At 33.2% G+C, this 144,179-nt stretch overlaps 10 protein-coding genes and 1 long non-coding RNA gene across 17 annotated transcripts in view; 7 read left to right on the forward strand and 4 right to left on the reverse strand.

Moving 5' to 3' along the window:
* The first annotated feature begins 10,037 nt into the window (after nucleotides 1–10,037).
* Nucleotides 10,038–20,860, forward strand: LOC130622215 (fibroblast growth factor receptor 4-like). Its single transcript, XM_057437650.1, has 13 exons — nucleotides 10,038–10,521; nucleotides 12,732–13,058; nucleotides 13,815–14,114; nucleotides 14,593–14,913; nucleotides 15,009–15,308; nucleotides 16,323–16,513; nucleotides 16,819–17,026; nucleotides 17,545–17,846; nucleotides 18,161–18,283; nucleotides 18,582–18,655; nucleotides 19,343–19,480; nucleotides 19,741–19,846; nucleotides 20,185–20,860. The coding sequence occupies exons 1-13, from the start codon at nucleotides 10,425–10,427 to the stop codon at nucleotides 20,482–20,484; spliced, it is 2,787 nt and encodes a 928-aa protein (XP_057293633.1). The 5' UTR covers nucleotides 10,038–10,424; the 3' UTR covers nucleotides 20,485–20,860.
* A 3,312-nt stretch (nucleotides 20,861–24,172) lies between these two features.
* LOC130621468 (uncharacterized) lies at nucleotides 24,173–26,445 on the forward strand. Its single transcript, XM_057436754.1, has 5 exons — nucleotides 24,173–24,663; nucleotides 25,011–25,201; nucleotides 25,349–25,415; nucleotides 25,567–25,803; nucleotides 25,988–26,445. The coding sequence occupies exons 1-5, from the start codon at nucleotides 24,615–24,617 to the stop codon at nucleotides 26,284–26,286; spliced, it is 843 nt and encodes a 280-aa protein (XP_057292737.1). The 5' UTR covers nucleotides 24,173–24,614; the 3' UTR covers nucleotides 26,287–26,445.
* A 902-nt stretch (nucleotides 26,446–27,347) lies between these two features.
* LOC130621469 (uncharacterized) lies at nucleotides 27,348–27,870 on the forward strand. Its single transcript, XR_008980855.1, has 3 exons — nucleotides 27,348–27,498; nucleotides 27,690–27,725; nucleotides 27,845–27,870. It is a non-coding gene; the product is annotated as an uncharacterized LOC130621469 (long non-coding RNA).
* A 279-nt stretch (nucleotides 27,871–28,149) lies between these two features.
* On the forward strand, nucleotides 28,150–32,609 carry LOC130621396 (mucin-2-like). Its single transcript, XM_057436681.1, has 9 exons — nucleotides 28,150–28,162; nucleotides 28,289–28,473; nucleotides 28,803–28,905; nucleotides 28,995–29,210; nucleotides 29,336–29,602; nucleotides 30,153–30,311; nucleotides 30,585–31,064; nucleotides 31,394–31,420; nucleotides 31,790–32,609. Exons 1-9 carry the CDS (start codon nucleotides 28,150–28,152, stop codon nucleotides 32,500–32,502), a joined length of 2,163 nt encoding a protein of 720 aa, XP_057292664.1. The 3' UTR covers nucleotides 32,503–32,609.
* Nucleotides 32,297–44,498, reverse strand: LOC130621464 (helicase POLQ-like). Of its 2 annotated transcripts, XM_057436751.1 has the most exons (18): nucleotides 43,007–44,498; nucleotides 42,374–42,552; nucleotides 41,544–41,672; nucleotides 41,201–41,272; nucleotides 40,697–40,772; nucleotides 39,691–39,788; nucleotides 39,013–39,123; nucleotides 38,599–38,747; nucleotides 38,070–38,306; nucleotides 36,963–37,209; nucleotides 36,287–36,494; nucleotides 35,762–35,919; nucleotides 35,375–35,473; nucleotides 35,088–35,258; nucleotides 34,651–34,764; nucleotides 33,885–34,019; nucleotides 33,246–33,318; nucleotides 32,297–32,398 (listed from the first exon to the last, which is right to left on the reverse strand). In XM_057436751.1, the coding sequence occupies exons 1-17, from the start codon at nucleotides 43,662–43,664 to the stop codon at nucleotides 33,247–33,249; spliced, it is 2,913 nt and encodes a 970-aa protein (XP_057292734.1). In that variant the 5' UTR covers nucleotides 43,665–44,498; the 3' UTR covers nucleotides 32,297–32,398; nucleotide 33,246. The 2 variants fall into 2 exon arrangements, with proteins under 2 accessions (XP_057292734.1, XP_057292733.1); XM_057436750.1 differs by lacking the exon at nucleotides 32,297–32,398 and having other exon boundaries at nucleotides 32,617–33,318.
* Nucleotides 44,499–51,597: 7,099 nt separating this feature from the next.
* Nucleotides 51,598–58,002, forward strand: LOC130621466 (uncharacterized). The gene is made up of 6 exons (XM_057436753.1): nucleotides 51,598–53,578; nucleotides 54,311–54,483; nucleotides 54,687–54,816; nucleotides 55,424–55,568; nucleotides 55,744–55,789; nucleotides 56,288–58,002. Exons 1-6 carry the CDS (start codon nucleotides 53,305–53,307, stop codon nucleotides 56,912–56,914), a joined length of 1,395 nt encoding a protein of 464 aa, XP_057292736.1. The 5' UTR covers nucleotides 51,598–53,304; the 3' UTR covers nucleotides 56,915–58,002.
* A 3,357-nt stretch (nucleotides 58,003–61,359) lies between these two features.
* LOC130621465 (uncharacterized) lies at nucleotides 61,360–65,675 on the reverse strand. Its single transcript, XM_057436752.1, has 5 exons — nucleotides 64,768–65,675; nucleotides 64,169–64,298; nucleotides 63,433–63,580; nucleotides 62,868–62,913; nucleotides 61,360–62,296 (listed from the first exon to the last, which is right to left on the reverse strand). The coding sequence occupies exons 1-5, from the start codon at nucleotides 65,218–65,220 to the stop codon at nucleotides 61,535–61,537; spliced, it is 1,539 nt and encodes a 512-aa protein (XP_057292735.1). The 5' UTR covers nucleotides 65,221–65,675; the 3' UTR covers nucleotides 61,360–61,534.
* Nucleotides 65,676–94,243: 28,568 nt separating this feature from the next.
* Nucleotides 94,244–116,469, forward strand: LOC130621623 (uncharacterized). Of its 6 annotated transcripts, XM_057436947.1 has the most exons (16): nucleotides 94,244–94,390; nucleotides 95,684–95,898; nucleotides 102,187–102,452; nucleotides 106,098–106,443; nucleotides 107,594–107,792; nucleotides 108,575–108,925; nucleotides 109,314–109,494; nucleotides 111,027–111,642; nucleotides 112,443–112,946; nucleotides 113,135–113,228; nucleotides 113,755–113,885; nucleotides 114,524–114,599; nucleotides 114,762–114,845; nucleotides 115,101–115,170; nucleotides 115,349–115,465; nucleotides 115,848–116,469. In XM_057436947.1, the coding sequence occupies exons 1-16, from the start codon at nucleotides 94,305–94,307 to the stop codon at nucleotides 115,893–115,895; spliced, it is 3,384 nt and encodes a 1,127-aa protein (XP_057292930.1). In that variant the 5' UTR covers nucleotides 94,244–94,304; the 3' UTR covers nucleotides 115,896–116,469. The 6 variants fall into 6 exon arrangements, with proteins under 6 accessions (XP_057292930.1, XP_057292933.1, XP_057292931.1 ...); XM_057436950.1 differs by lacking the exons at nucleotides 94,244–94,390; nucleotides 95,684–95,898 and adding an exon at nucleotides 99,049–99,220; XM_057436948.1 differs by lacking the exons at nucleotides 94,244–94,390; nucleotides 95,684–95,898 and adding an exon at nucleotides 100,454–100,596.
* A 3,363-nt stretch (nucleotides 116,470–119,832) lies between these two features.
* LOC130621625 (uncharacterized protein C7orf31-like) lies at nucleotides 119,833–124,400 on the reverse strand. The gene is made up of 6 exons (XM_057436953.1): nucleotides 124,131–124,400; nucleotides 122,818–122,997; nucleotides 122,143–122,214; nucleotides 121,680–122,022; nucleotides 121,102–121,332; nucleotides 119,833–120,411 (listed from the first exon to the last, which is right to left on the reverse strand). Exons 1-6 carry the CDS (start codon nucleotides 124,259–124,261, stop codon nucleotides 119,869–119,871), a joined length of 1,500 nt encoding a protein of 499 aa, XP_057292936.1. The 5' UTR covers nucleotides 124,262–124,400; the 3' UTR covers nucleotides 119,833–119,868.
* Nucleotides 124,401–124,777: 377 nt separating this feature from the next.
* LOC130621626 (uncharacterized) lies at nucleotides 124,778–126,789 on the reverse strand. The gene is made up of 2 exons (XM_057436954.1): nucleotides 126,740–126,789; nucleotides 124,778–126,664 (listed from the first exon to the last, which is right to left on the reverse strand). Exon 2 carries the CDS (start codon nucleotides 125,692–125,694, stop codon nucleotides 125,122–125,124), a length of 573 nt encoding a protein of 190 aa, XP_057292937.1. The 5' UTR covers nucleotides 125,695–126,664; nucleotides 126,740–126,789; the 3' UTR covers nucleotides 124,778–125,121.
* A 4,770-nt stretch (nucleotides 126,790–131,559) lies between these two features.
* The window catches only part of LOC130621397 (uncharacterized), a 13,901-nt gene continuing 1,281 nt past the window's right edge, over nucleotides 131,560–144,179 (forward strand). The window contains exons 1-8 of the mRNA XM_057436682.1: nucleotides 131,560–133,869; nucleotides 134,471–134,532; nucleotides 137,050–138,299; nucleotides 141,379–141,430; nucleotides 141,523–141,558; nucleotides 142,151–142,187; nucleotides 143,115–143,118; nucleotides 143,409–144,179. The exon at nucleotides 143,409–144,179 is cut by the window's right edge and continues 1,281 nt beyond it. Coding sequence (XP_057292665.1) covers nucleotides 137,157–138,299; nucleotides 141,379–141,430; nucleotides 141,523–141,558; nucleotides 142,151–142,187; nucleotides 143,115–143,118; nucleotides 143,409–144,179 — 2,043 coding nt within the window. The 5' untranslated portion in view covers nucleotides 131,560–133,869; nucleotides 134,471–134,532; nucleotides 137,050–137,156. The remainder of the gene's footprint in view (nucleotides 133,870–134,470; nucleotides 134,533–137,049; nucleotides 138,300–141,378; nucleotides 141,431–141,522; nucleotides 141,559–142,150; nucleotides 142,188–143,114; nucleotides 143,119–143,408) is intronic.

Consider the following 144,179-nt stretch of genomic DNA (forward strand, 5'->3'; position numbering starts at 1 on the left):
CTTCATTTCCAGGCTTACTGAATAGTGCGTTCTTTAAAAAGAACATAGTCAATTTATTTTTGTAAACAAGTGATATGAAAGATATGTAATTGCTTCCTATTCAGTTAATTTGAATCAATTAAATAATTTTGTGCCTAGCGTGATTAATTTAAGTACCACAACACAAATTGACCAATTAGTAAGAAAATACATTCAAAGAAGATTCAAGCAGAAAGATTATTTTTGTTGATTTCCAATTTTTCGTTGTGATCCATTTCAAAAATATGAAAATTTTTTGATTTGATTCAATTGGTCAATGACGTTTGCGCAGAATAAAATGAGAGTAATAATATCAACTTTATCGATCACGTGCTTCATCTGAAAATAACATTTGCACACAGAGACAGTAAAAATTTATAATGTATTCAAATTTTCATGTGAATATCTGCTTCGATTAGAATTTGCGATCTCTTGAAAATTTAATTCGACAATAATTGTTCTTAGATTGTTGTTGCTATGTTTTTTGAAAAGGAGTGGTTCCAAAAAAATCACATTCTTTATTGATAATAGACATATCAGGGACGAATGTAAATAAATCAAACAGAATCTTCCATTGGATATACTATAAACAAGAAAATGGCGAATTCTTTCGCACAAATTTTCGTAAATATTTCCCAAGAAATCACTTTGATCATTGCAATTTTCGTGGGAATTGAACTTGGCAATAGGAATAAGTTTACTTAATGGTGTGTGAAACACCGTGCAAAGTTACCATAAAATAGTAGGAAAAACTACAAGACAACAAGATAACAGGGGCATTTCTTCGGCCAACTAATATCACCAATTAATATTTTGAAAGTTGCATCTCTACATTTACTAATGTGTATTTCAAGTGAAGAACTTTTAAATTCACAGTTTGTCAGCATTTGGTAACTTTTGACACTGGAGGTACAAAAATTCTTAAAATTGCAGTGAAAAGAGTTATCGTGAGCATTAACCATGAGAAATGTGGAAGGCTATGGCTATAAAATCCAAAATTATAATCGCTGCAAATATTTAGTGAATAACGTCTATCTGAGAACCAGCAGGCTTGATAATCAATTTTAAGGACTACCTTTGAAATAAATTATTCCTTGGTAAAAATTTCGAATTTTATAGTTAGAAGGATTATAAGAAGAAAAAACTCAGACTAACCATAGTTGGTCAATAAATCTCTAAAAACAACTTTTAGCCACACAACTTGGCCTGATTAATCGATCGCCTGAGGAAGGGTTGTCATCGGTCAGTTAGGGCGCAATATTTTGCCGGTATTCTTTGGATGATAGAGATCATTTCCACTAACTCAAATTAGTCGCTACCCAATGACGAGTTTTCGACGGTGACGGCTAGTTTGTATTGGCGAAAGTAAAATAGTGGAGTAAGCTAAATCATGCGCGTAGGTTGATTTGGAACAATAACTTTTTAAACGAAGAAAAACTTGTCTGACGGTCGCACCGGTGTGTCACCATACTAGTTTTTTACCAGCATGGAGGGTGTTTCAAAATGCACCGCAAATCGAAGAGTAACAGTAAATGTGTATAGCACACTTTTCTTTGACTTTTGTATTTTTGTTTCCACTGGCGCCCCTTTTATATAACGCTTCCCGTTATCCGAGTGTCAATTAGGCAACATGTAGCTTACCAAAAAACTTACCATTGCAATTACACTTAAATTATTTGGTTTTTATACAAATGAATGACCAAAAATTGTCGTATTTAAACTGCACATTGATAGCTTGCAAGTGGCCATGTTGTTTTAAATAATAGAAGTTAGCCTGGAGGATAATGAATATGAAAGACAATACATTGCTTAAGTATGCGATACTTCTAATTAGGCTAAAGAGTTTGTAAAAAGTCATGCTCGCACGGTTGGACTATCGATTTGTTGCTATTTTTCTCACGATTGTATAGAAAACGCTACATCTTGTATGGCTTTATCAGGCTATATATTGCGTATTACCTTCGAACTGGGTGATATGGCCTAAGTAGTATTCTACCTTAGCCTGCTTAGGTGTTTACCGTAACTTCCATTAGTAGTCCGTGATAGAATACACCAAAACAGCAAATTAATAATTGATGATTTATGTAAAAATTGGGATGATTGTCGCTCCAAATTGTGATGAAATACTGATTAAACCTATATCTTATATCATCTTATATCCTTTAGTGTGGCTTTGTAAACTGTAACTAGCTAAAAATGTGAAATGATGACCATTGTTAATGACCAGTGAGCTAGCTATCGCCAAGTCAACAAGGGCAAGCGGAAATAAGAAAACCTCTTGATTTGAACATTCATTTCAATCTTGTAAATCAACCAAAATATGGTCATGAAATTATGCCGATGGAAGAAAAAGAATTGGTGCAGAATATTTCATAACATAAACGATAACGCACTATAATACATATTTTTTTTTGATATATTATTATATTTAACTGTTAATTTCATGCATTCTTCCATTGGGCATTGTTTCTCTAGAGATAGCTGACACTTGAGATGACTAAAAAAAGGGTTCTTTTTTTGAAAACAGCATTAACATAATGAAACCATAAACTTTGTTGAACAGATTTTTAAAAAGAGATGGCTTTAATTCTAGATATTTGAACAAAATCACAAATTGTATAATAGTGATTTTAATTTAAATTTTACCCACCCCAAGAACTTTAATATCCGGTCAAATGTTAATTGTTGGAAATCTGATGAATTGCAACAAAATGACAATTACGTACTTTATCGATATGAGAGCATAAATTACTTAGTTCCGATAGAAGATGCATTGTCTTTCTAATTAAAGGACAACTTTTGTTACACCGGCCGAATTCTTGTCAAAGTCTAATAGGAAACTTTCTAAAAAGCCAACAAGTGATAAACGACACACCATTTAACAGACACATTTTCATCAACGATCAATTGTTTTCTTTTTTAATTAGCGGACATCTATATTAAATTACCCGTATACGTCTGTCTGTCTGTCACGCAAAATGGTACCGCGAGTAGCGAGACACACGCATTGCAGTATAAAAAGAACGGGCGAACCCGTGAATTTTTTCACACGCCATCGACTAGTGTTCCAAAAATTATGCAACTGCTCTTCAATTTGTTTTCTGTGAAGAAATAACGAACGTATTTTTACTAGGATTTTTATTGTCGTTGCTATTATAAATATTCAGAAATAATAAAATTCACCTGTTTTCTATTTTCTTGTTTATGGCTGTTGTGAGCCCATAAAAACAATATTAAACGAGAATTTTAAGTCCATATCTAGCGGGGTTTACCCTATTATTGCTATCTCTATTTGTCTTGAAACAACTTCACAACTTTAAAAAACCTCGATTGGCGTACACCTTTAATAAGCGGACAGATTTTTTTGCACCAAAGGAGCATCAAGTGAGCAAATGATATTGTTATTTTCGTGTTTAACACCTAATTTTTATAGAATTATATGGAGAGGCTCCATCCCTCTCCTTTTACCACTCCCTCTACCGCTCCCTACGCCTGTTAATGTAAAAACCTTATACGAATAAGAAATTGTGTATGCTGGTGGTGAATACATGTAGTGTTACATAAAAAAATTGACCATTGCAACTTGCATATACTACCCTGGATACACTACACTAATACACTACACTGGATGCGCTGCACTAATACACTACACTAAATACACTACACTTGATACACTAAACTGGATACACTACACTGGATACTGATGTGCCCCAATTTGCAATACCTTCCCCAGTTTGTAATAAACTTTACCCCAATTTTTAATACCTCAATTTGTTATAATACATTGCTCCAATTTGTAATAACACTTTGCCCCAATTTGTAATAACGCTTGCCCCAATTTGTAATAACACCTTGCCCTAATTTGTAATAACTCAAAGCTGCCCCAATATTTAATGAGACCTTGCCCTAAAATGTAATAACTCAAAGCTGCCCCAAATTGTAATAATTTTTTCTCAAAAAAATTTATTTGGAAAATCCATTGTAAAACTTAGGGAGGGAAAAGAAACTTGCCTTTTATTTATTGTTAAGAAACCCTGGCACAGGACAAGTCGGAAATTAAACATTCAAATTTTTTGGAGTTTTGAAAAAGCATTGTAGAATCGAAAAGTATTAAGTTTCAATAACTCTACCCGGTCACAAAAGGTCATATGTGAAAGAATTCTACGTTGAAGACATTGCTGACTTAAATTTGAAGAATAAAAATGAAAATAATATCACAGAATAAGAAAAAGGCACATCTAAGAACCAGCATGGTAAAACATTTCTCATTCCTTTCACGCAGAAAGATAGATTATAAAGCCTGTCCGACCAAGAGTTTTACGTTGCTTATAATACACTGGGTGATGGGAATTGTCAGTTTTCAGCTAAGTCCTGTGCACTACAAGAATATTTCATTTATCTGCAACCAAAAGATGTTAGAAAAAACGTTATTAATCACCTACGGATTAACGATGTTGACGTAGACGGTTGGCTATTAGAACTTTGTTTAATCAGGGAGATGATAGCGAAGAGGTGTTCGATGAAAATGGATTGGTTCATGAGGGAGATGATAGCGAAAATGCCCCAAAAAATTTATTTGGAGATGGTTAAAATATCAAATACCACATTCAATGACGGTCAGAGCGAAACATTTGATTGGTGTCAGTGTGAAAGATGCAGTGATATTTCACTGCATTTAAAACAAATTCTCTTGAATGACCCTAACAGACCACGGAAATGCAGAACAGGTAGATTGATAAGATGGAATCAAGCCGTGTTAGCGTTGCAAGCCTTAACGTATGGATGGTACGCAATCTTCCTTATCATATTACCAAAAGAAAATTGATTAATCATTTTTGCTTTTGTATTTTTTTTGGTGTTTGTTCATTTTTTTTTAAAAAAAGAAACTTCTTTTTGTTTTTTCAACCATTTTCTGTTTTTATACCCTTGACAGCGCGTGTGCTACATTAATAAGAAGTTCTAGACAGATAGTGTCAAGTGTTTTTGTCCTCTCATTTCGGCTAGCTAAAACTGCGGGAAAGTAATTATTGTATTTTTCATGATTTTAAAAATTGGGGCAAACGTTATTACAAATTGGAGCAGCTTTGAGTTATTACAAATTGGGGCAGGTTATACAAATTGAGGAAGGTATTACAAATTAAGGAAGGTATTACAAATTAGGGCAGGTTTTGCATATTGAGGCAGGTGTTATTACAAATTGGGGCAGATATTAGAAATTGAGGCAAAGTTTATTAAAAAATGGGGCAATTATTACAATTTGGGACACAATACACTACACTCGATGCACTACGCTCGATACACTACACTCGATACACTACACATAACACACTACGCAGGAAACACTACACTTAATACACTACAATGGATACACTACATTAGATACACTACACTGGATACACTACACTGGATACACTACACTGGATACACTACACTGGATACACTACACTGGATACACTACACTCGATACAATACACTCGATATATTATACTGGATACACTACACTGAATACACTACACTGGATACACTACACTGGATGCACTACACTGGATGCGCTACACTGGATACAATATACTTAATACACTACACTTGATATACTACACTTCACACACTACACTTGATGTCATACACTTGATACTTGATACACTACACTTGATGTCATGCACTTGATACTTGATGCACTACACTTGATACACTAAAGTTTTAAAACAAACAATGCAAACATATGCACATAAAAATATTCCGTTGACGTCATTAGAACACTAAATGACCTCAGGCATGACAATTTAGAAAATCAATAATGATTTTAGTTTCATGTTACTATTCATCAGTACCATAAATTCGAGAAAAAAAACAGTCCATTGAAATTAAATTACATTCTCTTGATATACTGGTAAAATAATAAATAAAACAGGCATTTCAGTAAAATCAGATACCGGTTGCATTTAGTGTTTTATGAATATGTGACCAGACTGAAGTAATGCCGATTCTGTTTCATTCGATATCTATCTAGAATATTAGCTATAAAAGAATTTGAGGAGGAAAGCTCATAAAATAAAAGCAAATCAAAACTTGTATGACCGAAGAGAATCCTCCAACTTCAGAGCACTTAATATCAAATGAAAGCGTTTTTAGATTGTGTAGAATAGAGAAATGAAACCAAAAGAATGATTATTTGTGATCTGTTAGCATCATCTCCATAGCTATTTCGACACCTAATATAAGCGGATGAGTCGGTTTAATAAGACGGTTGCTACCTTCAGCTTAGATTTACCATGAAGAAAGCGATAGTTGTCCGTTGTTTTGTCAATTCGTCTTATATCCAAAGAAAAAAAAATACTTTAGAAACTTGAGCAAATTAAGAAGTTTATCTTCGTTGTTAGGTGTAAGTTTCTAAAAATAAACAAAAATAAACAAATACAATGTTTTTTTAAAACTTAAGTTGTTTATTTAAGCATTTGTGGAACGTGACATTACCATTCCAACTATTTCGCTTATAAAAAAAGTCCGAACACAATCGGGTAATACTTACGGAATTAAATTTAAATCTTAAGCTTGTTTCCATTTCACTTCACTTCCCGATATAGTGCAAAAAGCTCACGAGTTTTTGTTTGTAAACGCGTGCATACTCACACAAAATAAGTAAAGCAAGCTGCAGCAGATCGTGCAAATATGTTTGGCTGGTGTGCAATGGTTGTTGAATGAATCTATATTATAATACCCGTATGCGTCTGTCTGTCACGCAAAATGGTACCTCCAGTAGTGAGACGTGCTTAATGCGGTATAAAAAAGACGGGCGAACCCGTGGATATTTCCACGGGCCATCGACTAGTTTCTTTAAAAAGGAGATCAATTGAAACGTTGGTAGCTTATTTACAACTCCTACGAAAACCAGATTTGAGGTAAAATGGCTATCAATCAAATGCCTAAAAAACATATCAGATAATTGACATTATGTACTTTATGTATTACAGTGCGCATATGAATAAGAAACAATATCTATCTGTATTTCGCACATAACATGTTGGTAATATCTGAATCTGATACCAAGTTCAGTTTGTCACTTAGTGATAGATTAAACTTTAAATTCTTACTTGGTATGAACCGTCTTAATAACAGTAATCACTTGCCTTTTTTCGACATACATTTTTGCATTCAGTCATACTGCTTTTCCTGCTCATTATTACATTGAGTTATTTTTGCATCTCTTGTAGTTTCTGTGAGTAGATTAAGATAAATTTAAGAGTCAAGAAGGAAAAGAACTGTCAGTAAATACAAAGCATCAATTCAAATATTTTTTTACAAATTCTGACGTTTACATACGGTATAAGCCTTTTCATAAAATGTCAATTTTGGAGCTCAAGTTTTGTTATGGTATAATTTAACGCACAAATCAGCCTTTATACTGAGAAAAATACAAGGAACTTCATAACCCTTCATAACCTAATTTCTGCATGTTTTTAGTTGCTTCGTATACAAAATATATAGTGCTAAATGACACGACATAAAAGATGACATCTTTCAAAGAATTCGCATCATATTTTTAAACAGTGTACTTTTTAAACCATGACAGTTTTGTGCACACAAACCTCTGACGTAGACTGTATGCGATTAAGGCCAACGTCTTCCGTTCTGTCGTGGTTATATAAATAATTGTATGTAAACAAAAGGCTTATGACGTCAGCAAAGATTTATGCATTCCCAGGGTTGTGTTTACATTGTTTGTAAAGAATAACCAAGTTTCGATTTCCGAAATATGAAGAATAATACACCTTTCCCGAATTTCATAAATTATAATAATTATTACGTCATCCAAAAATTTATAATGGTTCTATGCTCTTCAAATAAGGATATTCAGATAGAATATCAAATTATCATGACAAAACTGAAGTTTTTAGAGCAATATAATATTCTGGTTGTTGTATACCTCGATACCTTCTTATAAGTTAGCCCTTTTTTCGCCATATATTCAACGACATCACATTCTATAACTGTTCAACCGCTTTCCCAGGGTATCTTGCCTTTTTAATGAATTTGATAGTGTTGACTGGGACCACGAGACGCTGGGAATGAGGTTGATAACCTTCATAACTGAAGTATCACTTCATTTTTTAAACAGTTATTTAAGAATCTCTTCACGAGGCAGAAACAAAAGAGTCTGATTTTTATGAAAAAAACGTGTGGATATGAAAGATTAACTTCAAAATAAAGGTTGAAGGATAATTTTAAGATGCAGTAACTTTCTGAATTGTTAACATGTGATGACACCGCACCTAAATTGACATAAAATTTTGGCCTACAACCCTTATCTTGGACTTCCTAGCTTACTGCAATCGTATTCTAGACCAGAGCTCAATTTGGTTCCAGTCGTCTCATAAAATTTCATTTTTGACAGAAAGAGCGGAAAATGGAGGTATCGCGCGAACAGTTTAAGTTTGACACCTTTTGAAAAAGCAAATATCTCAAGCAAATACTACCTCTGATTTAAAAAATGAATTAGTATTTTTTATTATTTAAATTATGTGCTTACATAATATAATATAAAAGTTATGTGCTTCAGACTTTCAAAATCTTCACAACTGAATTTTAAATAACGTAAAAAAATTCTTTAAATCTTTGAGGTTTTTATTACTTATACGAAGAGAATTGTACAGTAATAAAACAAAAACAACTCAATTCAAAAGTTTCAACCCGTGCGTGCTCAACGGATTCAAAGCGTTACTAACCTGCACGCACCTATTGCACATGCGTATATATACATTTCCAAAAATTATGGCAACCACTTCACAATTTTAACACGTTTGTGTTCACTATTTAGAAGTATTCTGCGATAACTGTGTTAACTTTATTTGTTCCGTTGTTTAATGTCATGCTTTCACCAGGAGCTTTGGAAACAGAGGGAGAGAGGTTGATCTATAATAATAGTCAAAATTTGCTGAGACAAGACAGCTAATTTAGAAGTTCGCTACCACAAAAATTACATAGGTATTATTTTTAAGAAGATAACTATTCCATGTGTGTAGCTTGACAAAGCTGGTAGTATGAAACAGAAATTTAGCAAAAACTTTTTAAAGTTCAAGTATATTTTGCTAAAATTCATTTGTTTACGTCATAAAAGTATTTTTTTAAGGGCAAAGTTTCTGGTAAATAAATAAATAAATACTTGATATGTTTCAAGCATAAGAAAAAAACCCTAAAAACAAAACAATACAAATTATAACATCACTACAATCAAGGTATTAAATTTGTTCGGCTATAATAATTTTTGGTCTCAAGTAAGTGAGGGCGTTCTAGGCAAATCGCGATTATATAAGGATGGTACCTAAACACTGCTTTTGAGTATAAAAGAATGAATATTAAAAAAGTTTACAGACTCTCACTAACTCGTACCCTGATCAGACTTTTTCTATTTCGACATATTTTCCATCTCCCTTGAGTTTTCTGTATCATCTTAGTCAAAAATTGTGTGGGTCAATGAAAGAATCGGGTTTTTTTGAGGAAAAAAAGAATTTTTACATTGCGATGTGGTATTTATGTTGCTTCTATATTAAAGAAGAAGATTTGTCATATCAGATTACGCGCATGAGGTTTTTTAAGTGTTTTTTGTTTCATGGACATCGATAAGTTGTAAGTTTTCAAAATGTCCCACTTACCGAGATCTCCGCTTAATTAAAAATTCTGTTAGGTCGGGCAATTTCTCCCATTCCTCTTAAGAATTCGAGTTGTTGGGAGTCTACTGTGTCAGGAAGTTGTCAAAGAGTCCAGTAATAGTTGTTAAAGGCCTCCTGCAATGAAATGGTTCTGTGCGACCTGCTTCTTATACCAAAGGACTAGAATTAAGCTAAAAACCAGAGAGTAACGTCATTCCCGCAGTTTTGGTTTCTAACTCTGCGTTAGAGTACATTTTTATCACGTTTAACAATTATAATAAAAGAAACACCATGCTAAAAGATAACACAGTCATGAGGAGCGTTTGATGACTTGTCAAATATTTAGATAATAAAGCAAAAACACTTCTGTTGAAAAAATATCCTAATTTATACAAATAATAACAAAGAGACAAAAGGAAGGTCAGTTTATTTTGAATGGCTCCGAAGTTTTCGTTGTGTTAGACGAATGAAAACGACTCTCTGTTAATCGAAAAATTGATGAAACAGGCAAAGATTTTAATACAGATTTTAAAGAAAGGAATTTTTGGTAACATTAAAAAAGTACAGAAAAGTATTGATATAGTGTAATTTGGTTTTATTAAAATAGAATTACCGAAGTTACAAATGAAATGAAAAGTTTTAACGAACTATGACAAAATATTGTTAAATATAGAAAAAAGAGATTCGTATATGGAGTTGGAAGGAATAATTTCTTGTGAACATATCGAAAATTAAAATATAAAACTTTATCGAACAGTTATGTGGTTACAAAGTATAGATTTTAGTGTCAAAACAATCTTGTTATTATATACTTGTTATTCCCACGTGGCGAAATTAATAAATTGCAAAGTACTAGGTAAGATATGTCGAGTTTGTTAATCTAACAAATTATAGTCATCATTAATGTGCACTGTAAATCCAAATATAAAAGACTGGAATGAACGAGGCAAACGTGTTGTTGCCTCGCTTAACTCTTTTTTATGATTAAATTTTGTCGGATGAACTGTATGTGACATAATTTTTATTTTAAAAAAAATTTTTTTTAGCTTATACATTTATTGCAGAGCATTTGCTAAACCCCACCTTCACCTATCGATTTATCAAATACATTTAAATATCCTGGATCTGTTGGGAGTTAGAATAGTAATGGAAATAATATGCCTGTATCAGTTTCATCAAAAGAAAAAAATAGTAACTTTTGGGGTCCATTATTATCGTACGACAGATTACTACTTAAAAACTACAGATCCCACAACGTAGTAGGAGGGCCAACATCCAAGTTTGTTTGACAAAAAATTGACAACAAATAAGGAAGTTTGGGAAATTCATATACCTGCAACCTAGACAAAATTTTCCCCTAAATGGTATAACCAGGTTAAAAACTTGGATTCCCCACACAAAAACATATCGCTATGCAAACTTAAGTAGCTACTAAAAAGTCTCGCAAAGAACTTTGTGTTTTGGATTAAGAAGGTAGTTGCTTCAAAAATATGTTGTAGTTATGAACAGTTCAGTTAGTAAATAAAACTTCACGTATGGGAAAAACATTGAAAAAAATTAAAAAAGATCTAGTTTTAGAGAATTATGTTTTCCGTTTTAGCGATATGATTTCTATAAGGCTTGTAGATTTTGTATGTTCCCTTCATAATAAGGTTGTTATGAAATAATATTATTCAAACCCATTCGTTTAACAACTCCCAGTTATTTTCTTTTTCCTATCAACTTTCTAAAAAATAGTCTGAAGAAAGTCTTTAGTATAGAAGGTATAAAATTTTGACTTGATGACATGCTGATTCATGTGTTTCTATGAAAAGAAAGACGTTTTGAAGTAGTTTGTTGGAATCATATCAGCTGTTGAAGTTGATTTTAATAAAAAGTGTTACCGTTGACTCGTCTACTGTAATGGAATAAGAGAATATTTTCGCGAAAAGTTTTTTGAAAATAAATTTTTTTTTGACGAGAACTAATTTTTGCCAAGTTGGCAAGTCCTACCCATATTAGGTCAAAAGCAAAGCGAAATACGTGGCATGATAAAAAAAAATCTAAATTAATAATTCCTCACCGAATTCACTACACATTTATACATTATCGGGTAAGGAATTATTTTAGCAACATCAGGTGACTGGCGCTTAGAAATGTTATGTTAAATGTTACATTTTATTAAAAAGCTTCATTATCAATTTTTACATAATTTTCTGTACGTGTTCGCATGCCTAAAACATTGGTGTCAGGTCACAATATGTCTTTGTGTTTACAGTGTCATTTTTTGTCCATATCAATTTCCATAACATTCATTTATGCATTTTTCAAATTTAAGAGATGGTAAAGTTGATGTAGCTACGCCTTATTGATCAGCAACACTCTCTTTATCCTTTTTGTACTTTAATTTCCAAGTAAATTCAATTTGGTTTGTTGTTTAACTAATTTCTTAATAAAAAAATATGAAAATCTTAAAATTTCTAACCCAGAAGGTAAACCGCTTTGTTTAGAATGAAAACTGGATATTCTAGATTAAGATGTCATAATTACGAAACAATAATAAACAAATTTATAAGCTATGTGGGATTTAGGTAAAAACACTTTCAATGCAAAAAGCGAAACGGGATATTTGTTAACAGCTAAATTTAGGAAAAAACTTAGGTTATATTAGTTTTTTAGAATTTGTGGTAGTCCTACGTGCCGTGTGACTACGGTTGCCGTTCGACTAGTCGCTCACACGTAACCATCTTTAGCAAAGTTTTACTTTGATGAGGTAACCAGATAAACACATAAAAATATCTGGCAAAACAGGCTTTAGCAAAACCAGATTTCTAATTTTTGTAAAGTTTTTCGAATTTCACTATTACTGAATGCAATACATCCTACTTGTAAGAAATAAATATGAATGAACAAGTGTCCTTGTAAAAGCATCTGCGTTAAAACAATCCTGCTGACTATGGGAGGTGCTAGAGTTCATTGATTAAAACCAATGAGATTAGTCCCTCAGTTAAAAAAAAGCACATGGACTTAAGAAATTCGATATCTTTTAATTTTTTGAATAAATTAACGCTATTTCTGCTTTTTTAGATAATGGTACTATACTGGTTGCGGAGAATCAAAATATTTACCTAAAATGTCAAAATCACACAAATGGACTATTTGCAAAATTTACTTGGACAAGTAATGCATACAGCGAAGGGAAAGTTATGGTTTACGATTATGACATTGCTCAAAAAGAAACAATAGCTACTAATTTTACAGGTCGGGTCACGAGATATAATGGAACTTCATTACATATACGGAATGCAAGACTTGGGGACTCTGGCAACTATGAATGCAATCTTATATTTTACAATCTTAAATCAAAAACGTTAGGGGTATCCGAAACAGCAGTATATGATGTGATTGTTATAAGTAAGTAAAGTCCAATGTACAACTCTGCAGTAATCAAAATTATCAATCGAATCATTTCAGTTTTGTTTTAGACATTTTTTCAGAAATTGCGTCGTTCTGTAGCCCCTTTAAATAAAAATAACGGTATTGTAACATAGTTACAGTCGGAGAGGAGGAAAAGCCAACCGTTAGGATGGAATTTCCGATGGCGTTAAAACTTCCCGTTACGTACTTATTCACTTGCTAAATGTTTTAAAGACAAAGCTTTAGCTACATAGAATGTTGTATTTTTTTTAATAAAAAAGCCATTTGAACTGTTCGAGACATTTTTAACACAAAAACGGCACCAAATATAGCCATGTATACCAACCTCGTTCCCAGGGCATTTTGGCTTGTTGACTCCGTAATAACGGCTCAGGGGTCACAAGACCCTGGGGACGTGGTTCTACGGTCAAATGTCGGCCTGGTTATTTTTATATATGAGGTTTTGAGAAACGCGCACTTATGTTTCATGCAAGGTTCATTCAGTTTTCAGTAATCTAAGACATGTCGATTTACAAATTTTTTGAATAAAAGCAAAAAAATTCAAAAAAATAAATGTGAATTTCACACGAAGTTTTTTTTTCGCGAAAACTAATTTTTGCGAAGTAAGCAAGTTCTAATATTTTTTGAAAATTACATTTCGAGAACAAACGATTACGATATATATATTTTTTCCTTTTTTTTTTATACTTATGAACGTTAATATTACATAGTTCTTTCATTATTTATTTTTAGGTCCACCCAAACGGATGAATACCTATAATGACCTGGTTGCAGCGCCCAAAGGTCAAAAAGTTACCATACAATGTAACGTTCAAGGGCTGTCACCTTTTGATGTGAACTGGTCTAAAATAGAAGGAAACTTCACAAAAAATGTTGTCATCCGTGAAGAAAATAAAACAGCTCATATGTACTACATTCGTCAGAAAGAAATCACTTTTACTAAACTATCAGAGAGGGACGTAGGGCAGTATCAATGTGTAGCAAATAATCTTGGGGGTAGTCTTTCGAAACTTGTTACATTAAGAATGCAATGTAAGCGTTTATAATTCCTTATGGTGTTATATGTTCTTAAAAAATAGTTGCCAAACCATTATTTCATGCTAAGGATACAAGAAAGAGCAACTCACGAAGTATGTGCAACAGCTATGAATCTAAGTGGATTCTCTCACCCGATCAATAAGTATTTTGTATAACAATTAAAGTATACCGAAAATTAATTGCCAAAAAAACAATGAAATGGTTGAGCAACTTTAGACCAACTGTAGTACATATCTGGAGGTTTTAATTAATCTCAAAGAAAAATAAAATAAGCAGATTTTTGTTTACTAAAGTCCAGATAAGGACTAGATTATATGACTAAACTACGGGCTTATTGAGCGACAAAAAAGTCGCTATTTTCATTCTAGTTTGTTATAAACAAGCAATAAAAAAATCCGACTTTTTGGCGATTTACAAGGAAACATTTGTCTGAAGATTTATGTAATGATCTGATAATGTATTTTTTTCATAGCTCCTCCAATGTTTACAGGCACCAGTACTTACAACATAAACGTCTATGATACTGGAAAAATATATTGTAAAGCTAAAGGATATCCAGCAATAGAGTTTACATGGAGATTTTTTTCAAGAGATGGTGACCTAATTGTATTGGCCGCATCAGCAACATCAGGAAAGTACTCAACCTCTAACAATATATACAATAGTATAACAGAGGAGGGAGAGTCAAGTCTAACAATCGAACAAGTGGAAAAATACGACCTGAACTCGTACATATGTGTTGCAAAGAATACAGTTGCTGAAGGTCAAACAGAAATAAGGCTAGAAGGTTTTGGTACGTGGTATCAGTCTTGCTACCTTTTTTGTTGCACCATATTTAGGTATATATTCAAGCAACATGAAATTAATTCCCTTTTTCTCCTTTTATAGCGCCACCTGAACCCCCTTTTATTCTGCAAATTGGAGAATTTACACGCAAGGTAACATTGCTGTGGAGGCTCGGCGACAATGGCGGCAAACCCGTCACTTCTATCACAATAAAATACAGAAACAGCAAATTCGTAGAAAAATGGACAAAACTACAAATAACAAAATCATTAACGGAATACACAATTACTAATCTTGAGCCGGGCACGTCATATGATTTTAAAGTGTTAGCCACAAATGAAATTGGGGACAGCAAGTACAGTAAAATCGAAAAAGCAACAACCCCTCTCAAAGATTTGTCAGGTATTTTTATAGATATCTTTTTTACCTGTATAATTTTTATCGAGTCTAAACTTTGTAAGAGCAAGTAAAATACGAATCCTTGGACTAGTGTTTGCACAAGTGTTTCAACTTCAGGCCTATGATACTGTGGGCTTCAGGATAAGGGGTTTAAAACAACAACATGGCTTACGTAAAGGAATTAACTGCCATTTTAGAATTCGTGTTGTAACGCCTTTTGAAAATGTTTGCGCTAAAATTTATTGTCAAAGTAAAAATAAGTTGTTGTTGCTTTAAAAGAAAAAGGTTTTGCGAAAGAAACTTTCGCTATTTTGAGATTTAGCAAAAAAAATATTATATATAAATTATATTGTATAGGATATTAGCGAAAGTTAATTCTTACCACGTTTCATATATTCTCGAAATTCTGATATCGAATATAAAAAAATTCCTTTCTATCACTTTTATCCTTATTGTCAAGTTTTCGTGTACTATTTGTTAATCAACTCTTTTATTCCATTTAAAATTATGTGTTTTTTTTATTGTTGATAGCATTTTATTAAGGCCTCTTTGAACAAATAGTAGTTTTTAAATTTAATTCTCGCGAAAAAAATTGAAGTGATCATTCGCGGAAGTTATTTTATTTGATTTAGCAATTTTTTCAGACTCGCTTAAGTTTCTCCCTTTTAAGTGAACCAAAAATAAAAACAGAAAGAAAAAAAAATGAAAAGTTCTCGGTTAAATGACCACGACTGTTAAACAGACAAATAAATGGTGTTAAAAATGATAAGAAAATGTATAAAATCAAATATAATTAGCAATTTAATCAACATAATTTCTTTTAAATTTTTATTTTTTAAAAGTATTTACAAAACTAAACCTTCATCTGAGATTTTTTTTTATTTGCGTTAATTCAATTTTATTGAAAAAACAAACGAGTAACAGAGTAGCGTTTTATTTTGTTAGAAAATTAGAATTACATACACTAAATATTTCCATGCTAGTATTTAACTATTTGTCAATGGTTTTTACGCACAGGTGGTGAGACAGCGAATTCAGCAGATTTCTTTCAAAAGTTTAGTCCACCTGCGATTATTGGCATTATCAGTGGCACATTAATAGCATTGGTGATCGGTTTGGTGTGTATATGCTTATTCGTTCGAAGAATGCATAAAAGAGAAGATGCAGAAGTTGTGAACCAACCGAGTTTGAGTTTTGGAGCGACTATGGTAAGTACTGGCTATAATGCTGTTGTTTAGTTCGTCATGCAATATTTCGAAGAGGGAGGGTAGGGAAGCCACCAAACATAATAAGCTTCACCTGACACCCTTCCAATATTTTTAAAATTGATATTTACCCATCAGTCAGATTGTCTAAATAACTTTTGATTATGGGCAAACTCCCCGGTATATTTTAATTGAGATTATTTTTGTGGTTTCAACATTAAGTCTTTAACATCCAAGCACTATGGCAAGTTCAATGCAAGACTTTTCGCGGATATATAGAATACATTGCTCTCACTATTTCATAATAGATACCAACGCATCATTCTGCTACAGATGGAGGCCAAATGGAAATGGAACCACTGGTTGGCACCACAGATCGGTGGGAATTTCCAAAAGATAGATTAACAATTACAACTGTGTTGGGTGCTGGTGCATTTGGTGTTGTAATGAGAGGTTTGGCACAAGGAATTAAAGGATCCGTTGGACAAATAACAGTTGCGGTGAAGACAGTTCGTGGTATATCTTTTCTTTAATCGTATAACTTCTTAATTTCTTCATTTAGACTGTGATAACTTTGTTTTTTACCTGACCCTAGCAATGGAAAGAAAGAAACAGGAAGATATTTAAATCGTGTTTTAATTTTCTCATCATACTTTGCATTTTGCGTTATTTAAAGTTTATATATCAACTAGTCGTTAGCCCGTGGAAAAATACACGGGTTCGCCCGTCGCAGCTAAGCTACCATTTTGCGTGACAGACAGACAGACGGGCGGACGGACAGACGTATACGGGCATTATAATATAGACTAGTCGTTGCCCGTGGAAAAATCCACGGGTTCGCCCGTCCTTTAAATTTACCCGTCGAAACAAAGTGGATAAAAATATGTCGCATTTGATATTCGTGTTGCCGCAACATCATTTTCTAACTCAGCGGGGGTCCGCGCAGAGACAGACAGACGACGGGTATTATTATAGAGATATTCTGAATAAATAATTTTAGCTGAGTTATTTTTATGAAAACAATTTTATTTTAGATTCCACTAACGATGCAGCTACGAAAGATCTTTTAGCAGAATTACAATTATTAAAACTAATACCAGAACATCCAAATGTCGTTGGACTGTTAGGTTGCTGTACACGATGTGATCAACTATATGTAATTGTGGAATATTGTGCGAATGGTGACTTGCAAGGTTTTTTAAGAAGTAGTCGTGGTATTTACGAAAGGTATTATAAGACTAGCTTTGGCGGAGCAGTTCCGGATCTCACCTCTAAAATGTTACTCACATTTGCATGGCAAGTATCAAAAGGGATGGCACATCTGTCAACTATGAAGGTATAGTCTTATTTAATGCGTTCTGCTGCTAAAAGTACTGCACATTTTTGTGATGTATACATATAGAAATAACGTCTTCATAAATAACATCGGATTCACAATACTCTTATGTAAACATCCGATAAGCAAAACACATCTCAGTTTTAAAGAATTATAAATCCGAGAATGTAGTCCAAATATTCTTTAAACAAAACTTAACTGTAAATCGCAGCTAATAAGAAAATTTTAAGAACATAGTACAAGTCACAAAAAGGGTGTTTTATAATGTTTAATTAGAATAAGGTAAGAATTACAATCCCTAGATTTTTTTGTAGGTAATACATCGAGATCTTGCTGCTCGCAATATTTTGGTGGACGATCAGTTGATTTGTAAAGTTAGTGATTTTGGCTTTGCAAGAGACATCTATGTAGAAGATCATTACTTGAAACGTTCAGCTGTAAGTTAGTGTTATTACCAAAAAGCAATTCATTATATTTCTAGCATGATTGTAGAGAATTCTTTCCTCAAGTTTCATGGTAACAAAGATAATTAAAAATTATGAATCCATACGTTTCGACTGGTGCATGATAATCTTTATTTTTCTAACTGCATTGTCAAAGAAAATGCATTTGTGGGGATAAAACATTTTCAAAAACTATGTATACTATACTAGTACTCCCAGATAATATTTTATCTTCTGCGCCTTTTGAAACTTTAGGTTGAAGTAAATTAGACAAAAAATATTCTGATTTCAGGGTGGACGGTTTCCAATAAAGTGGATGGCTATCGAATCGTTATTAGACGGAATTTCAACCACCAAGAGCGATGTGTAAGCAAAAATTGGCTGCTTTTTATTTGTTGTCGCCTAAAAACGTTTTCATTACCTTCAAATGTCCAACACATAGTATAGTGAATACTCATTTAGGTTACCCTCTCACCGCTTCCTTTCAAAATAGGCTAGGTGGGATGGATTGAATTTAAGAATTTGATACTTTTTTCTGATTTTGCGAGAGAGTAAAATAAGAATGTGTCCTTCTTGACAACAAAGAGAATATTTCTAACGTGTACAAGATATTTTAGCGAACCCCGGCATTTCTATTTTTGTTCAAAAATGGTAGCAAAAATTTCTTAAGATTCTACGTGATGTGGTATATTAAATCTTAAAATCTGTTTCAATTTAAACTAAGACATGGCCGTTTTTAGTACATGAATTTCATTTAACCCAACCTGCTATGTTGACCACAAGAACGATTTACTTGTCTATATATTTCCACCGTCTCCTTTTAAGCCAGTTGCTGGTGGGAGGTGAGGTTAGCACCTTTTAAAAATAAGCACTGGGCAAGCATCGGGTAGTTCTGTTGGAGAAGATTAATATTGCATTACACAAGCGACAGAATGTGAACATATATGCATGTTTTCAGCAATTATTTTTGTTATTGCTTCTATATCGTTATCATAGGATACTTATTAAGACTGTAATAGTAGCTATAATGATAAACTAAATTTTATTTTTTAGCTGGTCATTTGGTGTAGTGTTATGGGAATTGGTGACGCTTGGTGCTTCACCATATCCAGGCATGAGTTCCTATGAAGTGGTGGGCTTTTTACAAGACGGTTACAGAATGCCAAGACCAAAGCATGCTTCAACCGAAATGTGAGTACTGATTTTTACCACCGTTTAATATGTGATCCATAAAGATCACACAAGCATCAATAGTTTTTTTTCCTATAATGTTAAGCCCTAGACAGAGCAAATATTCTTGAACGCCAGACTTTGTTAAACGTCAATTTACTTGATTTACGAATCATCGCCTACTTCTATGATCATATCTGTAATGTGTAGTTATATTTTAAGCTTAGTTAAGGTAAATCGAATCTAAGAAATTTTATCAGTTTTAAATTTCATTCTTCTAGCTATGCTTTGATGATGGAATGTTGGTCTGTGTCTCCAGGAAGAAGACCGCCATTTAACGACATCTCTGAACGGTGTTATGAATTAGTTCAACGAAGTGACGACGCGGTAAGGTTTTATAACGTTTTGTTAACGGACTATTCTGGTTGTATTGCCAGTGAATAGTACAAAATGGTACAATATAAACAAATGTAAAACCACAGATGCAATTCTGCAACCAAAGGGATATTGACTGGTTTAGATTTATGCTGTAAAACACACGGCACTCAATTCCCATGGTAGAGGTTTCTTTTGTTTTGTGTGAGTGTTTAAACTAAGTAAGTTTTTTGTTTGTTTTGCAGGACAAAAAAATCAACAGTTAAGTGTCAAAAGCTTACATTAAGTATAAAAGAATGAAACAGTTTAGACTTTCTAATTATCTCATTTAACTGAATGTTTGTTTTTAGGAATTTATAAATATGTCATTTTATCAAGACCATCTATACGTGAACTTCGATGGCAATAGCGACTCGGCAATTGGATCCACCTCCACAACACCTTGTGGCACATTGGGGCGCAAAGATCGTGTCAATACCATCTCTCAATCTGCAGCTGTTGGTGGTCCACCTAGACCTTTACGAAGCATTTCACAAACCTCTGTACCATCAGGGAGAAGTAACTCCGTAGTTGCTCTGTCGGAACGAAGTGCTACAACGGTGTCAAATCGAGACGAAAGAGCGGCATTAATAACACCTGTTCCACAATGAACCTTTCTTCAAAAGAATGTCGACACTTCGTTCTTGACAAGTACATAAAAGGAAGAAAGAGAATAAATTCTCCTGGAAAAGATTCAATATAGCCTTATTGTATTTCAGCATTAACAAAAATGTCAAGAAGAGTTCTTGTGATATGTTGCGATAATAGAATGAGCAGACTCCACCGACAGCATTTCCATCAGCTCAAATGATGATCAAAAATGCAACTGACGGATATAGTGATCTCCTTCAAGATGACATTTTCAAATGTGAAAACACATAGTATTTAAAACATTTTTTTATTTTTATTTTTACTACTAACAACGAAAATTATTTTTGTATTACTTATCTGGCACCCAGTGTTAAAAACTTTGTTGTATCAACATTATCTTTGTGTCTTCTTTTTGACATATTTCTTAATTTATTTAAAAATGGATAGCCGTAGAAATGGAAAACCATTATTATAATTTACGAGGCAAATTTTTATTTAGAATCTACATAAGCAAACCCTAAACCCTAAACAGAATGCAGGCATAAATCGTTTTAAACCTAAAAAAAGAGAATTATTCGACGAATTGACTTACTTACAGACTTTGTTGTTCTGGTAGTTATGTGAAACAAAAAACGGATGGAAGTTCAGATTTTCTGTTACATATAATAAACAGAATTAACAGATAGCCATTAAAATTGAATATTTCGAAATCATTTCCTTTGTAAATTATACATAATATTTTGTATTGAAACATCAATCCAACTTCAGTTCTTTAACAAACATGTTTTATTTAAATATGTACAAAGCAGATATGCAGAAAAGATTCTGTAGTAAAAACTGCAGATACGAAGATGTTTTGTTTATTCGATCGAAAAGGAAGTTGTAACTTGTGAACCGCATAGCTTCAACAGAGGTCACGTTACGTTGAAAGGAAAGGGAGTATGTTTACCTGCCCACGTGTGACATAAAATATATAATAATGCTTTGAAATGGATGGTTTAAAATTAAAAATGCGTGTGAAACAACTTTTAGTCTTTCATTTATCAATGAGTAGCAATAAAAATTTGTTTTTTTAGGTAAAATTTTTTATTACAATTAATTCAGTTGCTTTCCTACGTCCATTTTAAATCATTCTTAGATCCAATTTAAACTGAGTCAGAGTATATACAGGTAAACTTTGTCTCATGCAATGTAAATTCAAAAAATGACCCCTTCATTCACAAAAAAATTATTTTTTAGTTTTTAATTTTCAATTAATTTAAAATGTTTCGGTGTCCAATTGCAAAGTGTGAAGTATTCAATGACTCACCTAAAACAACCACGATATTTTCAGTAAAAGATAAGTAAGTTTTGAAAAAAACCTATGTTACTTCCTAATTTCGGCGCTTTGCAGGCTCTCTGGAACTACAAGACAAATAGCTTATCTGCAAGCTGTGAGAGGAATCAGGAAGCCAGAACAAAGCCGTACCATGCAATGTAGCTTAGAATAGAAAAGTAAAAAAAGTATTAGAAAGTCTAAAAATATATTTGTCTTTAAAATGCGAGGATAGACAAAAAACGTTTTTCAAAACTCACCGAATAACCTTCAATTTTAATCTTTTCAATTTTTTCGCCGTACTATGATATTTTCCCTTAGCAAAATGAGAAACTCAACAGGCGACGAATCATTAAAAATATGTTTAATGTGCCCAATTGTTAAAACATTATGGTGTTTGCTGTTTCGTTATATTTTGTGCACCCTTCAGTGCGAATAGTTTTTGTGTTACAAACAGGCAGTTTATGGGTATTACCACAAGAGACTAGCCAAGGGATCCAGCGTCGCACGTTGGCTGCAGATTATGCTAACCTCGTGAACCTTTCTTCGTGTATACTCTTTCTCTTAATAATATTTTTTTAAACCTTGGAGGCGTAGTAACACACAGCGGTAGGACCACTTTGTGCAGATAGGAGAAACGTAGTTGGTCTGAAGTGAAAAAAAACAACCTTCTTTCTATTAAGGTTACAGTTATGATACACGTACTTTGTTAAATTTGATGGAAATAAGTTTTCAAAAGACGTCATTTTCATCCAGCTTCCGGAAAATTTTTCAAAAACTCATTTGCTAGAAAATGTGGTTTATTGTTATTCAATTAATATAAAAAGATATCGAAATTGCCATTTACGACAGCATTTCGTCTTAGTTGAAAATGAAATTAATGTTGTTTTCACTAGCTTTACTCAATATGTATTAATGAAATCGGTATTTAGCACTTTTAAAGGTTTGTCTGATTTTGCAGGGCTCCACATACGCAAACCTACGAATAAAGTCCCATCGGAGTTTAACTCCTTACTCTTTTCAGTCTATCGGATAAAAAACATTTTGTTCTATCTAAGACTCCGCATTTAGAGAAAATCTAAGGTGCGAGATGAGATATTCAAATATATTGTCCCGAACAAATGAGTAACAAGATGTTCGTATTACGTTCCTTGTTAGAAAAATACTAAAACCCGATGAATTGATGTTTTTTTGTTTTGTGGAAAATTTTTGTTTCTAGAATGCATGTCATCTTTTCCTATATAACCGCATCCGTCCAAAGTCCATCACCCAGGCTTAAAACGTTTGTAGGCTCAGGGCTTACATGCAGAGGTTTGCGGTATAAACATACAGCTCTGCTAAGCAAATGGCAATCAAAACCAAGTAATTTTATGTCTATAACCTTCCCTACCGACTCTTTCAACGCAATTCAAAAATAGTTTTAGTTTTCTTTGTCTAAAATAAAAAGCATAAGAGAAAAATATAAATAGTTAGTTAACTAACTATCTTATAATCATGCTGAATGCAGGGAATGTTAGCCAGGATCTAAAAACGTTGTGGCAAAATATTTTTCAGTAACATTATAACAAAAGATTGTAATAAAGAAGTCAAAGGGCTCTTTAAAATTGACACTAGCACATAGATTATTGTCCAAAGATAATCAACTAAAGTTTCAAGTTCTACCCACCAATCAAAAAAGAAAAAGGCTTGTATATAAATTGGCGTATTAAAATCAATCCATTTTAAAAAAGAAACTTGCTCTAATGATAAATCCACAATACGATCAAAGGGCCAACAGCTACTCGTATACAATTTTGCGCACAGACAGACAAAATGCAGGTGTTATTGCTACCCCACTGAACACGTTTCATCTTTTTTTGGTAATTTTATTTTGGCATGTACAATGCAACATATTTTTTGGCAACACTACAATGTTAATTTAATATTATTTTTCAATTTATATAACTTGACACCTTTTCCTTTTAGACAAAATTAAGTTTGAATATTGATTTAAATGCTTGTATAATAATCATTGTTTCGTGTTCATAATCAATTTTATCCCACAACGAAGCACTTCCGTGGTCTCATCCGATTTATCATTTCCCATTCGGATACTTTATAAGTTTAATTGAAGCAATTAAGAAGTAAGGCCAACATGTCAAAAGTATATAAAGCCACGAAATTTTAATTGATTAAATCAAGAAGAAGAACTGGAATACACAGTATAATTTAATCTAACAAAATTATATTAATTTATTTATTTATTGACAGAAAATATATATTTGGTGAGTTTATATATATATATATATATTTCCTTCGTTTTAGGACTTCATCTTAAGGGGTTTTTTAAAATGCTAAGAAGTAAAGCGTATTTTAAAAACCATAGAGTTATTTTTTTCTAAAAGGCAGAACGAAAAATCTTTTCGAAAAAGCTACTATTTTTTATGTAATTAGAATTGAGCATAAGCGCCAATTATTAATTGCTGGCAGCCACATGAAGTTTTTAATGGAGAGCTGACATTAGTCCATTACATTCGTATTATCATAGCAAATCTGATGCTTGATTATAGAGCTGTTTTTTTTAGTTTTTTTTTAAATATTTTCATCAAACTTTCTGACGAATTTTATTTCATTTTCATTTTAAAGAGGAAAATACTTTTTGATCTGCACCTAATAACTCAAGGCACGAAATGTACACAAACGCCGAGTTTTTTTCTCGATTTCTTTTATGTGTTAGGATTGGCTATGATATTGGGTCTTCCAGCTAGTCTTTGATAACAAACTTTAACTCATGTTTTTTCTTAACCTTCATTTTAGTAAACTATTTCCTGTTTAGACTAAATACACTCTGCTCCGATGTCACAAAAAACATTGCTGTTGTTTTTTGCATTGGCGCTATGTACAGGTATATAAAGGATCTTCGTTATTTGATTCACGTTAGAATTTTATAATGATAGCTTCATTTTAATAATAACTGGTCAAAACATTCCATTCGATTAACAAAATTATACTTGTCATGTTACTCAGTCTTATTGCATAATTGAAATCCCTCATTAACTCAATAAGCAAGAAATATAGCTATTTCTGAAAACAGAGTTATAAAAACTTCATGTTGTTCATCAAGAGATTTACGATAACATCAAAGCAAAACCACATATTTTGGTTTAATCACGTCACTGGTCTCATTAAATTTATTCTGATGTCGTTTTCATTATTTCCTAAACATCCCAACCATGCTTTTCTTAATTATAGATGCGTCCGTTATCTCATATGAATGTCGTCATGGTAACTATCAAACATTAGGCGAGCAAAGCCGACTTTTCACGTCTGATGACATTATGTCGACGATAAACGATGCTAATTTGGAAGCGGGCTGGTACCGTTTTGAAGGAGCTGGGGTGCAAATGAAAGAAGGTTTCGAAGATGTTACTTCAAATAAAACAGTACGATGAAACATCCTTTCCTTCTGAAAATAAAAGTACCAAATGAAAGAATATTAGTAGAGCTGCTTTTTCACTTGAAATTCAAACTTTAAAAAAATATCATTTAAATAAGCTGTTTAACTCAAAAACTTTGCTGCCTCTCTTTAGGAACTTTACCCATGCGGTGGAGAACTGGTATTTTCACTCGTAAATCCTCATCCAAAAGTAAATGACGGTATGTACTTCAGAAAGTCTTCTTCGTATTCCTTTAATAAGATACAGCTTAATGTAAAGCAATGTTCACACTGAGTCACCATCTGCATATTTCGTAACGAATGAACGCGAACTTGCATTTATACTATTCTCATCAATAATATTTTTATCAGGAATCGTTCGAAATGTTGTGCAAGGCTGCATGTTCAAAAGCGTTTGTATGGAAACATGTAAATGGACACCGATATGTGATTCGAAACTTGAGGCAGACATAATGGTCAGAAATTGCGGTGATTTTCACGTTTACTTTCTGAGTGGAGCAAAACTCCTGGGAACAGATCAACCAAAGATGCCAAACAGTCCAACTCGTGGCGTTTATTGCAGTGACAATATGCGCACTAACACTGAAGGTGCGTAAATCCTTATTATCCATGCAATTTTGGCTCTGATCTACGCTTTCCCATGACATATGATGTATTTCATCATAACTTTGCCATGTTTATCATTAAAGATTGCAATTCTCTTCATATGAATCCTAGAAGTTAGAAAGGAGCATCATAGGTGACTAATAATGCACGTTATTTCTTCTTTCAGTATCGCCAAGACTAGAATGTCGAACCTACGTCAATCTTACAGACTCCACTAGGTTATGGGAAGCAAATGACGTTAAACCAGACTATGCGCGTTTTCCTCAGGATCCCCTTTTTACAAATCAATGGACAAGAATGCTAACCAATGACTATCAAGACATGTCACTTGTTGAAGGGTGTCCATCAGTGGTGACAGATCATGCTAAATACAAGGGCACCCCTCCATGTGGTGCTCTCTATAGAGGTTGGCTTTCTCAAAGACATCCGAAATACTCTGGTGGTAAGTCAGTTGTATCAAGCTAAATACAATACAAATAGCAATCAATTACATTGCAAATGAAAAAGTGTTTTTGTGAAAGTTCTTTTCTTGTCCTTCGAAGTATGACGCACGTTTATTCAGCACAAAATAATTAGCAGCAATGCGTATGGATACTTGGATACGAACAAAAGAAAAGCAAACTAACATACAAATATTTCTTAGGAATACTGGATATGGAAATGTGTTTTTCCACTCCCACTTCCTGTGACTGTATTGCATCATCACATATAAGTGTTATCAACTGTGGAGACTTTTACATTTACAAGAGACGTCAATTTCCACGACGAGAAGCGAGGGCTTGCACAGCCATCGGCGTCACAGGTATGTTGTTTTCTTTGTTGGTGTCATTCAGGACCACGATTACTGTACTTTAGATGATTGATGAGAATCCAGGTAAAAACTAATACCTCCTACCTAATGAGGAAGGCAACATATTATTTAACTGTCTAAAGCACTAATAAATTTTGGCTTAAAAAATATACATATGAAAAATATATCTCGCAGGCCTAAATTTGTTTTTTAATTTTCCAAAACTCGTAAGGATTATCAGGCATAGATATTTTGAAAAAAACGAATCACCCGAAAACACGTTTTTTTATGATTTGTCAAAAGTTTTTATAAAACTTAATGAGTCTAAATATAACAACTGACACCTTTGCGTAATGAAATATACCCATTTGTCTGGTACTCTTTTCGCTTACTTCTGCATCATTCTTCAGAACCTACGGTTACCTTACCTACTGAATATATACGTAGCAATACGCTATGTGGTAACGAACTGAAAATAATCGATGATACACGATATTGGTCTGGAATGAATTACCCTTCTAAAGTACAGTGTGACGTCAAATACCATCAAGCTTGTCACTTCGAGTCTACTTCTGGAAAAAGTCTTAAAATTCAAGAAGGATGCCCAATGGCTGACCCTGCATTTTTGACTGGCAGATGTCAATCTAATAATGCATTATGGTTGGATGGAGAGCATCCCACAGTTGAAATGGGACCAACTCCACGTTATGTGTGTTTACATTCAGTCCGAAAAGATGCAAGTTTGGAGCATATGCAAGCAAGAAACTACAGCTCTTGTCAATGCTTAGAAAGAGAGCTCATCATGGTACAAAACTGTGAATCTCATTACACATATGAACTCAATCCTCTTCCAGATTGTAAAGGAAGATACTGTGTAGAAACCAAAGGTAAAATTTAATTTGGAATTTCAGTCTGAGAGTAAACCCTGGTAGATTTTCACAGAGTTGTAATGCTAACATGGAATATACGGAGACACGTAGGAATTCAGAGGGAGAAATGTCATATTGTCTACTATAGACATAAACTAAACTGAAAAAAGAAGTACTTGATCTATATATTATTTTTTATTAATTTTTAGACGGTTCAATGCCACAATTACCAGAATCTAAACCAGGTAAATTAATTACCAATATTTAATTTCTTCATAAAAAAAGACAATTACTTGTTACTGTATTAAAAACTTCCTGCTAATTCTTACACAAAAATACTAAACAATATTTTTTTTGCGTTTAGAAGTTACCGAGGATGAAAACGCATGCCAAGGTAAGACAATAACTCATTACAGCAAAAATTAAAAACAAGGCCGTCTTCGTATTGTATAAAATATATTTATGATTCAAATAAAGCTATGACAAGCTCGCTTAAAAGCCCCCTTTTAATACTTTTTTCAAAAAAATAACGCCTCTGTAAGACACTCCCTTTTAACACACGTTCACTTTACTGCCCTCAGTTATAAGCTCCCTAAAAAGCAAATGATTTAACACCGCAGGTTTTTCTTCAAAACATTTCAATAATTTCATTTTAAAGATTCTGTTCAAATGTCTTTTTCAGGCTTTTATGAAAAATAAAAAATTAAGAATACAGAACAAATAAATAAAACATTAAAAGTGGGAAAGTGGAAATAAATATTTTCGCACTTTATTTTGTTTTTCAATTTTAATTTTACATTTTACACAGTTGCCAATGAGATTCCATTTGAGTGTCAAGTTGGAAATTATCAAACATTACAAGGAGATCATAGATTATTTACTTCAAGAAACTCTCCGTTTGATGACTCGCAATTAGCAACTGGCTGGTACAGGTTTAAAGATGGTCAACAAATGAAAGAAGACCAAAATATCCCTAAAGAACTTGGTCTCTCGGTGAGTGTCAATGATTTTGAGATCGCATAAAGTGAAAGTGATCCAAAAAAAATTTACTATTCTAAACGGAAGGAAGTTTTACCATAAGTAGCTTAACATAAAAAAATTAGAGCGCTTCCTGTAGTTTGTATATATATAGCAAGATTCAAATAATTTTCCGTTTGTGTATCTCCGTACTTAAAATCTTTAAAATTCACTTTTTCCCAGTGATAATATGCAGCAATATAAATAAAGATTTACATTTAAAAAAGTATCATTTATATTTATAATTGCTGAAATTTCGTAGATACGCAAATTTATCTGTAGTACATTGTCTACTTGGATTTTAGATTCAATTGTCCCAGTGTGGATCAACATACTTTCGAGATTTTAATTTCCAAATGACATCATTGACGTATACGTTAAAACAACCCCATCCGAAACAAGAAGACGGTAAGAAATAAAAAATTTTTCTCACCTTCCTCGTTTATCCATTATCTATTTAAGGCTATAACACATATACTACTTTATCTTTATTATAGGGCTGGTTAAGAGAGACATGAGTGTATGCCAATATGCCGGAAGATCAACTACACAACTCTTAAGGAGAATATGCGAAGATTCAGCAACATATGTTCGGAACTGTGGAGATTTTCATGTTTACTATCTCTCACCAGCACGCAAAGAGATAAACAGTTTGTTAAGACCGCGTAAAAGTGGTACATATTGTGCAGAAAACATGATGACAAAACCTGAAGGTACGTGTTCTTTTAACCAGTAACCTATTGTACAAAATCCCAAGCTTACATGTGTTGAACACCATTATCAAATCTTACGAAAATCCATTAGGAAATTCAATACTTATTATCTACTTATTTTCTAGAAATGCCAAGAATGGAATGTAGCCGATATGTGAATGTTACAGACAATGGTAGGTATTGGGATAGTTATGGACCATTGTCGTCTCAATGCGGTGACGTCAACCACACTACACAGTGGAGTAGATTCATCACGGATAGCATTACTGATGCAATGATTCCTGAAGGTTGCCCATCAATGTCATCAAGCAAGAATATCTCTCTGAAAAATGTTCCATGTGGTGCTGTATATAGAGGATGGGTTAATGGTCAACATCCAGCTGCAGGAGAAGGTAATGTTGTTGACTGCTTGAAATATATAGTAAAGTATAAAAAAAGAAACAATTATATTTATAAAAGTACGTACAATAAAAAATAAATATTGGTAACATCAGTTGCCTTATTTATGCGTGGCTAACAACCGGAAACAATTTTCAAACGTTTTTTTATATTAGTGATACAAGCAAAAACAAATTTTAGATTACTGTTAAAAACACTAACTAGTGTTAGTAACTCTTTAAATTTTTTCTTCTATCTTCAAAATGATGTTCGCAAATGAAGTTCGTCGCATGGACAATAACGTCTGCAAAATAGTCGTTGTACAACGATAACAGGTTCTTGTCGGTGTTGTTATCTTGGGCACTGATCGTATCATGCAAAAAAAAAAGAAGTATTTGCAGCCCGTTAACTTGTTTGTAGTGTTATAACTAGTTTTTTTGGTTTATTATGATTGTTATCACGCCATTATGTGGATAAGTGTATGGTGTGCGCTTGGAGAAAATAGAAGTAATTTGTGGTAGGCAATACAGCACATTGTAATGGCAATTCAAATGTTCATTATAGGCGTTAAGAAACTCAGTATGTGCTTCTCTGAATCTTCCACATGCAAATGTCAAGCAACGACAGACATCAGTGTTATTAATTGTGGAGATTTTTACGTTTACAAAAGAGGTGAACTTCCCCTATGTAGGGCGAAAGCTTGTACTGTTCCGAAACCAAAAGGTAATTTTTTAATTTCCTTGTTTTTTGAGCAGACTAGTTCTTGCGGTCTAATAGGAAAGAAGGTGAGAATAGGTAGTGAAGTTGAAACAAACAGTAGAGGTGGAAATTCTTAGAAACTGGTGAAAAGATTTTCTCTATCTTTTTTAATCTTATCAAATCGACCATAAATTGGAAAGCTAGAAGCGGTCACAGGAGTTTTGGGCTACCTCAATAAAATTGAGAGTAATAAGTATATATTTCAGAAATTAGATAAAAAATTGGGACTTTTTTTAGTACTGACACCACCAGCTACTACAGCAAACCCAAAAGAAGGGCACATGAAACAGTTAAATTTATGCGCTAAATACTCAACAATAATTGATGATACCAGGTCAGTAACAGATATGAACCCTGCATTTAAGCAGTGCGACCTCAAATTTACAACACCTGTTAGATTTGTTTCAACAAAAGGAGAATACTTGAAGCTAAATGAAGATTGCAGCTCTAACAACATAACATTTCCTATTGGTCGATGCAATTCTGATATTGTTACATGGTTAAATACCCCACACCCAAAAGTTGAAGATGGTGTTATCGCTGGTACCGTTTGTTCGAATTTACTCGCTTACCCACATCCATCAGCGTTTGTAGGTTTTACACCTTGCCAGTGCAATCAAGTAAAACACATTTTGATTCAAAACTGTTCAACGTTTTATGTGTACATGCTGGAGCCATACAGTAGGTGTTCGTCGCGGTATTGTCTGCAAGAAACAGGTGAGTTCGCTTCATTGATTGGAGTCTCTTCTTTCCTAACTTTACCAAGCGTTATTAACGCTAAAATAACCAGTGGTTGGGCTAATAATGAAATCTTCAGATGAGAATAAAAATGTTAAATATAGAAAATATTCTAATATTAGATAATAGTGAAAAGAAATATATAATAGTAAAATGCCTTCCTATATTTCTAGTGAGTCAGTGTACATTTACTCTTACATTCAATATTGCACAATCACCTTTCTAATTTCAGGATAGATTTTGACTAACGTTAGATTTTACTATTCTCTCCAAAATTCGTCTAAATGAGTGAAACTTTTGTTTTTTAGGAAAATTTAACACCAGCAGTAACACAGGTAAGCTCATCAAGGTTTTTTTTAAGATAAAACATACGCATTTTATTCAATGAATAAATATGAGAATACTTAAGTATGCATGCATCAGAATGTTTGAAAATAGAAAACAAATATAAAATACAGGGTTTATGTTTATTTTAAAATTTCACTTTTAAGTTTTAACTGAAAAATAAGCCTGCCCGCAATATATATCGAACTATCAGGACGCTTTATTCGCCAAATACTGCTTGTTGTTATGTATGTATTAAACAGACCCTAAATGCCTGTTTTTATTTCTTTGCCTCAATGTACATGTTTACTCGGAGACGATTATTTGTTTGAGTATATTCAACAAGATAAGATCATAATCTATGTTAAAATAAATAAACCACTCAAATATTACAGAAAATAAAATTTCGTTTTGTTTAGAAACTTGCATACCTGTTCCGACAAAGCAAACAACTACCACCACAACCCCACCTTCGTCGTCTACAACCACAACAACTCAACAACCATCCACTAGTACAACTACAACTACAACCACAACAACTCAACCACCAACAACCACAACCTCGACAACCACTACGACTCAACCACCAACAACCACAACCACGGCAACCACTACGCAACCATCACCAACAACCACAACCACTACGCAACCGCCACCAACAACCACAACCTCGACAACCACCACGCAACCGCCACCAACAACCACAACCTCGACAACCACTACGCAACCGCCACCAACAACCACAACCTCGACAACCACTACGCAACCGCCACCAACTACCACAACCTCCACAACCACCACGCAACCGCCGCCACCAACCACAACCTCGACAACCACTACGCAACCGCCGCCACCAACCACAACCACTACGCAACCGCCGCCACCAACCACAACCACTACGCAGGCGCCACCGACAACAGAAGCAGAAAGCGACTGTGACAGCAATTTTTGTGCCAGTTCCACAAATCCTCAAACGTACAACTATCATCCTACAAATAACAAAAAGTTTTATGTTTGTGTTGGAGCTAGGACCTTCTGTCGTGACTGTCCTGCAGGTACAGTTTGGAAGGGTGCATTCTGTGGATTCGCATAAAGAAAATATCGCGTTCGATTACAATATATAAAGCAGGAAACAGCAAAGTTCTTTCTTTATAAATCTCATCTTTTGTTTGTAATTATTCATTAATTTGAAAGAATAAAAACGCACTAACAATATTGGGCAGAACAGTTGCTGTTTTTTGTGGAATGGAAAAAACTCGAATTCCATTCCATGTCATTGTAAATTAATGTGTTTCTATAAAAAAATATTTAACCTTAAGTCGATCGATCGCAAAACTGACATAAGATAGTTTTCTTTATTTTAACACAGCCAGGAAAAATCAACATTTTAGCATCGGTATCAGTTTTAAAACATTTAGCTGAAGACCTCTATAGAGCAAACAAAAATATTCGTCCCAAACATTATAGTTTAAGAGGCGTTTCCCCATACTGTAGTTAGACTATGCGTCGCTGAAAGAGTTGCTAACCTCCACAAAGTAGCAAGTAAAACAAGTGACTAGCTATAATGACGTTCTTTAACATATGGTCATCAAAATTCACAGATCCCCCTTAGGCAGGTACTATATTTGGTCCAATGCATTTTGAACGTTGTTTATATAATCTGGAAAAAGCAACGCCCAATTGACACATTTCGCCAACTTTGTTAAGTTGCTAAAGAATTACCGTTGACTTCAAATTTAACATGGGTGTAGCTAGTCAAGGAAAAATGTTTATGTCGATAGTATAGCGATACGTTTATATATATACATATATATAAAAAAATAAATTAAAATATACATTAATTCTTTGGAGCAGCTGAAATTTCTTCTGCTTCTTCTCTCAATGTCTCTATTTTTTCTTGCAGTAACATCTATAAGAACATATCATTTCACATATCGCAGCAACAAAAGCAGTTAAATTTCCCCGATGTTAACTTTCTATATCTAGTACTTTTTCCGATTTTAATCCGGACAGTACTTCGTTTTTATTAGCAATAAATTTGCTAGTTTTGTTTAAATGTTTTACCCCAATTTCCAACTCTAATATGGAAATAAAAATGGCAGAACATGCTAGAACGAATCGGTTGTTTGTAAAGTTTAAAAGAAAATTCGCAAAATATATTAGGACTTACCAACTTCGCAAAAATTTAATTTTATTTTCAAATAAAATTCTCTCGAAAATTAGTTCTCGCAAAAAATTATTTAATTATTTGCACTATCTGCCCATTCGCCACACCTTGGCTTGTAAAATTTAAATACTTGCGAAATTTCTTATTTAAAAAGGCCTGTCCACTATTGAACATTTTCTTGGCCTAAAATCAGCAACAACCGAAGGTTTATTTGTCAAACCTTTTTCGCAATTACTGACTTTGCTTGAATTTTTTTTCAGTGGAAACCACGTTTTAAGAAAAAAGAGGCCTTAAATTAATTTACTCACCTGCGCGGATGATATAATTAATTGAGCTTGTCTGCGAGATAGATACTCAACATCTGACGTTAACTTTTTAGCTTCAACCCAGGCGATATCTTGTAACGTTTTATAGCCACTTTTAAACAATTGACGAGCGCGTGCCTATGAAAAATTGTGAGATATAGCGGTGAAAAGAAACCAAGTAAGAATGACACATTTCAATTTGATCCTTAGGAAGTTTCCGTACGTACGTCACAACTTCTGGTATAGCGCTTAGTCAGAATGCAGACAAAATGCGATGCGTACGACAAGTCGATCTGATCTAGTCAACCAGCCTTTATGTGCATACTTTGAGTCTTTAAAAGGAGAAAAGCTAGTAGTAACAGTGCTGTTCACCTTAAGGAGGGTACAGGCGAGAAGTTTTGCTTGAATTTAGCTTAATCGGAGAGTTAGGTAGGCTTTTAAACCTACACTGCATATGAAATATAGTTTTTGAAACTGTCTTCACTTCTTCAGCGTGCATTAAAGGTTAGGATTGGAACCACAATGTAAAATGACTTACTCATCTCAATTTTTGAATAAAGCGCTTGCACAGGGCACAAAGACGCTGCAGATTTCACGCAGTCATTTCAAGTTTGAAGCAATGTTATTTGTCGTAGTTGAAAGGTCTTATTTATCTCATTTAATACGCCAAAGCTTACATATAGGTGCGTGGTATTTTGTGACAAAAGTGTAAAATGATACAACTTTAGAGTTTCTTACATTTTGTAATGACATAACAACCATATTTTACCTGTTTTACTCCTGGTATATCTAACAAAGGTGCCAATTCTAAACTGTTTGTATGGGTTAATTTATCAACCAGAACTTGAAACAGTAACTTGAATGACCAAAACTCAGGAAGCTCCTAAAATCGAGATTAAATTTTCATGAGCTACGCCCAAGGAATGTTTTACGCTTATCAGATATACTCATTGGTTTGGCTTAACAAAATAAAATATTACAATTGACATAAGGAATAAAAAAAATGCTAGGAAAACACGATGTATTTTTAGATTATTAAGCCCTTCTCACTTTGAGCAATAATATAATGTGCATGGACTATTATTTATGTTTGAACTAGAATACATCATTGTTTGCACTATTGAGCCTTCGCTTGACTAAATCGCACCGCGTAAATCTTCGCACACGCCTGCCGTACGCGAGATCACAAATCAAATTTCACCACACCTCTGTAAAATGTATCAGCAACGAGGCAAAAGAAATAGCTGATGACAACAAATTCTGAAGAAAACCTCTCGCAACGTTATAAACATCAGCTATTTGCCAAACTGACTTTTTCTTCATCAGCTGGAACAGCATCATGGTGAGGTAGAAACGCTTGTATACAAATTCGTCTACCTTAAAAAAATATGTGAACAATATTTTATAGCATCAACAAATATTGAAAAGAAACTTCATCACATATCCCTAAATCAAATCATTTTTTATTAAATCTTGTTAAACAGACAGCATACCTTTGAGCATCTTTGTCCGACAGCTTTCCTGCAGAGGACGCTTTCTGTAATACCAATCGCCTCGGCTGCTTTCATCTCATTCTCACTCAATTTACCTACCTATAAAGAGATTTTGCAAACAAACGTCTTAACCTACGTTTGTAAGAATCTTTAGGCCAGGTTTTATTCGGGTTCGAGATTGGGTATGAAGGGGTGAGTTTCAATCCTGCATGAAGGAAAGAGAGGGTGATCAAACATCATCAACCTCTAACTCGTAACAGAATTCCGTGATAGTAATGAGATTTGACAATAAAAAATGCGTTCAAAAATTAGTGAAGCATTGTTTTTTTTGCTGACGTAAGCATATTTAACATAACATTGGTAACAATTTCTTAGTGACTATATTACCTGTTGGTAGAAGATCATCCAATTCAAATATACACCATCTACTTGATCAATAGGTGTGGCTAAGTACAGCAGGTGCAGTTCGCTTGTTAAGACCAACCCTGTTTGGGCGCATTGGAATTGTTCATATATAAACGGAGCACGGTCAATATCGATGCAACCTACGTATTAAACACATAAACATAACTACATATTTGTTTACCAAGAGAAGTAGAAATTACGCAAAAACATCCTTTATATGGATTAAATATTTCATAGCATCTAAAATATTTAGGATTTTTGCGAAATGTTAGGTTAATTTCTTCGCTTTGCCCTGTAGTGCTGAAATCCAGATCCATAAAGTTTACTGAGCCAGTTTACTGACTGTGATTGTAATTTTAGCGTTCCATTTATTTGTAAGGTAAGAAAAGAGTAACATCAGAAAATACCTGTTTTTAACATTTAACAAAAGTTGGAACTTTAGTAAAAAGCAAGGGTATAATCATACAAATGAACATTATTGCAGAAATAATAAGAGAAAACACTTGCCTTTTAAGCTAGCCTTTCCTAATCCAGTTGTTTCAAGAGTATTTACACCTTTTTTGTCAACTCTTTCCACCACCAAACCAAGTTTTATCAGTTCTTTCACCTCCTTTCGTATTTTATCCATTACACAAAAGCTCTTTTCTCCCTTGTTTTGTACATGAAACAGAGTGGTGGAAACAAACGATTGAATGTCAATATCAGAGGTGCAAATCTACAGGGAAGGAAAGATTAATGTTTGATAAACGTGCAATTCATAGCGCCCTGGTGGTGTTTTCAACTCCCAACAAAAGGAGTTTTTAAACTGTCTAACAACTTTTAAAATTAGGCCCCATCCTCTTATCTTAGGGAGGAAAAGTAGGCAAATGATTGGTAAGCCTTTATGTAAAACACAATTTGTGTTTTTGTCCAAAAAAAAGTTAATATGGCTTGAATCTTTACCGGTCTTACGCTGCATTTATTCTTTTGACTGATCTCTGTTCAAACCATTTACAATCAAACAACTTATGGCAGAACGTGGCAAATTATCTAGAAAAGCACTAGAGAATAAAAACCAGGCTTCATTTAATAAAAAAACCCACAAAAAACAACTACAATTCCTCATATACTTAAAAGTCAAAGATTTCAGATTTGACCTAGTAAAAATGGAACATTATATCACAATTATTACTTAGCAACATACTTTTAGTCCAAGTAAAGACAACATCAGTTCCCTCAAGCCTTTACCATCTTGGTAGAATAAACTACTTGTACAGTTGCCAATTAATCCACCCAATAACACCTTTGCTTTTATTTTATCTTTGGGCTGCAGAATCAATATACTTTCGCCTGAACTATCAATACCAGCACGACCAGCTCGACCGACCATTTGTTTATATTGGCTGGGTAGCATGAATTTATTTCCAACATATGGTGAACGTAAGATTACCCTTAAAGAAAAGAATCAACAGCAAATAGATTGGGATCAACAAAATGACAGACGGCAGTCATAGTGGCTAATATATTTAGAAAAGATTATTTTTAGGGCTTTCTAACATTGTTTTTTTTCAATTTTTGGGGAACATTTTTCATGGTATACTATATATATATTAGGAACACTGTAAGGTCTTTTTTTACCATAATTTAAAAATATTTTTTTATCACATTCTTATAAAGAAAATTCTTAGCTTTTTAACGATATAACAAAACCTGTAAAATTTTGTTAAATTTAGGAAAAATATTTTTTCACAACAAACTGACTATGAGTGAATTTAAAGTATTTAAGGATTTGAATAGGAAAGAAAAAAAATCAAATAAAAACACCGGGGGTTGATGAAAATATATGAAGTTTATTTGCGATTTCCAACATTGTGCTCCTCACACTTCGGGCAAAAAATATGCTTTTGTTTATTTCGAAGTTTTTGCCCCCGGAATTTAAAAATGAGATGTTTAGAAGAGGAAAAGTATGTTTCCCGACATAAAAATCCAAAATTTTCCTTTTAACAAAATAATCAAGACTAAACAAGAGGATATTAATTTAATAACTGTGTTTCAAGTACTTTAGGCATTGGACTTGTTTTGTCTTTAGCGTTTTTCTTTATTGTGTTAAAAAGAAAAAAAAACACTACACTTCGCGATTAAAATAAGCATACTCAAAGACATTACAGAATAGTTACAAAGTTTTTGTCTTTAGCAGACATGAGGACAGAGGTTCATTTTGCAAGGATTAATGTTGTCTCTTTTTATCTATTTGTTTCTGCTTTCAAAATATGTATTCTTAAGAAGTTCAAAAAAATTTTTTTTTTTTTACCTTTTGGCAGGTAAATTAACCCCTGCTGCTAACGTCGATGTACAACACAGCAAACACAAAATACCAGTAGAATAAGCATCTTCGATTAATTTTCGTTCATCCATGGTCAACCCACTATGGTGGTATGCAATACCAAATGGAATTGCAGTTCGTAAAGTCTTACAAACACCATTAACAGTGCTATGAATAGTCTTCATTAACTGCATTCTTTCAACACTTTTTACTTCTGTGTACTGGCTGAAATGAAACATCAACTTTAGTGTGTCCTACTGCGTTTATTCTAAATACATGGCAGATGCCCAATCAGTCAGAAAGTAGTTAGTCTAAAAACGAGGAAAGAAGAGCGGCAAGGAGATTCATCACGCTAAGGGGGTAAATTTTAGCGAGCATTAATTTTTCCCAGATGCATTCTCATATTCAATTCTTATTACTACACTCATTGTGAACAAAAAAGTGATTTTTTTCATCAATCTCATTGCAGCTTAACTTGTAAACAAACCCGAATGATTTGTTGTTCACAGCTACTTACCGTGGCAAACTCCTGGCAAGCATCAGTGCCACATTCTCGCAATTTTTTTTAGTTGGACAAAATATCAAACACGAATTCTCGGGTATTACTTCCATTACTAAAGGTAAAACAAAATCGGGATCTTTGGATGATATAGAAGCATTTAAGCCCTAAACAAAGAAATGACATCCATACACCAGCATCAATTAAGGATTTCAAAACTTATCAATTCATCTTAACTTTGCTTATAAGCTTTAACAGCTTATATTTTATGCTTCATTGAAGAAGAAGAAACTTTGTGTGCTGAGTCAAAAGGTATACAAGAAATCCGCTTATGCCTATATGCTTCACACTTATGTCTATAAGGTGTTGCACTGCTTGCATAAATTGCTAATGTGCTCAAATTAAGATTAGAGGTATTCTAACGCAACTCACTGTTGGGAATGCAACAGTCCTAACAGGTCTGCATAATTCTTCGTCTGTTTTGCTTTCAGGAAAAACCTGATATACTGTATCTTTTATTTTCACATATTCTGTTAACTGAACCTAAATGGACGAAAAAAATAACAATACGATACATACAAAACACGTTTTAACATGGATGGATTTTAAAAAACTGTCCATGAAAATACAAAGTCATACACATGGTGAGTAATAACAACAAAAAAGTCCTTATCATGATCAATTGATCGATGTCTGTCTCAAATGCATACCTATTCCAATTTTCTAAAGAGCTGTCAGTGACTGCATAAGCTCCTACTCTAAGTAATGACGAAAAACAAAATTTTGAAGTTAAGTACCTAGTGTCCTACAATTCTGTTTTAGCTGTTCTTTCCTTCAAACAACTAAACTAATAAATTTGCTGTATTTGACAAAGTTGGTAACCACAAATGCGTGCACTCTAAAATCATTTATTAGATCATTTGACACTTGTCAGTCTTTTAATTCAATTGCAGTTTCTAATTTTTAAAGAAGACATATAGCTAAGGATGTGTAAAGTTTAAATATCTCAAGAGGTTTACTAGAAGAAGTGGGGAGGGAGTAGGCGGCTTAGTAAAAGGAGAAGTATGAAAAGGAAGGTGCTAGAGTACAGTTACTAAAAAAATAACTTACTGGTCTAAAATTATTTGTATAAACTTCAGCTTTAAGGAATTGCTGAATTTCATTGACATTCCCCAACGTTGCACTCATTCCAATAATTTGAACAGTAGCTAAAGAAAGATTCACAAGAACAGTATTGCTGGAGAAAAACTGAAAGTAATAATTTCCTGCATGCTAGTGTGGCTATATTTTTTATCAACAAGTTACGAATGTGGTGACATGGCCATGAACTACAATCCTGTTCAGGAAATTCTTGGGAAAAAATGCTAAATTTTAAAGATTGTTCTACAAACAATCATTAACATTCTTATTAGCCCTATACGCACGTTGAACTTGTCAATGTTCACAAATGGAGTTAGGACTTAGGATCTTAGGTTATTTTTGTTAAATCCGAAACTTTAAACTATTCTATTTCTTGCTGACGTCAGCATGGTCTATTTCCTGGACCTTCGCAGGCCGTTGCATTAATTTTTTTATCATGACAGTGCAGAAAGTGTGGCTAGCAGACTAAGAAAAAATTAGCAAAATAAATAAACTGAAGAAGGTGTTCGTTACTGTGAGAAAGCCTTCACTAGCATAAAAGGCATGCTAGAATTTAAAAAATTCATGATTCATGATGAGTAAAAAAAAGGATACACCTCTAAATATCTGTGACCTTCACGATAGCAATATCCTCAAGTTTCCAGATGCTGCGAATACAGCATACTTTAGTGGAAACAGTTTTGTATGCTAAATTCTAATTAAAAAATAGCTTTACTTGCACGTATTGTGTGAACAAATTGAAGAAAAACTTAGGACTTACTTTGTTGTGTTCTTAGTTTTGACCTTTAATTCCCTCAGTCACAGTTAAAAATAAAGGTTCTATTTTAATAGATTTTCAGGACTGTAAAGTGGGAAGTTTATTAAAATAAAAAGCAAAATTTACCAAATTTTTTCTAAAATACAATGAAATTTGAAAAAGGATATCCAAACTGTCCCAAACCCTATTTTTAGATGAAAAAAAATTATAAGAACTTACGGTACTTGAATAAAACTTTGGACAGCAATATTTCTAAAAGTGCACCACGGCCGCCACCTTCTCCAATCATATGCAACTGGAAAAAAATTAAGGTCACAACATTAACTGTAAACCAAAAAGCACATTAGTTTATCAAAAAAATGCAATATTTTTTGGACTACGGGTTATACACGGTAAACAATACTGTTGTGAAATAAAAAAGTGGATAAAACATATGAATGTGTGAATGTGTGAGTAAAGACGAAAAAAAAGCAAAGCATTCTTAAACAAATAGGATAAAGGCCATCTAAAGCTTAATAATGAAACGACTTTAGTGCATGCTATTATCAACTTCCACCTAATCTTTGTTTTTTTTAAATCTTACATGTTTATAGAATTCATTAGTATTTAAAATACACAGATAGGCTTTGTTTGCAATAAGTTCATCAAATATTTCTCCGTGCAAGCCGATGACTAGTATACATTTTTTTTCCTAAGTCTGCCTCCAGGCACATCAACAATTACCTCGTCAATGACAACCATTCCTAGTTCTTCTGTTCTTTCCAAATCAATTAAACTATTTATGATTGCATTTGCCTAAACACAATACAAAAACTAACATTATATTTATTGATGATGTCTCAAATGGTAAATACAGGCTATATACAAAAAAAATTTAACCAGACAGTAAAACTAATTTTCAAGATAAACAAAGCTAGTCCGATATTTTTTATCGCACAAACATAAGAAAATAAAGGTTGCTTAGAGTAAAAAAAAGAACATATGGATGGATTTAGTAGACCCATAAAATTTCTTGAAGATTATAAAAGTGATTAATAGTAACAACTGCACTAAAATATATACATACCTTTTCAATTGTGCCAATATAGACTGATCTTTTATTTCTTCGTTTTTTCGGGGGTATAGAGCCTTTACTTGCAGCATATTCTTCAATGTGAAATCCTAACTGTACTGCAAATGGTGATAAATCTCTTACCTAAAAAATTCAACAATGGTAAGACATGTAATAATGAAATTGTATTATTCAACAACAAACTGAGAGTCAGATTACACAATGTTAAATTTTCTATATAAAAAACGCAAAGTGGATGTTTTTATTTTCCTTTGATGCAGTTTAAGAGCTGCTGATTTGTTACGACATGATGTCAATGCATTTTAGACTGACGTCAAAGCATTTAATAATATAAGTAAAGCCAATGCATTGTAGTTATAACTTCGAGGCAAAATAGCTTGGCAACGAGATGGTCATGTCAGTTATTTTTCACCAGGCCAGTAACTTGGGATTGCATGGGTTAATGACTTTATAAAAACTATTCAAACACCAATATCTCTTGAACTGTACATCCACAGCATATGATCCAATATATTTCCTGATCAGCATTTCAAGCTCTATGCATAACTGTCAAACAAATTTTTAAAACAAAATTTTGGTATGAAGCCTTACCAGAAATGGCATATAATCGTATACCCCACTTGTTTTTAGTACGAAATAATAAAGACGCAGAAGTAGAAAAAAATGCAACCCCGCACCACCACAATGAAATAAACTTATTTAAGGTATTTTATTTGGCCCCTGAGACTGAACTTCATGTCAAATAAATAGCCTGTAAACAACTACAGTCTGATCCATTCTAACTGGAAAACCTATTTAATTACTGTTTCAGATAAAATCTATACCTTCTCCTGTACAATGGACACATATGGCAACACTAGAATAACATTCTTTTGATTCACCAGAAGTTCCTTCATTATGAGTATCTCTGCAACTAATGTTTTTCCACCACTTGTTGGTAAAGAGTATATCAGATTTTGACGCTGAAATACAGCTTGCAAGCATAGACAATCATGTTGCCAATCTGACAAAAACAAATTATATGGATGTAAAAAGCAGATACACAAGCATTACAACAGATTATTTAAATATACTTGCCTCCCCTGCCTAGAAAAACAATAAAAATTTTGGTTAATTGTATGTGCATATGCTAAATATCAACACTGAGTCCTTAAATTTGGAACAGAACTAAATGAGAAAGGATCCTTGTTTCATTTAGTCCACTTACATTAGTATATCATAAAATTGTAACGACAGCTTTCCTGCAAGAAAAAACCATATAACGTTTTCGGTCTATAATTCCTTTCATATTTCAAATTACATGCACGGATTTAGGACTGTCTGCATTTTATATGCGCATTAACTGTGTGGTTTTTTTACTTATCAATTCAGGCTTTACATTTTATCAAAATACAAGCCTGAGACATGTCACCACGTGCCTATGTAGAACCTTATTAATCTCAGTGCATAAAACTTACCATATAACTGGTTTATTCCTCTAGTTTGTGTTAAGACTTGCTTAACATTCATTGGCAGACTGTAAAATGTATTTTCAGGATATGATTGTATTGTACGTGATTGTATTATCCCTGTCACGTCAAGATTTGCTAGCATTTCGTCATCTGCATCAGTGTCTTCAAAAAAATTTGATTTAATGGTATTATCAAGGATTATTCTGATTTTTGAAAGGCTTTTATTAAACTCATTTGCAAAGCATTGAGTAAAATTGTCTGAGTCAGTATTTTCATCTCTGGTAGCCTTGCACTTATCAACTTCAATTATTGTTTTTGAAAGTAAAACATCAAATTTACTTGTTTCCATACAAACACTCTTTGTATCAGAGAAAACGCTCTCATTTATTTGGTATAAAGTGCTCCTATCACTGTCACATGAGCTGTCTAATTTCCTCTTGGAAGCACACACTTTCTTTTTAACTCTTCGCCTTATTTTATTTTTGGAATTTGATAGTGAATTTACACTTTCGCAGTCTCTTGCAGGAGTGCTTTGGGAGACGTGGTGAAATTCTGTAACTGCAGTATTAAGAGGATCACAATCTTCAGAAACAGACTCTAAGTCCAAAGATTCTAATAAGTCTTGCTCTAATATCGTATTTTTATCTGCTGCTGGTCTATCCATACTGAACTCTTTTTGTCTTGTATATTAATAAAGTATATATTGATTAAAGATTCTAAAAAAACTCCAATGTTTACACTGCACATCCAATACTTAATTGGCAGGTGACATCTAAACTGAAGGGTCAATGTCCATAATCATGATACTACGAGAAACGTTCAATGGATTATGTTAGTTATTGTCACGCTTTCAATGATTCTTATGTGGCAATTCAAAACTTTGCAAAAGCATAAAAAATGCAAAGTCAATAAATATGTCAATTTTTTTGGTAACATATAAGGTTGTTTGAGAAGCTTTTCAGGATTGTTGTCGCAATGTTGTGCAATTAATTTGATTCGCCTATGGTAGATTTTTTTTATAATAAGTAAATAGCTAAATCAAGGTTTTTTTTAAAAGTTACACATCTTTTTTTTTGAAATTAAGAGAATGATTACAGAGCTATTGTTTAAACTAAAGATTTCAGCATTTTTTCTTCTACCATTACCCCTGCTGCAGCTATAGCAACTGCAACGGAAGATTTGCATGTTTTTTTCTTTGTTATTCATTGTGAAAAGAGAGTTTTTGAAAAACTTATACATTTTATTTTAATTATACATTTTTATCTTAATTAATATGTAGACAGGCATATTATCTGCAACTAAACTTTTTTTCTTACAAATAAACCGTCCATTCAAGCTTACCATGTATTTTATCCTTAAAACATCACCTAAAAAATTGTTCTGTAATTTAGCAAACTTAGACATTAAGTATTAAGATCAGTGAAGCCATTGCATTGCATTTTTTAATTTTAAAGGGAACCCAAGGTATAAAATGATGTTGGACTTTCAGAGCTCAAAAAGTTGGTTAACAATTTTTCTTTTAATTTTTTAAAAAGCTTTTTTCGTTCTCCAGATAATCACATATAAAGAATTTCAGATTTAATTATGCTTTATAAATTATGATGCCATATTTAAATAATAGTAAATTTGACATTTCCTGTCATCAGTAATTTTAGACCTGATGCATTTAAACTTTATCAATGCATAGATATTGTAAGATGAATTGATTAACGTAATTTTTTTGCTTAAATGACACTTGTTTGCTCGCCCCAGATCTCTTAAATTTTTTCCAATGACTTAATAACTCAGGATTTGCAATTTCGTTTGCAATAAAATTGTCTGCATATAGGCTTGTATATGTCCTATATGTTTACTCACAAAATTTGATTGCAAACCGACATGCAGATCCTAAGTTACAGGGTTGTCAGCAAAAAATTAAGAGGAAAAGCAAAAAAGTGTGTGAAGAGCTTTTTAAAAAATTTAAAAAAACTTGTAAACTAACTTTTCAAACTCTATAATATATATAAGTCTAACAACATTTTATATCTTGGGTTCCCCTCAAGGCTAAATAACTTGAAAACGAGTGGAAATAACTGACATCATCTCCTGACCTGGGTCACCGATTTCGAAAGAGACAGGTAAAAAACATCATCAGAAAACCTTTAAATCACCATATCCCTTCAATTGCTCGTCAAAAGCACATTATCCTATACATTTTCTTGATCAGCATTTTAAGTTCCACAGGAGCAAGTAAACAAATTTCTAAAAAAAAATTTAATGGCAGATCTTTGTTATTTCATTTTTGCCTAAGTACTTTTTCCAAAGGCCTTATCGACTAGTTTATGCACATTAGAATCTATTATTTGGGACTTGGTTCTGGTGTTCAAAAATAATTGCTGAAGGTTGTTTCTGCAAAACTAAAAAACGTTTCTCAGGCTGGGTGAATGTTTTTTAATGAAATGTACATTTAAAATGTGAGTATGGATGCTGCCCCTAAAAGACAGTTTACAGTAGTCATCCATATGTAAAGATTAATTTGTGTGCTTTAATGTTTAATTTGTCTACCTAGAAAGAATGAAATCTTTTTTTAGCCAATTTCTTCTGTTCAAAATATTATTATTAAGACTTTACATAAGCTACATAATTATTAATTATTAAATGTAGATGAACACCTTCTGACAGTTTAGGGAAAACTGGTAAACGCAGGATCCAGGAAAGGCAGTATATATAATATTTTGTCAAAAATGTAGTGTGTAGGTGGTATGTATTGTATTTCTGTCACTTTTCAATGAACAAATCCTGTAAATAATTTTAAAAATTACCTGAAACAATTTTGTTGAATATAGAATTTTCTTTCAGATTAATAAACTTGGAAATATTTATTTTGCTGAGAAACGGTATGGAAAATGCCCAATTTGGTATGGGTTAAGTTGCTGGGGGTCTTATACATATCTACACATTTAAAGTTTCAATGCACTTGCTTTTCAAGCTGAATGGGCCCAGTGATGACAGTGACAGAGATTCAACATGGCCGAGTGAATGTTACCATAGCCCCGGGTTAACCCAAGCCATGTGATGGAAATTGGAGAGATTGAACACTGTGTGGGGCATTGGATGTTGCCGGGAGTTGCTAGAAGAGCGCAGGCCCCAATTGGGTTTGCGTATAGCTCAAAATGAGCATTAAATACCCTAGGACTCTCCTCCTAAGCCATGACCCTCCTGAAATTAATAGACAGGGTATATCCTTCGATATTTGTGAGGCTAGCCATGTAAAATATGCACATCTATCTATCTACCAGTGCCAAAATATTTTTCCTGCTCCTGGTTTTTGCTTCACCTGTTTTTTGTTGCACAGGGGCACAGGGGTTTCTGCTTTGACTACTAAAAAATCTTTTTTTAATTATATATATATATACAGCATACAGTCCAAATGTATAGGCTTCCCCGTAAATGCTATACAAACCCTTTCCCACAAGAGGAAAGCCCTTTTATTTTTGTTTATTATAATTTAATGATCTTTGCAGTTAAGCTATATATGTTGCAAGTCTTGTCAAGCAAAATCCAATAAACTTACTGCTGGTAAGTAAAAAAAAAAAAAAAAACAGCACGCATGAAATTCATCTAAGGACTAAACATTATATATGCAAAAAGGTGCACACTGTTACAAGCAAAATTAAACAAAAAGATGAGTGAAATATATACTTTGTTCGATAAATTCAAAGAAGATTTTGTTAATTAAATAATATATAAAAAAATTAAGAGATGAATGAACTGATGAGAAAGAAGAAAAGTGGGACATATATAGAGGAACATGGGGGAGGAAATTGGCAATGTAAGGATGTGTGGAAGGAATTAAATGACAGAACATGTAATCATCATCATCATTCTCAGCTTAACGTCCGTTTTCCATGCTAGCATGGGTTGGACGGGGTATATTAATGACGCTCTTCCAATCTGATCTAGACTGTGTTAGATCTAAACTCAACTTCCTCTGTATCAAGTCTGTCCTTATAGCCTCCTGCCAAAGTCTTTCTCGGTCTGCCTCTGGGCTCTCTCTCTACACTTCTCGGTCTGTCTCTACACTTTCTTACCCAATTATCCTCCTCCATTCTTTCCAAGTGCCCCAGCCAATTCAATCTTCTTATCTGGATAACATCTTTAATTCTACAGAGACTTAGCCTGCTTCTTAGCTCATCTGAACTCTTTCTGTCTCTCAGACTGGCGTTACACATCCACCTAACCATTCTCATATCATTCCTTTCTAAACGGTCAAGATCTTCCTGCTTCACTGCCCATGTCTCACTACCGTACAACATAACACTTCTTACACAGGCCTCATACAACCTACCTTTTACCTCAATTGAAAAGGACTCTGCTAGTCAACAAAGGAAGTAACTCTCTGAAATTTTTCCAAGCAGAACCTATCCTGCAAGTAACACTTCTTCCAACACGCCCTTCACTGCCCAACATATCACCTAAGTAACAGAAGTTCTCAACTATCTCTAACGAGCCACTGTTGTACATCATTAAAGCTGGAAATACTTCATTCTCTATAATCTCACCTTTGAAATGCTTGCATACAAACTGAATGTCAGCTCTTAACCTTCCACTAATACTACTGCACTTCTTATGTACCCAATGCTTGCAAGTTTGACAAAAAATTGAGTTACCAACCCCTTTCCTGCAAACTCCACAAGGCCACTTTCCAACTACAAGGTCACACTTGGCTGCAATGCTACTAATCATGACTTTAGACTTTGCTGTGTTTACCTTTAGCCCTTTCTCTTCTAGTCCTTTCTTCCACTTCTCAAACTTTTCAACTAATTCTTCCATCGACTCTGGTATGAGAACCAAATCATCTGCATACAATAACTCCCATGGACAACCTGTTCTGAACTCCATCGACAGCGCTTCTAAGACTAGAACAAACAACAAAGGACTAAGTACAGAACCCTGATGTACACCAACATTTATACACTAAATTCATCACTAAGTGAATCGTTAATCCTGACACGACTTCTAGCATTGCTGTACATAGACTGTACTATCGTAACTAGCCACTCATCCACACCTATTTTTCTCATAGCCCACCAAATAACTTTACGTGGCACTCTATCAAAATCTTTCTCTAAATCTACAAAGGCAAAATAGAGATTCTTTCTCTTTCCTAAATACTTTTCCTGAAGCTGTCTGAGTAAAAATATTGCATCTGTAGTGCCACGCCCTGGAACAAAACCAAATTGCATCTTATCTATATCAATTCTTTCTCTAAGTAACTTATCAATCACTCTTTCAATAACTTTCATTACTTGATCAACCAACTTCAAACCTCTATAGTTACCCCTTTCTAATGCATCACCCTTGCCCTTGAAACAATTCACTTTTACACTCGACTGCCACTCACTCGGAATAGCACCATCCTTTATAATCTGGCTAGCAAGACTTGTAATAAGCTCAACTCCAATATATCCAGATGCTTTTGCCATCTCTGCAACAATACCTGATACTCCTGCAGCTTTGCCAATCTTCAATTTCCTAATAGCCTCCACTACCCATTCTGTCTTGATCTGCATAGCTGGCCCTTCTACAACATCATCATCAGACAAATTATCCTCGTCCCAATCAAACTCAGTGTTAAGCAACCTCTGATAATGATTCTTCCAAGCTACCCTTTTCTCCTCCTCTGTGCTAGCCAAAACACCCTCATCATTACGTATACACTTCTCACCTACAACATCTTGATTAGTCTTCTTCATTTGCTTTGTTATCTTGAATACCTCATTGCGCTGGTCTTCCCTTCTTAACGCATCTGCAATTCTGTTTCTCTCTGCTTCTGATTTTGCCTTATACACTGCTGTACGAACACGACGCTTAGCTTCTAAGTAAACATTTTTACTACCACCTGACTTCCACTCTTTCCAAAGATTCCTCTTTTCCTTTATACAGTGGTCAACCTCATTATTCCACCACCAGGTCTGTCTATGTCTAGCTGGTCCTTCTGTCCACCCACAGGTAACATCAGAAGCTTCTAGAAGACAATTCTTCAAAGTAGTCTAAGTACTTTCAACATTGTCACTATCACATTGACCATTGTGGGCTAACTGCTGAACTTTTGCACTAAATTGTCTTGCTACAATCTCTTCCTTCAGCTTCCAGACTTTTCGACGGGGCCTGTACTTTCCCTTGGCTTCTTTAACACTCTTCAAGATAATATCACAAACCAGCAACCTATGCTTGGAAACACACTCTTCCCCCAATATAACTTTCACGTCCTTCACCACTTTCTTGTCTGACTTTCTAACCAGGAAGTAATCTATCTGTGTCTTACAACCACCTGACTCATATGTTATCAGCCTACTCTGTCTCCTACTGAATGATGTGTTGCAAACCACCATGTCCGTTGCCATTCCAAACTCAAGCAATCTCTCCCCTTCCTTATTTCTGCTCCCAAATCCATAGCCTCCATGCACACCTCTATAACCTTCAGATGACTTCCCAACATGACCATTAAAGTCGCCGCCCACCATGACAAGTTCAGTGTCTCCAACCTTTGATGTGACTGCTATTAACTCATCATAAAACTTATCTTTATCTTTCTCACTGAGTCCACACTGTGCAGCATAAACTGATAGAAAAGTTACAATCCTATTACCTATCAAAAACTTTATCACTATAATACGACTATTAACACGCATAACATCTATTACTTTTTCTACCCACTTCTCTGCAACGAATATGCCAACTCCTCCATATCCATCACTATTACCAATCCAAAAAAGCTTATACCTTGCCCTCCTACCTTCCACAAATCTCACTGAAGCTCCTCTCCACCTGACTTCCTGAACACAACACATATCAACAGATCTACGTTCTAATATTTCAACTACTTCACCTGCTCTACCTCTCAGAGTACCAACATTTACACTAGCCATCCTCAACCTAGTGTTATCTACCTTGTGATGTGATAGCTGGGTAACGGTCTGACGATGCTCACACCTGACATCTGTCCTACCGTGCGCGACACCTTCACTCCTTAGAGTTCCAGACCCATTTACGCAGTTTGTCTGATTAACTATTCTTACGGCATTCATAAAGAGTTTTGGCATTGTTTTACAGCTGGATGCCCTTCCTAGCGCCAACCGTTCACAGACCTTAAAGTGACACCATCACTATGTGGCATTTCATGGGACTTCCACAATCGCCCCTTTAAACTAAGGTATGATGGAGGACGTTCAACTCCTCTCTTTCTCATAAAGAGACCCTTCACCATTTAAGGTTCAAAACTGATAGAACAGCCAATATTAAGTGGATAAGAACTGGAGATGCATATAAACTAGGAATTGCTACAGCATACATTAAACTGTATTTGAAACAAAAGAAAAAAGTGAGGAATTAATAATGGACAAACATTGTGGAAGAAGGCCTTGCAACAATCAGACTGGTGAAGTTCTTGCTGGTGACGGCGGCAAAGAGTGCAAAATAAATATTCAGGATTCAAGGGGGAGCGATTGAACAAAGAAGGAGAATCTATAAAAACAAAAAAACTTTCTAGTTTTGACGAAACATAAGTAGATATGCATAGCTACTGCGTTGAAGTTAAAGATTAAGTTAAACTAAAACACGTGTATATATATGTTGTTTTTAATTTCTTGAATGTTTGGTGGTTGTGTGGCATGGCAAATAGATGAATAGTGGTTTAAAAGTATAACAAACAGGAAATCTGGTTGCCCGAAGCCGGTAAGATAAAAAGCCCTGGGAACGAGATTGTATTCACCCTCTCCCACCCCGCCCCGGTTTTCTTACTAAAAACTGGGAACAAGACTGCTGTAATTAAACTTGGAGCGGAGCAAAAATTTTGAAACATAATTACTATGCTTTGTTACCAAGGACTTAAGAAAATTATAATTAAAGAGTTAGAATAATATAGATTTGATTAAAATTCCAACACTTTTAACATTTCCGAATAAAGTCCACAATACTTAATTGTACTATTTTGATTTTAAGCTATTTTTACTTTTATAAAAACAGGGTACTGTGGATTAATACTTTTATTTTTCAAAATATCATTTTACCACTAAATCAAACCTTTTGTCGACCTCGCAATTTTTTATTTACTCTTAATGCACTGTGAAGTAAAGAATACCTAAATTTATTCTTTATATCTCACATACTTTGAAAAAATATGTCTGATCTCTTTATGCCGGAAATTTTCGATGCACACAAATGTCATTGAAATGTAAGGAAAAGAGCTATGGCCCAGAAATTGAACCCTCCAGCACGGTTCATCTTTTAATTGTTTATTAAGAATAATTAACTGCATCGGGTACTTTGCTTGGATCGGTGAAGATTAAACCAGTGGAGACAGCCATCTTTTATGCTATTCCTAATTTTATCAAAAGAGAAAGGTAGTAATGAAGACAATAAAGGCAAAAGCTAAATACGTTTTGAAATATCAGATATGAAATATCCTCTTCTTCTTCTTCTTCTTCTTCTTCTTCTTCTTCTTCTTCTTCTTCTTCTTCTTCTTCTTCTTCTTCTTCTTCTTCTTCTTCTTCTTCTTCTTCTTCTTCTTCTTCTTCTTCTTCTTCTTCTTCTTCTTCTTCTTCTTCTTCTTCTTCTTCTTCTTCTTCTTCTTCTTCTTCTTCTTCTTCTTCTTCTTCTTCTTCTTCTTCTTCTTCTTCTTCTTCTTCTTCTTCTTCTTCTTCTTCTTCTTCTTCTTCTTCTTCTTCTTCTTCTTCTTCTTCTTCTTCTTCTTCTTCTTTTTCTTCTTCTTCTTCTTCTTCTTCTTCTTCTTCTTCTTCTTCTTCTTCTTCTTCTTCTTCTTCTTCTTTGATTAGCCTGATTAGATTGCTAAAGAGAAGGAAGTTAATGCTTTATCATTTCTAACAATTAATTACACACGGTAGTTACAATTTAACAGTTTTAACCGCAACGTTTTTTCATAGTCAGCAATTTTTTTTTTGACAAACTTTCTCTTTTATTTTTGCCTTCCTAGTTTCATTCTGCAGTTTTACGACTTTTTTTATTTTTAACTCTACTAACAAAGTTTAAAAATTTCTCAAAATTTTGTGAAGGTTTATAACGACTATCAGTACACACAAAGTAAAACTATAAACGCCTTTTTATCATACATATCACAGGGAGAATGCAATGACATCCTAAGCTACCATTTTTTTTCCGATGCGCCCTGTCAAAGAATTAGGTTCAAATTGAGATTTTCACAAGTTCTTTGCCCACCTACCACTTTTAAATGTAATTTTTTTTATCATTATTAACACTTGTTAGTTGGGAATTTACAGCTACCCATCGGGTTTAATTCTACCAACTACAAGTTTGAAATTTGGTCGAACGCTCAAATAGATGCAATTTGTATGGGATGAAACCAACCTACACTGATATATTATTCTCAGCGTTAATACCACAAACCTCCTATCTTATAACAATCATTTTAATTAAATTCACACATTCTTTTGTTTTTTCAGATGAATTTAACAATCTCTGATGAAACATTTTAATAACCCAAACGTGCTGTGACCTGTGCTTGATCTTAATTAACACATGTGCAGTATTTGTCATATTAAAAAAATGCAGACATTGCATAGCAATTATGAGTTTAGGATATTGGTTAGTAATACTAAGTGCTCAGTGGGTATAATGACCCTACACTAAAGAGTGTATTCAAAACGAGAACGTCATATGTATGTATTATATGTTAATAATACATCCTTCTTAAAATATATACACGATAAATCAATCCAAAAGGCCACTTCTTTCTCGGTTTTTTACGTTAACTTTTGCGATCACAAATACAAACAGCAAAAAAAACATGACCCAGGGAAAGGTTACGTTTGGGTAGGCCCCGGGAGTCACCAAAACAAAAGGTCAAAAATGGAAACAAAAGAGGCGAAAGCATTTATTGCATTCTTCAAGTCATGGGAATTTATCATAAGATAGGACTGAAACTCTCATTCAACTATTTGGTCGTATCAAGTAACAAGGTAAACGCAGGCTAATAAATTAAATTCTTGAAATACTTTAACTATTTTTGTTATTTTAAACTGGCCTTAATCAGTTCGAGCGCTCTGCGAAGAAGAGTGGTTTCCATTTTGGTAACGAGAACAAATAGAAAGTAGTGGGAAGAAACAAAACAAAACTATACTATGAGAAACTTAATTTTGGAGAAATTGATATCCTTTGGTAGGTTGAATCCAGATTTTTATTCTTTCGATTGAACCCCTTAAGCGTGTGATCAATTGGAAGACTGTTACTGTCGAATACATAAAAGAAAACTTGGAAGAAAACGTAGAAGCAAAGGTTTTATTAGGATGGGTTTCAAATGTTCTGAAGTCGTAGAACTTCTTATGTTATCACTATACGCGGTTTCTTGCATCGATGTTAATGTTATCCGTCAAGATGATGGCGATATCTTTAATTCTTCTTCTAACATTAATTGCAGTATTTATAATGCTAAGCAGATATCACCTTCGAAGTGTCAGTGTGTCTTTTCCAGTAAATTTATTAATAAAAAAGTGTTTGGCTCGTTGTACGAAAATGCATTTGGCTACTCACGGTGTTTTTATGACAAAGGCGCTTCATTGGGTAAGTGTTGATTTGCCTTTCAATAATGAATCAACTTATCTCTAAACGTATTTTTATTTGGTGTGTGTGAACGTAGGTTTACTTGGCAGTCTTTTAGGTATATAGTTTGCCTCGACGCTGCAGATTTTTAGGCCGTAACTCAAAGAGTTAAAAAAAAAAATGATTTTATCAAATTTTATCATTAAAATTAGTTATTGATTATCTACACAAAATTATGTTGAACAGTGAATTTCTAATTGTCGAAAAAAAACATTCATTACTTGTCTCACTAAAAACCAGATAAAAAAATTATACGAAAACAATATACGCATAAGATAAAATAAAGACGATTTTTTAATTTGCTTTGTAATACTATGTTTTTGTGGTGTTTCTTATATTCCTACACGTGTCCGGTTACAATCTTACTACTTTCGTTGAAACTTGTTAACAATAACAATATGGTGGCAGATGTTGTTGAGAAGCCATGATAAGAAAAATAAACGTATTTATTAACCTTATCTATACTGAGCTTTTCGGGTATGAAATGTCGTGGTTGGCGGGGGCCTGAGTTTATTTTAAACAACATAGATCACTTCTTATTGGCTCGGGTTCTGTGAATGCAACTTCACAGGAATATAGTTTGCTATAAATGTTTAGCTGTTGAGATACACCAGTCTTCAGGGAGAATAAAATTTATGTTAACAAATTTTAACAATTTATTGTACATTTATTCATTTATTTATTTCATTATAGGATGTTATTCATTAGGCGCGCATTTACAAAGACAAACTCTGTCGCGCATAAACTCGGGGAATTCATCAGTGAACAACACATTTAGTGTTCGCTTGATTTTTGATGCTTCCAGATATTCTTCTTTTACTGTTACTGATAATCAAAATTGGAAGAGCGATGGTCACAAACTGCAGGTAAATGCGGCTACCACCATATTGTTCAGAATAACGCATAAATGTATTTGATACAGTTAGATTTGTTGGAAGTAAAAATGATTGACACCTAAGTGATAACACGAACACATATTGCATCTACATACGGTATTTTTTTTATTTCAGAGGAGTTTGTAGCAAAATAAAAACATTAATCTGCAACCATATTTTAATATTGTTTTCAGCTTCGAACAAACAACGTATCCTATTTTGGTAAGGTTTACTTTCTGAAACTTAAATTACGTGGAAAAGATGGAAAAAAAGACAGGGATGTGTGCGCCTTTGTTAAAATACCCAATACAACCCCAATAACAGGTAACAAAACAATTTTATCATAGCAATGAGGTATCACTGTAAATAATTATACAGATACTAATCCGAATCTCAATAAATCGAATATTTCTATAATTCGAACTCTTATAAAAGATTTTCTACAATTCGAATTTCTCTAATTCGAAACTTTTTATAATTTGAACAGTTTTTCAGTCCCTTCAGCACGATTCTCTTCCTAATACGAATTTTAGAGTGTAAACAGGGCTTTGACAAATTCGAAAATTGTCTTTCAAACGTTATTTTTCATATATTCAACATTCAATAGAGTTTCTCTTTTGTGTAAAATATAAAAATAAAGATTGAATAAAATTGAATTATGTTTTCTTGATTTTGAAATTAACGTATTTTCTCTCTGTAACTCGAATTTTCATTTTTCTTCCAAGCCATCAAATTATCACAATTAATAATTTAGGTAATCAAACAATTAAGTTACTATCCCTAACTCAACCACTAACTCAGACCAACATTTTGCGATTTTGCACAAAAAATCAGCAAAACCTACATGCTATCTTATATCTTTTTATCGCTCCGTTTCATTGCATGTTCGCAAAAATTACTTCCTCGTATGTTTGTGTTTTTTATTTTTTAGTGGCACTAATTTCACCCGACGAAAAAGTGATGTATATGATAAGAAATAACGGAAAAGATGTGTATTTTTATTCTCTTGTTGGAGTTGGCGTTGCTTTTGTTGTACTTGTCCTTCTACTGACAATAATCATTCGTAAGAACATCAGGTAAGGATTTCTCTTAAAATAATACACCTCAATTTCATGTTTAGTGTCTGTGATACATACATTTTTCCAACTCTGTCAGATACAGTTGGCAATAAGAAGCAGAATCATCCGCATTGTTTCTCCAACCATTTTGTTTCTGTGGTTAACTTCAAATGTAACTTGATCTTATTTTTAGTGATAGGCGTGAAAGAAGTATTTCCAAAACAGCTCTCATAACAAAGGTAAATAAAAATCTTTTTTTTATCAAAGCAAGGAAATTATGTATATTATTAGGCATAGTAACAATAGCCACCCCCCCCCCCCCCCCCCACTTACATAATACCCAGGAAATTTGCGTAACTTTCAATTGGTTATACAGTGGAATCTCTCTATCTCTCGCAAGAGACCAAAAAATTTATTCAAGGTAGAGAAAGTTTGAGTTAAAAAAAGGAAAATACCTTAGGATAGGGAGTAGTTGAGATAGAGAGATTCCATGTACTGTGTGTATGGTAACATAGAAAAGTCACATGTCCGTCAAATAAATGATGTTACCACTTCTAACCTGCGATATGTTAATAAGAAAACTATGAAAATAACAAATAAATGTCAAGCAATAGAAATCTCGCTACCTAATAAAAACCAATTCCTATCAAAATGGATGATGAAAAACGTTACAAAAACTTTCTGAAGACAACCCAATTTAATTGGCTCTCTGATTTAGCTTTTTTTCTTCATTATAGTGTCCTCTGGGAACTGCTAGTCAATACTGCAAAGAAGCCAGTCTGCATGTTCTGAGTAAAAAACAACATGCAGAAAACCAAGTAGAACTGAACATTAATAGAGGATCAATAACAAATCTCGCTTTAACTTGCAAAGAAGACGAACAAGAATCACTTTCTACAAGCAATAAAATAGTGTGTACACAGACAGCAATGTTGCCTTTACGTCATAGCTTATTAGAGAATGCAGTGCCAGAGAATAAAACCGTCGGAAAAGATAAAGAAACTCAGACAGAAGGTATAGGGTTTGACAATGAAGAAAACATATATGAAGTTACGGAAGATGATTTTGACAGATATATGTGTTCTCAATCACTGGATAGTTTATTTTATGAAAATACTAAAAACGACGTTTATGAACCTCCAAGTGACTTCTTTGAATTTCAATCTACAAAATTGACAGGTCGTTCATTGTATGGTGAGAAAGATGGCTATGCAAAGCCTTCTCTGGACACAACTGATAAAGACTCGTATGTTACCATGGTCTTGGAACCATATTTATCACCAATCGAAGCCTGCTATTGTAATTTAGGTGAACATGCAAAGTTTGATGAAAATGTTGATGTGTGTTTAAATCTATATTCATAGGAATTCAGAAGAGAAACAATGTTAGATAGGACTACATTTTAGAAAATAGGGAAAATATTAAGCAAAGTTATCAGAAGAAAAACGATCACATGGTCACATGAATAGCGATTCAATGTTGATCTTTTATTTGTCAAGTAGCCACATGATTTAGATTAGGGAGACACTAAGATTTTAGTATGGCATGTCATACAAGCTGTAGTTTATTGACCGTACTTAAATTTAAATAACTTTTGTTTTGTAAAATAAGGTTTCTATAATGTGAAATCTTGTATTGGCACATATGTAATATAGAAGATGCATGTAAATAAAAAACACAGAGGTTTTAACAATTTCACAACAGAGACAAAAAAAAAATGTATTTAATGACTTAGCATGTATATTTAAGAAGTTTTGGATGAAGCTTTAGGAGACGCGTCTTCGGATGGAATTTGGTGGTTGGAGAAATAATTCAATAGCCTCGTTTTAACACAACAAACTTATAACAAGATAAATAAATAATATCAACGAAAATAAACTGGTTCAGAAATTTGTTTTCTTTAACATGTCAATATTTGCTAAATCATAACTTTAAAAAAGAGGTGTTCCATCGTGCAGCTGTTCCTTGTATACACTGCCGCACGTAGTGTAGTGGATTCTTCCGGTTCCAGTTCTAAACTTCGCAGATCAAATTGCATTCTTGGGTGAGATGTCTAAATGAAAACCTCACACTGGTTTAAAATTTCAATTTGGTCGACTTGACGAAACGTGTTTCAGTTTGCCCAAAACTCACCGATATTCTTACGGAGCGAACTGTGAACCTAATTTACTCAAACAAGTTTAAGTTCACTTTTAGATCTCACGTAAATAGACTCTAAAATGTAATTTAAAGGGCTTCCGCAATTCAAAACCTTCTTGCGCATCCAAACAAAAAAAAAAAACCTTATAGCTATTAATTCTCTGGTAGCTATATGCCTGCTATAAATATGATGTAAACAAATCGACAAAGAAATAAAAATTTACTGAGAAGCGGGAAAAAAGAAAAAAATCGTTGATAACATTTAAAAAAAACGAAAATTTAATTGCATATTTGATGCAGCAACAATAATACAATATTAAACATGTGCAACCGCTAAAAAATAAAAAATGCTTTACCAAAACTGATTATTCGCAGATGAATGTCGAGGAATTTGAGATAGCATTTATACAATAAGTTCGCGGATTTCAGTGTCGTGGGACACTTTGTCAAGACAAGACGTTTTAAAGACAAATGGCTGAGAAATTTTAAAAGAATACTTAAAAATATTTTTGTTTATCGTATGTATATGCCATGAAATTCTAGTCATTATTTCATATCAAATTTGTGTTATTGTTTTGAAATAAATTTAAATGAATCGTCATCGATCAAGACATGGTCGAATTAAATAGAAACCAATTTTTTATAAAAACGCCACTGATCGGTTCGATTGATTCGACCACATTCGAATGAGTGGAAACCCGCCCTATAAGAAGTACGATTAATAGGCAACAACTAATAATATTTGGATAGGAAAAGCTTGATGATTTAAAAACTTAATTAAGATTATGTTGCGTCATTTAGTAAAATAAAACTATTTATAACGAGCTGTTATGTTAGAATTGTTTCTACCACAAAATTTAGAAATATCGAAACTGTAATTCACATTAATAAGAATTTCAGTTTCGTAGCGGTTAGATTCATTTACAATTTCGGAAGTTAGAAGTGCGTGTTTCTTAGATTAAAACAGTCTTTTTAATCTCTTGTGGTTACCATCTTTGAAACTCCACTTTTCTTTCCATTATTTTATGTCCGGGACTGTTGTGTTTTTTACCTGCTTTTTCTAACAAGACAAGCTGACGAGGCTTGGAAATCACTTTGATTACAACCTTAAAAAAGGAAATTGAAAGAGTAAGTGATTGTGATGGTGCAGGATGGAATAATACATAATTTTGAAAGCGTGCATTCTGAATCATTAAGTTAAACTCGTGACCAAGTTTTTGAAAAAGTACTGATATTTCACTCTATTTTGCATAATGGGGTATTTTTAGGTTTAATCCAAATTTTAATATCACCATATGTTACGCATGTTTTCTTTTACTCAGTGAGCCAAATTTTCTCGAAAAGCAGTTTTAATTTCTCGCCAAATTAGAATACCTCTCAAATGCTATGCTATTGTTTACTCTTGACATACTTTGCAATATATTTTTAATCATGTTCCTGCCAAACTTTTTTTACGGCCCAGAACTACAAAGGAAAGTGGGTGGGGTCTTGTTTCGTCTCCCCTCTGCAGTTACGAATCCAATGTCGGAAAGCAAGATTGAAACTCGTACGAATATTTGTTGCTATAATGAGTTAAAATGAAAGCAGCTACACACAATGAAGTTGTAGTTTTTGACACACTTTTAAGCTTGTGAGTTTTAGTTAGCAACGACAATAAGCGTACTTGAGGTTTAAAATTAGATAGGCGAACTTCATAATACACTTGCGTTGCGAAAAATGTTTTTTTTTTTTCTTCGTTTGGGTGCTAAATCTATATAGTAACCCTACGTCGAACGTAATACCAGTACGCCCTCTATTATCAATAGGTCGGGTGCATAATTTAAGGAAATGGAGGGAAATACCTTGACAGCAAGAAATGACTGCAAACAAAATATTACCTCTCCCTTGTAAATTTAAATTCTCCAGTTAATAAAAAAAGGAAAGGTATCGCAATCTTTAATTTTTGATTTTGCCCTTTTTCTGGCTCGTCCTGTGAATTAAGCATAAAACCTTATAGACCTTGGATTCAAGCACACCCATAGCTATTTGAGTTTTTAATTCTTATTCTTAAATTCTGCAATTTCAAAAAAATAAAACTAAGCCAGGTCCTATTCACAAAATTTAATTCTGCATTCTTTTCTAACGCAAAAAAAGCTTCCTTTGAGGTATAATTAAGAATTAACTTGTCTTTTCAGTTACATCCATCTCCGTTAATTTTGGAAAAATGTTTAATATCTGGTTCAATGATGATCAGAAATATCCTATGGATATTATTAGCTTTTCACAGAAAAAAACTTCTAAGGGTTATTGCTACCAATCAGAAGTCGTAAAACTTTCCGGTGACATAAGGCATAAAAGCTGTACGTAAATTTAAATTGCCGGACCGGAAAAGTAATAGTAGTTCGTAAAATCGATTTCATGTAATACGAGATGTAAATAATATAAGATAAATGATTAAGAGTCGCGAATAAAGTGGCGTGCGCAAACTTATACATGCTTTTAACTTTTTTCCCAACACCTGTAGTTAATTTTGTTATATCTGGACAATCGCCGTATCGCCGTATCACCACCAGAAACGTACAAATTGCATTGGGTACGAGTTTACACTCTTTTTTTATAAGAATATCACGCTGGGAATTTAGGCTAAAACAATACGAAAGAACATCAGCGAATATGACACCCTTTTCGATAAAATGTGCTTGTGCAAACTCAAACGAGTATAAACAAACGATGACGAAAAAACTAATAAACATATGTTAGTGCAGATACTGTGGGAATGTCTTGAAAAATAACATAAACTTTGAAAGATAAAATAATAGAAGCCATCGTAAATTAGTAAGGTAGTAGGGAGACAGAATCATTATTTCTAACACAGATTTCCGCTTTAAATCAGTAATCCGTCAAATATAAGTTTGCGCTAGTTTTCTGTTACATTATTGCTAGTCTTTGGCTTCTGGAAAATCATTTAACAATGTGTGTTTAACACAAAACCGGCACACGTATGATCTTTTTTCAATACACGCAAAATACGGCTATTATTATAGAGACTAGTCGTTAACCCGTGAAATATCCACCGAAATTTGCACGTCACAGCAAAGTCGACATATATGTATCGTATTTGCTTTTACTAGTCGTTAGCTCGTAGATAAACCCACGGTTTCGCCCGTCCTTTTTATACCGCATTGCGTGCGTCTTGCTACCTGCGCAGCTAAGCTACCGTTTTGCGCGACGGACAGACGTATACGGGTATTATAATATAGATAAAGTTAAAGAATTCATACGTATTTTTACACGACCCATTTTTTGCCGAGAGACAGACTACAGCTATTATGAGAAGGGCGTATGGTTATCCAAGTAAAGATAGATTTAAAACAAGAAAAAATTCGCTCTTTGCACGCGCGCTATTTTTTAGAAAAGAAGAAATGAATCGTAATACTCAATAAATAGTTATTTCTAAATATGAATTTGTGCATATATATACAATTTTTTAACTTTTAATTACTGCAAATTACAAGCAGAAAAAAGGTATGCAGTCCTTGTGATATTTTAATTAGTACGCACTCTCTACAGAGTTTTATTGTTTTTCTTACTTTCACCCCAGAAAAACTAGATTGCCTTCGTAAAGTTGTTACGCGCAAAGAGTATTTAAATTTCGTCCATAAAATATGCCCTGCCTTTTGCTAAATTTTTTTTAATTAAAAATTTGTTTTAATTAAAAATAATTTTTGTAAAATGGTTTTCTTACACGCAAAGATTTTCCTGTTTAAAAATCACACTAAACTCCAACTGCTCGTTGATACACTTAAAAATTAGTGCAATCAAAATAGTACTGACAAATTGCCGTTACAATTATATCGACTGATTTATTATCTGTATTGTTTTACTTTTGACAAATCAGTCAAACTGTAATCATAATCGTCATCATTATCGGCATTTTCTCCTAAATTTTCATATTGTGTTTCAATAGGAGTCAAATACGCTTCTACATACATCTTAAGATAGGGTTCTTCTGTCATGCTATTGTCGACGACCTCATAATCAGTAACAACACCTTCCTTCATCCCCTTCATATCTTCATCAACGACTTCATAATCTTTATCGCTGTTCAATGAGCTCGATACGTTTTCTTGATGACGGTGTGAATTTGTATTGTGCCTTTCGGAGGTTCCAATATCATCAACATTTTCATAATCTTCTTCAACTTTGATATCAACTTCGTAAAAGTTTTCCTCTTCGTTTGTTTCTTGGTCTTTTTCCCTTCCATCTATTTTGTGCTCGGATCGTGGAATAATAAACTGCTTGTTTGGTATTTCTAGTGGATCTCTCCTTAGAGCAGGAGATGAGATGCTAGACGGTAGAAGAACATTTTTTCTAGATGGAGAAGGCGAGGTAGATTTTTTAGTTGATTCTCCTAAGGTCTGCATTCTCATCATTTGTGGCGTTTTAACAGATCCGTCTGGTTCTTCTCTCTCTGAAGTTGCATTCTCGATAACTATGTGTACAGACTCATCGTTTTCAGACATAAATTTATTTCCATCTTTCTCAGCCTGTTTGGCAGCTTTCTGCTTTTTATATAAACTCAACAAACCGGCTTCTGTATAAAACTTGCTGGCTGATCCAAGTGGCTTCTAAGGAAAATAACAAATAATAGGTCGCTATATATGACTGTTACACTGGTATATACCTACATCAGTGTTTTTCTAAAATTAAATTTACGATAACGTTCGTAATTTGCTTTGTCCAAATTTTACATGGTAATGGAACAGCGAATTTTTTGGTTTTGGTTTGATTGGTTAAAGGTAACTAATTTGTAATTTAACAGTATGAGTAAAATGCGTAATTTTTTTTAAATTCTTTATTAATGTATTTTTGAAGGAATTTTGAGAATTCGTTTGAAAGTTCAATCCACGATTTCACATGTCAGAAAAAGTGTTAAAGCTACAAAAAAGTTTTTTGATGCGTCTTGGCCATTGAAAAAATATGAACGATTTCGTATTTAGAATAATCTTACAAGAAAGAAGCATTGCCAGAATAGTGCAGCATTTTAAAACGTAATAGACAGTGTACGTTAAAAATACAGGAAATGTGTCAACATAAAAAATTTGGCACTTAAATGAAATTGTATTACAACTGCAATTTTCCTAAAAAATAGAGACAGGAATAGCGATGAGCTTAATAAGCGGAAAATGTTGTACATACCTCTTTAGTCAATACTTTCTTTCCAAGCCAAAGTAATCTGTGATAACTAAATAAAAACACCAATTTTATTATCCTCTAGTAGTTTTCTCATTTTGAGCAAGCAAGCCGAGGTAAGGATTATGCACATAATTGTTGAAGTCGATTTTTTTATATGTAAGGGTAATTTAAAATCTCTAAAAAAATTTGCTTATTGTTGAAAATTTTGAAAATGTACGCAAGGACAAGAATTCATATCACTGCTTTCATTAAGTTCAGCTAAATATTGATTAAGTTGTAATTGGGTTCTTTTGTCTTATTGAAATGATAAAATTCTTTGACCATGATAATATCAGTACAATGCCACTTCCTCACAATGAAATAGATCACAACATACACCAAAATTTGAAAATATGTTTTAAAAATGGGGTGCTGAAAGTGCACAATTCAAAACCGCAAATGGCGTTTTTTAATTCTTAATTGTTAAGGCCACTAGCAGAAAGTTATTTTTGCTAAAGGTGTACATTCTGTATCAGTGAACCAAATGAATATTATAACAAATAATTAATGGCTTAAATAGCATACTTACTGGCAGTTAAGTGTGAGACTTCTGGTTAGCACAAGTACAAGAATTAGGAAGACAATGCCGAATCCAATAAATATGTACATTGATAACTTCCCTATGCCATCTTTTGCTAGAGTTTTTACTCTTTCCAAGATCATTGAATTGATCCACACTAAAAGAAAAAAGTTCGTGCTATTTCCATTGTAACTTAATAAAAATAAGCCCAATTTTTTAATCACATTACTGTAATTATTTACCAAGGACAGCTTCTTCAGTTTCTATTGGTGCTGCTATTAACGAGGGGCCTGGGAAGTGGGTTTTAGCGCATTTAAAACTCCCATTTGAGCTACGATAGCAGTGCAAGCACAGCAATCATCTAAGATATTTATCATATACTCATGCGGAACGTTAAGCAGAAAGGATAGATTTCCACTTTTATAGCCTCTGGCATGACTCGATCGGGGTTTGAAACCAGGATCTTCAGCATTGGAAGCGAACGCTCTACCAAAAGGCCACCAGTCGGTTATTTTATTTGAAAGGACTATTATTCGGGGAAAGCATTTATTTGAAAGAGCATTTAATTGGAGAATCAATGAATCTATGGCATTTCATTGAGCTAGTAGAGCAAACCCTTCTTCTGAGAAAGGAAGAGGCGTTTAATTACGTTACGAAACTTCTCATTTATTAGCTACTAATGTTTTACTTACGTAATGTTACGTAATATAGATAATTAATAATACTAGTAAGTTTTTTGAAGTACCTGTAACTGGTTTCTCGTTCTGTGTTTTGACCAAAGCACAAAATTCTTTATCTTTTACTCCATTTTTGCCAAATAATATAAAGTTTAAAAAATAAACTCTTCCAACACTTGAACCATCACTCAGGGTAAGCTAGAATATACGAGAATTTATTTTAAAAAATACTCAGCTTAATAAAAGAGTCAATTGAATCTTTTGGATTAATAGTTCTAACTTTTAGGTTTTTTAAGTGCGAAATTATTACTGAACTTCTTTTTTCTGAGAATACTACAGAACAAGGACAAAAAAAGGCAAAATGAAGGGTTGATGCCAAATCTCCCCGTTGTGAATTTTTTCAAAACACGTTTGGTGAGGCTCACGTGCTTAGGTGAAGCACTAGGTTTAATTAAGTACTTATGATATTTTTTGTTTCAAGTCGTTGCAATACGCTTACACACTATCCAATTTATTTAATAAGAGAAAAAGAAAACATTTTATTTTCCGACAGATCAAGTAATTTGGTGTGCCACAAAAAAGAAATGAAAATAGCAGAAGTTCACCATAACTTTATATCAAAGCAAAAATTATTAACTTCCTGTATGAATAACAAAATGATTTTTACCTGTAGAAAATCCCCATCGCTTTTCCATTTACCTCCTGCATTAACGACACTGAAAGAGCTATACTTAGAGTTATCATAAACCAATCTTACTCTCGCTGTCGCATTGTTTAAGGAAGAATTGAAAGTCATAGTATTGTTCTCAAAAAAATGTTCAGGGGAATAACATCCAACTGAAGCTCCTTGGTCATAAAAACATCGCGTGTACCCGAATTCATCTGTATACAGCGTGCCAGCTATTTTTTGGTTGCTCTCTTTCCCATCAGAACGGCACAGACATCGAGATGAATATAGCTGTTTAGCCCCATATACTTTGCAGTTAATATTTGGATACGAAAATATATCACCTTCAGCTCTTCGAAAGACGTTCACATGCAGGCTTCCTTCACATGAAAAACTGTAAAGCAACAACAACAATAACACTGCATTCATTTTTGCAGCCATTTTGCAATTCATTTTTTTATCCTAATAGTCATATGATTCTTATCTCAATAATATGTGAGAACGTTAGATGAAATTCTGATTCTTTTGATTGAAAACATTATACCTCTAATGGTTTCCTGTAGGATGCGTATACTCTGGTTGAGTTACATCATTATGTTCATTGTACAGGAAATGACAGAGCTTTTATAATAATTTATCTATTACAATTAAACAGAAGAAAATTGCGTTTGTTTTCTTAATTACTTAAAATCCACCTACATAATGTAAACATTAAGATTCCACACAATAACTAAAGCCTATAGCTCTTTTTTGTCTAGCGGATGTTGTAAAACGGAAAAGTTTCAAGTGCTTTTTATTGTACTGACTGACAAAGAAGATTTACGGATAAATGTCACCCAAATGAAATCAGTTATAATATATGATTTTGGTTACACTGACATGCGTAGAATCTTTTAATCTATCGAATATTTTCTTTTATGAATAGTAACAACATCCAGGGGAGATCAAAAGGCTTTACACTGTGTATTGTTGCATTATATGGATATTATCATGCGTGCTAAGTGCAGCAGTTTTTTAAAAAATGCTACACGACTTTTCTTTGCGAGATTGTAAACAAAAAGCAGTATAATTTTAACCACTAAAGTTACAGAAAAGAAAAATAAATGAACAGAAATAAAGGTAGATAGACGTTCATCTATGAAATTACTAAGAAAAATTGTTATGTGTTCATTATGAGGGAGAAGCGTCACAAATTCAAATTAAAGTTTCGAACTTTTGACCTTTTGTTCATTACGACATCCGTGTTACAACCGGCACGACTTTGCATTTCTGAGGTTAAAGATAATTAAGCACGATGCGCATTAACCCTCGTCCTACGGTCTTTGGTGCGTCAGAATTAAACACAACACGAATTTTTATGCGATTGAAACAAAAATACGATTTGTTGCAAACACATGAAAATGATTCCGTGTGTCCCCTCGTTAAATCACTAGAATTTGCAGCATTTTTTCCTAAAAGTTTTTGTTGCTGAAACAAACAAAAATTCAAATCGATTTGAATTTTTTGCTTGTTTCAGCAACACGATTTTCATGTTTCGAAAGTAGAGACATATTTCAAAAGTAAAAACCTGTCGTGTCCCCGCACATTGAGTAAAATATTTGCAACATTTTTTGTCTTTAACCAATCAAATCTGTTCATGCAAATTAAAACAAACCAAAGCAATTTATAACATACAAGCAAAATGGGGGAAGCCAAAACGTACAATCAAAGCAAAAGCTTTTTGAAGAAAAAAAAAATCAAACCTTATCAATTTTTAAAGACCACGAAGTTCTCTGGTCTTTAGACGTCCACTTTCGGAATAAAAAAGAAAAATCTGTAGTTTAAAAAGATTTGATCCAGCTTTTTGACGGAAAATATACAGAAACTTTCCTTCACAAAAACTTCCATGCTCTTCCATCAATTTGTGGGCGAAATAACCATAGTCCTGTCCAAATAGAGTGCCCTCTTTGTCCTTTCGTTTCTTCTTCTTCATCAAGAAGAAGTGCTATTGATGCTATTATCATATTTTTTTACAACAGTCATCTGTTTTCGTAGCTGCATGCGAATTTGTTTCATAAACTAGCACCCACGCGACACAAGGAAAAAAAAATCATGTGTTTGAAGCTTTTTTGTTGCAATCACATGAAAAATGTTTCCGTGTCCCCGAAGCTTAATTCTTTATTCAGAACTATGCTAATAACAAAAATATGCCTACTTTCATTTAGTGGTAGCATTTTTCTGTATACATCATTAATTTTACCAACATGGTAAATACTTATGACTATTATTGGGTGAATTTTGAGCGTAAATAAATGTTAGTTTTTTAATCTCCAAGTAATTTGTATCCCAACCATTATACATTTTGATAATTTCACGAAAACTTAAAATAAGTAAAAAGATTAATCAAACAAACCTGCTGGCACTTCTCGATTTATTATTTGAAAAGTGGTATTTATTATATTATAATTATTATAATAGTGTAATACTAATAATTTACGCAATTCACAACGTCCGATGAAAGGTTGCAACACATACGCACGATATTGCATTTACGCTGAAGAAAAAACCGCAGCGCTGCGATAAATATCAAAGCAAAAAAAATCGAGCTTCATCCGGACAGATAATCATCCTCCTGAGAATAAATATCTGCATCACTGTCGCTATTGCTCTCATAAGAAGATTCGGATACAGGGTTAACAAAAGTCCTTCTTTTTCTTCCCACTTGACTTTTGACGTGCTGATGATATTCTCTTGCGTAACTTCAGAAATAAAAAAAGCCCAATGCGGATGGCTTAAGGAACCCCCGCTGTTTTCTAAATTTGGCGAGCAAAGAGAGAAAGCTTTTTGCGGAAACTTAATTGTGTAAATGTATGGATGAATCGCAAAATTCATTCATATCTGGTTTAGCTCCCACATGAAATCACTTCACACCTTGTATGCATACTGTTGCATTTCTAGTTGATCAATTTTTGTTTGTTTTTATCGTTTTTACTATTTTTACTGTTTTTACTGCTTTTTTCCATTTTTATTCTCAGACAGGACGGACATTGATAGCAGTTTTTTTGTATTTATGTATATATTTGCAAATTAGTGAAGTCCTCATCCTGTATAAATATTTTTAAATAAATAAATAAATAAATAAATAAATAAATAAATAAATAAATAAATAAATAAATAAATAAATAAATAAATAAATAAATAAATAAATAAATAAATAAATAAATAAATAAATAAATAAATAAATAAATAAATAAATAAATAAATAAATAAATAAATAAATAAATAAATGAATAAATAAATAAATAAATAAATAAATAAATAAATAAATAAATAAATGTATTCGCGCGCGAAATTTTTTTGCAATAAAGTAGTGTATTATTAATCGCTCAGAATTAGTTACTGCAATGAAAATGAATGCCAACTTTTTCATTATGAACGTGCCATAGGATTAGTTTGTCTAGCACGTAGTATATGCAAACTATATTTCTGCTACAAAAAAGAAAAACATTATATGGCAATAAAAATACTAGAACTTGATGAATCATTACTGGTGGACCCAGGCTTTAAAATAATAATGACCTCCCAGAAATTCTAACACTGAGCATACCCCCATTTATGTAGAAATAGAATGGGCGATTGAATAAATAAAAACTATGAAATACTTCAATTGATTTTTTTAGTTGTCAATGATGATAGAATTACACAAAAATATTGGTAATATTGGTAAGAAGTTAGAAAATCAAAATAGAATGTTGGTTTATCTTCCCATAATTACTGATCGAACCAAATGGTTTGCACGACTAAACATTGTTCCGTATTAACTAGGAGGATGGGGAAAAGCGTAAACAATAAATCTGTGTCTGGTAACACAAATACCCATACCACAAATACCCATACATTGGTAAAAGTACTGATGCTCTGTTATAATTTCTGTTTTAGCTATTATTATTTTTTCGTCAGTGCGAATACGGATAAAATCCAACTCCTTGTTTGTTACTTCTCGAAAATAAGTCGAGCTTTGAGAAAAGTTAGGTTCAATTATCATGTTTAAAAAATTTAAAAGGAATTGGATATATTCGTCTTTTTCCATACCTACCTAACTTTTTTTCTCCTACCCAACACTTAATTGGTTTCATATACACAGCCGGCACGAGATGTGTTAAAGACGCCTTTTCTGGAGCTTTTTTGCTCATGAAATATGCGCGCACCCGAAATACGTCTTTTAAACGTCTTTAAAACGCATGTCTCAGACGCGCATTATAAACGTATCTTAATGCGTCTTTTTCAGCCACGGTATTTTTCGTTTGTGATAAAAGACGTGTTAAAGACGTCTTTTTCGTGCATAATTAAGACGCGCATTTAAAAGACGCAAAAAGATCGAAAAAAGACCGGTTTTTATTCGTGGTTTAATTGGTTTACTATTTTTCCGCGGGTAACATATTTAATTACTTCTTTCATGTAAAAACGATAATGCCAGTAAAAAATATAACTCACAAAAACTCCAATTCAAAAACTTGTATTGTATTAAAATAGCAGGGTAAATCTGTATTTACCATTTAAAAGAATGAATAAAAAGTAAGAAACTTAATTATTACCCCCGTCTGGACAATTTTGAATGTCTGAAGCGGCGGTAACTTTTAAACAAAACCAAGTCGGGAAAGGAAAACGGTTGGTTGCAGAAAGTAAATTAATTGTTTTTATTTTTATTTGCATTATTCAACAAACGAGTTCTGGCAATATGGTAGCCCGATATAGAGCTGAGGCTTGTTTCTTCTTGAAATTGATCTTGCTTTTTCATGAGCACCAAAAAATCTTTTTATTTTGTAAAGCGAGTTTGGGGATTAAGAGCTATGGATCGCATGCAGTTAAGGTCATGTATATGTATTTATTTTATTGTTTGCTTCTTTTACTGTTAAAGCTAGTAGCTATCAGAAGGCTAGCTACAACCCTGGAAAAAAATATTTTTTAGGGTTGTAGCTAGGTGTTCTAGTCAGCTAGTGTAACCATAAGTCTCATAGAGCTAAGTTTAAGGTGCTATCTAAAGAGAAAATAGCTAGTCACAAAAGTTTATAGTTATACGAGCTAGCTAGCTAGCAAACATTTATAAGCCTTTTACACCAAAAGCCACCACTACCCACACACAAACCCTGTAACTTGCTATAAACAGGTTTTTGTGTTTATATTTCTCTAGCAGTAAGGTTTATTGTCTTTAACATCTGTGTGGCAGTCAATGTGGAGACGTCAGATTTAAGTGAGTGAGGCTTTTTTAAGTTCATGATACTACTACCACTACTACTAAAATATTTGGTAAAGCAGGTTTACATAAAAGCCAGCATAATCTTTGCACAAAGGTATACCTAACGGTACTCAAAATATTCGAATAAAGGTCTAAAAGTCTTTAAAGATGATATCCATCATTTTGACTGCCACAGAACTAAAAAGCTTTACTACTGAAAATGTAAACATAGCTATCGAGATCCGTGCATATGCCACTTTCTGTGTGACGTAGTTGTTTTGATTTTGCTTTAAGAACAATGTGCATGCGTGCGCTTTTTTGTAGGACATAAAGCAGCGCCCACATAGAGTAAAATGGCTATTAATGAAGTTCAAAAATTGTTTTGGAAACATAGGATCCAAACGTACTAGAAATAAATTTAAACTCTAAAAACATTTGCTAATTTTAAGCAAATATTTCTTTTTTTTAAGGATTTGATTACTATAGCCTGTTGTTTATATTTTCTAAGGACAGAAATACAAACTTTTTAAACTTTTGTAAACACATACTAGCTCTATGACGAGGAAAAAACGGACTGAAAAAGGCAGCAATAACGTTTTTTCAATGACTCACACGTTGAAATACCCACTGGGGACGCATGTAAGGTTAATGAATTGTGTCTAATATTTTCCGGGCTGCCATTAAAAATCTATGAAGCGTAATGATTTGTAGGTATGCCTTTTCAAACATGTATAATATGAAATATATTCGTTCGTAGCACAAAAAACAAATAGCACACTTCACGAAGGCAAGTTTCATTTTGACTACGAAATTTAAAATAACAATTAATTAAACTGACTTAAAGTTTCTATTTCTTTTACTTTATCACGGCCGGCGTTAATTCGAGGAACGCAATGTGGAGGAAAGGAAGTGTATATTATATTAGCAAGTGGAGGTACCGTATCGGTTTGTTATTTGGTTTAAATTTTCATCGTGGAAAACCTTCTCGTCACACCTTACTTAGCCATTTTCGCGTAACTAAGTTTCTTGTAAATTTCTATTCAGTTGCGGCCTTAAGGCCGTTTTCCACTCGGCGGAAATTCCCGAGCGGGCAGGAAATTTCCGCCCGCGCGATTCTCAGTTTCAATTTCCATTGAGCGGGAAATTTTGAGCACGGCAATGAATATGAACAAATATGGCTGCTATAAACAAGCTTGTGTTGTTGCAAAAAAAAATCTTGATTTTGATCATTTTAAGAAGAAGATTTCGAGGAAGAATTGGAAAATACAAAAAAAGTATGTGGGTTAGGCAGTTATTCAAGGACCGTGCGAGAAGAGGAGAATTCAACATTTTGGTGAAGGATATGATGATGTTTGATCATTTTTACTTTTTTCAAACTTTCCGGATGCATCCCCATATTTTAGAAACTTTGATTTCTTGGGTTGGACCTTTCATTAAAAAATCGTCATTTAGAAGAGAAACAACCTCTCCAGCCGAGCGACTGTGTTTAACATTACGTTATTTAGCCACGGGAGATGCTCAAATTTCACTTGCCACTCGATTTCGGATAAGTCCAGCGACTGTTGGGAGAATTATCAGAGAAACCTGTCAGGTTTTATGGAATGTCTTGTCAGAAAAAGGTTATCTTGATGTTCCGAACTCAAAGGAAAAATGGTTAAAAATAGCTAACGATTTTAGAGATACGTGGAACTTTCCGAACTGCATTGGTGCAATTGATGGGAAACACGTCGTTATACAAGCTCCTCCGAGAAGCGGGTCCATGTTTTACAATTATAAAAAAACATATAGCATCGTGTTGCTCGCTGTGTGTAATGCGAACTATGAATTCACACTGGTTGATGTAGGAGAATATGGTAGACAGAGTGATAGCGGAGTTTACACTAGCAGCAACTTAGGACACGCAATTGATAATAATTTACTTAACATACCAACGCCAAGAGCGATACCAGGCTACCACTCTAATAAAATGTTCCTGTTCACCTTTGTTGCTGATGAAGCATTCGCACTGAAAACATTCATGATGCGACCATTCCCACGCAGAAATGTCCTCGACTCATCAGAAACAATTTTCAACTATCGTTTGTCACGTGCAAGGAGAGTGATAGAAAATTCATTCGGAATTTTAGCAAGTCGTTTTCGAATTTTTCGAAGACCGATAATTGCGAACGCTGACAACGTAAAGTTCATCACAAAAGCTGCAATAGCGCTTCACAATTTTCTCATGAAATCACAATCAGCTACTCATACGTATTGTCCACCTGAGCTAGTTGATCAGGAAACTATGAGATTTACAAGGCCTGGTCAGTGGCGATCAGACATAACTAATGGTGGGGCCCTGACACATTTAGTATCACAGGGGTCTCACAACTTCACCAGGGATGCAAAAACAGTGCGTGAAGATTTCAAAGTATACTTCAATTCAATTGATGGTGCTGTAGGTTGGCAAGAAGAAATGGTAAATAGCACAACAAATCCTTTCGATGAAGAATATTGAACATGAATACAATATACAGCTATAGTAAATTAATATATACTGGTATATAATATATAACATACTGAGTAGCCCAGTGCAAAAAAAAGCGTTGTAATGTTCGATTTCAGATGGCGAACCTAATTTTGTTTTGAAAGTCCGTTGAACTTACACTACCTACTTGAATTGAACCTATTGGTACTCAGGACTTTCAAAATTTCTTGACTACAAAGTCAAACTGACCTACTTTTCTGCAGGTCACGAAATATGGAAGATTGAGCTTGCTCAAAATTAAAAAAAGAAATTACACATTGGCACATACTCATTAATTTTTAGAAGTACAACTTCATAGTTGACCACCTTTATTCATATATACAACTAATCATGTTTTAGAACAGTCGAAGACAGCTTTTTATGTGCAAAGAATGCAAAGGGATAGTTCCCCTGAAGTTAAAACTAAGGTTTGTAAAAATTTGGGAGTGCCACAATTTCATGCATGGATTTTAAGTTACTTTTTTTTAAATTTAAACCGAAATGGTGGTACTTCCAAACATTGACTCATTTTAGTTCAAAATCTACATCTGTAGGTCTTCCCCAAACTCTATTTTGAAAAGAACCTCTTGAATTTTCAATCTTGCTTGTCTGTTTTTCACAGCTGGGAGACTTTTCAAAACAGGAATCAAACTCATGCAAAACAAATGATCAGCATCATTTTTTTCTTCTCTGACATTGGTTGGTGTTGGCTCGACAGGTTTACTGATGTTGCTGCACACAGCACTGACATCTTTCAAAGAATTGATCAACATCACATCGACATCTGAGGCCAATTTTTTCTTTCGTTTTGTTGCAGCAAGGGATGTTGGCTTGTAATACGGTTCAGTTCGTGATGATGTTCTGGATGTTATGTCTGGATTAGAAGTTTCATCATCATCCGATTTAATTGACCTTCTTTTCGACACCTCTGGACTAGTTAAAGAATCATCAATTGACTGTCTATTTGAATGCTGTGAGATTGGAAGTGACATCTCTGGGCTGGCTAAAGAATCATCCACATTACTATCACTTTCGTTTGATGACACTGCACTTCTGAGAAAACTAAGAGCCTCAAAATTTCTACATTTTGCGAGCTTTGATACAGCTGCACCAGATCTCGTTTGTTCTTCTCATTTATGAGAAGGCTATAACTGTCTCGAATAAGTTTCCACTTGTTCTTCAAAACATCAACTGAAGTAAAGTAAATAAAAATAGATATGCAACATTTGTTGTATATAAAGTAAATCACAAAAACAACTTTATTCATTCAAAAACACATATTATGTATACTGTATTCAAGATGACCAGGGAAATATATGTATACAAACACACTAATTACTTGATGTATGAAAACAAACTGTCACAGTGAAGCCAGGTGGATAGAAAAGTTCAAAAGTATGGGATTACCTGTAAAAGCTCCATTTAACGATGCCGAAATTATCTCCCAGGCTTTTTTCTTTTTAATTTGGTCACGGTACACGTTCAGCTTTGTATTCCATAAACATGGATATTGCCGTACTAGTTCGATTAATACTTCAGGATCTACCACTGATGCTCTTACTCTTGTAGAAAGATTATTTGGTGCTACAGCAGTTTGTTGTTGAGATTGGTGTCGTTGTTGTTGCAGCAGAGTTTCACCATCGACAACATTTTGGGCCTCTCTGCGTAATTGCTCAACATATCTCAAGTTGCTCTCTATCAAGTGGTCGGTTTCGACGCTGTTGTAGGAGCTTTCTTCCTGAAAAGCTGCATTATTGTTGCCATCTTCTTGTTGTTCATCAAGTTGCTGTTGTTGTTGCTGAAGTTGTTGTTGCTGAAGTTGTTGTTGTTGTTGCTGCAGCAACCAAGTTTGTTGTAAGCTGCTAGCTGTAGGTGCTCTGGGAATAAAAGCATTCCCCTCTTCTCGTCTCAGTTATTGACGATCTTGCTGTTGTTGTTGTTGCTGCTTCTACTGTTCGTAGAAACGTGTCACAGCATTTGGTAGAGATCCAGACGCCATTTTGAAGTTTCTTCTCCTCAGAGGTGAATTCTGATTGGTTAAAAAACAAATGTCTCTTTTGGCGGGTGGAAAAAGTTCAACATTTTGAACTTTCATTTTTGCCTTCTCGTAGACAATTTTTCCGCCGGAATTGATTTTTTTTCGGCACATTTGCTGCAAATTTCCTGCCCGCTCGGGAATTTCCGCTGAGTGGAAAACGGCCTTTAGGGTTAGTATCTTACAACGAACTTTGTTGTTGATATGTTAAGTTGCTGATTGAGAAAGCAAAGGTAATAGTTTTTAAAGAGCTAAGCGGTAGGCAAATGGTGACAAGTAAGATGTTGTTGTTAAAACGAACTATACGGATCAGTTAAATCTGGGTAAAATCAAGTGTAGAGGAGCATTTCAATACTTCTTAGTTTTCACAAAGCCTTTATTATTTATTATTTTTAACATTTTATAAACTTCGAGGCATCTGAAGTCATTTGTTCTAGTTTAAACAAAACGTAAGGAAAAAAAGTCCAAAATTAATTTAATTTAAGCATTATTATTATAGTTTTCAAAAGTTATTTTTGTTGAGAAATTGCTCAATGCAAACAAAGATGAAGTAAAGCGATGTTAAAATTCAAAGTTAAAAGTATATAACTGTTAGTTTCACGCTGAATGATTATCAAATGTATAGTGAACAAAATGTGTAAATGCGGTGGGAATTTGTACAAGTTTTTTTTAAATGTCTGTAAAGACAATTGCAAAATATGTAGGTACAAAATTGCAAAACTGTCAACCAATGCCCACAACCACAGCTACAAAGTGTCTGTTGTTGAATGAGGATTACTACATGACACAGTGAAAACAAAAGAAAATCTCTGTAATATTGTCCACTTGTACATAAACATGTAATAAGGACTGAACAGCAACAACATACATGTAAGTTGGATAGTTGAAACTATTTGAATTAGTTGATGACATTCAACGTTATTTAATATCATCATGACGCCTTTTTTCTTTCCCAATAAGGAAATGTGCTGTATTTAAAGCAGATGTACAGGGCATATCCTAAAAATAGGAAAAAGAAAATAGCTTCTAATCGCATGTAGCTAGCTATAAATTAAATCATTTAAAAGTGGCATAAAAAAGCCGCTACGGTCTAAAACATTACTATGCCGCAAGGCAACATATATCTAACAAAAAAACAAACAAGTAAAATAATCTTAGTACATTTTAACCCAAACAAATTAGATAATCACTTTTGACAACATTTTCAAAAGTGGGAAATCTGCAATACAGCACATAGAAACAAAATCTTAAAATAATTGAGAATTGACTTGTTTTGAAGCACTAGGTTTGGAAGCTCTTGCAAGGCATGTTGAGAATGAAAAAACCTCCCATACATTTCCGACCGAAAATAATTAAATCATTATCAATACCTAGAAACAAACTTCCCGTGTTTGTTTCCTCAAAACATTAGTCACTGGTAAAACCGTTCGTGTCTCCTTTTAGTTTTTTTCTACAATTTTCCTTAAAAGCGCCTATAAAAACAACCCCTAAAAATGTTTCTTTTGTTTTGTTTATATTTTATTAAGATAATTTTCTAATGTTACCTTCGAAAATTGCGATAAGTAAGATATCTTCACCCATCCTTTCACACTTCTTCTGACCTTTGATTTTGTGGTTGTTGCTGATATTGCTCCTGTTGTTTGTGGGTTTGTTGTTTGTGGGTTTGGTACTGATGTGTTTCGTGCTGATTGGTTTGGTGCTGTTGGATTTGGTGCTAATGAGGTTGGTGCTGTTGTTGTTGTCCTGGATGCTACTGTTCTTGGGTTGTTGGCTTATCTCATTAGCGTTATTCTACAAACGTTGTACAGGCAAATTCAAGGGCAATTAAAGTTTGTTATTGTTGCCTATTTTGTTTAATACGTAACTTTAATTTTATTCCAACAACAAAATAAATGCAAAAGTTTGTTTTTTTGTTACAATATCCCGCCCTTCATTGCAAAATTACCTATGAAACTATATGTCTTTTTCAAGACGCCAAATTCTACATATAGCTATAGCTATCCAACCAAAAATTGCAAAAGATAACTAAACTTTCGAAGAGCATGATTTTATAAGGTGAAGGATTATTTTTCTTTGCTGATAAGAAAAGTTAATTGTTATTTCAAATTATAAAACGCAGCTTTTTTGATGTTTGACAGTTGAACACTTTTAATCAAGCCTGCATTTGGTGGATAAGTGGTTGACGTGTGAAAATAATATAAAGAGAAAAATACCTACGCCAATTTCTTACGGCTCCTCTAACACGAGTTTTGAATAGTTTTTTCCTGAAAAGGTCTTTACTGACTTTATTGAATCTAAAGAGCGTACCATTTGACTTTGGAAATATCTCTTCTAAACCCAAACTGAAAAAACATTTTAATCCTATTGGCAACCGTAGGGGGGGGGGGGCATATTATTGTCAAATGCCCTCTTCACTATGACATTTTTTTACGAGGGCCAACTAGTCCTTCGATAATGCTGTCCTAATATGTACCCAATGAAAGGAGCAGTTACCACTTTTTTATATTGACACGAGTCATTGTTGACGTCATAGTATATCTCTGTAACCAAGGGAATTTCAACGGGTTAATGACTAGTCTCTTATTATTAGTCTCTTATTAATCTCTGTACAAAGTAAAACCAGAGTAGTGTAGTTTCTCTGATCTTACAGCCAAACTATTTGAAAACGGGGGAGTTCTATTAATTAGAATTCATAATCTTTGCAAATACTGTACGCTTTATTATTGATTATGAATATTTCACGGTTTAAAGAAACTAGGAAACAATTATTAAAACAACCAAAAGTGTTTAAAAAAGAAATATTTGGAAATCACCCACTTAAAATTTGAACTTTATATTTTTGATAATTTTAACATCTATTGTGCAAATAATACAATACGAATTTCTTTTGTAAATGTTGCCTAAAATAAAGTTTAACATGACTCAAAATGGCTTCCACGTGACTCATTTATTTGAAACTTGTGCGAATAACAATGAAATGGTGACAATTTGTAGTAATACTTTTGTGAAATGCAGTTGGTGTTGTGAGTATATTTCGTTTCTGAAGTCTGGATGATTTTCAGTTCATAGATGCTTCTCTTTAAAAGGATTATGAAAGGTGAGATAAATTTATGAAGTATTGAATTTTCTGTCATTTTAAGCTGTACTAAACTTTTGTTTTTTTTCCTGATTGTTTAAAAAATTTTTGTTTATATTAGAATTCTTGTATTATTTTTAGACAAGTAAAATTGGATTTTGAGGCACGGAGCAACATAAATGTGAAAAATTGACATGAAGTTAATTAATCTAAGAAATTTGCTGGCCATTTGATATTAAATCATTTTGATTATACCAACAAAACACACTTCTGTAACATGATCACATTATGGTTTGCACAATATAGTCATTGATGTATTATATTTGGAAAGAAGCATTCACAGAATTATTTAGATGACTAGCTGTAAAACCAGTGAAAAAAATGGACTTAGGCATTTAAATAATGGAAAAGATAATCGATTTTCTAAACTTACGTCGTTATTATACGAAGATTCACATTTGCATTTAAGCCGTCGGCCTTCAGAACTTTTACCGTAAAGGATAATTTAACAATGTGGGCAGATCCAGATTTTATAATTTCCGTGATGTATTTACAACATTTGGTTTTATTACAATAACTGACACGGGGATCTTAAATTGGATAATCGCTCTTTTTACCAATGGCTCTCAGACGCAGAATCGAAAAGTTTGTCATTATGTTCGCCCAAAGGATTGTTTATTTTGATAAAATTTAAAGAACATTTCAATATATAACTAAAACTACGTGTTAGATATATTGAACTTCATTTTAAACATTGGTAATTCCTGCTTTTTAGATTATAATTCCGCGTAAATATATAGTGATGTTAGTGAGAAAATATGTAGTTGAGGTATATTACTGTTCTTGGATAATCGCTCTAATGGCTTTCTAAGCGTGGAATCAAAATGTTGGCCAATATCTTTACGCAAAAGAATGGTTTTTACTTAAAATTAAAAAAACATTTGAAACAAAACTAATAATATACATGGAATATATTGTTCTTTGTTTTAAACGACAGTTAATGTGTTTTTTTTATGTTATTATATCACTTATTATTATATTTTATCATTATTATTATATAAAACATACATGAACTGAAACCTTACCAACCGGTGAAAAATAATTGCAGGTGATTCCTATTTCACCGTAATCAAAAGAATCAAAATGCCAACAACATTTAACAAACAAGCACAATATCCATACTGTTATATATCCACGAGAGCAAAATTATTGCGCATCTAAAAAATTATTTCTTGGTGTCTAGGTTAATCATGGCAAAGCATGGCAGCCCCTGTCCTTAAACTTTTTTAATCACTTTTTATTTGTTTACAGTTACACCTTCAAAATTTGTGACTTTTCCTAACTAATGTTTGGTATTTCAAACATTTTGTCTATAATAATACAAATTAAGTGAAAGAATTAGCTATGAACATTAAAAATAAAATAAAATTAGGATCACAATGTATCAGTGCTGCAGAGAATATAACCAACTACAATCAAGAGTCGAGTTTTTCCAAGGAAAATTAAAGGAATCTGATGATGAAGTCAGTTTTAGTTTGATTTGTCCTAGTTAAACGAAAATCTGCTACTTGACCATCATCCTTTTCTTCGAATATCATAATTGGATTATTTACAGTAATAGGAATTGCTGTGGATTGTTCTATAAATATTACATCAGGGTCAGGTTTAAACGAAATGTATTTTTGTAATTGATTTTTCAATCTAGTTGCAAAACAATGAACACTAGGTAGAAATACATGTTTTGCTAATATTTCTAAAAATATCTGGGTGTAGTTTGCATTCACTATCCGTGTAGTATTTTCTTCAAGCATTATCAACTTTTAAATGTTTGACGCCAGGAATATATGTATAAGTTATCCAGATCTTATCTGATATCTGCCCTACCAAGCAAAGTCACACAATAGACTTGTGCTGCTACCCATGTTATTGGTAATATCAATAGCAATTCATAAGACACCTGTCCAATTATAGCCATCACTGTAGATCAGTAATACCATATGCGAAATGGTGTAACTGGCATCAATATCACCATGGGTACTAGGGTTATTATTTTTTCCTGTTCAATGTTTCGGTAATATAGTGCTCCAAACCCACTAGTTGGTAGACAGATATCAAATGCCATATTATTTTTGTCGTTAGCCTTATCTATGGGAACTCAGAAATATTTTTTTATGGGTTTAATTTGTGATTTGTCTGGATATATTGCAAATCTAAGCGATTCAAAAAGTTTAGCACTTTCATAGACAGTTATCATCAATGCATAGCCAAAAAAGTTGTGCGACTCGTGGTGATATTGTCTTGTAAAATTGTAAGCCATTTTTAACATCATTAAAAGCCATTTTTAACATCAATTCGGGATACAGGAAGATCTAGGTCCTGTGCATATCCCTAGCTAGGAGTCGAGTATTATCTTTTCCCAGAAGCGTCATTCCCTGAGGAAAATTTTTTAGACACACCTAAGAGCTAAGGTTGCTCTACAGATAACAGTAAAGACACTTTCTTTTTTTAAAGAAAAGTCAAAATTTAGGGTTTTTTTAGCCTTTTTTGACACGCTGGATGTGCTAGCTCTTACCTTCAATTTTTTTTTATCTCAGTTGACAAAGGGATTAAAAGGGAAAAGAAATCACTCGCGGTGGGTAGAGGTAAGGCATGTTTTTTGAGACTTACCACAAAAACTAAGCAAAGCAAGGATTTCGTCATCTGTTGTACGCATTTTTTCCTAAACCTGAAGGGAAAAAGTAATACTTACCTTTGATAAATGTGGTTTAGACTCTATTGTGGTTCATCACTTCATTTTGCTATACTGATTTGCGAATTGCCTTTAGGCGAGTGAGATGTATGTGAACTGATAAACGAAAATAATATATTTTTTGAGAACAAGTGCGTTAACAAAGCTTAAGAAGCTCTGGGGACGAAGTTGCGTTCTACGTTCTGTTAAGACGATTATTTATTTATAAAAATGATAATGTAAACAGGCATAAAACGAAGAAAAATATCTGCCAACATTTGAAAATGAAACATGTTTGAAGGTTCATTTTTACGCACTTAAGTAGAGTCACGCGATGGAATAGGAACAAAAGTAAGACATTTGCTATCGTTTTAACTAACCATTCCCAATTATCGTGACAGGTGACGAGTTTAAAATAACCGTCATTTAAAAAATGAACATTTTAAATGATCGTGTATTTCCTTACCCTACTGCTTCAATATTCCTATTCTCAGACCTTTTCCAATTTCCAATTTCCTTTATCAATCACAATGCTCAGTTTTACAAAAATAAACCGGGATCGCATATGAATGAAAAGAATAACAAGAATCATCCAAAACGAGCACTTAAGGGCTAAAATACACGGTAAGTTAAACGGACCGTTTAAATGTAAGATAAAATGTAAGATAAAAAGATGTACAACTTTTTTCGGTTTGACATGTTCAACTTTTAAGTTTTTTTCTATTGAAATTAACAGAATGATTAATGAGCTATTGTTTAAACTAAAGATTTTGAGCATATTTTTTCAATTTCTTACCATAACCGCTTTTTTTCTTTCAACAATTACCCTTCTGCTGCTGCTATAACAATACCCGCAACGGAATATTTGCGTGTTTTTCTTTAACTTAAGTTTTTTTCTTAAAACTAACGGTCCGTTTAAACTTTAATGGTCCATTCAGACTCAAGTACGAATAGTCAGGAAACTGGGCGTCGAAAAACCTCGTTAAGCTATCAATAAGAAGGCCTTAAACGCCTGTGTGAAAGGCTGGCATTTCTTTAGTTTGCATAATAATTTCAAAAGAAAGTTAAAAAATTAATCTTGACACCAGGATGAGCGCTTAGTACAGGCAAACCATGCCACACATTTTTGTAAGGAGTGTTATGAGTGCACCTATAGGCGCTACAACTTTTTCATTGCATTTGTTTCGGCGATTCTCACAAGGGTCCAAATTTAAGACGGCGTATTAAAATAATTCTGTTTACAATTTCACAGTTCCACCAAACCTTAGAGTTTCGTTCATTGTTCATATTTCCCGCATCACTTGTTCGTGCATCTTTGTCTGCCTGTTAGCATGAAGTAGGCAGATTTGCCTAACAGTTTCCTTCCGGTGAAATAATGTTTTCTCAAAATTTCGTAATTATTTACCACGGAGATAAAAGGTGTATCGTAGCTCAGTTTTATTCTACAACACTAAGCGTATTGTGGAGTGAGTTAAGGAGGAAGGCGGAATCCGCCCACCCTATCCACGCTCGGTAATGATATGTTCAAAATATACATCGGATCGAATAAGGTTATGTTTTTTAAAAATTTTATTGATTTTATTTGTTGTCTGTATGTCTTCAGCATATGGCTTTATGAAACGAAACCATGATTGAAATAGGTACCTGCTATATTAAAAATTATGGAACGTCTGTTATGTGAGTAGAGTAGACGAAGTTAGAATTGTTAAAGAAAACAGTGAAGTGAAAAAAATCACAAGGCTAGTTTGTAAACAATTTAAACTTCATCATTATTCATTCTTGTCAGCAGGTGGTAAAACTCTTAACATCTAAGTTCTTTGCAAAGTTTATCATAGTTATATCATAAACGAGATCTTGTCATTAAAAGGAAATTGAATTCTACAACATGGCAGATATTGCTACAGGTCATTTGTAATTTGTCGCATTTTAAATCTCAAAAATTTTTAAAGCAAGTTTAAACATTAAATTCCATAGAAGCTTAACTGTTATTAGAGATAAAGTTATATCTACGCCCTATTTTCTCAATCTACATCGGGTGGCCTGTGCTCTATAGCCAAAAGGTTGCGAAAGGCTACTTAGACAGATATGGGGTAAGTCAGGAACATTTATAATGCACCACTCGCCGTTTCTGCGATGTCTGCATTATTGAAAAATTAACGCGACGGTCCCGAAACGGCCCAGAAAACGACAAAATAGGTCATGCTGACGTCAGTCCTAAGTCCGTTGCGAACTTCGACAAGTTCAAACTGTTGAGTTAATTATAAAAAGGCCATAAATTACTGATTGTGCGTATGATCTTTGAAGTTAAGCATTTATTGCAATAATTTTAAAAAGTCGAATGAATTGTTATGTTTACAACCAGCTTGATGCAATAAAGAGGTCAAAGATAACTTGCACCATTTGGTTCACTCTTCAACAACAATATAGATTATTGTGAATGAGCATTCCTTTTTTAAAAATATAGCAGAAAAAAACTAAATGTTTTGCGAAATTATACCTCGATTTTTTAATGATTAATGTTTGCGAAATTTGCGAATTGCGAAGTTCATTTCATTTGTTCCTAACAATACTAAACTGAACTTTTAAAAAAGAAAAAGGCGCAGGAAACAAAAAATTACAGTAATGCCATTTAAGGCTGCGAGCTTGGCAAAATTTATTTCAAAAAACTTATTTTTGTATAATTTAATATGAATTTAAATCCTGGTTTTGCTTACAGGAAATTGGTTTTCGTGTTAGAAGAGAAACTGAATTTTGATATTCTCTTTAAAAGATTAGATGAGCAATTAACAAAATAATAAATGCTGTAATTATACTTTTTATAACGCAGAGTTTTCATTGTATTCATTTTTCTCAAACACCTCACTTAACTAAAGTAAGACGTTTTAGCCTTGTGGGAACCAAAATCCCTTAAATTTTTTTTTGGCCCTTTAAATTATCTTCGTAACACACCTCAAATTCTAAGGCGCAAGGTGTTAAGTATGTTCTGAAGGGTTGGTAACTATTATTAGGAATATCAAATGGTCCAAAGACGAATACAGTTTAGCTTCTTACAATTTATAGCGGACACCTCCCTATAACGGACGTTTCCTAAAGGTCCCAGTTTATCACCTTATATCACTGACTAGTTTATAGAGAGAACACTGTGATGATTTTAATTGACCCTACCAGCGCACAGGGTATGCTAGAAGTAATTTCAAATTAATTATTAAAAAAAACTCTTTATGTGGCGGACACCTTTTCAGGCTCTTTCTGTGATACAGAGGTTTCCACTCTATAAATATATGCTAAATAAAAATAAAAATATAATATTGAAAAAAAGCTTCTTAAAAAGAATAACATGAGTTTCCATAGGGTGCAGAACGAGATATCATAAATCAAAACTCTCTTTACCCTGGAAATGAAGAACTTGACATTTTACAATAATAACATAGGATTGCTAGGTCCGCCTATCTTGACTAAAATCTTAGAAATCCATGCAACGAAATTACTGCGGAATTGATTGCTAAGAAAGGCTAGCAACAGACTTTAACTACTTGAGGCAGATTGTGAAAGAGTTAACTGTGCATGAAGCTATAAAACAATTATTTTACCTCGTCTCAAGCCAAGCAGCAGTTTGCAGTTTCCACAGGTGATTATATTTTCTTTGTAATTTACGCTGATAAAACATTACGAAAATCTGATATGATATCGGCTATGGAAAGTTCAAAAAGAAATTCGTCTAGATAATATAAACTTAGGAGATGAAAAGAATGATAACACACACAGAAAATATGAAAAGCGGAAAAAATACAATTTCTTACACAATTCTAAAGTTTGCATATTTGTTCTCGTTTGTTTTTTCAACAGGTACCTATAATCGTGGAAATAAGTAACGAGATGTCTGCTTCCCTCCATTACAATGTTGATATGAAGTCACAACACGATTCCTGGCTAGTCTGGCCTCAGTCATGCAACATTGTGATGGTGGAGTAAGGAGAAGCAAATATTCGGACTTCGCGGCGGTTTTCCATTAATTTTCTGCCACAATTGTAGCTATAACAAACTTTTGAAAACTGTGCAAAGCTTATAACTCCATTTTATTATAAAACTTACATATAAAACATTCATTAAGCAAAGTTTTGTCCGTAGCCAAAAACACGGCTTAACGCTTAACGTTCTCAAGCAAAAATCCGTTCACAAGGAAACATTAGGAAAATAAGCTAGTGTAACATTCGATGAGAAAAAAAATTGAGCATCAATAATGCAAGCTTGTGCGGTTATATTAACCGCAGAAATCTCAGCATAATTGCATATTTCACCTAGAAACCTATGAATTATTGAGCTATATAATGCACTTAATATTTTAACCTTTTCTAGAGAAATTGTGCTCAATAAACTTAGTTTTTATCACTCTGCTCTTATTATTAGGTAGCACAGAAGTAAGAGATATGGTAAAGAAAGTGCTAAGGAATACGCTTTTTTGTTTATTTTCACCAGCTATGTCAACCTGACCATGTCAGTGCAAATTGTCAACGTAATGATCAACAGTAGCTTTTGAGAGTAGTTGAAAAGATTTTTTGGATAAGATAAAGAGGGGCAACGCGGGAGTAGAAGATATAACAAAGATAAAAGAGCAAAAGTTTGTTATCTATTAGAATTTTTCCACACTTTGCAATACAAACGTTCTTATCAATTCATCGTATCCAACTGTTTGGAAAACATTATAAAAACACCAGCAACTCAAGAACGAAGAGTAGAACAACACAATTTTCATTGGCATTCAGCAGGAAGCTTATGCATACAAGGATTTGAAAGTATGAAAGCTTCAGTGTTGATTTTATGCATGCTTTTGTTCATGTGCGTTGATAAAATGAAATCTCGACCAATCAATTGTATTTCAAGAAGATGGCATGGCAATGTGTTGATTTGTAAAGAGAAAACTTTATTACGTAAAATCAAGCGCAATTTGAAAAAGAGTGAACGCAGTAAGTAATTTGTTTATGATGCAACTCACTCTATTTGACTGCCTTGGTATATGAAATTTCCATGCGAGTTATTTTTTACATTAAATATTGCCTGCAACATTCTTTGTTTATATGTTGGATGAAAATGTATTTCTTTGTGCAATAATGCTCAGTTTGACGTAAAAGAAAACTGGACAAAAAATATTAAAAAAACAAAACGGGAATAAAATCGTTAATTGCAAAATTTAAACTTCGCGCACGTATTAGAAAATTGTTCGCCTGTCCTAAATGAAAACAAAAATGAACTTGGAGACTTTAAGTATAATGAGATATCTCTTTCTTGAATATAGGACATCACATTAAAAATATATATATAAAAAATACTTAGTCCCTTTTTACAGTAAAAGTAATATCAACGCAAAGATGTGTTGAGCATTTTATCTGCATTCTTCACCACATTCTTTACACTAATTTTATTCCATTTTAGTGAGCAAGCTACTGTTCAGTTTGATCATGAGAAGATTGAAGAAAAAATCATCACCGACCTAACTCGAATGTTCCAAATATTTCAAAATATTTTAAAGGACGATAGAAGTATTCGAAACCAATCTTCTTTGCATTATTGAGAAAATGCTGATCATTGACGACGAAATTCTAGCTGCCGAAAGAAGTGACTTTCCTTTAACGACAGGGTAGAGATAATAAATATATCGAACGTGTAATTAGTATTACTAAATATTATTAGCCCTTTTTATATCAACTATGACTCAATTTGCGTTAGCCTATATACATGTGTACATTCTTAAAATTCTTAATGTAAAAAGTGATTTTTTATACTTGTTTTTAAAAACTATTAGCTTCTAGTTTATTTATTTGATTTGGTATTATGATAATAATAATTTCTAAATATCCAATATTCATTTTCGTATTTTTGTTCAGTCTTCAGTAACAAAAAAGAACACTGCGTTGTACAACCACAGTTCTGGATCTATGTTATAGTGTTTGCTGTTTGCCTGTGAATCAAGGATGGTTGTTGCTTGTAGCAACGTGTTAATTTCCCGCAGATTCTTTCACGGATTTGCGACTAGTATAGTATACTCAAACAAATTAATGGATTTTAAATAAGGAATATTAAACATTAAGAATTGCTTGTTACAGAAGTTTAACATAACAAACTTAAGAAAAAGTGAAAAATGGAAAGAACTTGCAATGGCCAAATAATAAATATCATAGAAAACAGAAAAAAAAACAACAACAACATACCCAAGAAACATGCGTCAAGAAGGAACATTAAACATTAAACCACAAGCCAAAAACAACCCCTATTTCTTGTATTTTCTAGAGATGTTTATGAGCCTTTTTCACAGAAAAAGATGCTTGCGGATTTCAATAGCAATGCAGGTTCTAATTGACAACATTGTAAAAACCTTTCTTTAATTTTTTAGCGATTCGTTTAGCCTTTTCGATATAGTCGCTTCTTGTCCATGTTGATAAAACATGACACAGGTCTTAAATTTTTTAAAGTTAATGTGTATAACTATAGAAAACGACAATCAATGCACATTCGCCTCTCTTAAAGCTTTTAGCCTTGTTGTTTTTGTTCATGACTAACATTTGCTGTACAGAAACTAAATCGTCGTGGTCCACAGGCAATAAATAGTCTTGGCTTTGTCTTTACATAGACACAACTTTACTGATAAGCACTGTCAACAAGTGTTACGTGTAGCTGGCGAGCTAACATTTACAAGACGTTTGATGAATATGTTATTTTTGGTAAACTTTTATGCTACAATTAAGAGTTTGCCTCAAAGTTTAACTGGTTTTGTTTAGATATATATTGAACAACTAGTACTAGCTATATCTCAACAAAAATCATCTTATCTATTCCAACGTATCAATATTCTTTTGAAAAATAATGCTTCTTAAGAGATTTCATTACTATATAATATGGTTTCAAGTAGAGGAAATGTAAAGTCAATCGTTAAAAAATATAAACAACAGGATGTAGCTATCAGCAACAGTCATCATTTGAGGAATTATTTTTGATTGACATGTGACAGACATTATTCGTACCATCGATTTGTTACTTTTAACCAATACAAGGAAAGATATTGTGGTTTGGAATTTTGTTTTTGCCCCTCTCCCTGGAACTCGACTCGTTCCTTTATACCCCTCGCTGAAGAGGGTTAAATGAAAATGAAAAAATATAAAGGAGAATATACTACTTAGTGAGCATATTATAAATATTAAAAATATTATTGTTAATATTATTATTATAGTTATTATTATTATTATTACTATTCCATATATCGCATTATTTATTTGGCAGGAAGTTCAGCCAACCTATCAAAATAATGTAAATTTTTCGTTCTACAACTCTATCTTATTAAAACCAGATCGGAATTCTTTATTTTTTCCCTACAACAATTCTGCGGTAAAGTTTGATAACACGACATGGTTATAAAGCACATAGAACTGCTGGGGATTTGTTGGTTGAGAATGTTCTCGTATTCTCTGATGAATCGTCACTTTTTTTCTTCTTAAATATGTTAACCAATCCTTTTCGAGCACATGGCATTTTATAAAAAAATAACTTTGCTTCAATGGAGAACATTGTGATGTATACCAATCTTAAAATCCATGTACATATAAGAACAGTAAGTGCATGTGTTGATCGTGATTTTATAACTGCGGTGGAGAGCAAACCAATCGCAATGAAAGCTGTGTGTGCTGCAATGGTAGCTAACACCATAGACTGAGCCTTGCTTATTTTCACTTCGGATGAATTCTGTCCAGTAACTTTGGTGTTTTTTTGGCTTAATTTCAGAAAATAATTTAGCTGTATATTCCATATAATAGAAACAGTCAGCGCTGGGAAACTCACTACAAGAGAAGTGTAGAACTGATTCGCCTTGAGTTTATGATGAATCAAAGTCAACAGTGCAGCAATACAGACTGAAAAACTCCAAGATGGCACCGTATATTTGAGAAAAACTGTTTTCCTTGTATAGGTCGGTATTCTGGCTAATGATCTCAAGCCTTGATATCGCATGTACGTGTTCCCTACTACAGTCACCATATTCATGGTCACGCCCAGATAAAAGAAGTAAAACTTATCAAAACTTTGCTGGCAACCCACTTTAGGAACACCTTTTTCTGTGTAAATTAACTCGTTAATGATCAGGGACACTCCTCCCAAGAGATTTCCTATGTAACTAGATAAAAACACTCGACTAATCGGACAAGAAATGTTAAGAAACATAGTGACGATTATAGCCAATCCATTGACGACGACAACAAATAGCAAAACACAGGACAGAAAAACTGTCCGAATGATGCTATGTTCGTTGTTTTCAAGCAAGAAATATGAGGAACAATTCATTTCCAATAAAAACCTTTACTATCCAACATTACGAAACATAATGAAACGGAACAATGCTTCGTTAACATTAACAAGCTTAATTCAGCGCCTAATCAGCAATCCCATAAAACAATTTGTTCGATAATGCAAGCAGATGAAGTTTTCTGATCACTTGTATCCTGTTTCTGTAGAGTGCTTGTTTAACCCGCGCGAGAATAAAATTTATTTTGTATATGTTACACCGCAAGCAGTAACCAAAAAACATTTTCTACAGTGTAGTTTCCCATACTTTACAAAAAGAATTTTTAAGAAATAAAACTTTTGTCCGAGAATATTTTGTAAAGGTCGGCGATGTTTCAAAGAAGACTTGATACCTGGATACAATTTTCAGAAATCTTTTACAACTACGAGAAATAATTAGTCCGCTTTTTGTAATAAATAATAAAACGAAAATTTTAAAATAAATAATTCACCAACTTTTCATAGAGTTTAAAGTTTGAATGTAGCCGCGAACTAGGATAATTTGGTTTTTATTGGAATAATTTAGTCACACATAAAAATGGCATGTGATATATAAAAGAAATTTGTGATATTATATAATATTTACAAGACATTTTTAGTAGAGTTTCAGCTGCGCATAAATATACCGGTACAATAAATATCAAAGCTTCTGTAACGTCGTGATGAACACAGCATATTGCGCTCAACTTTACACGTAGTTTACTGATCATAGTAACATCAGATGCATTAGGACCTTTATTTTAAATTCAAAAGCCTCAAATTTGTGTCCAATCATAAAAGGATTAGCTTACGTTAGATCTTTGTTGCTCCCTGTCAATATGATTGTGACCAAACAAGGAATACCTAAAATAAATATATAAAAATATTTAACGTTTTCTTTTTTATATTTATTTTATATAAGAATTTCAATTCAGATATTGTAAAGTTGTAGGAACACTTGTATCGTATTTTATGAAAAGATACTTATGGAAGTATAATATAAATGTATATATGTTTACATGTTAATTAAAATTCTTAAATAATTCTCAAACGATGTATTCTCTCATTTTTTTAAACACATTTGTCCTAACTACTGAAGTACCCACTTGACATTCGCTCTGAGCTTCTAAACTACTCATGTTCGCATGTACACAGAATGCAGAAGGTGTTAATTCAATATTATACCAAATAGAAATAAAGTGGATATACTATTATTCGTCCTTCACAATGTATTTTAATGTCATGTATGCTATGACCATTTTTTATGCATACTTGTTGACTAGGTTGGCAAAAATTGATTTCACACAAACAGAGATAATTTTCGTGATCACATTTCGGATAAAAATACCGTCCTCTCGGCAAGACCTATAGATAGATAAAATCAGTTTTTCTATATGAAGTTATTGAAATCGTAAATGCCGTCTTTCCGATAGGTCCATATTCTCTTCAAATCAGGTGTTTTTCCCTGGATCCCGGTATTTTTCCCCAGCAACGCCTTGATAAATTGATGTACAGAATAAGATAAAAATGTATGTAAGATATACAGTCTTCGCCTTTCATTAGAAACGCCAAAAAAAATTAAAAACAGTAACAGCAAACCGCACTCCCTTAACCACTCTACCTCCAATCTCCCTTCAGAAAGACTCGCTGGCACATTAAATAACCGGATGAAAATTTGATTTACAGTCTTTCCATTAGGGGGTTTTGTGCCGCGGCCATTAATCACAACACACAGTTTTGAAACACCTTTGAAATTTTTAAAGGGACAGTTTTCAAGCAATTTTACACCCTGCGCACTACGCCCATGAACACTTTCATCGAGGCGACCTTTTATCCAGTGTACTATACCAACTTATTTTAACATGAACATGTTTAGACTTTTCAAAACTAAAGAGCTAGCTATATAATACAGAAGGCTCAGCTTTGCCTTTTATCTTGGACTGCATCTGCATCTATCAGAACCTTCAAGGCGAGCGACAAATTTGCAAATCATTAGAAAAGCCCATATTTTCCTGCCTTTATTTATCGCATGACCAGTCTTTATCAACTGCCTTTTGATAACTACTTTAGGTAAATACCCTAAAAACATGAAAAGCATATACCACAATGTATTTCCAGATCAACTGAAGATAAAAATCATAGAGATTAAGCATCGAAGAGATCAAGCATTGGAGATTTATGCTTTGCTTTGCTGCAATAATATTCCCCGAGTCATTTTTTTGGTACGCACACACCATATGACTAATTTTTTTCTAAGGAGAGGAGTCCCTTTCTTACTGTGTAAAATATTTGTCTGCATTTTTTATCTGTATAGAATCTATTTAAGGACAGCACGTTTTAATCTAACTGCTTTCATCAAGAATCTAACAAATTCCTATTAATACATACTTGTACGACTGGTCACTAATTTTGAGTTACTTTGATCAAACCTGAGCCCTGTTCGAATTCCATTATACGGTAGAGAAACCTTTTGTTGTTAGCATTACAGTCGGATTAAGGAATTTTGTAGAGAAAAGTATCAATTTTGGTGACGTAATATTAATATCTTCTAAACGAAAACAAATAAGTGACATGTTGGTTGTTCTATTCTCTACAATTTTTACATCTCACTGAAAAGTGTGCCTAAGCAAAATGATTGACTTCATGTACCCTCTATTCAGTAAATTTTAAAGTTTTTCCTTCTTAAAATGGCACCGTCTGTTATTTGTGAACGCATGAAAATAAAACAATACTTTCTGAAAAGCCTAGTCAAAAGAAATAACTTTTATATTCACCACACAAGGCCCGGTTTAGTCGACGCACAAGTATTTCCCATGAAGATTTATTGTCTACCAATTGTTATTTCATGTGATCATTTTCATATAAAAATAGACCAACGTTGGTTTCTAGAATGTAAGGATGGATAAATAGGGTAGGGTGCATGGAAAAGATTTTTGTATATGTATACGTTTTTTGTATATTGCGCATGCACAAGTAAATCGCCGGGCAATTTAATTGCGGCGGCGCATGATGCTGCTCCGTGGTAATTTCCCTTAAGACTGAAACGGTAAAACCAAGTGACACAGATTTTAAAATACAAGGACAACAGAAGCTAAGTTGTCATAAGAAGAAAACCATAAAGATAATACGCGATGATATATAGCGATGAAGTTCTGATGTCACAGGGGCCCCCTAATAAAACAATAGAAATAGCCACGTCATCTTTGCCTTATATAATCGCACATTGTCTTTAAACAGAAACTCTAAAAATTTTCACTACAGTTGTTACAGGATTACAAAAACATTGCTAAAAGTTGAATACGAAGACATTTTATGTTTGCAACATAAATCCCTTCCCCTTATCCAAAGAAAGATAACAATAAACCAGTTTCTTAATTAAGTTTTTTATTATCAAGTAACGCAAAAGCTGTTAAAATCCTCAGTTTGTTACAAAAACATGCTAAATTCTTATCACAATTATTAAACTCATTTTATCTGTGAAGTTGTGACCGGGGGGGGGCGCGGATTCCGCCCCCCCCCCTCAATAACTTTTTATAGGATTGTTCAAATTGAATCAAACTCGGCACACTTATAGTACGTTATAAAAGGAACAAAATGGCGGCAATAAATTTTTGCTTTCGTCAGCAAATTTTCTGTGACGTCATCAGAAGCTTGAAAATTGGTAAAAATGCCACTATCTGCTTAAAATATAATTATTTTTGTTCTAGAGCGAATTTTTACATTCTGTTTGAAGTTTCTGAAAGCTAAATAAATTTTTGTTAACATATCTTCCGCTTTTTACATGGATCGGATAAGAAATTGCCAAAAATTGCCCGAAAATCCGTTCTTTTCCGATTTTCGGGTAAAATCCGACAAAATCGGGAAATCGGATTAGTCACGTGTCACAATTATTCAAAATGATTCTTCTTGACGAAACAAAGTTGTGTTGCAAGTTTCAAGTTCTAAGAATAATCCTAACAGGAGTTATTATATTTTCCCTATTATAAGGATTTCATAGAGATTTTAGGGGTAGTTTCGAGTAATGGCCAATATCAAAGCCTCTGAAAGGTATGGGACCTAAACATTTAGCATGCAGGTGTCTAATAGATAAATGTTGAAACTCAGTAAGTATCATAGCCATATAAGAAGGCAATCAGGAGTTATTAAAAAAACACCGTCAGGGGGGGCGGAATCCGCACCGAATAGGGTTAAAGGGTCTAAAGAAATAACGCCATTTTGAAACTAATTTAAGCAAGTCATTTCTATCTATTAAATACGGCAAAACACATGTCCTAAGATCCTGTAGCTATAATATTCACACTTTGGAATGTTGAAACATACTGACTGATCTCCTAATTTATAACGAATTATAAAAAGTATATGCAGACCGTGTTGACTGCTAGTCATGTCCTTAGTGATAAAATATGGTTACTATAGTCTAGAAGTAAAAACTTGGCCATATATTGATTTACAGAAGTATTGATAAAAAATAACGCACCAGGAAGACATCAATGATTTTTCTTATTTTTAAACGGTTAATTAAACAATAAAGATGAGATTTTCCTATTTTTAGGAGGCAAGTTTCAATTAATGGGAAGTTGAAGAAAATATTAGGGTATTATTGTGAATTTTAATCTTGAGAACATTTTAAACTGCGAGAATTATGGAACAAAACCCGCAAAGACCAAGGGTCAGGTGGGGGTGGAGTAGAGGGTGCAATCCTCTGCTTCTATAATTATGACAAATGGAATAAAAACATGAACCCAAGCATCTTTGAGTTTTATATAACTTGCACCGCGTTCTATATGTTCTCAAAGGTTTTGCATTTCCACCCCATCCCTCCTCAATCTTTACGTGTATGATGTCTCTTTCGTCAGTTTAGAATTGACTAGGCCCTTTTCCCCCCTTCCCCCTCCCTCCTAGCTTGGCTTTCTAAACCTTCCTAAAAAGTGGCTGGAACCCCTCCTGAATAGTATTAAAACTAGCTTGTAGGTTTCTTTCAACTCCATATCTCCATTCACACAATGATGTATGAAATTTTAGTCTCAGGACTTTTATTACCCTTTCCCTAAGTATACCGTAATGATTAAATTCTTACTATAACATAAACAATCTTAATGTTGTCATGGAAATATTAATTAATCCTTCAATAGCGAATAAAATCCATCATGATACGTTCTGATTGCTTGTATTAATTAGAATAATCCATCGAAATAAAACAATTTTATTATGATTAAGTTTTGAGTTGGTTTAGACAATAAATACTTTTGGGACAATAGAAAAACTGTATGAGCAGTCAAACCTGACTTATTTTAAACAAATAAAGAAAAGAAAAAACAAGTAAATTGATAACGACGCTTGGAGTGTTTACAACTTCTAAAACGTTTTAATTCAAAATATTTTTTCGCAAAACTTTAGTTATATTTTGTTCTTACTGAAAAAAAAAACACAAGAGAGGAATAGGAATTAAAACCATATTAATACAATAAAAACTTCAGCTTTTAATTTCTTGATTTAAAGGTTATATCAGGTAACAGATTTTATTTGAACGTGCTTTCTATGATATCTTACCAACGTTCATTCTTAATTAGTAAATTGAATTAGCTATAGTTTGCATCACTCTATCATGTCATCAACATAGCTTAGAGAGCTAGATGGCTTAGAAAAAAATGGTTTTGTAAAAACTTTATAAATGCAATGTCATTTAAATCTTCTTCGAAAGGTTCTGTACGCTTCTCGCCCCAGCAGCCGACTGTCATATCTTTTGTACCGAAAAGACGAAGGTAAAGCAAGTGCTATATGTTATTTTTTTAATATTATAAAGAATCAAAAAAGTAAATTAGGTAATAAATACATCGTTGGTTGTTTTTTGGGCAGGCGTTTGTCCAAAAAAAATGAAACAAATACACTGCCTTCGCTACAAGGAAATTACGCCAGAGCAGATTCTACTCCATAGTGCGTTCGATGAATACGCAAAAACTTGTGCTCAAAATTCAGTCTACTTGTCTACTCAGATCTTATAAGCATATTTTAGTTAGTTAAAGTCAAGATACTTTTACAGTTCGGTCTCTTTTCTTTGTTATCCAAGAAAGACTTTATGTTCTTGTTTGATCCCCAATATTTTTTTGCAAACAACTTGGTGAAAATTTTAAATTCAGTAACAGTGTAGTCATAACTAAGACTTGCACTTTAACCTCGTTGGGATTAAAAAAAAAAAAAAGGGGCTATTGCTTTTTAAAAATAATAAGATGCTTTAAATCCAGAAGTTTAAAAGTCTTAAGATCGTCTATCTCGAATAGAGATTCTTTCAACCGGAAGCACGAATTGCTTTTCTCTACGAAATCGGTCTCTGTAAAAGAAGCATTATAGTAAATCTCTATTGGTTTTGTCACAAAAATTTGCGAGCTTAACCATATTTCTTACACGCTTTTTTATAAGAGCACTAAAACTCCAACAAGGTTGGTTATTGCTCCATTGTTCTAAACAATAGATCTATTCTTCTAAGCAATAGATCCTTTGTTTTAAACAATAGACTTATTTCTTTAACCTGACATTACAACCTGGTATTCATTTTAGTAAGAAAAAGTGTGTGTTTATACTAATCGCACTAAAAACCTTTTAGTTAAGATCTGGCTTTACTGTCGGAAAAAAGAAACAGACCACAAATTCCTGCTGGTTAGTTTTTCATTAAATTATGGTACATTGGACATTAAAGGAAAGACAACTAACATCAAAATTCATCAACGGTCATATTCTTTCTTGCTGAGTTTTTTCTTTTAAAGTATATGTCGTAAGATGATAGATTTAAAAGCATTGATATTTTATCATCTTACGTTTTTTATGTGTATCCTGCTGTTGTGTTAAGATATAAATTATTGAATTGATCGGATATAAAGACAATTGTTTTAGTTAGAATTGATTGTCTAATTAATATTGTACAACAACAGCTCAACTATAATTTAGCTTTTATTAACAGATGCAAATACTCGTCAACAACTCGCAAGTCATAAACGAACACAACCATAGAAAAGTAAAAGAATTTAACAGTAAAATTGTGTGATTTTATATTTATTTAGTAACATTACAACAACAGGGATGATTAAAAAGTGGAAGGTGTCACCTGTTTCGTCACGGACGAAGACAAGTAGTGATGACAGGCAACAGAAAGAGATACAAGCGCAAGCTAAAAGTGGTTATCTTCAAAAAGGATCAAATGGAGTTCGTGTAAGGGCACAAAGTGATAATCATCAACCAACGATACATACTACATCAATTATAAAATCAAAAGATGGTATGTTGATATTGTTTATTTTAAAATTAAGATAAACCAATGAGTTATTGTTTGTTTTCTTACATTCCTTATGTTGGAGCCATTATCGTTTTTCTAACAAATCTAAATTCTTTCACTCATGTATCAGTTCGGTTAGATTATACTTGAACACACTAGGATTTATTAAAAAGTTTCAGTTTATCAGAATCAAAATCAAAAAATTCTTCTCTTGTCTCGTATTTTTGTGTTTCTTAAAAAGTTGAATTATGTTACAGTCTACAGCTCTTTCATGTTCTGCTTAATATTATTTTTTTTCTGTAACAATTTCAATGGAATTTTAACTAGTATAATTAAAGATAATTGTCAGCTTGCATAATGGAGTTGTGACAACTAGAGATTGGTGCAATTATAAGCAAAATCTGGCTTAAAGCTCTAATTTCTTAATGGTTTGTTTGCTCTGGCATTGCCTTCCTGTATTTCTTACACTAGAGTGTGTACAGAAATAGAAAAAGGAAAGCTTCCAGAATAGGTAAAAAAACTCTTTCTCGATTTCAATGGAAGATAAAGGTTCAAAATGACACTGTCTAGTTAAACTAAATATTTTGAAATGATAAATTAGGGTTTTTTAAACGATATTAATCGCTAAAAGGCGGGCTTCTTATATCGCTTTTTAAGAGATTTACATTCACTTCTTGATTCAGGACAATATTTTCTTTTCTTGCAATTTAATTTTATTAGAAGCACTAAGTTCACCTATTAGTTAGCCATATGCGAAAAAAGCTGTTGTGATTTGCAAGAGCTAGTATGTTTTCAAGTATAGTTTTGGACTGTAATTTATTGCAGGTTGTTATAACCATACGGATTAAACTATTTTTCTTCTTATATTGTAGCACAAGTTGCATGTTTACTAATTAAGGAGTTTCTAGTGGGAGCTCGAGCTACCCTTTTTACTATATTCCTAATACCACAATTCAGTTCTTTTATATTGGAATTTCTTCACATAAATAGTGTTAAAAGAGGGGCAAGTACGTCTAGTTATGCTAGCGCATTTTAGTGTGGTCTGACACAGTTTACATAGACTTAAAAGACATTACGTATTAATATAATCTGTATGTATAGATATGTAACTAATCTGTATGTAACCAAAAACCCAAACTTCTGATTGTAACAGCCTTCCGCAGAAATTTATTTTTTCCTCTAAATTAATTTTAATGTCTTCCGTGACACCATTCATTCAAAAGTTAAGATGTCTGTCCAAAACATCCGTCAAAAGTTGTTGCTATGCGAAAGTAAAGAAAAACAAAAGAAATTGTTTTTAATTGTTTCAGTGCATCTGCATAAATGATTCTTGATTGTTTGTTATATTGGGAACGTAACATCATCATTGTTGTGCGTTATTCAACACTTTTGTCGCGCAAAACATTGTACAAAAATATAATTTAGACAGTACAATAGTCAATCCGTTGCTTTACCCTTCCTTTTTAGTTCGCCTAGCTTTGCCTGCTTATTTTTTCGTGTATCTGTAGCATGACTATAAAGTTGCGTAGCAACAGACAACGGGTGTTAATACACAGAAGAGCTTCCTCTTCAAATTTATGAGATTAAGGCACACAATATCCGTACTAACTACCGTAGTTGTCTTTGTACCCAGGATGCTTAACATTTCGATGGAAGCACTTACTAAAGCTTAATCTAGAAATCATTTTCTTTATGATTTTTTAATATGGAAACATTTTTAGTCTATTTACATAATGAGACAAATTTTTAAATTAAAAAAATGCACATTAACCTGCATCTTTCTATTATTAAAGTAAGTTTGATTATTTTATTTCACAATATACTGGAGTAGTTTATTTGGAGAGCTTTTTTAATCGGTGCTTAACTTGTACTAATCGTTAAACTGAATCAAAGGCGGTGAGGAATTAATAGGCTTGGAAACGAGGTTGCTGCATTCGTCATAGGTGTATCACACAAAGTAGGCAAAAGATAAATAAGACATGATGATCTTTCACACAAAAAATTGTGTGAAAGATCGTTTGTTCACAAACAGATCGTCATGATAAAAGGAGACGCCATAACAAACTATAAGTAGCTAAAGACAATTTCGATTATGACGAGCTTGCAATCGAAATGTCAGCAACAGTCGAAATACCAATAGCTGTGTTACAAGTAACAAAACATTATCTAAGTTAAGTGACGTGGCTATGAATACACCAGGTATCACCAAGTAAATGTGGATAGGGACTGAAAAATTGATGCATTATCGAAATGACTCTTCTTTCTTCAAAATCTTCACCTAATTTAAACCGAGAAAAGGGGATTGCCTGCGTGTTTTAATTAATAGTTTGTTTCATTATATATTTAAATTAAATAACTTTCCATATTGAAAAATCATAACGAAAATGACCTCAAGATTTAGACTGAATTGCTTTGCGTGTCAATGAACGAGAATAACGCGGGAAAATAATTATGCTGCGAATACTGTTCCCAAAATAACAATTTATATATTTCACACTTTTAATAGTCAGTACCGTAGGAGATAGAGGGAGTGGACGAGGGGCTTAATGTTTTTAAAAAAAAATAACATAACAATATCATTTGTTCGCTCCCTTGTTGCCAATTTCGTGCACCGATTTGATTGGTTCTTAATGCGTTTTTTGACAATCTACAGGTGTCAAAATCCGTGGTTTGTCCGCGCGGAAACATTAAATTTTGCAAATAAAGCAATTGTAAATTTAAAAAACAAATGGTGTTTCATTTTGGTTAATTACTATGTGACAAGTTTTATAATAATAGCATTTGTATTTCCAAATTTTTATAGGGTGATAGAATTAGCACCCTACCCTCCACCCAAAAAGCGAAACTTCTTGCTCTCCACCCCTACCCCTGCTTAAAATAGAAACTAAGTCAAATTTTAGTATACATTGCTAGTATTAAATATGTAGCTAACATATTCAAAGGAGTTATTAGCTAATCCTGGCCTATCTATATCTTTTTATTTTGAACTACAATGTGAATACTCTGTGATACGATTGTGCGATATTTCGTCAAGCTTTTTATTTATATAAGCTACCGTATTAAAACGAGCTGTTTTTTAAAGATTGGCAAACATCACTCAAAGTATTATCATAGTTGGAGATAAGACTTTAAGACAGACAGTGTACAAGTTAAAAGGAATTCACATTGGGGAATTTATTCAATAAAAAAGTTTATATTTTGAAGTTTGTCGAATAATACTTATAATTGATTTGTTTATACTGTCGAAACGAAATGGTTTACTACACGACACTAGGGGACCGAAGTTTTCAAAACATACTGGATCTGTGTAGCAGTAGTAAGAGCGGTAAGCACGTTATTAAGAAACATTTTATAGGAACTTCTTATACAATTAAGTTTTTTTTACAGTTAAACTCTACCCTAGCACGAGAAATTAAAATGAGTGTTATTTTTGACAATGGGTTCGATTTTTCTGTAAAAACTTTCTCCAGGTGAGTAACAAAGTTTTGCTTTTATTTTTTTCAAGGAGGATGTATTGTTAACCCAAAAATTGCATGTTTTGTAGTTTTGTTTGCGAGGTGACTAATGTTTACCAGTTAAATCATCTGAAAAGATATTTTGCTCGTTATTGTCAAACGCACAATGTTAAATCTAATCATTTTACCAAAGTTTTTATGCAGCCATGCATTTAGGTGGTGTATTACACAAACACATGAGGTATCATGACACTGTTCCACAAATGAATTTAAATTGACACTGACTAACCTGAGCTTGATAAATTCACCTTTTTCAACTTTTAGATCACTTAGGCTTTAGACCTTTAGTGAACTGATGGACGTTCTTAAAAGAAGAATTAAAATTTAAAAGAAATACTACAGTATAATATATACAAAAAATAGTGTTTAGTTCAACTGTCATTAACCACATGTCAAAGTAGTACCAACAACAGCTCGAACATATTAAAATGGACGTATGAAATTGCGTGCAGGGGAGGTTAACATACAAATCCCTTTAAATTAAATGTACAACTGTCTGCGTCAATCCAGGTTATGTGACAAATAGTTAGCGTAGTTAAAAATGTTAGATTCAGTACCTGTCGACAAAATTTAGAAGGTTATAGAAGAGGTTATGATGGATAGCTAGTGGTTAGTCCGCGGCAAAATTCACTGGAATGTGTTTGTCGATGCAAATTTAGAAAAAGTATATCGAATTTGATATTCTGTGTGTCTAAAAGTATGACTTTTTTCTCGTTCTCGCGGGCAGATACACATAACACGGGTGTTAATAAGGGAAAGGAATCAGCATTTAAAAATTGCATATATGTAGAAACCAGTCGATTCTATTACCCGGTTTGTACATGCACATTATCTTATCCTATCCATGTTTTCATAAAAAACAATTTGTAACAATGCTGGTCAAGTTTTCCTATGCGCGTCATTCACACGGCATTGTTCAGCCATTTCAGAACTTAAACTTCACAAAAGGTAAAAGTTCTTACAATTTTGTAAATAAAACACAAGAGAGTAGAAGAAAAGTATAACCTTGATAAAATAAAGAGAATCTATATTTATGTATCCTATTTAACGAGTCTGATTAGATTAGGATTGACAAGAACTGATTAACAAAAGGATAATATGTCTTTTTTACGTCGAAAAAAGACAAAGTCGAAGATACAAAAAGATGGAAATGAAATGGAACGCGATAATATCATCAATAACTTTGGTAGGCGATTAAATATTAAAGAAAAGCGTAGCATAATGCCCTCATTGTTATGTCAAACACTATGACTAAATTTGCCATATATTTTGTCACAAAATATTTAAAAAGTACTTGGAAAGCTAGAGCTTCTTATTATAAATTTCTATATGGATTATGACGTCACAATTGTTTCAGAAAACTTTCTTTGAGTAAAAACACAAAATAAGACATTCGATTTAAATAAGTATAAAGAGACACAAGGAATTATAGATTTACTAGATCCGCTGAATCTAGCTACAAATAGACAAAAAATCTAAAATAATGAAGTCTGTTAGGAGTGTTTACTTAATCGTATCTAAAAATAATGTAAACAAATAGATGTCAGCAAGTAAACAAAGGAACACAAACAAGAGTGCAATTATTACGTTTAGAAAAGACTGTCAGTCGGTATATTAGGAAGTGCGAGATTTTTATATTTTTTTTGACGGTCAGTAATGATGAAACACGTAGGAAAGTCGTTTGGTGTTACTAAAACACGAAATAACACTGTCGAAGAGAATCGTTTACATGGAGTTAAGCGTATGTCTTTTTAGCCCTATTTTCATTTATTTCTGTTTGTTTTAATTGTAAAAAAAAACTTTTGACCACATAAAGTTTATAAGAGAAATTTGAGAAAATCAATATACCTTGTTTATTTTGTAGAGAGAAATTTGTTTCGATCTCATATCAGTCCAATGTTTTTTATTAGCAACGAATATAGGATTTTAAGTTTTGAGGTTATAGACAAAATATTGTGAAACGGAGGGATGACTAAATATGTACTAACCTATTAAGGTCCACACAAAATTCAGTTTTTTAATGGTTATTGGACAAACTGGAAGCCCTAGGTTTTTTTTGTGAAGAGTGTTATAGTTGATAATGTATAAGGTTTTATGGATAAAATGGTCATAAAGATCGTAGAATGTTGTTGGATTTCTTCTTAATTGTGTGAGAATAAAATACTGATGTATTGTACGACGTGTTTATATAAACGAACGCTCTATTTTTCATTTTTCCAGTACAAACTGGAAAATCGAAAAATTATTTTAATGTTTCTTTTGCTCTCGTCGAACTTGATTCCATAAACTAAATGCAAAATGTGTTGTTATGCAGGGGGTTATCAAGGGCATTGTTATACAAGGGTTATCGAGGCATGCTACTATTTGCATAGTGTCGTCTACATTAAATAGTTCATGTATGAAAGTACAGCGTAGACCTTGTGTGTTTTTCATGTAATCACTGCAGAATTTAGTGTTTGCTTTTGATAAAAGCGTGTCCAATTACATATTGTTAGTTGCCATAACATTTGAATACAAGTAGAAATTTGAGACCATTTAAAATTTTATTTGTCATACCATTAAAATCAACAGCTTTTAAAAATATCATCGCCAACATATACGTCGCCATTGTTTAAAAAACCGTCAACTTAACGTCACCATTGCGTCATTATTAGGTAAACGGGCGTCATATCGTCATCATCGCATTTTTTATAGTTGACATCCGGATATTTATTTTTTTAAGAAAAGAGGTGTCTAAAAAACACTAACACTTTTATTTCTTTTTAAAAACTTTTAGACAGCACACCAGAGTCGAACAAAGCAAGTGCACGGCCCCGCAAGCCACGGCGTCACACAACAGGTGGAAGTAAACAAACAGCCGAAGATATACGACGGGCAAAGGAACTGGCAGCAGCTATGAACGGAGACACCATCGTCAACGAAATTGATCAAGAAATTGATCCAAACAGTACATTAGGAAGAAAACAGTTAATTGCAATGCTGAAACAGAGATACGGTCCTGAAATTGAACAATTCAGGACTACGGAGCAAATCAGTGAAAAAGTGAGTAGACGTTTTTCTTGACATGGCTTATACTAACTTCTTAACGTCATATACTTAGTGACTCTGTACTAAATTTCCGCTACATGGTGCGTCTGTCTGTTTGTCTACCTGTAATATATGACAGTAGTCAAAATCTCGATGTAAGCGATGCACAAATTTCACACGGTCGTCAAAAGTTTATGATAACGAAACAGACACAAAAGTATTGTTCCGCAAACTAGTATGGCTACAATTTCAATTTATGTCCCAAAGTGTAACCAAAAAAGCAAAAAATAACGCAATTTAAGCTTTTTACACGTGTTTTAAATTTATTTTAAATATTTTGGCTCGTGTTGTCTGATTAAAAATTAGTTATGTTATGAAAGCACTTATGCATTTTTATAAGATGATGGATAATCGTTGCTCACGTCAAATATTACGGCACGGCATCCACACACTGAAGTTATGTATGCGATAAACGTTTAAAAACGATTTAATAAAACCAACGTACGCTTGTTCCTTGTTTTTACAGCCCATTTAAGAAAACAATAAATGCGTGATGACGTGGTTGATTTTAACATATGTTAACTTCCTGTTACCAGCTACCACCTTTTTAACACTTTATCATTTTTACACGTGAAAATATTTCTACCCAATCTATAAATAGAAGTAAACCGTATTATAAAAGGTTATAAAAGGCTACCTGGGACGTTTTCTAACAGGATATGAACTTTTATTAGTAGTCATTAATATTAAAAAATGAATACAAAAAATGAAGATTTGCGTTATTAAAAATCCCAAACAACGATAATCGACTATTAAAATTATTTAAAATTTCTTATAAAATTCTCACAACACTCATTTCGAAGACACTCTACTTGTTCTTCTATCATTAAACTTTGAATTCTCTCACGATTATAAAATTGTTAGCAAGTAGTTAGAAGCACGCAGTAACAAGTAAAACTTCTAACACTTTCCCGATGTTCATAAACAAACGTTTGGAGTTTAGAGTAATGGCACGAAAGGTAGAGTTATATTTGTTTTGTTTTGTTTCTTAAACAAGCCATGACGTCACTGATTTAACTTTACGACATAGTAATAGCTTTTCTTAATACTCCCAGGAGCTGCTTATACTAAAGAAGGGACGGGGTGATGGCCAGGGATGGATCTCTTCTCAGCTATTCTGCTACACTGGTCATGGTATCATACGCTACTTTTTTTATTACTCAAATACTTTAAGTCTATTCATAGGTCAGATAATTGTCAAATTAACAGCAATAATGTTCCCATTTTTAAAAATTGATAATCTGTAAAAATATTGTAGATCCAACCCTTCTTAAATTTATTCAACAAGATTCAACAGGATTTGTTATAACAGGAGATAACATACTGATCCAAAATTTTAAATTACAATAAGAATGACGTAACAATTCATACACAACACAAAGGTTGGTAGATAATGCCAGTGCATCATGCCCAACTCTTCCTCCTTTTTACCTTTTCCATCTTATTGTAAGTACCATACCACGAGTTTTTGCTTGCCCATTTTTAAAAAATACAGCCACTTTGCTCAGGGGCTTATTTAAAGGTTTTGATCGAGCGACGGGTGCTTATCCAAACAAGACGCTTATTATGTCACAGAAGCTTAATCAGTCCGTCCGTCCGTCTGTCACGCAAAATGGTAGCTTAGCTGCGCAGGTAGCGATACGCACGCAATGCGGTATAAAAAGGACGGGCGAACCCGTGGATTTTTTCACGGGCTAACGACTAGTTTAATTTAAATTGATTTGTAGCTACAGCCCATCTGACTATATGTTTCTTCAAGTGAGATTGCAAGTGTTGATATATTTGTCCTAAGATTACAGGATCTTCTATGAATACTATTGCTATATTCTTTACCTTACAGAATTGCATTTTAGGCTATGGGATCTTCTATGTTAATATCTTATTTAAATTATCTTTTTACTGTTCTACATTATGGACATGGACATTCTTGCTTTTTCTGAAGCAATGACTACTTGCATGTCACAGAAAACAATAAGATGTGAAAACCTGTGTCAACCCTATCCTTGGACTAAGTAGTCAAACCGTTCCTTTAAATTTTTTGTTTAATTCCCTAATGTACATGTTTTAGTTATTATTCTGGACCTTGTGAGTTATCTGAGGTTCGACTTATTGAGCGATTTTTATGACGAAATAATGGTGAATTTTCATGGGGATTTTAAAGGCGATTGATAATGTTATAAAGATAAAAAATTATATTTTAATTTTATTAGCTTTTACGATACTTTATAGTCTAAATTGTCTCCAATTATAAATATTTTTAAGGTATGAGTAATACCAAATTCGCACGTGCGGTTCGGTGACTCAGGGGAATTAATGATCGGGTTAACCGAGCTGGAAATAATTTGCGTAGTGCGTGCTGAGCAGTGTTAGCGCATAATTCACATCAGAAATTTCCTTCAACCGAAAAGAAAGATTGCGGCGAAGCTACCACGTGATTATAATTGATAGTCGCAATGAATCAATCAATAATACTAACACATTTAAGAGATCTCATAACAGCTCGTGCAGCGCACTATTTTTCTTCTTTCACAAACGCTTGGTTTGACGATTTATAAGCAGTGTATGCAACTTTTAGTCTGACTTGTAGAGTTAGCTATTAAAGCTAACTTGATCAACTTGGTTTCTGCTGCTCACACACAAAGTCGTACCCATCACGTCAAAGGGTCGTACACACGCTTCTTTTATAAGAATATGCTTTTCTCTTAATAAAAGACGTCGTCTGTCTGTCTATACGTGAAAGACGCTTCCTGTTACGGAAACACAAAATGCGATATATAAAGGACAGGCTACCCTGTGGATTTTTCATGGTTAATGAGTATATGAATATTAGGCTGGGATTTCAGGTTGAAAACAATAGGTTTATTGCTTAGAATAAAAGAGAAATAAAAGTAATAACCAGCCTCTGGTTAGAATTTTGTTATTCTTTTAAAATAAACGGATTCACACAAATGTACAAAAAATAGCCTGATGCCTTAGTGAACCAAGGAGGTTTAAACCTCCTTGAGTGAACCAAGATATACGCCCCATATTGGTGTTTGTATGTTGGGAGGAGCTACAGTTTCATTAAGAGATTTGAATGCAAAAAATTTCACAAGTTTGTACTTTTAATTATACCGAGACTGATTAGTTGGAAATTAACGAAGCAATATTGCTCAATCTGATTTTGTGAATCTAAAAATTGACGAAACTCAGAGACTTTTCATACTTTAATTGGTATACTTTCATATTATCACTTTCAAATGCTTAGTATTCTCAAATTTTTAAACAAATTTATTTTCTACCGTTTCGCATGAAAAAATATTAATGAATTTCAAGCCTTAAAAAGAAAACGTCAGGTCTACAACCACAACAAAACATTAAACTCGACTTCCTTTTTAATTACAGATATAATGGCACACAATTTACTCTAATGAGCAGCTACTCAATTAGCATGAATGATTAGCTTCAGGAAATAGCCTTCACTTTACAAACATGTGAAGAGATAGAAACTGTTATATTTATTAGCAACTATTGAGCAAGTTATGTAATTAGTTTGCCATCATTAGTATCTAACGGTATATATATACGTGGGTTTTTTAATAGACAGATTTTTTTAATTAGGAACGAGCTAGAAGAGAACGTCAACGAGAAAGAGATATGAGACACGAAAAACGTACAACACAAGACAATCGTGAGTTATATCACCATAATGGCGTCCACCACTCGCCGGCGATTACAAGCAAACGGGATATTCACTACAAAGCAGGTATACAATCACGTAGTGAAAGTGATTGTTCTGAAGATCTTAGTTATCCATCTTCTCCGAGTGTCTCCCGCGCTGTCATAACAAAGTCGGCAACAACAACACGTCAGTCGCCACGACGGTCTAATTCTGACGATGAAGTTGGAAGAAATGATCCACGATATATGTTAGATCGTCAACAAGCAATGAAACAAAGTCAAAAAGGTTAGTTACAAAAATTTAAAAATTAGATTCCAAGTGAGCAACCCATTTTCTTTTAATGCTTTATCAATTATAATAAACCAAATTTAATAAAACCATAAATCTTTTGACAAACTTTTTATAATTTATTGAAGATAAAAGGGAACATTTATCTGAAATATAATGATAGCTAAAAAGCGTAGTTTTATCAATGATACAATCTCATTGCTTGTACAACGAACAAACAAGATGTTAAAAAATTATTGTAAAGAAATTAGATTTTTTAACCAGAAAGCCAAACAAATGCCAAATGAATGTTTGAGTGGAACATTTTGTCATGTTATTGTTACTTGACTTGATGCTGTTTTTAAAAAATAGAACATAATGACTTTATCCTGTATTCTTTTCTCTATGAGTGCTTAGAGCTTAAATTTGTTTTCAAAAGTGTAATTAATATCAGTCCTTAATGAATGCAATTAATGACTTTTAAAGTACAAAAAAGAGAACACAAATATATTTAAATTAATATAAAAATACAGATTAAACTTTTTTATCTTCCACTGCTGCTGTTTTTCAATAGCATCAATTTATCTATTTCTTGCAATCCTATTGAGCGCAATGTTTTTTTAAAAATCGGCAAGATAAAAAAAGAGAGCATTCTCTCAATGTCAACCAGAGAAATGTAAATGAGGTCTGTTTGATACATCACTGCCACGTCGTCACTAAAACAAGAATCAAATAGATGACAAAATCAAAATTCCATGACAGATGTTTCATGTCATTTGTAGCTTTTCACTGACAAATTTTTAAAATCCTTTTTTTAAGTGATTAACCACGTGATTATAATATTATCTATTGTATGCATGACCATGGTGTCTATATGAATATAGTAAGCTTAAAGTACAATTCGTGCGAACATTTGCTTGCACTCTACAAAACATGCAAAAGTTTGTTCATATGAAGAAAGGGGGAAGATTGTATCTCAGCCCAAGGCATTATTCAGGACCACGTAAATATGTTTATTCCTCCATGTTATTTGTTCAGAGTATAGATTAAGAAAAAAAAGATTATTTTGGCAACAGGCATCAACTATTTGTAGTATAGTTTTCGTTTTATAAATAACAAATCTCTCTATACTTCTCAATTCATAACCTTGTCTCATTTAATTTTTCAGATGTGGTGTTTTTGCAACTTCGAGATGAAGTTAAACGAGTCAATTTACCAGCCTCTGGTAATTCACTGGAAACAATTAAAGCGTTGTTTGTAAACTCGTTTCCTGGCAAGCTAGCTACGTCACATTTTGATGAAGGTTTTAAATCAATTTACATAAAGGATATGGACACTGGTGTCTATTATCAACTAGAGAATATAAGGTAAAAATATTTTACAGAAATAATTGTTTCTTCCGATCAAAACAGCATTAGTGGTGACTTCTTGTAGGTAACACATTATAAGTGAGACGCGTGGTTCATTACAAAGCAATGCAAGCCTGATTAAGTGTTTTCATATCTTTATCTCATGATAGTTATGATTGGAACAATTCCAAATTGTGGCCATAATGAAAACATAGTTCCCACGTAGTTTGACTATTAAGGATAATTTAAAAAGCGAGATAATTCCATTTAGTTTATTTTCAGTTAATTTTGCATACAACCTTGTGCCCAGGAAGAATTGCGAGAGTAAGATCATATTTTTGTCGCATATGGAACACATTCTTTATACTGTCACTCAAGATGTTTTCTTTCGATGTCTTTGTTGTCATACTGCAAGGTTTTAGAATCTAGATCCTGTTTAAAATTTTAAGGCTTGGACGGAAATGTCGCTTAGTTAATGGCTAAAAAAGTACAATAGAAGCGGGAAAATGAGAGTGGAGTCCAATACTTGTTGATTTTACATTGATGCATTTTACATTTTTTTAACCAATATGTATCTTTTAACCAACTTGTTTTAAAGGTCTTACACTGGGCACCTGTCCAAGACCGCATACTTATTTATAAGGCAGAGGCAATAGGTGAGATCCTATTTAAATAGGGGCATGGTGGAACGCGAAGCTTAATAAATGCGTTAATAAAATATCTTATTATTATCTTATTTTTTATGCGTTTTTCTGTTTTGCTAACAATATCTCTAACACATATAAAATTATTTATTTTAGCGAGGTTGTTAATCGGTCGTTCCTTAAAATACAAGAGCATGACATTATCTCGGACTCTCGATCAGAAGCCAGCGCATACGCGTACAGAACACAGACTTTACCTACAAAAGGAAGAGATAAAGAATACGCTGAATCACTGCAAGACTATCAGTTAACTGCACCAAGAATCCGAAGAGATACTTCTGGTTCATCTCTGAAATCTGACAACGAGGTCACACGTCCGACTCATAGAATTGATCCTGTCCCTGATATGGTCGTGGAAGGTAACCGAATGGGAGTCGTGAACACGAATGGTACCTACACACAAGTAAAGCATATTCCACCAAAGAAAATTGATTATGTCCCGGCCCAGTATGTATTCGATAAAAGTTGATTTTCTTTGTCCCAGTTTTCTTCATCCAAATTGCTTAGGGACATTTGATAATGGTAAAACATGTATAACTTCTCGATGGTCTTATGCTTCTTTTTATTTTCAAAATGATAAAAATATAAAGCGTTGTTCATGCGAAATTATGTCTATATTGTGTTTTTAACCTTTTCGCCATTTTAAGCGACCTCAGTAAAGGTCGCGTTTTCCTTTTGTCCGGTATTTACTCCAGTGATTACTTTAAAATCGCATAAATTCCGTAAACTTGTGGCGTTACATAATAATAATACAACGTGTCACTAAAGATAATCTTTGATTCGATGTCTTTACTGTAGCTTTACGTTTTACTTAATTTCTCTGCTCTTCTTATAGATCTATGACTGTACAAGATCAACTTGAAGACTTAAGCGAACTTCTACGTACAGCTTTGAGCGAAGAAGATAAACACCACGCTGCAGTACTGCAAGAATGTGTGGACATTAAGAATCCTGGCAAGATTAACCAAAATTTAATTGATAACTTGCAGCATACAACAGAAAACATTGCAAGGAAGGTGAGTACATCGTTTTGACATTACAGACATCAGGATTTTATTGTGGACAGAACGCCCTTTCTCCTATCTAAGTTTTGTTTTTTTTGCCAGACGAAAAATATAGATTATGGATAGTTGCGCGACGACATGTGTTATTTCCTAATTATTTTTTTTAACTAAACAAATTTAAAATGTCAACCTTATTGAGCGTGCAAAAAGTGTGACGAACTAGTACTATTTAACACTAGTCAAGAATTCGACGAACTTTTGTATACATTTTGTTGTCAAATTTTAATCAAGCGCGTACAGTCAATATTTAATACTAGTCGGTTAGTCCGTGAAAAAATTAACGGGTTTTCCTGTCGCAGCTAAGCTATCATTTTGCGTGACAGACAGACGGAAAGACGTATACGGGTATTATAATATAGATTGTAGATGCAACAATAAGCAGAATTCCATGTGTTACACAAAAAAACTTTTCGCTTTTCAAAGAAAATGTCAAAACAACGTCAACTTTCTCTTTCTTCGAAGAAGCTGTAACGTGTAGCGTACATTTTTGCCATACTAAACTATTCTACATTTTTCGGAGAATCTAAGATAAAATGAAGTCAGCTGAGAAAATGTTATCATAAACAACGAAGAGATAAAAGAAAGTTTGATTCGTGTGGGCAGGACAATTGTCAGTCAATTTAAGCCTTCTATTAAGTAAAATATTAAAATATTTTGTGGAAAATGTCAACGTCATTTCCAAATGAGTTTTAAAAAATCAACTAACAGATAAACATTTACGTTACCAGGATATAATTAGTATCCTTCAAATTCGAAAACGATTTTTTTCTCATCAAAAAATTTAAAATGTCATGAGTGTCAACACAGGCACATGGTAAAAATATCCAGATATTTTCAATATGTTAGTTTAACGAGCGCACGTTCTTCAAATTTCCTTGACATCTCTTTGGCTACAATGTAAATAAAGAATAGTTTGTTAATATCGTCGGAAGTAAAAGGGGAAGTGTGCATGACATTTGTAATTTACTAGGAGAAATGACATCTGTAATTAGGTTATTACATGGTTACCTTCAGGCTACCTCCTTTTTGATCACAGCAAGATGTTAAATGTTTCTATGTTGGTTTGACAAAGTAATCAAGCCAAATATGCCCTAATAACATTATACCCTCAGCATACCCTGATAACTTGAACTTTCAGTTAAGATAGTTTCATAATAGTTCATGTTTTCAAATATCGATTTGGACAAAAAAATTGAAAATAGTTCGACTCAGGCAACCTTACATGGATTTTCATTTCGCGGTAAAACTGAAAATTTCAGGCTTTAGCAAGTTTAATTTTTTTCACATGTTCACCCAGAAATTGTCTTGTATAATTTTTTTTATATTTTAACTACACTCGCACTGGTTACGAAACGCATAATCGTACGAAAGGTTGTGATGAATTACAACTGATTCTGCAAATAAATTTCCCTTAAAAACCCTTTTTGTCAGAAAAATAATGTTACCTTTTTCTCTCTTTATTACATTTTTTTGTTTTATTTTAGTCTTCTCATCCGAAATATTTTCAACCAACAGCCATCATTATGGCGCAACAAGAAAGTGATCGAAACACCCCAACTTCAGACAACACTCCCCCCGGTTCAGCTAAAACAACTATTGCCAGATCTGCAGTCAAGGTGACTGTAAATGGACGAAAACAAGAACCCAAATATACTGAAATAAGACCAGCAATCAATAACACTTTACAGACCAATGGCCCACAGGTTACAGAAGGATTCATTTCTCCGGCAAAGCGCCAACACTACTTGGAATACTCAAATACAATGCCAAAAGAAAAGAATGCTGATATTAAATCAGTAGGTATTAAAACAAAGACAGCAAACCTGTCAGCAAGTACACCAGGAAATAATTATGAAACAGTAGAACTTAAAAGTAATCAGTCTGATATGCCAGAAGGTTACTCAGAACAAATTGCACATGATTTGTTGAGCCAATTAGTGGACTTAGAAGAGGAGGTTAAAGCACAATCAACACGTACCTCAAGTCGAGGATCTTCATTACAAAGTAGTAGGCGAAACTCAAATACAAGTACTGAGAGCAAGTCAAGTATAACTGTCACAAATTCAATGAAGCATAACATGAATGAACCAATTGAAGAAGGTTGGTCAAGTCAATTTCTTTATTCCTCTATTTGTTTGTTCTTTCTTTTCGTTTTTTGTTTTGAATGTCTGCATGCTCATTTATAGACGTGATTCCCTTTTTTGGTGTTTACGTCACCTTAACCAACGAGGGACAAATAGTTATTTTATCTACTTTGTATTACGTAATGAACAAATTAGTTATTAGTTTTAGTTGGCTACAGAGATTGAGTAAACAGCTGTGGAGCTATCGTTAACAAACATGCTTTTTTACTACAAAATAAATACTGTTCATGGCGAACTTACTCATATATCACAAAGCAATAAAAAGTCAGACACCTTTCGAAAGCTAATAACAAAAAACGAATAAAAAACTTAATCGAGCAAATCTCTTATCTTTTGTTATAATCGGCTCTTCACTGATTTATCGCGATAAAATCGGCATGGTTGCTAAGCAATGCGCAAACAACGACGGCTTTTTATTGTTTTCTTTGATGAATAAATTGTTTTGAAACGTAGAGTGTCAATATTGGATGTTAAAGCGTTGTTTTCTTGTTTGCATGCAATTTTTGTTTGTTTGTTATTCTTTCTGCTGTGAGAAGGCGGACGAGTATTTTCGTTTTATTAAAAGTCTTCGACAGAAAAATTTTGTGATACTATAAACAGTTTTTTCTTGTTGGTGCTTATTGTGAAAGAGACAGTTAGTAACGTTTTAGTAATAAAAAACTCAAGGTATATAAAATTCTTTCGTGTTTTTTTGTTACTATATAAGCATATTACTTCCTTCTGTGGTTAACAATTTGGTATTTCTGTTTTTTTCAGACATGCATCGCACACGTGTAGCATCTATGCCAGTTCACCACCATCAACCCATCCCCACAACTCATCAGCAGCACAGAGGTACTTCCTTAAGCTCGGATGACTCCTCACCTGTGTATGCCACAGTCAACAAAGTTGTACGCGAAGTACCAACGCATTCACACACCGTTACTACGTTCAATGCCTCCATGGATAGCACAGATGGAGATGTATTCGTAGACACCGCGCGGAGCAGTACCCCATCTAGAAAAAAAACCGGCGACACATGGAAACCGCCATCAGTAACAACGCCTGATTTCTTTGAATTGGAGTCGACTGCTAGAATTGTACAAAATAAACTTAAAGTTTTAAAAAGTGATTTGCAAAGTCTTCGTAAATTCCAAGCAGATAACGCAAGAAACTTTAAAGCAGACCTTCAAAAGAAGTTATTGGAATTTCGGAAGAAAGCAGCTAGAGTTGATGAACACCTGCAACAGAAATTGGACTTAAACAATAACTTCATTTTTGGTTAGTAGCTTATTTTTTTGCTAATTAAAAATCAACATTCAATTCAATTATGAAACTATGCAAAACTTGTACAACAATATTCTCCTCAAAAGAAAACTGGAAAGGCAAATGTTTTCGTGAATTATCAAATGCTTAAAAATATTGGTTGTCAATTAAATCCATTGTAAATATCGTTTATTATATTTTAGCAAAAGAACACCCAGTTCGTGAAAGAAGACATCGCCTTACTACTGATCAGCTAGAATATGGAAATAAAATGACTGATACAGAATCACGCCTACAGTAAGATCCTGAATATTAGGTTGATTATTTTGTGTGAGTGTTTCGTTCAGGGTGTAAAATATCACAATACCTGTTTATTTTGACAATCATGAGTTATCCCATATTTTTGTCACACCCATGTGTTTAAACGCGGTCAGAACAAACATCCCTCTCTGTTTATCATTGACACTAACTTTACCATAAATTACACGTTCTTTTAATTATTCAAATAATTACTTTTTAATCAAAGTATATCATGGTTTTTACATATAATTGATGTTTATATGTGCTGAAAAAAAAAGGTTAGGGAATATTCCCCTTTCAAGAGTAATTCTAGGTTGTTTTTTTTTAAGTTGACATAAATTATTAGATTCGAAATTTAATATTGTCAACAGCTTACAAACGGACAATAATGTACATGTTTTATCTGTAATCCCTTAAAAAAACGTAAGAAATACCTCTAAGGTGGGTATGTAAATTGGGCCTTTTTCGAAGTGCTTAGACATTCTTACCTCAAAGTTTTACTTTTCGTTCTTATTATTCTTAGATCGCTAGAAGGAAGTATGGAAATGATTCGAATAGATGTTGTCAACAAGAAAAGAGTAGATGATCCAGAACTACTCGAAAATATGCATGATGAACTGACTACCGTGACAAAAGGACTAGCTGAAATTAAAAGTAATAAGTCATTCGTATCTTTACATCATTTTTTACACAATCATTATGTTTACATACTTAGCATCGTTTCCGTATTAACAGGGTGGGCATTGAAAAGAACCCGTGTAATTATTTTTTCATTTCCAACACATTTACTATCTTAATTCAATCTAATTGCTTCAATAACAAGTTATATAGCCGTATTAAACCTTTTCATTAAACATTTATCTATTTTGTAACATAGATTATGTTAATCAATGCAAATTCACTAATTTGGCATAGGCAATATGAAGAGCGTTCAATTTTTACTAGTGACATTCTCTAGCGCGCTCGCACAATGAAATAATTTCAGTCGTGAACCACTAACGTCGCGCAATTCTGGGTTTCAAGAGTATGTATGCAGGAGAAATAATCTAAAATCCGACTCTTAAGTCCTCTTCGAACCTCGTCAAGTAAACGTTTGTAAGTTCAAATTGGGCCACTCTAATATAGACACAACCAATGAAATCACTTGTGTCGGCGAAATTTGAAATTAGCCGTCCTCCATATTTTGTCCATGATATTAGACAGAGACGATATGCTATTTAACAATTTCGATTCAGTCGAAAGAACCTTGTCTCGACGCATATAACTACAGCATTTTTCCCTTCTTCATTTAGATCGATACCATGGACTACATGACATGCTTAAAGTCGTTATGGCTGCCGAAAGTGATATTATTAAAAAAGAGGAAATGTAAGGATAGTTACTAAAATTAACTTTTCCTTTCAAACTTTTTTCCTTTTTTAACTGAATGAAAATAAAACAGCGGTGGTCTCACTTTTCAAGATTTGCTTTTTATGTCATGATTTTGATGTATACTGAGCAGAATGTAGTGACCATTCATCTTCTGTTTAGCTTTTTAAAAGAAGAACCAGACAAGCTGGAGAAATTGATCGTTCGATGTAAAGCATTGTCTGAAACGTTATTCACACTACAAAAGTAAGTTTTTTTTATTACTTTTAATATTCAAATTAATAAAATATACTTCTAGAAACTTACAAAGGGCTTACGCTAACTGATTGTAAAATGTGATCCAAAGATACCATTACACATGTTCTTAAATATTTTTTTTCTGTGAAAATAAATGACGTATTAAACACTTCCTGCAGAAAACATTTGTACGAGGACGGATTTGGTGTAGGATAATCTCTCTGTTTTATGGGCAGTATAGGGTAGAATCTCATTTTCTTTCAGGTTGGCGTCCGTCCAAGGTGTTTCTCCAGTCAGTCCAACACAGCAAAAGTCGTTTAGTTTCAACACAGAGGTAATTATTTTTTAAAAATATAATAAAATATTTTGAAAAACAAAATCACTACTTATCAGAAGCAAAAGCAGAAAAGTCAGCATACAGCCAATAATTGAAATATGTTGATGCGTTTTCTCAAGTAGAATGACCAAATAATGTTTTCAATTTTCTTCAAATGAATTTAACTTAAATTTAGAAAAGTCACGGTCTCAAAGACAGCCATAATCATAACATCAACAACAACAATCACAACAGTAATCACGATACGGTGCATAATAAGAGTTACCTTGGTTACGGAGGAGAAACCATTCCAGTAAGTACATCGCGACCACGTGTGTTTTTAACCAATAACATCTTTGTGTATTTAACAATCTTGGAAATTTATTCGATGAAACCTTTATCACTTTGATAATGTTTGATAATGTTTAGCAGCCGCAAAATGAAATCTATTCACTTTCAGTTTGAAGCATGCTCCTATGAGCATATTTCATTGTTATTCTGAAATCATGTGTGTTATTTTCTATTGTATATAAAAACAAACGAAACAAAATTCATGCGGCAAAGTTTCGCGCTGCAAAGAATTGCGTTTCCAGTACCAGGTCGATTGTCATCTTGATGCTTGCTTTTGTAAAGCCACATACATCAATCAATCGACGGTACAACTTTTGAAACAACTCTTTTTTATTTACTTTTAGGTCAGAGAATCAAGCCTGCGATACCCGAACGTCAAACATCATCGTTAAGAAATATTTATAAAGCAAATCTGCTATTGTTAGAAATAACGTAATGTTTTTATTAGAAGCGACGGTGTTTTAGTTTAACCGGATAAACAGTTTGATGACTGAACACAATACTTGAGGTTTAGTTTACTTGAGGCTTTCCAGCAGGTTTTCCAGTTCGAAATTGTCTTTTTAGCCACATACTAAGCTTTGGTTCTTCAGATATTCGAGGTAGTGCGCAATTAGCATTTGACGCCCAGTATGTTTAACAAGAATATCTTGTATTTTTTTTTACAGAAATGTCTTCCGGAGCAGCAGCAAACGCCCTCCCCAGCTCGAAAAAAAAGGTCCGGAAGCCTTGGGCTGTTTGCTACGGCACTGATATTGACTTTTGTTATTGGCAGCAGAATTTTCAAAACTAATTTCATTATTTTGCATATATTTTTTTGAGAGATGTTTCCGACCAGTTAATGTGTATGTAAGTAAGGATAACAGTCAGCCTATTTTTTGGTTGTAAAAATAAATTCTTCTTTTTTTTCCTTTTTTATAAATATAATTAAATTTTAGAAATAGAAGAACACTGTAAATAAATGACGAAGCGTATTGTTTTGATGTTTGTCAAAAATATTTTTCACTGTTTCATTTCACGTGCTACGAGGTATCGCAACAACATGCTTTTTTAATATTTTCAAATTTATCACAATCTATCTCAACAATACTTTATTTATTTGTAGATAATAGCTCCGGGCTTTAAGAAGAGATTAGGAACTAGTCCAGCACAAACAAAAAATGTAAAGGTGAAACAGAATAGATTGGTTAGTTTCTCCTCAAACACAAACAGAACATATTACTTTTTACGCATTTCATTGGCTGCGCGATCATAACACGAACACGATATACAGATCGGACTTTTTATCGTCAAGAAAAAATGATAGCCTAAAATTTAGACAAACTCGAAGCTGAAACAAAATTCATAATGAAAGTTGGTAATACATATCTTGTTTTCTTCGAAATGAAAATAAGCAAACAACGAACTAAAAAATTAAGTTCCTTCACATTTCACGACTTAACATATTTTAGCCGCATTCAAAACGGGAGTAAGTAATTCTCAGACAGGTACTTATTCCAATTTTCTATCCTGTGCAAAATACACTCCCGCTCATGCAGGGACACAACAAGGGCTTACCCACCAACAACATTCAACGCCATACAGTGGCTCCAACTGGACTTGATAAATTTGTAATTTGAATCAATTTGCACTTAGCAAAAGAGATTAGTCACACATAACATTTACTTCAATTATGATATCATAATCAGCATAGTCACAGCGTTTTAACTTGACATAAAAAATACATCGGCAGGTTTGGGTTGAGCCTTGTAACAAGAATAATTTAATGCATTAAAACTCTTAATGAACGGGGATGTTTGAAAATAGTTCGAAATTATCACAAACAACACAATAGTAGATAGATTCCATTTCAAAACAGACTGTATTGTTTCATTAAGAATCTGTGACCTAAAAGGAACATTTGATATTAATTTTTTTCTGTCTTAAAAATCCTAAAATTCTGTATCATTTTTTAACTTTTTATTTTTAATTAAAAATTAAAACTTGAATTTTTGATTTTCGTTTTAAATTAAAAACTGAAATCAAACTAAAATTTGATTAGGTAACAAATCATGTGACAAATCATGTGATATTTCTGGCCTATCAGACCGGTTGGCGTTAAGTGTTGTGAGTTCCATAAGATTCAGTAAAATGTTGTTGAATTGCAGCGGAGAAAGAGGAGAATGAAATTTTTCCAAAAGAAATTCTCTTCTATTTTTTTTCTATAAAAAACTTATTCTTTTACATACTAGTCGTTAGCCCGTGGAAAAAAATACGGGTTCGCCCGTCCTTTTTATACCGCATTGCGTGTGTCTTGCTACCTGCACAGCTAAGCTACCATTTTGCGTGACAGACAGACGAACGGACGGACGGACAGACGTATACGGGTATTATAATATAGATGACATTTTTTTAAAGTGCGACTTCTTTTATCCCTTCTCGTCTTGTTACATAAAAGTAACATTTTTTGTTGTGTTTTTTTTTTCGTTAAAAAAGAAAATAATTTTTTAAAATGTGGCGCCAAAATTTGTTTTGTGTGCATATTTTGTTGCCGCTACCTCGCTTTATGAATCCCTTTCCTGAACAAAGCCTACACCTGACGATAGAATTTCGAACTGAACAAATTAGTTCTCCTTGTTGAAATAAACCGAGATTGTATACTAGAATAGACTGGAAAATGTTTTCTTCATTGTACTTAAAATATTAATACTTATTTTTCTTGCTAAAATAACAGTAACTTGTTTCAGTAATTCTCAAAATGTTGAAGAATTTTATCGCACAGTTTATAAATTCTCATACAGTGTTTCAAAATTCTTGGATACACTTTAAAAAACTGACCCATAGTCGAGGGTAACCCTGCTCCATCATAAGTTAGTTGCATAAATTATGACGTCATCAAGTAGCGCTAGAAGAAATCATTGCTGTTATTAATAATAATTTTAATTACTAAAGATTAAAATTTAAAATGTTTAACCCTATTCGGTCTGAGGAGGGGGGCGGGGCGGGGGGGTTCAAGCAATTTTTTATACCATCCACGGTTAAACCAGAAAATATGTTAAATAACTTTTACATAGCTTTCAGAAACTTCAAACAGAATGCGAAAATTCCCTCTGGTTTAAAAGTAATTAAATTTTAAGTAGATATTGACATTTTTAAAATGTCTTAAGCTTCTGATTACGTCACAGATAATGTGCTGACGCAAGAAAAAATTTATTCCTGTCATTATGTTCCTTTTATGACGTACTAAAGTGTGCATAGTTTGATTCAATTTGAACAACCCTATGAAAGACAGATCCACCCTCCCCACCTTCCCCCAGTCATAGTATGTTAGAAAAACCCTGAACCGAATAGGGGTTAAAACGCCACACAGGATGGCTGAAAACAATTACAACCCTATAAACTTTAGCAAAACTGCTAAATGAAGCACGTCACTCACAGCTACTTGATGCTGTCATGCATAATTAGTGGGAGTCGAAAATTTTTAAAACCGATCAAGATGTCTCAAAAAGATATACAAATTTCTAGGCAAATTTTTTAGGTTGTTTCGTAGGAATTCAACTTGTTTTCATGGTGGGAGGTAAACTAAACGCTTTGCTTGCTACAAGACTAGAAAATGTATGCATTCAATGCAGTGTAATTTTCTTTGTCTGATTTCAACGCAGCCTATGTGGTTCCACATAAAAAAGTTGTGCAATGGGCACTCAACTTTACAATTATATTCTCTGCATTAGTTTTATTCATATAAATAACTGAAATCAATTGGCATTATAATCACATATAAATCCGTCCTAAGGTTAAAAAACCCTTAAAATTACAATCTGCCGAAAAAGAAATGCTTTTGAAATTTTTTGTTGTCCACTAATAGCAATGTAACCTCCTCGTTAAAATGCTTCAATAGTAGTGTAGTGAAAGTCTTGAATTTATAATCACCCAGGCAAAGTAGGATGAAGTCGAATTGCGCAGTTCTTTGCGTAGTTCGTGGTAAGAAAGAGCTTCATTGCGTCCATACCCATTATAATCAAAATGCCTCTTTGAAATTGTTTGTTTAAATTGTTTCTTTTCGCAGCTAAAGAATATTTTGAAACTTTTTAATAGGGTTTTTACGTTATCAAATACAGATTGAATCTGATTTGTCACTGAATCATACCCAACATTGAAAATAGGTGAATGGTTAAATTACTTATTTGTTACATACAGACTCACTGCTTGCAAAGCAGAGGTGGGTCATTGCATATACATTCAGATTCATTTCAAAACCTGGCTACTCATATTTATTCTCAGAGCCATATTTTGACGGTTTTAATACTTTAATAACAGCCGGTGAAAAATAGCCAGAAATTAAGTTAGGCTTACTTGCAGAAGACCAATAACTCTGTTGATCTTTTTAAGCTAATGAAATACATAAGATGGAGCATTTCCTGCCTCTGGAACAAAACTGCGTCGCGGGTTATATCCAAACCGCCGCTCATACAAGTCTGTATAATCATCATTGTAGTACCTGGAATTAAATTTCCTTGTAAAATCAGACTTAGACCAGTTCTGTTTAACAGTGTTTAAATCGCTGGAATCGGTCGAGCGAACATAAGCTGATTTTACTGGTCTGTTAGCATTCTCCCTTTCGTTATGCGGGGTCCTGTTAGTATCAAAGGTAGTAAAAGGTCGCGCTAGTTTAATTGCTGGACGAGGAAACGTACGCATTGATTTTTCTATTTGGGCTTCTTCTTTCTTCTTTTGTTTTTCTTCTTCGTTCTTTTCTGCATCTTCTTCTTCTGCTTCTTCGGTTTCCTCTTTCGCAGTATTATGTTCTTTATCGGTGTTTATGTTTTCGAAATGCACCATCCTTTTCTGCGAATCAGTCTCTCCAGATATCTCTTCAACAGTTCTAGCATTTTCGGTTGGATTGAATGCATCTGTCATAAGGGACTTAGGAACCTGGATTTAAAATAATAAAGAACTATAAGATAGATAGGAATGGATAAAATTGTAATTTGTGTAAGTATTACAATAAGATTATGTGATTGTGTATCCCATTTAAACTATGGTCTTCAAAGACGGTACGCTGTTATCTGATTCACTTAGCCCTAGTTTGCACGTATGATAACCGGTAGAGTTTGATTGGGTGTTTAATTTCTCTCCCCAGCCCTCCTCAATGATTAGAATTGTTTCAACAAACTGTAACATGAAAGAATTTTAGTATTTCATAAAAGAAAAAAAATGGTGGCGATAATTTTGGCTGTGACGTCACGTGTCAAACATTGTACCCAACAATTCCCCCATTGATGAAATAAGATATGGTGTAAGTTTTAAGTCCTAAATATACTAACAACGAGACCATATTATCTGAGATATCGAGGGAAAGTCAATAATTTTTATATATTTAAATACGTTAAAGTAAAGAGGGAATACTCCGAACCAAATAGGGTAAAGTTAAGGGTTGTACACCGTTAAAACTCTAAGTTTTTGCACTAAACTAAGCTAAATACACTTGAAAATATGAATCACTATCGGTGACATATTTTAATATAGTCTAATGAAAATTCATTTTGTCACTTGTATGCCAGAAGGTATCATTGCATCTGCTGCGCTAGTTTGTACAAGATAAAACAAAATAAAAATATCTACCCTTGCATTTGGACCAGATGTTATTAACTTTAAAGTTTCTTCGCTATCTAGATTAATATATTTGACAGGAGTTTTATTGTACGCCTTTTGATAAGTGGTTTCCCATCGCGAGAGATGCAGGTCCTTCAGAGCTTTAATAGTTTCATCAGACAATCCAACAGTTGATTCGTTGATCAACCTTGTTGGAGTTGGATAATACACTTGTTTTTCTCGATTTCCACCTTTGACAATCTGAATGTAAAAATTATAAGTCGTTTTAAGTTTTTAGGAGATATAAGCGATATTTGCAGATGTAAAAATCATTTATTCTGCGCTCTAGATATAAATAACTTTAAATTGCAGCCGATGCTGTAATGTCTGTGATGCAGACTAAAGGCAATCAACAAACTCCTTTTCGCCTCATTGCGCGGTATAATAGATTGTTTGAAAAAAAGAAAAGCTTATATATACATATAATAAGTTACATCGGACTAACTGCTGTATGGCTAATCATTGGAAACAGATTTGTTACCTTTCACATTTATCTTAAATGAAACTTTCTTATCATTTTCATAATATTGCGATGCGCATATGTCTACCTGATAATACGAAGGTCCTCCTGGCCAGGTCATAGGTTTCCTCTGCGTATTTAAAGGTATCCTCAAAACTTCATGTCTTCCAAAAGATCCTCTCGCTTTGCTTACTAATTCCACGTCATAAGGAGCAGCTGGTTCTTCAGCAGATAACGGAGAAGCATTCTTTATAATTGGATTATAGCTATTTTCTTCTCTCTCAACATTTTCTTGGCTTTTATTTCCACTGACCGATCCAAACGAAGGGAAAATATTTGCACTTGAAATATGTGATGTATATGGATGCTTTGCTGGAAATTTTGATTCAATTCGTTGTTGGGACAAGTCAATCTTGTTTGGACTCTGTATCCTATGAAAAAGAGTATGGAAGTAATAGAAATGTGGAGTTATTTTGCTGACGTAGCAACATCTTTAAACGCTGCGGAGTAAGAACAATAGAGAAATGAAAGAAATGAAAGATGAAACGTACAGTTCATCGGTGCTTCTGGTATATGACTTCTTTGTCGGTGTTAACGAATAGAATTGCTGCACAGGTATACCTCTAAACACACCACAGTTAATAAACCTTCTGACAGTATTATTTACATGCATATTTGAAGGCACTTAAGCCCATTCTTCTTTTAATTGAGATTTGCGCAATAATATATGTCACATGTTCAAGTTTAACTTACTTTTTTGCACAATCAAAAGCTATTTAAGTTTTTTAACCAGGCTGGCTGTCACCTATGCAATAAAGCACACGGAACTACACTGCTATAGTCCACAGCAATGCCTGGTTGATTTGCATTAAACCTTGGGTACACGAGCAACTTTTTTTCATGCGCATGCAAGATAATCTGTTTACATTGCATGCGCCTGAAAAAATTACCATAGCCATCATTTCTTGCATTACATGCATGCTGCTGAAAAAATTTTTTTTGTGTTTACAAGAGTTTAACTATATATTTTCCCTGTCTTTTAATTTTCTTTCAACAAGAGATATTAATTGGTTGAAAATAATAACAAGTGTTTAACTTATCAAAGATTAGCTTTGCTTTGACCGAAGAGACGAGTGGTAGACAGTTTAGATTACGCACGTCGGGTTACCATGGATCTGAGTTACCTTTCTTAGAAATAGAGGACCTAGAATATATTTAAAATTTACCTTGGACTTAAACAAATTCCAGAACCATAATGATGCGTTCCTTTCTGCAGTACAAGGGGTGGTTCTCCTTTCAGGCGAATTTCATTAGGAAGTTGGACTACACCCATACCTCCATAGCTGTATTTTCTTCCCCAAGGTGTTTTAAATTTCTCCGGCTCATTATAACGATGCCTCAGGTAACTATAACATAAGAGGTAAACTTAGCTGTAGTAAAAACCACACAAAGTCTTTCTTCTTGTTGCTTTGTTCCATTTATCAGAACTAATATTCTGTGCAAGGGAGGGTCGAGGGTTTCCTCGGTCCATTCAAATTTTTCATAACTTTTTTGTGCTTGTAATTCCACCTTAATTTTTTTTGAGTTAGATGAAAATTGTCTAATTTCATCAAAAAACTAAATCCTAAGTATCTATACAAATCGCTCTAGGATCTTAAACTTGAGTCATTTTTTTTATATTTTATCGGATTTATTGACGTCATTTGAAAGCATTATCCTCAAAATTGTTAACTTCGGCCTGTTAAATAGAGCCAGAGGTTTACATCCGTTTTTGAAAGACCTGAGAAACTTATCTGGCCAAATAATTAGATTTATCATTCGGAATATATTATTGTTCCTGTCACATGAACTTTGTACAACGTACAGACCACAAATTAAAATAATACAAATCAATTAAGATAATGAGAATTTGCTCTTCCGAACATATATTTAACCACCCGAAATTTTTATTTACTTTTTTCATATATCATTTCGTTTTATTATAGTACACCGCTGTTGCAACTAGGGCGACCTGAGCTGTGTAAGTTGAGATATAGGTATTACCGGTAAAACCCAGAGTGACCAGTGAAAAACAAGAAGTGGAAAAGATTTTTAGCGTCATTTTTTTTCATATGTCGAGATCTATTACCTGACAAATTTATATTAGCTTAAGGAAACTATTTGTTTGAAGTATAAGTCATAGTTTTATTTCGAATATTAAGCTCATCAGTTAGCACACATTCAACTTCACCAAATTGAAACTTTTCAAAAACCAATTTAGGTAATGTTATAAACTCACTCAATTTCTTCTACGTATATGAACATGGAATAAGGATTTATTGGATGGCTAATTTACCACTTGCAAAATTGTCTTCTTCCCAAAGTTTTGCGTAAACTCTTTTATTGTTTAAAAAAAATAAAAATTAAGACATGTCTCAAGAACATTACACATACACATATCTTAGAATATAAAGGGTTTTTTAAAAAAGCTAGCCCTTTGTAAATTTCATATGACTCACAATAAGGGAACTCAAATAGTTAATCCGATATAGTAACCTACTTCTCGTGTGATATAGTCCTTCTTTTTGTATCTGCTGGAGTATGAAGCACATTTGATTCGAAGGTTTTCGATAAATAATCTCTCGTTTGATGTTCTTTATAACAATAAGGTGAAAACAACGCTGTGGTCATACTGATGTTTTTTAATATACGATTACATGTTCTTTTTTTTCAATGTAATATGCTTCACTAAGATTTTATTTTTATTACGTTGATATTCATACTTTCACTCGTGCATCTTATCAACATTACATGTTGCCATGGTATTCAGCTAACATTTCGTTTGTTTCTCAAGCGATCATGGAATGTCTATGCAAATAATGGTTGTATTTGATGTTTTTGGGAATTAAATTTGTAATGTAAATAATTGTTTTATTGCAAAGGGAAAAGTTTTTTAGTGTTAAATTTGTTTTATTAAATCTGATAGCGAATGTATTTATTATAATTTTTGTATTACAATCCTAGAAAGTAATCTAGCTCTACAAGTTTTTTGGTTATATTTTCTTAATTCATTTCTTAACTACTTTGGCCGGAAAAATTGACTTGCTCCTTTTTAAATGACGTTGCGAAGGAGAGTGATCCATTGCAACAGGCTTTATCAGCCTCGATAAGATCTTTTTAGCCTCACCTTCAGACATGTATCTCGTTTGTTGGAGCTCATTTTCGTTTTTAACAACTTTTAATGCAGTGAATTAAATACACGTTGCTAAAAATATTTGTGACAATTCGATTTTTAGATTTTATTTCCTAATTTTATATTTACCCCAATAAAAGTCCCCTTGATGAAACAAAAGATAATGAAGTGAACATCAAACGGCCTAGTCCGACATGACTATAAAAATTCCTAGGCTATTTGACGATGGAAGCCAACTATTAGCATTACTCAACGACGACAATGAGGAAAGAAGTGAGGATGATTGCGAGGATTTTAGCCAGGATGACTGCCAAAGGAGTAGATATGATAACAAAAGAGACATGTTGTATGACTTTGTTTATGGCACAGAAATTCCGATAGTTTTTAAATAAAGATGACTGACGATATCTGACTTTTCTGTAAACACCTTAAACAACACCTTATATTTGTTACTACAAATAACAAACACTACATTTGTTTCGTGGGAAAAAGAGAAATAGTAGCTATTCGGAAAAAAAGTTTCTCCTGAGTTCCCATTGAGGCACTCTACATAAGGTTTTATCAGCCAATTGTCCGACTTAAATGATAAAAAATATGCTATTATTTTCTGCTTGGTGAAAGGTAGTAAAGCTACAGTCTTTAGGGCTGGGATACGGGGAGTGGCGAGGTACAAGGGTGTAGAAATATCGTACTCGGTGAAAGTACACTGTGCAATTTTCAAATCAGCTAATCGTACTTGGATAAGTTGCACATTTTTGACTAAAAGAACAATAGCCATCACGTTCAGCACATTTGAGCACATAGTAAAGAATCTGCTTATAACTAGTCCTACTTGCGAGATTAGGTAAAGAGGGTATTTGATAAAAATTGTGTAGTGCAAAAGAACTCTGTTGTAAAGTAGGCTTTCTTTGACGATATCAAAATTCCTCATACGAAAGCTTATACGAAAACGAATGTGTCAGAGCACATGCCGAATTAAAATCAACCAATGAGTACAAAGTCAGCGTGTCCATATTTTATTTTTTAGTAGGGAATAATCACATTTGAACGGGTAAGTGAGACTATTCGTCTCAAAACATTAAAGAAGAAAGAATTTTCCGATAAAGGTTATGTAAGCAAAGAACAATAGAAGTATCCAATCAAAAAGCGTGGTCGATATTCTGAACGCAGAAAATTGGCATGTGACACAGGGGAACTCTCCCCACTTTTACTTATTTCGATTTTCCGGTGTGACGACAAATTATTCTGGGTCTCCTGGCTTTGTAAGTTCTGAAGTACTTTTTAATTAGCTAACTTTATATACACCTAAAATATCGTATTTAAAATACGATAAATGTAAATACAGTGATTTTGTCGAAGAGTTAGTATTGGTCAACCTCGTTCCCAGCACCTGTTGTCTCTTTTTATTTTGGGACGACTAGATGAACATAGCCCTGAAGGAGGCCTTGTCACATTACCCTCCAATACGCAGTTTTTCTGTATGTAATATTTAATGAGATTTGTCTTAATTAACCAAAGTTTCATATGTAACCTTACAGAGCTAAGCCAGCTCAGCATTTTACGTCATAGATACGTGCAGCGAGTTTGTTTTGATTCCTCTCATACGCAGCACACAAACTGCTCGCATATTGCCCTTGATTATTTTCTAAATGTATAAATATACAATCCTGTTATTTAGACTGCTGTTTACTTGAAGAAATTCAAGCAATTTAGTTATGTGTATTTTACTGAATTGGTTGGCTAGCAAGCACTAGGTTGCAAAACTTGTAGCTAGGGCAAGCTTGAAAATTGGTAAATCTTTTGCCCACTTAACCTTAGCACTTCGTTGGTTCTCTAAGGTGCAAATATGGCTACATACTTTTCAAATGGTCTTGTCATTCCAGTTTCCTGACTGAAGATACCTAGGCAAAAATTCAACTTCATTACAAAATCATTTTGGATGAACTTTAGAATTCTCATTTACTGTAAGTTCATACCTGTGTCTGCATTACTGCTTTTATGATGACCAAGATTTAGCTGTACGAATCTAAAAGTTGCTATTTTATTATTTTTGTGCACAAAATTTATTTAAACAATAGTTAACTGAAACTGAATTCGTATATGGTGGACTCACTTCTTGCAGTTATATTGGGTGAAAAAGGCTCCAAAACAGTATTCACTTTAGAAGACTTCTTTGCTTTTACTTTTTGTGGCCTTAACATTTCCAAAAAGCCACCCATTACTGATAAATTCTGCTTTTTCTTTTTCTAATGACATGTTTTTGAAACGCCTTACAGTTTTTTTATTTTTCACTCAACAAGCTCACATTTTATTGCACACAGATATACAAAAACAAGGGTTTCTTTTGTTTAAAACAAATAATCCAAAAATTTTATCAAAGCATTATGCTGGTTTGAAAATTAAAATCGACAAGTCCACATGTGATCTGTTTTGGCGATTCAAATCATGTATCATTTAACACTGCCTTAATAGCTGGTTTAAAAAGAATTGGTAAACGACTTTACCAACAGCAAATTGTTGCTACCTTTAAATAGCTTTTAAAATTTTCTGAATCTGTATCTTAGTCAAAATTGATATGCTGTCAAAAACGGCTTATCGCCGTCTCTGAAAACGGTTAAATTCTGGAATCAAAAAGTATAATGATAACAGAACTATTTTTTGTGTCAATTTCATCAAACCAGTCTAAAACCATATCATACTAAATCTCAAGTCAATATTTTAATATTTACTGAGTTATGAGACTTGGAACTGAAAAGGACCCTATATACACTACCCCGTTTTAGACTTATTTTGTTATTTTTTTATGTTCACTTCTTAGTCTTGAGATAATATATCACAGTGGGGAGCTGTTCAATATCTACCACTATCTTCATTGCATATAACTTTTTGCCAGATTGAGTGTCAATCAAAGTTTTCAATTTTTTTTTATTTTTTTTTTTTGTAGCGTGTTAAAAAAGGCCTAGCAAGAATTAGTTTAACAAAATCTTCTTACATTTTTCTGTTCAATAAAATGCCTGTGTAATTTTTTTATGCCTCGTGTAAATTTATCTTTTATCAGATTGGTCTAAAAGTACTCTACCAAAGTTATTGCCCTTTGAATTTTCTTGAATTAGAAATTAGGCTGGATAAATGTGCATTCAATGATACTTTTCTAGTTAATAAACTTTCCCAGCTATTGAAATATTTCCATGTAAGCAGTATTTCTTTATGATGTCTTATTTTATACTCTCATTGCTTAGTGATGCTTTCTATTAATTTTTTCACTTTGAAAAAACATGATATTGATACAGCCCTTCCGCCATTTTAGTACGAACATCTTCCTCCTCTTCGTCACGACTCGTCGCCTCGCCAAAATGTTTTGTATGACGTAATAATTATCCGCGCCTGATTGTTTCATATCGAACCAGACTTTTCCAGGGCCATGTTTGTATCGTCGTCCGATGTTAGAAAAGATACAAGATGCCCTGAGAACGAAGTTGGATATTGGTGTAATATTTTTTAAAGAAAAATGTGGACCAGAAGACCACAAATCATTTATGTTTTGTTGCTATGGTTTCAAATTTGTTTACATTTGCAAAAATATGTTTCACATGTAAAGATGAAATTATTATATTTGCTAAAAATAAAGAAATCAGACATGTGTTTTCTTTACCTGTTTTAATTTTTTTCCGAAGAGAAAAAAAATGGAAACAAAGAGAGCATAAAAATTGGAAAATTTGTGTAAAAGAACCAAAAATGTTTGTTTGTTGTGATGAGTTGGTATGCTACACATTTTTAGAATGTTTTGTTTATTTTGTTTTCTGTTTATTTGTTTGCATCTTTGTATTTGCTTAATCTTGAAGATCTAGAATGCTTGATTAGATTTAAACACAGTCCTGATACGAACGAGAGTTTCTGCATATTTCGATTAAAAGAAAAGAAAGAATTTTTGACAAAATTTTCGACAAAATGTACGGCCGTACGGCATTTTATAAAAAAGTGGAATTTTTTGCAGGCTTGTCTACTTTTAACGAAATCATTTTTAATCACTGTGACATCTACCAACCTCAGCAATATAAGGCTACAAGAAAAATTCGTTTTATGATTACCATAGTGATGTATATAATGCTTTGTTGCTACAAGAGTGAAAAGATAACAATAGGCAAACATGTTTATATCAGCTGTGCCCATAAAATATATTACGTACACTAATTTGCACGCCTTTTAAACGAACGAAAACAAAGGCTTGGTGTAAAAATATTTTGAATTTATTGTTATTTTAACATAGATGAAAAACAAAAAGTAGATACAAAGAAGATAAAGCAAGGGTCTCCATTTCTGAGAAAGCAAGTTTGTTTGGACAGCTTTATTTTTCTGTTTGAAGTGAGTTGGTTTGAAGAAGAAACATGAGCACACAAATACGTATGACTTACTCTTTGTTATCTCTTTACAAATGCAGCTGGAATGTTACGTTCAAAGTTTATCTCAAAGTTTATAATGTTCGTAAACACACTATACACTTGAAACAGTTCTCTCGCTTTGCTGAAGCTTGTTGATTTTTATTTACAGCAATATCCGCTGTTACTTGCATGTCGTTTAAAGAATGAACATGATAGGAGCTGATAAGGTATATTCAGTGTTCAGTTTTACGTCAAATATAAGTGTTTTGTTTTGATTTCTCCAGGACAGAAATTTTATCTGCGTGATTATTTGTGTTTAGAAGGTTGTTTTCCATATGGTATAGATAACGAACTTCTTCAATTATTAGATGTGACAAATTTGTGTTCCTTTTAGACTTACGTTGTTGCTTCAAAAAAAGGGAAACCTGGAAGCGTCCCACCTTTAGAGCAAGAGGGGTGATCTTTTGAGGAAAGATATCATTAAGTCAGCATGCTTTTAAAATGAGCGCTGGTACGGTTTTATAGAGAAAATGTTGCTATGACTTATGCATAAGCATCAGTAAAACTCTTCTTAAACAATAACATTGGAATCCTCCCGCAATACCGCCACTACCACGGCGCAACGTTTGTAAAGTGAAACAACGCTCTAGTTTTGCAAAAACAACACAGAAATCTACTTTAATCCAATAGGGTTGCAGAGGTTTAATAAAACTTTAGTGGAAACTTAATGAAACAAAATAAAAAAACGTGTCCACTCTCGTGTGAGACATTTCTTTATTCTATACTTTAATTAGCGAATTAATATCCGGGACGATAGGGTTATTGCTTGGCTCCAAACGGGGAAGGCATGTACACAAGGCCGATCTTTATTTTAAGGTTGATATATAGTTGAGTGTGACAAAATCTACCAAGATATTAGATATTGTTCTTTGAGAATTATTTGCACATATGTTGTCATATAATTTTAGTAAGTTCTAACGCGCGACCTTGTGGTTATGGAATTCGCTTTACAATGACAAGGTCCGGGTTAACCAATGTCATGTGAAGGAAATTGGGTGGGTATTACCAGTGAATACTTAATGTATACATTCTGAACACAGGACCCACATTAATAATAGTTTTTCCAACACTGAAGTGGCTATATCGTGTACAAATTTTCGGAATAATAATAATAATAATAATAAAAATAAGGTTTTCCTTAACCTTAAGAACACCGGACGAGTTTGGTACTGTGTAGCACCAGAAGAATGGACGGGCATGACCGCAAACCATATATCTCGCGCTACTTATGTTTCAGTAGACAAACTTTGCACGGTTGCAGAATTCCAAAAAAAAAAAAACGCTACTATACGACGCAATGAATGACGTCACGCATGCCTATCAAGACCGGGATGTTTTAAATCGACAAAGGGCCGTGGGATATTATGGCCCCACCTTTTCTGTTAGTATATAAAACTTGGCCAGTGGTTAATTTCGTCTTCTTTAATAACAATTCTAAAATTAACAAATATTTGTATGGTTTACCCTTTGAAATGGTTTACCCTTTGGAATGTTTTACGCCCGTGATTATAACTCGTTGTGTCACAAAAAATATAGTCCGATAATGCTAGATAAAAGTTAGGAAAAGGCAGATGAGGATAAGGGCTTAATGAGTTAACGATAGAGATATCAAGTTATACGAGGAATATTGATATTTATTTAGATCAGAAATTGTATCATTTCGCAGGACCAATATTTTTTCAAATCTGATCTGTATTTTATTTTTTAAACTCCTTAGTAACACCTTGTTACTATAACATCTAAAACATTATTCGTAGGAACTCTAAAAACAATCAATAAAAACTTTCCGCCATTGGCGTACGATATAGCTAACTATTCATTGTCCCAGGATCGGAGCAGCCTAGAGTGCCGAAAACCTCTCTATAAAATCATTTTTTTGATCAATATGGCAGTAGTAAATATTTGAGTAACGTCGATTATCTCAAATAGATTACAGTTAAAATTTTATATATAAACATATGAAACACTTGATCATAACTCATCCAATCCCTTCATATTGGAAACATGGACACGCTTTTTTTGATAACTTTCATTTTCAAGCTACGAAATTTGACGATGGGAAGCATACATTGCGCAACAATACGCCGGCGCATGTGCATAAGTCGCTCTCTGCCAGAATTTGTTGCGTTTGGCATTGATAGAAACTCCCCTTTAAATAGAACATATGTTCACATATATTTTATCGCTTTGCAATAACATGTGTTGAAGATTAAGTCAATCAATAACATAGCTGTGCGAAAAATATTTCGCGCCAAAACCATAAGTAATACACATTACACTTAAGTAACAAACAAACATATCCTTGAACTGTACAAAGATATTTTTATTCAGATAAATTTTCAAAGGCATCTGTATGAGAAATTATCAACAATATTCCCAATACACAAATTTTCCTATTTCTGCGTACTTTTATTAATATTATTTTTATACAATATTTTTAATTTAAATATCTAATCCATAACTTCTGAATGGTTTTGTGGGAGTCATAAATGGCAAAGGCAAATATTTTGGTAGGATTTACACTGTTCTACACATACCAATTAAAAAATAAAATGTGTTCCCTTCTTAGACCATCCCGGCCTTGTTCGTTTTTAAATGCTACAACCAATTACTAAAATATCCTCAATAATCCATTCATGGAAATGAAATTACTACGCAAGGAATGCAAGTTATTGTTATTGAATCAAGGCTACCAGTATTTCTGGACGTAGGTATTATGTATGTCATGGCTACTGATGTATTGCGATACGCCTTCGTAACTAGCTACATTTAAAGCATTTAAAAACCGCAACATCACATAATCCTCCGCGTCATCAGTAACTTTATATTACATACTAGCCGTAAATTAGCTATTGCAAAATATTTACAATTCCTGTCTTAGAAAGTTTGAAATAATTTTAAATTCTAAATAATTTTATATTCCTAATTTTTTCCTTATTAATTAAACCAAGAACGAAAAGAGTTTATTAAAATGGTAAAGTTTTACCATAACTAGGTTCGCTCTTAACTGATGCATCACGATATTGTTCTCACGTCACATGGCAACACACACGCTTCATTACTGCTAATTATAATTCTTAATTGTCGAGTAATATATCATTACTATGGGTTTCGCTTTTCCTGAGGTTTGCTTAAAAAGCACGTATGAAGAAAAATTAGCTGGCTGGAAATGGTGAATTTCAAGGTCCAAAGCAAAAGAACTTGTTATACTATATAGGACATTTGAGTAATACTTGTTTTTACCGACAAAAGTGGCATACAGCACTTTGATAGGCACACAGACAACGCAATGTAGTTATTATCATAAATTTTCTAATTTCCTGCAATTAAGAATATACTGCCCAACACTTTACACGTAACTAACAAGCATTTTTATGACTTTCTTTATGATTATTATTAAAATAGTGTTGCTGGCTTCGTGTTGTTTACGGTAGCATGGTTCGATGTCATAGTGGTAAGAAAACATTGGCATTTCATTTAGCGTTTGATATATCAAAACTTAATAAGTGTTTTTAATTGTAATGTTTAGATACAATATTTTGATACACATGTTTAGAAAAGAAAAGGAGAGTAAACAGTGCTGATGCTGGCGCATTATTATTATTATTATTATTATTATTATTGTTATTATTACTAATTTTGTGCCTCTAAAATTTGGAGGATATTTTACCTTTTATTACCAACTACGCAGGTAGCTAATCAAATGTTATGATTTTTCAGTCTATATTTTCTTTAGACAAGCTTGTTTTAGTCAAATTTTTGCGCAGTTGATTCACCCATGCGATATGAGTATATAAATAAATAAACAAATAAATAAATAAATAAAGTAAATACGCTTTTAAAATTTTAGCTGGGTGCCAGCTTAATTTGGCAATACTTTTTCGTAGTATAATATGATGTTAAGAATCGTATTTGAAATTAGATTTATTGCAAAGCCTTTATTCAGGTTGTAGAAAGTTTAATTTATCATGGGTTGTCGCCGTGATGTTTGGTGGTTAAAATTGAAATAAAGCCACTGTGACGTTGTTTTCTAGTTAATAGAAACCAGTTTACATCTATTACTACGTCCTCAGATTCTTTCAATTTTGCATGCGCAAGCGAAATCGAATAATGAAGTAAATTGCACCACACTTTAAGAGAAACCAAGGATACCGTTAAGATACTTAAATAAAATAAAGTAATGTAACGTGTAATAAAAACCGCTTGTGCGTGGAAAATTTAATTATTATAATTTTAAAATCAGTTTCATATTGAAACATACTTTAAATCAATGGATGTTTATTATCGACACATGGAATGATAAAAAAGAGCTTTTTTAATCGATTAATCTTTCCCATGCAGATAACTTTTAACACACTAAGTAATCTTACTTTCATCTTGTTATAACCATATTGTAAAGTCAGTGATCTTTTTAAAACATCTTTTTTATATATATACGTCATACAGCTTATCTAAATAACTTCTATTCATCTGTTTATTAAAAAGAAACGTAGGTTTTATACAAAAGAAGAAAGAAACTGGAGTGAATTCGTGGTAGCATATTGTGACTCAAATTAAAGCATATAAGATGAAGGGTTGAATAAAAGGAAAAGTTATGTCACTTGGAGAATATATATTTACAATTCTCCAGAAAGATTTATGTTTCAAAGAGTTTAAAGAGTTTGAAGGTAGAAAATTTATGGTATTTGTGTTATCGTTTGATTTATGTTTTTTTTTACATGCGCGTCATTTACAGCGCATGCGCATAATTTACGCACTAATTGCGCAGAATCCAAAAAGAAACTGTTTCCCCAAACCTTCAAAATCGCGTATGTTGTTAACAGGAAGCTCTAATATACAGACTTTTTTTATTCTAAATTTCTCAAGTATTGGTGGATATAGGTGACTATAAGGTGTCTCATATATCCTTTTGTTAAATATTTGTTAAAAGTCATTTTTCACGTTTCTGTGTTTATTATTATATAAACGTGATCCAAAATAAGGTCATGATCAGTAGTTATGACTCATAAAAATGTTGACATAAGCTGTTTTTCATCAGTTACTTCCGTTTTTCTCACTTCACTTCTAGCTAATCGACTTTATCACTTTTTTGAATCCTCTTTATAAACACTTTGTTCCTAAAAAGGTATTTGTTAAGGGAATAAGAATCGGAAGTAAAGACTTCTGTGGTCAACTATTCATTGTTTTTTTTCTTAATTAGTTGTGATTTTTTGGGTTGAGAGACAAGGGGTTGATGTTTAATAATAATATTTTCTTAATTTGTTTTAGATTAGTAGCCAAAATAAAATATTACGCCAGTGTCAGTAGCATATTCGAAAGAACTTACACAAGTAGGTGTTGTTAACAAAGTAGAAAGTTTTAGTTTTTTTGGTTAATTTTTAAAATAATGTTAATTACTATCTTTATTACTTATCTTTTTCGTTCGTTTAACTTTACCTCCTTGAATCTCGGTGTTACGACGTGACCCTAAATATGGAAACGATGGCGACTTTCCTCCTTGTCAAGATGTGATTCATAAAGTGCAGATTATTGCAACTAAAGCGGTGTGTTGGGCAACCCGAGACATTAACATTAAAATAGAGAAAAGGGGAGCTTGGGGAATCTTGGAAGTCATTTTAGTAATTTCGTCTGCGATAGATAATAGTAGCCAATAGCCACATGATAAATTTTGCTAAAATTATCCTGTTAATTGGTAGTTTATGTAGAAAAAACTTAAGCAGACATAATTGTTATTCGAAAATTGTTATTCTGACTTAAGCGGGGTGCAAATGTTTGTTAACTATGTTCAAAGTTTAATTTTTTCTGTTTGTTATTTCTAAATTTTTGTGTGCTAACTGAGAATTGATTGTGACAAGCAGCAATAAAAAATAAAGATGGTAAATAAGGGTTTGTTTACATAAAATATTGGCTAACAATATATTACATAGGTTCAGTTAAGTTGTTTTTCACAATCTCACTATTTTTTTTAAAGCTAGATGAATTATCTTCGCAATTGGTATAAGTTGTATTTTCAGTCTAAAAAAAGTTTAATTTAGTGAAATTAATTTGTCTAAAAATTTGTTACGGTCGAGATATTATTTTTTCCCTTTAAACTGAATATATCATAGCAAAAAGTTAAAGTTCCCGAAACCTAAAGAACTTGGACATTTTTTAAACTGAAAATTATCGTGTATTTTTTTCTGTACAAGTAAAAACGTAAGTATATGTGGGGGTCAAAAAATACAAAAATTAAAATAGTACCCATTAATATAAGCAGTAAGAAATCTTTTATTTTGTGTGTTTTACTCTGACAAAAGCATGCTCCAAACAACAACAATAATAAAATAAGGAATTATACACAAAGCTCTGTGAATGAGACTTTCAGATAACAATTTATAGCCTTCATGTATATATCACTGCTGTTGTCGGATAGTATATGTAAAAGATTTATTATACAAATTTATAATTGCTTTTCTAGACATATACTTAATTCTGTCATTTTGTAAATCTACTAACAGGAGGACGACTCTTTCTGGTGCATAGAAGCATTAAATTTCCTATTGATGTCGTTTTTGGACGAACAGCGTGGTATAAGAAACTAATCTATTATATTTCTACTTACTCATAAACGTTATTTAAAATATTTTAGTTATTCAAAGTCATTCTAACGCAAGAGGAATTAAATGAAATTAGAAAACGCATCAGTGCATAACAACCGCAGTAACGACTGAAAAAATATTATATCATTTTATTTTAACTATAACTAACTCTTTGCAATTCTAACTGAAAGCAGCCATTGCTTTGACCCATCTTTCTAAACTTAACTAAATACTTTTAGTTCTTTCACAAAATACGTAGCTGAAATGTTATTTAATATTTTATGTATTATTTAATATTTAATGTATTGGTGCAATGAAAAATGTTTTTTTTCAAAATTAACCCGATAATAACACGAATCATTCTTATTTTGTTTTGAATCTAATCAATTTTAAAGCGATCTTGTAAAACCTTTTTTAAGCATATAATTATAATATTTTACTCAAACTCATGTCGCGCGGTTGGAATAACGAATGACGTCCAATTCTTAATAATTAAAGAGATTTAGATTTATTCAATAAAGCTTGGTTTCCACCTAGCGGTTACGTAGCGGTCATTATTGTTAATCTTTGTTTATTTCTTTTTCTAACTTCAATTTTTTAAAGCTTCAGTTGAAAGCATGGATTCAGAGGAAGAAGATTTATCTTTACTTGGATATTTTTTTATTTTTAATGAAAAGAAAAAGAAAAGAGAAAACATCGTTTTTGGGTTCGTGACATTTATAAAAAAAGAGATTGTTTTCTTGAATACCGAGAGCTTGTCATGTTATTTTTTCAGTCATTTTTTCACAAAAACAGTTTTTACATACAAAAGCACTTTATTACAATAAAACTTCTCTATATAAGATACGAAATCTAAAAAAAAAATTGTACACTTTCAAGAAAATAAGACTTTCCATCACTTTCTGAACAAAGAAATATCACCAGAAGAAAATTGTCGGATAAGGCAAAAAAAACTATAAATTCTGAAAACCATATTTAATTTTTAACTTCTAAAAGAATTTTCATATATATATATAATAGGCGTTTTTGACAGCCTCAGTAATTCCTGTAGTTATCGCTCGTGAAAAAATTTATCCCTAGCAAGCGGTAGCGGACTTCTTTTTCAGTTTCCACGAAAGAAAAAGTTACCGCTTATTTTTTTATCGCTAGTTACCGCTCATTAGCGCTAGAGCGAAACCAAGCTTAATATGTATACAAGATTTTAAAAATAACGAAAAAGTTACAGCAAGGATAGTGTTTGTTTGACCAAATGTTATTTTTTATTTCAAGGTTAGTAATTAATTTCAAACGGAACTGTGAACAATAAAACTCGAGAACGCATTTAGCGATACGTGTTTGGCTACCTACTCTTTGGCCATCTACGCTGAGAAATCGTGATGAAGTACGAAAAGCAACGAAAGCGAATGTCGACTATGTTTAGCATTCAATCGGCACGAAACCGATTCATAATATTCACATGCCTGTGTACTGCGTCCGTATTATTATTTCTCTCCAGTCGGCAGAAATTCTTTCATTCGGGTAAAACTATTCATAGCTTATTTTATGTTGATATCATTAACCGGATACAATCGATAGAGGAGCGAGTAGAATCGATACAAAAACGTTTAAATGACAACGTGCGTAGAACTCAGATTGCACGTCACAATGCGGAAATAATTAAAGCTAGCTTTAATGTTACAAAAGCTAGTTCCTTCTGGACTGGTGTAAATGAATTAGAAGCCGTTGAAGATTTGTTTTCTAACAGAAGTAAAAGACATAAGACATGCCTGGTCACACAATCTAAGTGTCAGCATGAGTTTACTTTCTTAATTTTAATTACAACACATATATCTCATTTTGGTAGAAGACATTCTATACGAAATACTTGGGCAAATGACCCAAGAGGACGATGGCGAACTGCATTTTTAGTTGGTCGTTCTCGCAACCCGTACAACATGAGAATATTACGTAATGAAGTTGCAATACACGAAGATCTAATCCTTGGCGATGTATACGAAGACTTTTATAATCTCACAGCGAAAGTTCAAATGGGCTTTGAATGGGCTGTCAAATATTGTAAATTCAAATATCTTCTCAAAGGTGACGACGATGTATTTATAAATTTCCCCAGATTATTTTCATTTGTGCAGGACGATGAAGTACCTAAAAAAGAACTTTATGCTGGCAATGTCCAGTATGAAGCAAAAGTATTTCGAAGTGGAAGGTATGGTATATCCAAAGCAGATTTTCCAAAGAAACGATACCCACGATATTGTTCTGGAGGCGGTTTTATTTTATCAAGAGACGTCGTTGAGATTATGTTGGCTAGGTTCGATTATGTGAAGTCTATTAGTATAGACGACGCATATATTGGGGAATTAGCACTAAAATGTGGCATTGATGTATACCATGATGACAATTTTAAAATGTTTGAGAACGAAAAAGGTTGTGTTTACAAAGCGAATACAATTGTTCATCATCCTGTAAAGTCAGTTAGCTGCATGAGCAAGTTATTTAATCATAGCTTAAGCGAAAGTACGTAATGGATCATATTTTATTTATACGAAGAACTTTGGTTTTTGAATTATTTTTACTACTAATAATAAAAAAGAAAATAATAATAATAATGATAATAGTAATAAAACGAATTATTTTTCAAAGATGTAAGTTATTGGCATTCTAGCTAAATATTTAGCTCATAACTCGAATGACTTTCAATTAAGATTGGAACACATAATTTTGCAAATAGCTATATCGCTTGGAAATTTTGCGACTATCAGTCATTGCCTTGTTTTTTTAAAATTATTTTAAAGTTCTTTTTATAAGTGTAAAATACTTATTCGAAACATTTCCCGTTAAAAATACACGATATTTTCTCTTTGTTTTCCTATTTTCTATTTTATATCTTATCAATAAATACCCTTGGCCCGAATTAGTCTTCTTTGATGTACCGCTGCTTTTTCTCAACTCTATCACACAAAATAAACGTCATTTTTGAAATTCTCCATGAAATTTAATAAAATATGAAATCATTAGATTTATACAGCAAACAAACAACCTGTTTAGCAGTCTAACTTTGTACTACAAGAGTACCTCTACAAGCGAATATTAAGAAGATTTTGAACGTAACATTATTACTACTAAAACAACATTCGCATGTCGGATTATGTTGAAAATTTATACACACACCAATCAAATTATGCTGAATAAAAGTCAAAACATCGAAATTATAAAATTTAAAAAAAAACTGCAATTCGGAAAACGTAAGAAAATGTGTGTCATCGGGCACAATAAGGCTTATTTACCGAACACATTTTTATCTGACCAAACTTTTTGCAAAACCAATAACAACAACCTCATTTAAATTTCGCTTATATATTCAAATTTAACGTGTTTCAAGTTCGTGACCGCCATAGTACCCAGATGGTCAGGTTAAAAAGTATTCTGCTTAAACCAAATCAAATAAAACTTTTGACGTGATTAAATTTTATGAATGCTTTTATCTTTGTTATCCGTTTTTAAAACATCTCGTCAAAGATTTCACGTAAGGTGAGACCAAAAGAATTCACCTCTTGTTAGACAAATAACCTCGTCCCCAGGGCTTTATAGATTTATAGGTCGCAATTTAAAAAGCTCTGGGGACGAAGTTGTTTATTAGCCTAAAAATATTAAATCGAACAAATAACTATTACTTGGTATGGAGTTGTTTCTTTTGAGAAGACAAAAAAACAATATCGAAGTAATATTTTCATCATTTTTTTCTCCTTTTTGAATGTTGGCTGCACTTACTATTTTATTGTCTATGTTAAGTTCTGTCAATTGCATATTCCAACAAGCCATATTTACGTTATTGATGCAGCTGTGCAATTAGTACAAATTTTGGTCCCGTTGAAGAGCTAGCAATTAACATGAAATTCAAAATGCACACGACCCTTGATAAGAGAAATAAAATTTGACAAAATTTTAATGACATAATTAATTTGATGCTAACTTCATTATTTTTTAATTCTTGAATTTCATTCCTGCATTTACCTTAAATTAAGCGCATCGTTTGAGAATGTGTGTGTCAGACACATGAAAAACAAAATAAAAGAAGCCAAAGTAGGTAGTTATGCGATAAAAAAATGGCATGAATAAAAACATAATAATAAGTAACCAGGCTGAAAAATTCTCGCAAAACAAGAACAGCCAACCTCAGGTCAGATTTTACTTGCTCTTACAAATGATGTTTGCATACAAGTGTGTTATTTGAAAAAAAATTCTGACGCTATATAAAAGGTCTAACTTTTTATGGCTTTTATAAGCCTGGGTTCCACGCAATTGTTCTCGGGCTATTTTCTAGCTGGAAAGGATTACTACTTTGTCACAATAATGATGTCTTTTTTATTACAACAGTGTATTTTATCAAAAAAAAATTATTACGTACGTAAGTGTATGTGTGTGTTGGTTTACGAATAGGATGTTTTTGTATTATTTAAGTGTTACTCACCTCTACCTGAATTCCATTATTCGCAAAAGTGTTAGATATATACTAGTCGTTAGCCTGTGGAAAAATCCACGGGTTCGCCTGTCCTCTTTATACCGCACTGCGTGGTTCTCGCTACTTGCGCAGCTAAACTACCATTTTTCGTGACAGACAGAAAGACGCATACGGGTATTATAATATAGATTTCATTCCATTTAACAATTAAATTTCGGAATGTTTATCAGTTAAAAGCTGTTCCTCTTTATACACACCATTATGTTACAGTTTTACTCTAAATGTAAATAAAGTTTATGAGCAATGCAACTGACATAAACAATGCAGGAGTTTGACAATTTTCAGAAATTTCTATTAAACTGTAATGACGCAACGAAAGGCACGCTTACTGTCATTTCGCAGTGGTGGCAAACAAGATATTTTCAATGAACATATAAACCTGAATCAAAAGCTAACCTTTCATTTTCTTGTTTATATTTACGAAAACAACAACTTTGTTGGCACAGATTCCCAGTATAGTTTTCGATGAAGAAACTAAACATAAGAGACATGAAGAACATCATTCTAAATTGAAGAAACCGTTTCTCTGATATGAGCCAAAACCCTCTCCGTCTTTCTAAATTTTATAAGTTTCCTCACTACTATAACTGACAACGCACTGATGCGTGTTTCACTGCCAAAAACTTTCATCATGCTATTACAGAGCAACTTTGTAGCGTTGGGAATCCAGTTGTGTATCAATGCAGGCTTTGAAAACCTTAAAATTATACAACTAAAAAGAAAAACACTGTTAAAGCAAATTAAAAATGACGCCTTTTGCCCCATTTTTACAAAATAGAAGAAGGAATATTTGCAATTATTAGACACAAAACAAACTAGCATTCTCAGCGACGAAATACTTACCATAGTTAGAGCATGGAAATGTGCCCTTGAGAATGGTTGAAATACATTACAAGCTGCTGCTTCAGAAAGGACGCATGTTGTTTTATTTTACATAACGTTTGGGTAGTGGGCAAACACAGTTACCATGATATTAGCAATTAGTATTTGTAGGTCAGCCAATAAAAGTTGATTCCGTCATCCGGACCATGCCCCATTTTCTATCATTTTAATACAAAAAAAAGTTATATTACGTATAGGTGAATCAACAGAAAATGTTTCTCCCCGATCGGACTTCCGATCATAGAGGGTGTAAATCATAAAGATTTAGACATATGTAAACATTATGTTGAAGTAAGCTCGGGGAAAAGGACACGCTTTTTGATAGTTTTATTTCAATTTAGACTTGATTTACCTCTTAGGAGGAGCACTTGGGGCAAGTAGTGGTGAACTGTTCTAGTATTTCATAATTTATAGAGTATGTAGTTACAGGTAAATTTTTATTGCCATATTGAACAAGTGTTTTATAGTTACAAGTTAAACGCCTTTCATCTACTCCTTGCATTGTTTTCATTTCTGGTGTCAGTTAAATGAAACGTTTTCAGACTGAACTACCAAAGAAAACGATATAATTCATGCAAATATTACCAGTCACAGGGTTTGGCTAAACCCTATTCGGTCCAGGAAAAATTGGAAAATCGAATTAATCACGCGTCCAAAATATACAGAAGGATTTTACTTGATAAAATAACGTTGTGTTGTAAGTTTCAAGTTCTAAGAATAATCCTAACGAGAGTTATTATATTTTCCTGATTATAAAGATTTCAGAGAGATTATTAAGGGTAGTTTAGAGTAATTGCCAATATGAAAGCCTCTGAGAAGTGTGGGACCAAAAATTGGCACGGAAAAGTATCATAGCCATCAAAAATAACACAAAGGACTTATTTAAAAAAATTGTCACAGGGGGCAAAATCCACCTAATAAATAAATAAAAAGATAAACAACCCCATTTCCTCATTTATTCTCTTTTAGATTTTTTAAAGTTTGCGTTGACTGGCACCGCGCAGATGTAGAAATTGCTTTGCCATTCAGGATGATGCAATAATTTTGATGTCAATGTATATATTCAAAAAACATTCCAATTTCATATCCGACACTACCAACTTAAGAAATTTTAATTTGTTAAATATTTAGAAACTACAATGAAACCTCTCTATGGCGGACAACATAGGGACCTCCGATATAGAGAGGTGTTCGCAACATAAAGGCTCGTCCCAAATTGGTGTAAATTGAAGTTTCAGCTATTAAGTATATCCGCTACAAGGATACTGGACACTGCAGCTGATAAGCCCGTGAAAAAATCCACTTAGGCAGAAGAACAATTGAAAAGATTCGCCGTTTGAATTCTGACGACATCATCAATCACCCACGATACAAAAAATCTTTTTCAGAAATTTGCTTACCGGTTGTCTTCAATGTGTAGCTTGAAACGCAGATAATGAAAATGTATAGGATCGCGGCTTTTGACGAACTGTTACAGAGGTATCGGGGTTTAAAGGTGTTTTAATGAGGTAATTAACCTGTCTGTTCCGAAACGAGTGGATTGACCCAGGTGTAGGAAATTGGACCCATTTTGGTCCCAGGTGATAACGTCGGTTATTTCTATTTTGTCTTAAACTTAAAAGTACAACTCAATATCTTAACAAATCATGGGTAACATAAGTGGAGATGGTTTAGTGGTAGTGCAGTCGGCTTGTAATCATAAGGAACATTAAATGTGGTGTTGTCAGTCCATTTGATGCCATCTACTAACCGCTAGCCGGCTTGTGTTGCAGGCAAGCAAGTAAAAGCAATGTTATACGAATCTCTGGGGGGAATGTAACATAGTTACAGTCGGAGGAAAAAAATCAATCGTTGGGATGGAATATGCAAGAATGTAAAAACTTCCCGTTACATACTTACTTACTGATGTATTGACGTGAATCTACTAATGCAGGACGGTAAAATTTTGTAAATGACAAAAAACTTTTATTGTCGATTTAATGTTTTATAGAAGTCATTAAAAAAATTTAACTGAATGTAAAAATTACTGAAAGGTATAAGTTAATTCAGCACTTTAATTGTCTCCCAAATGCTCAAATTACTTGTTATTTTATTAATTCCGTCTTTGTTTTTAATTTTGTGTCTATATACATTAATAATAACGTATTCTAGATATGTAGTCACGCAGATAATTAAGAAAAAAAAAATTTGAAGCCAATTATCATTTAGACAGCACGTTTGGACATAGGTACATAGATGGCAGGTAGCTATCATAGCGCATAACAGAAAAAAACACATACGAACATCAGTCGCAGTTATGATAACTATATGGAATTTTTCACAAAGAAGAGGTTGTGGGTTTGCTTTAAGTTTAATATGGGCGTCGTTGATTACAATCGCAGTGTTTGGTAACAATATGCAGTTGAAAATGTATTTTGAAAAAGCCTCTAGTTCATGTGCATATTTTAGTGTGAGCCCAGCAGCCCGTAACTTTGTAAACGAGACGACGACTCGAACTTTCGCTAAGCAACAGTATAAGTCTACAGATACCAACGGTACTTTCTTGAACGACGAAAAGTTATTTCCAGAAACAAACAACAATCATAAGACTAGTCTAATTAGCACGATGAAATGTGTTTTCGAATATGAACTCTTGATTCTTATTACGACGCACGTGGACCACGTCGAACGACGAAACATTATTCGAAATAAATGGGGAAACGATGCTAAGAACAGATGGAAATCATTTTTTTTAGTTGGCAAACCTGAAGATGCAAAATCCTTTTCTGCTTTACAAGAAGAAACTAAAAATCACAACGATATAATTTTGGGTGCTGTTGAGGAAGATTTTTACAAGCTCGCCTTGAAAGTACTTATGGGTTTTGAATGGGCAATACGATATTGTCAATTTAAGTACTTACTAAAAGGAGATGACGATGTCTTTGTCAATGTGGGAAGAGTATTTGAGTTGTTACAAAAGTACGGCTCTCAGCAACTGTATATCGGTAACGTCATCTTC

Source organism: Hydractinia symbiolongicarpus, chromosome 12 (genome assembly GCF_029227915.1).
Source record: "Hydractinia symbiolongicarpus strain clone_291-10 chromosome 12, HSymV2.1, whole genome shotgun sequence".
In the NCBI taxonomy this organism is placed as follows: domain Eukaryota; kingdom Metazoa; phylum Cnidaria; class Hydrozoa; order Anthoathecata; family Hydractiniidae; genus Hydractinia; species Hydractinia symbiolongicarpus.

Excerpts from the sequence above, each read along its gene's own strand:
- LOC130621396 (XM_057436681.1), top strand. Across the intron at positions 28,474-28,802 it reads CTAAAGAACTTGGTCTCTCG|ATTCAATTGTCCCAGTGTGG; the intron begins GTGAGTGTCAAT and ends CTTGGATTTTAG. Across the intron at positions 31,065-31,393 it reads GTATTGTCTGCAAGAAACAG|GAAAATTTAACACCAGCAGT; the intron begins GTGAGTTCGCTT and ends TTTGTTTTTTAG.
- LOC130621465 (XM_057436752.1), bottom strand. The coding sequence starts at position 65,220 with ATGAATTGCAAAATGGCTGCAAAAATGAATGCAGTGTTATTGTTGTTG. Across the intron at positions 63,581-64,168 it reads GAACGAGAAACCAGTTACAG|TGTGGATCAATTCAATGATC; the intron begins GTACTTCAAAAA and ends TTTTTCTTTTAG. Across the intron at positions 62,297-62,867 it reads AGAAAGTATTGACTAAAGAG|AAGCCACTTGGATCAGCCAG; the intron begins GTATGTACAACA and ends TATTTTCCTTAG.
- LOC130622215 (XM_057437650.1), top strand. The coding sequence starts at position 10,425 with ATGTGGTTACAAAGTATAGATTTTAGTGTCAAAACAATCTTGTTATTA. Across the intron at positions 17,027-17,544 it reads TGCGGTGAAGACAGTTCGTG|ATTCCACTAACGATGCAGCT; the intron begins GTATATCTTTTC and ends ATTTTATTTTAG. Across the intron at positions 17,847-18,160 it reads CACATCTGTCAACTATGAAG|GTAATACATCGAGATCTTGC; the intron begins GTATAGTCTTAT and ends ATTTTTTTGTAG.
- LOC130621466 (XM_057436753.1), top strand. The coding sequence starts at position 53,305 with ATGGGTTTCAAATGTTCTGAAGTCGTAGAACTTCTTATGTTATCACTA. Across the intron at positions 53,579-54,310 it reads TGACAAAGGCGCTTCATTGG|GATGTTATTCATTAGGCGCG; the intron begins GTAAGTGTTGAT and ends ATTTCATTATAG. Across the intron at positions 54,484-54,686 it reads GCGATGGTCACAAACTGCAG|CTTCGAACAAACAACGTATC; the intron begins GTAAATGCGGCT and ends TATTGTTTTCAG.
- LOC130621468 (XM_057436754.1), top strand. The coding sequence starts at position 24,615 with ATGTCACAAAAAACATTGCTGTTGTTTTTTGCATTGGCGCTATGTACA. Across the intron at positions 24,664-25,010 it reads TGCATTGGCGCTATGTACAG|ATGCGTCCGTTATCTCATAT; the intron begins GTATATAAAGGA and ends TCTTAATTATAG. Across the intron at positions 25,416-25,566 it reads TCATCCAAAAGTAAATGACG|GAATCGTTCGAAATGTTGTG; the intron begins GTATGTACTTCA and ends TATTTTTATCAG.
- LOC130621626 (XM_057436954.1), bottom strand. The coding sequence starts at position 125,694 with ATGAGGAATTTTGATATCGTCAAAGAAAGCCTACTTTACAACAGAGTT.
- LOC130621623 (XM_057436947.1), top strand. The coding sequence starts at position 94,305 with ATGTCATTTAAATCTTCTTCGAAAGGTTCTGTACGCTTCTCGCCCCAG. Across the intron at positions 106,444-107,593 it reads AATGAAACAAAGTCAAAAAG|ATGTGGTGTTTTTGCAACTT; the intron begins GTTAGTTACAAA and ends TTAATTTTTCAG. Across the intron at positions 115,466-115,847 it reads ACGGAGGAGAAACCATTCCA|GTCAGAGAATCAAGCCTGCG; the intron begins GTAAGTACATCG and ends ATTTACTTTTAG.
- LOC130621464 (XM_057436751.1), bottom strand. The coding sequence starts at position 43,664 with ATGGATAGACCAGCAGCAGATAAAAATACGATATTAGAGCAAGACTTA. Across the intron at positions 42,553-43,006 it reads AGGAATAAACCAGTTATATG|ATTGGCAACATGATTGTCTA; the intron begins GTAAGTTTTATG and ends TGTTTTTGTCAG. Across the intron at positions 35,259-35,374 it reads TCGGACAAAGATGCTCAAAG|GTAGACGAATTTGTATACAA; the intron begins GTATGCTGTCTG and ends TATTTTTTTAAG.
- LOC130621625 (XM_057436953.1), bottom strand. The coding sequence starts at position 124,261 with ATGACCACAGCGTTGTTTTCACCTTATTGTTATAAAGAACATCAAACG. Across the intron at positions 122,023-122,142 it reads ACCAGAAGCACCGATGAACT|GATACAGAGTCCAAACAAGA; the intron begins GTACGTTTCATC and ends TCTTTTTCATAG. Across the intron at positions 121,333-121,679 it reads GAGGACCTTCGTATTATCAG|ATTGTCAAAGGTGGAAATCG; the intron begins GTAGACATATGC and ends TTTTACATTCAG.